The sequence below is a fragment of the Melospiza melodia genome, chromosome 5, assembly GCF_035770615.1.
Source record: "Melospiza melodia melodia isolate bMelMel2 chromosome 5, bMelMel2.pri, whole genome shotgun sequence".
NCBI lineage: Eukaryota > Metazoa > Chordata > Aves > Passeriformes > Passerellidae > Melospiza > Melospiza melodia.
This window is the reverse complement of record NC_086198.1, coordinates 76,381,409-76,508,822: the sequence shown is the minus strand read 5'-3', so window position 1 is coordinate 76,508,822 and position 127,414 is coordinate 76,381,409. Positions and strand designations below refer to the sequence as shown.

Below are 127,414 nucleotides of genomic sequence, written 5' to 3'. Positions count from 1 at the left end.
CTAAACATCATTCCCTGTACACTTTATTTCAAGGGTTTGAAAGCATCTGAGGGCAGACTTGTCCAAGCTGCTCTGCTTCATTTTGAGCAGCTGCCGGAATTGCTGGTAGGAGGACATCCTCCAGCTGTGCCAGTAACCTGCAGCCACAGCCTTTCCCTCACACAGGGGGAACCTCATGCTCTAGTTAGGAAAAACTGGAACCAGCACAGTCTTACCTGCTGTCCTAGTACTAATGTGCAAAACATTTCTCTGTTTCACAAGGGCAACGAGAGGACAGCAAAGTTGCTTTTAAAATGCAGAAAAGGCAACGAATTTCATTATGTAAAACGCCAGCTGGCAGAGAAGCAACATTACATGACATAACCTGTATTTCAGTGGCCAGAATTAGGTAATTCTTTATACAATGCAGGTTATGTTTCAAAAGGCCTTCTTCAGAGTAGGCTGAAAGAGTCTACTCTAAATGGAGAAAAAATGAGAATCAAAGTAATGTTTTGAAAAAAGTTGCTGAATTAAGATCAGTTCAGTAGAGATTCATTCCCATGGTAAGAAATTCACCTTTGTTTGGTTTTTTACTGTTATTTGGAAAGCTTTTTTGCTTCTGCACAACACAGGAGTCTTTCAGCACAGGCACTGAGAACAAGAAGCCAGGAATCACACATCTTCCCAGCTACAGCAAGCACCAAGTCGAGTTTCCCCTGGGACTCTGTTCTCATGGTGGATGCCCTGGGATAAGTCTGACTTTCTGCAAGGCCTCTGTGCTTATGGCTTTAAAAACCACATAGTTCAAGGACCAGAAGGTTGTCTAGAAAAAATCCAAGAACCATAAAGTCAAAGGGGTCGTAAGGCTCCTGAAATGAAGTTTTATTATCCAGCATGTGAGATCCCTTTTATTTTGCTCTAAACCTCTTCAGCATTAGATAAAGTCTTCTCAGCTGAGGCATCTGGCTGTGAAACAAATTCCAGAGGAGATTGGGTGAAACTAATTTTGGCCATCTAAAGGAAAAGCTGTAGTCTTTTGCTTTACAGAAAGCCTTGCTGGAGGAATGATGCTGCTTTCATTATTCTTCAGTTTAGTCCCAGCAAGCACCCAGAAACTCTCTCAACCAAAGCCAATAAATTTATAACTTCACCCAGAGAACATTTACTCCTTTTCTTTGACAAGGAGTGAGTACCTAGACTCCTTGGCCATCCAGGAGCTTGCTGTCAATATCCATCATACATGAAAGGAGCTCAGATACTCTGGAATTGGCTGTGAGAAGAGAGGGTAAGGTGATTAAAAGCCAGGCAGTGTACATAGATGCTGTGATGCTGCACACTTATGTGTAAACACATCCTTCCCTATACCTACCCACCTGCATGTTCACTCTCCTGTAGAGGAAAATGAACTTCTAGTAAAATAGCAGCTTTTTGGGCAGCAAAGACAAATTAGTGCCAGTTGCTGAAGTTGTCCAGACTGGACCCAACTCACACACAATTCTACTGTCTCCCATGGGCTTGAGCAAGGGGCATTACTGGAAAATTCTTCAGCCTAGTAAGGCTCTCTGATTTCTATCTGCTATTGGTTGTTTGAGCTGACAGCAATGAAATAACAAAGAGAAGTCTGAGGGCAATCAAAAGAGACTTCAGGGCCTTGGCACCTTGGCAGAAGGATAGGGAGCACAGGTGCTGGCTCCCTTGATCCTTCCAGTTACAAGGAATAATGCTGTTAGGCAGATCCATCAGGTCAATATGTGGCTCCAAGACTGGTGTAATTGGAAAAATTTTGAGTTTGTTGACCATGAGATGATCCACTCAACACCTGGTCTACTGAGCACTGATGTGATGCACCTGTCTCAGAGGGGGAACAGAGCTGTGGCACAGGAGCTCGTGGGGCTCCTTGAGAGAGCTTCAAACTAGCTTGGAAGGCAGAAAAGGGATAAAACCAGGGCTCACCTGTGAGGAGTGAGGGCACCGTGTGCCAAAAACTTGAGGGAATGAGCACCACTGTGATCCCTTAATCTGCTTGACAGGGTATTGGCTACAATGTACCACACCTGAAATGTTTCCACACTAGGCATAAGGAACAAAGCCAATGTGCTTGAAGCTTTGACCCAGTCTGGGGACATGAGTCCTGTTACTCCAGGGCCATTTTGGATGTTTCTAGGCTCTTGAGGAGGGATAGGCAGGGCAGGAGAGGCAGAGGGATGGTACTGTATGGAACAGAAGGGTTAGAATATATGGAGCTCACAGCTGATGATGGAACAGTTGAGAGCCTCTGGATTACAATCAAGTGGCAAACAAATAATGTGGATGTCATTGTGGGAGTCAGCTACAGACCTACAGCCAGGATGATGATGCAGATGGAGCTAAGGGATACACCTCCAAGCCAACTGCCCCCTGTCCTTACTGGGGACTTCAACTTGCCAGAAATTAACTGGAAGCATCACAGCTGGTACAGCTGAGGCCAGAAGATTCCTAAAACATCTGCATGTGCTTTAAACTGCCCATGGCATTGCCATGGGTGTGAGTTGCTCCTTTGAGTTCAGTCTATTACCAATGTCATCAAGTAGCACCTGTAAAATTGGGAACTAAATGCATAATTAAGAACCCCTTGAAATGAAAGAAACCATGAATTTTAACCTCCCTGGCACATAAACTCTTATTTCAAAAAATGTAATGACTAACCGGTCTCTTAATTTTTACTTGAGGTTATAACAGTAGTTCAGTGTATAGACTCCTTACATCATTCTGTGTGCAACAGGAGACCAGTACAAATATTCCAGTGAGGTGGTAAAACCATATTGAGTTTTTCCAGCCACCTTGACATCCTGAAGGCAGAACTCAAAGGTAACTGTGACCTGAGCTCTCTATTCAGCCTTTTATTGACTTAATGGCTCACAGGGAAAATTACAATGCTGCTAAAACTGGGTTGGTTCAAAGGAAGAGCATGAGAAAGCCCTGCAGTGATATGCACTGTTTATGCAGTGAGTTTTTATATATGGCATTCCTGGAAAATGTGAAAAATTTTCAGAGTATAAATAATTTTTCCCCCAAAAGGGTTTTGAAATGCCCTGCCTTAGATTGACAGTGAGGTAAATTAGCTTGTTCAATGACTATGTTTATTTTCTTAGGGATGAGATGGAATGTTATAAGTAATTTAATTCAAGTAAGGACATGAAACATAGTCATAGGTCTCCACAGCAGTCAAATTAATTTCCTCTGTCTTTTGTTCCGGTTCATACAAACATCCAAAGCCACCATCAAAGTAGCAAGCTCATTTCTAAAACAACCTATTGGCTCAGCAGCTAATTGTAAGTGGTAGCTAAGTTCAGTGCAAACCTGTAAGAGTACTACATTTACCTGCAGGTTTAAAAAAAGACCCTGGCCTGCACAGTTTATAAAAACTCACTGTCCTGCACAGTGAATTTTAATATTGAAAGCTGAATTTAAAAAAAATCATCAGGATGTCCCTTATTTTATGAAGGGTAAAAAGAAAGCATTTGTTTCTGCAATAAGATTATCAGAATTAAATACTGTGATGTCAGACTAAGTAGCATTACTTTAGCTCCTGTATGGTTGAGTGATTTTACTATAATAGTTTCTCATAATAATGCTTTTTATCTGTAATACATAGGGGATAGAGAGACTGACAGAGCTATAATCTTTCTTTCAAAAGCACGGTGTTAAATGAAGAGGGTTCAAGTGAAAATATAATTTGGAAAGGAAGATAAAGACAGTCCTAAATAAGACTGTGTCATCACTTCAAGTGAAAGATGTTAGCTCTGAAAATAATAAAATAATGCCATATATTACGAAGATAAGTCAACTTCAAATGTGTAGTTCAGGGCCCGGAATTTGTTTGTGGCAAAAGGCTGTGTATGCTTATGTGTACACAGCTACTCTTGCCACTGCTATTTGCTGTTTGTGCAGGGCTGTGTGTGCTGAGCATTGAATGCATTTTTGATGCCCAGGGTCCTGCCACAAAAACCCCTTTCCACCTACTAGAATGAACAAACGTGTTCTCCTGGTTTCACTGCGTGTAAATGCAAAGCTCCTCTATGTGTACTGAGGCAAACTAAACCTGGAACAGCTTCCGTGTGGATGGCATCTTCTACTGGCCTTCTTCCATTGCTCTCCCAAATCCTCTGACCATCACAACCACTCAATGCCTTCACAATTTTAATGCTGCAAAAGAGATTTTAGACTGTCCTAAGCAATCGGGTGTGCTCACACCTAGGATTTCTGCATTACACCACCCAAAGTTAAAGCATTTCATTGCATCCAGAGAAGGGCAGAGATGGAGCTGGTGGAGGGTCTGGAGCACAGATCTGAGGAGGAGCAGCTGAGGGAGCTGGGGATGTTCAGCCTGGAGAAAAGGAGGCTCGGGGGGACTTTTGTTGATCCCTGATGCAGGAAGGAGGCTGTAGCCAGGTGGGGGTTGGCCTCTTCTTCAGAAAATGACAGGATAAGAGGACACAGTCTTAAGGTGTGCCAGGGGAGGTTTAGGCTGGACATGAGGATGAGTTTCTGCACAGAAAGGGTGATTAGACGTTGGAATGGGCTGCACAGGGAGGTGGTGGAGTCCCATCGCTGGAGGTGTTTAAGGAAAGACTGGACATGGCACTCAGTGCCACGGTTTAATTGACATGGTGGTGTTTGGTCATAGGTTGGACTTGAATTGCAGAGGTCTTTTCCAACCTAATGGATTCCATGATCCTATGAAGTTATCACCAATTTTAACGTGCACACATCTATGATTTTTGCATCAGGCCACCCAGATGTGTCAAAGTGCAGAGCTCCAGCATTTCACCTTTCCTGGGCCTGCGTGTGACTGTGCATGTGAGGAGAACATGGAATCATGGAATCTTTCAGGTTCTTAAAGACCTCTGAGACCACCGAGTCCAACCATTAACCCAGCACTGCCAAGCCCACCACTAGACCATGTGGCAAACTACTAAACTATAGCAAAGCAGCTCAGCTACACGTTTATTGAGCACTTCCAGGGATGGTGACTCAGGCAGTGACTCTCGGCACCTCAGGGCACAGCAGTGCCCTCAGCGTGTGGTGTAACCTCCATTTTCAGCCTGCCTTGTGTGGGATTTGGGGGCGGTGGTGTCTGTGTTGTTCTGAGGGATGGTTGCACAGAGGCAGTATGACAAAAGAGCCCTACATTTAAGGGCTGTGTTATGTCGGAACAGCAGGGGGTCTGCGCCCCTTACACCCCTTACAGGAGTCTGCGCCTAAAACAGCCCCTCATGCCTCATCCCCGAGCGCTGCGGCCCCTTTAAGGAGTCACATGGCTTTTGGGCGGCGCTGTAGTCCCTTGACCGGGGTGGCAACGCTGGCTGGCGCGGCTAACGGCAGACCGGAGGACTACAACTCCCAGCAGCTATCGCGGAGACGGATGAGCTCATCCGCCGCGCCCTGGTGGGCGTCGCGATGCACGCTGGGAACTGTAGTCCAATACCAGTACCGATGGTACGTTACGGCGAGGTGCAGAACTACGCCTCCCAGTGTGCCGAGCGTGGCCGGTTCCCGTCAGCGCCGAGGGGGAGCCCCCCAACGTAAAGGGGGATCACTTTCCCCTTGTGTCCGCCATATTGGACGGTAACTCTGCCCAGCGGCGCCGGGGCCGAGCGAGTCTCCGTGGCCGTGACAGCCCCGCTTCGCCCGCGCCGCCCGGGGAGCTCCGGCCCCGCCCGGCCTCGCCAGCCCCGGGCGCTTGGCGCGACCCCGCGCCCCTTCCCCCCACCTCCTCCTCCTCCTCCCCGGCGCTCCCTCCTCCCGTGCCCGGGTGTCAGCACCATGAGTCCGGCCGACGCCAAGCGCGGAGCGAAGCGCCGGAAGAACAAGCGGGGCGGCGGCCTCGGCAGCACCGGCGGGCCGGGACCCAGCGGCGGCACCGGCGGGCTGGGCAAGGCCGGGGGTGCGGCGGCAGCGGCCCCCGCCCCGCCGGGCGCGGTGGGCGCCCTGCTGACAGCTCCGGGCGGCGGCAGCGGAGCCCCGGGCGGCGGCGGGGCCGCGGCGGGACACGGCGAGGTGAGCGGGGCCGGGGCGGGCGCGGTGACATCGCACACCCGCGCTGGCAGCCGGGGCTGCACCGCCACATCCCCCCGTGCCCCCGGGCCGCTCGGGCCCCGGCGGGGTCTCGGGGCTGGGCCCGGGGCTGCGGGGAGGGGGCGGCGGGGCTGGGGCTGGGGCTGGGCAGCGGCCGCAGCTCCCCACCCTTTGTGGGGGAAGGGCCGCGCCGGCTGCGCGGGGCCGCCGCGTCCTGGGGTTTGTCCTGAAAGCAGCTTCGGCCTCCCCAGCCGCGGGGTCTCACCTTAATGGAGGAGATGGAACAAATAGGCGGGCAGGCCTTGAGAAAGCAAAAAGACACCTCCATTACGCCCTTTTTGCAGTAGCCAACTTCATTATTAAGCATAGGAGGTTCATTGTAGCTTGGACTGTGGTTGGCACTCTGGTGCCTTGGAATAATTCAGATCTGTTACATTATATCATATTATGGTGAAATTTATTCGAGCGGATTGTGTAGTTTAACTGTTTTTTTTTTCCAAGAAAAAATACTCAAGGATCAAGCCCTTAAAAAGGTGTCCTCTTGGTTCAAGTAGCAAAAGAGCAAATAAGTTCATGTTCCTTTCTCTTGTGAAGGTTACCTCAAGTTTTTTGTTATCAACACAGAGCTTGTGTTCAGGTATCATATTTACAGCAGCATTTCCTGCTGACAGCATCTTCAGACTTCCATGTGCATGTCATACCACCTGCTCCGTTTCCTCTTGCTCTCATGAACTTGTTGAGCACGTGAAGGGGAAATGAAAGAATTGGCTTTTGTGATGTAGCATGTCTGAAATGCCATAATATAACAAATGGGTTTATTTTTTTCCTCCATGTAGTTTTGTGCCCATTTATTTTGCTGGGTCAATCAACAATCAATCTGGTGACTGTAGGTTGATTTTCCCCACCCCACCCCCCCCCTCCCTTTAAAGCTTGGGTTCATACACTTTCATACTTGGCTACTATACTTTTGATTAACTGTTTCTGTATGTCTGTCCTAATCTGACACTTAACTTCATGCATAATTTCCTTTTGGGACAGTAGCCCATATGTGACTTAGATACCCAGAAGAACGATGTGCCTAATGGCAAGAGATGTTCAGGTTTTTATTTGCAGCTTTGCAAGTCATCACTCAACACTATTCTAACTAAACCTGTACGAGGAAGATGTGTCTTGTTTTGTTTTGTGTCTTAGATCACAAGCCTTTACAGGCACAGGTTCCTAGATATTGTTAGACATCATCACGCCAAGGGGAATAAAACCAGCAGGGAAATGATGCTCAGGATGGGACATTGATGTGGCTCCATTACCCCCAATATTTTGATGTTTGTGGCTTGTGGTTATGTGTAGTCTAGAACTTTGGTTCTCATCAGACTGTATGGGATCTTTCTGAAATTGATCTTAAAAGCCAAAATCATTGCTAGTCTACTCACTTTGTGTTCCTTATTTCTTTCAGACTAGGCAGTTCCAAATAAAATCTCTCTGAAAGTATGTCATGTCTTGAAAATTAAGTACTGTGTTTCAGCACTACATTTTTGGGAGAATACATCTGTCTATTGCACTTGCTTACATGTTATTCATACTTTTATAAGTGTACACAACATATGATTTAATGCGTTTGTGACTTTGTCTTAATTGGTCTCTTTTTGCCTCTACTCTTAGATGTGTATGTGAATTGTCAAATGTTTCCATTTGTAGTGTGATACAAGGGATTCTGAAGACTGATGGGCAAGTGGGGAGTTAAGTCAGCTAAACAAACAGATTAGTTAGTTAAACTAGAATACACCTGCAGCACAGATGTTGCTCAGTCAAACAGTAAGCATGTTAGAATGAGATTTTGAGGATAGGTAAATCCCTGTGCTCAGTTTCTTGGAAGGTAAATGCTTATACCCCATAATGCTGCTTTAAAGTTGGTGTTGCTTACTCCATAGTGGTTTCAGTGACCTCTTTCTTGACACTTTCAATAGCTTTCCAATGGTTGTGACATGAAAATTGCCAGTACTTAAAAATTTGCTGATAATCTCGTTGCAAAGGTGAAATCTTAAAGTGTCATTGCATGACTCTTGCTGATGTGAGAATAGGATCACCTTAATGGTGTGTTAAAATTTGGTAGTTTAAGTACATGGTCAGAACAAGACTTGGTTTTTTGAGTGAAAGACTAGCAGATGTTTTTTCTGGATGAAGTTGAGAAGGAAAACTGTATTTTACAGGACAGATCAGTTCTAAATTAGGTGCAATGTTTGTTTTGGCTGAATGGAGAGTAAGCAACACACTCATAGCTGCAAAGTAGTAACCAGACTTGCTTTACTTTCATCTTACCCAGAATAATGTGGAGTTCCCTTTGGTGGGTAAGAGAAATCATCAACCAGTTCTCTGCTGAACTAACTTAAATATTTAATTTTTAAAAAGGTGTGTGTTCTACTTGTTCTCGTTGCTCTCATGGAGTTTCCAGCTTTTGTCACTTACCTGGTTTTAGGGCAGCCATTCTGGGTGGGGTGGGCACATTTTTCTAATTGTGTTCTGTTAGGTGATTCTTGCAAATCTTGTCTAAAAGAATGAAACAGGATGTTAAATGAATAATCCTGTGTGTGGTGCACATTCTTGTGTGTCAATAATTGCTCAGGATAATGTATACTTTGAACCTCCTTTATAAAACAGGTTGACTGTAGTTTAAAAATGACTGTATTTATGGTTCAGACTAAAAGCTCATGTGCCAGCATTGAAATTCCAGCTAACCCTGTTAGAGCTGACAAATAATTTTGAATTGCTGTTTTTATACATCTTATCTGGAGGGTTTTTGAAGACTATAGGCTAAATTCTGCATTAGAGTACATGCTGAATCTTGTTCTGGGATGCAAGTGGGCAACTCCTAACAGCATCTTCCTGGAAGGAATGTTATTCCATGCACATGCTTTGTAACATCTGAGTTCATCCTCTGAGGCACTGTTAGATGCTTTGGAGTGCTAGTGAAGTTAAGGGTGCATTGGCATTGTAGCAGTGCAAGGAGTCTCAGTTTTGAAAACCTGTAACTGTGTCAACTTTAACTGGAACTGGAAACCAAGACATTTAGTTGTCCAGTGCTGCTGCAGGACTTCTCTAGGATTTTTTCTTTTTAATATGTGTATTTATAGAAATAGATGTTGCTTTCTGTTCTGTTTTGGTTTTAATTCAGTAATGCATTGTATCAAGCTTTCTTAATTGGATCCTATGAATTTTTGATGGACAGTTGGATTATTGATGTTGTGAGTGACATTTGATTATCTCTAGCAACCACTGCATAATTCATACATATACTATAGCAAAATTGGCTATTCATTAGTATGTTCAGGTATTTTGGAGGGGGAAGAGTGGTGTGTCAGTAGCTGATCAGTTACAGAAATACTTTTTGTTACAGGTCTGACCAATCTTGTGTTATTAAAGGGAATAATTTAGTAGCCATTTTACAATTCTCTCACTTGCATTTTTCAAAGTATTGTATGTCAAGTGTAGTAATGTATTGAATCTTCTTACATTGGAGAGCTCTTTGAGAATTTCATAAAATACTTCAGCAGACTTTTTTTTTTTATTACGAGGTGCTGCTTTTTAAACAGAGATTCTATACATAGCAGAATGTACATTGCCAATTTCTTCAGCAGCTTTGTAGCTCATTGTGTTTTAGTGATATGTATGTTTGATTTGTGATTTCAGGTTTTCCCTGTTCTCTCTTCCCCTTCCATGATTCAAACACTCAGAAAAGGAGCTTTGTCAGGAGCTCAGAAGTTCAGCAAATAGCTAGCTTTTGTGCTTTTATGTAGGGCTTCCTCTCCAAAAGCAAACTACTTTTGGCCAATTTTTGTCAAGGTTCAGGTAAACTAGAGAAATTCAAATTAATAAAACAGTATTCTAACCTCTGCTCCTCAAGCTCAGGCGGTCGGTACTTATAAACACTGACTTGAAGAAAAACAAGCCTTTGTGACAGTCAGGTAGTAAATTTCTTCCTCTGATTAAAGGTAGTTCACTTTTTTTTTTGTAATAGACATGCAGTGCCTGCCCTGAAGAGCTTATGCTCTGCTTTTTGTAATAAAAGGAGACAGAATGGGATAAAACTATTAGGATTTGCTTTAGATGGTATGGTTGAGTTAACTTGCTAATTTAGAAACAGAATCTAAACAGAACATTTCAAACTTTAAAACAAGCTTAGTGGTTGCATAACATTGACATTATTAGCTCTTTCATAGCTTCTTCCCATGCTCAGTTAAGGCATTTTTCAGCTAATAGACCTGAGACCAGAGGCACAGAACCAGTGACTGGGTCAGATCTCGTAATGCTGCTCCTGGGAAGAGAGTGCCTGTGTGTACTCATGACCTTGATGTATATCAAGTCCCTGAGCAGTGCATTTCTCCCCTACCTCCTGCACCTGCAAAATCATGCTCACCTGATAATGACAATAATTGGTTGTGAATTGTTAAATGAAGCAACCAAAATATCAAAAGTGTGTCTGAAAATAATGGCATCTGGTTCAGCGGTGTCTAATCTGTATCAGCTAAGGATCCTCCTTTGGCTTTGTTAGGAGACATTTAATTCCAAGTGTGAAGGCAGAGAATTTTTTTTTCTCCTTGCTGTATTGGATGCAAAATGTGAGAGATTGAGAGAATATTTTTACTCTAAAAAACATAGTGACTCCCTTCCTCTCCTCCCTTTTGTTTCCTGACTGTGGAGGCAAAACCTTGGTGATTTAATTTGGAACTAGATTAGTTTGAAAAGTTAGTTCTGAAGTAGGTATATATTGATGGGAATATCCAGGGTTCTTATCCTGTAAATTTTTTGCCCCCAAACATTACGTAAAGCTTTATGTAAGTATTTAATACTGCATTATTTTCTTGGTAATGGAAGTTTTCCTGTTGTAGTGGTATCTCATCTTGGGGGGAGTCTTTGGATGCTTTCTCCTTTACAACAGGAGATCCAGTCAGCTTCTCTTCTGCCTGCCAAGGAGACCTGAGAGGATCTGGAAATTCAGTTTGGTGGTGCTTGGTGCCTATGAGAGTAATGTTCAGACCTTGCTATGTGTGTTTAACAAGGGTGGTCCTGAGCAAATACAGACCTGCTGAAGACATATTGTTGAGATGTGACTGGGAGAAATAACTGGGAAATGAACTTGATTTGCTTAGGATGTGCAGGACTTCATGGATGTGCTAGGCAGTGTTCTAGGTTTGTATGGATCTGAGTAATCAAAGAAGGTTTAATATTTATTGGAGCTCCTTCACTGATGAGAAGGGAGGTCACATATCCCCTTTTATTAAGGTAATGGAAACAGTCCCTACATTTTCCTTGTGGTATTTTTTTTTAAATTTAATAGTGACTAAGGTAGCTGTGGACTGGTCTGTTTTGAGGAAGAATATTCCATATGTGGAATTTTCCTAGGATAATGAAACATAATGAAATATTTTAGTTAAATGTCTCAAAGAATACTGCAGTTCAGTTCCTTCTTTGCTGCAAATGAAGAGTTCAACAGGGAAATGACATTTATGATGTTACTCTTAATGGTAATACAGCAACTGCCTAAATTGAGGCTTTTCTGAGAATGCAGTAGAATGAATAGGCCCTTTTTTTTGACACAACAATTATTTAATTTTGTGTTGTAAAAATTCAAGGCAGCCTATGACATTACTGACCTTCACCTCCTCCCCTGTGAGGAAACACATGAGAAATACTATCAGAGATACATCTGAGCAGCATAGCGTTTACCTGAGGTAAGTATTTTTTCCTAAATATTCTCTTGGTATTTACTTTTTTAATAGAGGATGTACAGCTGCTTTAGTGATGCAGAAGTTAGTCCAGGCACTGTTTTGCAAAGTGGATTTTAGGGGGAATATTAATGGGGCAGCCTGTGAGCTGCTTCTAAGCTGTTGAACTGAAGTTGTTCATGTTGGACTGGTGAGAAACTTCCTTGGGGTGGGAACTTTAACCATGTTCTTAAATAATCAGCTCCCCTTCTTTTGTAAAAGCCACAAAGATAGTTCTCTCCATCTCAAAATTCCTAGCAATGCTAGAACCTGCTCAGGCATCTGAGTGGCAGTTCCTGTTCTGCACCACTCTCTGGAGGGGCTGTCTCTCTCCACTCTTTATTGAAGGGAGCCTGGAGACATTTTGGTACAAGCTGAGTGCTGAAGTTGGATAAGGTGAAAAACCTGCGTAGGAGGCCATGCTTAGCCTCTACCTGCCTACTCAGTTATGGTTTCTTCCTCTTAAAAAAACAAAAAAGTTGGAGCTCAAATAGGTTTTGATACAAGCCCCCCTTAGGTCATATCTTAAATCTTAAAGAGTAACTTTGATCATTATAAGGAGGAAATAAAAGATGACTTCATTGTACATTTTCCAGAAAATCTCTGTGTGCTTCCATGAAATATTCCTATACACAGTCTCTCCTCAGGCCTAGGGGAACAAGCCACAATAGATTGTGGGTGCCTCTGTATTGTTACTTACTGTGGAAGGTCACAAAGTCCTCATGCACAGTAGTTGTGTTTTATATTAGTCCTCCTTTCACACACTAATATGTTGAACTGGCTTGTAGTAGCTTTGACAGGTGGTTACTTGCAAAAGATGTTCAAAAACATGAGACAACCACCACCCAGGTAAATAATTAAGTTTTTACAAGGTCACAAATGTAATTATTTTGAAGTCCAGAGCTGTGGACTGCCTGGATCTTGAGCCAACTTGTCACTTATGGCATCTGGACTTGAGGGCTTCTCTTACGGACTCATCTCCTACTCCTCTTAGAATGTGCCTGTGGGAGGTGAATTTCTTGTGGTCCAGGAGGAGCCACAATGGGCAGTGAGGACTAATTTCTGGGAGGGTTCCTGAATGACAGTTGCTCGTAGGAAAAAGCTGCTGGCTTTTTTTTTTCTTTAACTGCTTTGGCAGCAGTTCAGTGGTCTGTGTTGAGCTGCAGACAGATGGAGGATGTGATCAGCTGTTGGGGCAGTGTTTGCTGCTCTAAATAGCTGTTTCTTCTCTTCTCCAGGGAAAGGTAGCAGGCTGCATAGAAGTGTCTGGCTGGCAGCACAGAACACATCACTGTTCTAGATCTGAATTTTCAGATGCCCTTCTTTATTCTTCCAGATAATTAATTATGCCTACAATATCAAAAGTGATTGTTTAGTCATGGCTTGCATTGCACTTTCAGCTTTGCTCACTTGGATTCCTCAGTCAGTTGTTGCTCTTTTTGGAAATAGTAGCTTCTCTACTTAAAGCAAGACCAAACTGTGTAGAGAACTGGGCAGTGTTTGGTTTATGTCACAAACCTGTACACGTGCTGTAGACATGGGCTATTAACATATGCATGCATCACTAGAATATAAAATTCTAGTGATTGATATTTGGTATTAAATGATAAATGATTGATAAGTTAACTCTAGTAGTTGTCATTTAAAAATGTCAAGGGCTCCATGGAACCATAACTATTTGTAATTTTATGAATTAGGAATAAAGACCCTGGCAACTGAACCCCACTCAAAGGGTTTTCCTACTTAATCTTCTGTTGACAGCAGTGAATTAATTGAGATATGTTTTTTGTATAGTTATCTTCTTACTTCCTCCTTAAGGTTTCACCTCCTTTAGGAATCTGCAGGCATAGCAGAAGTAACCTCTAAAGTCAGTCCTCAGAAAGGGTACTGGAAAGTAAGGAGTTAGTAGGCACGTTTCTCTGCAGCATCAGGAGCTCAAGGAGGTTTTACAGTACTGGGAATCTCAGTTATAACACTCATAAAGCTATTGAGAAGAGGGGAAATGCATATGGCATGTTGTGTTAGGACTATCTATCTCCTGACCAGCTTTTATAAAAAATGGTTATCTAAGCTAATATATGACCTGGATTTAGGGTAGTCAGCTGCCTCTCAGGTGGGCTTGGCACAGCTGTGTGCTGGCAGGGCTGGCTGCTGCCAGAGCTAGTGCAGGATAACTCAGTGTTAGTGGTGAGCTCTGCCCACCAGCCCAACAGGAGCTCTAAACATGGATATTTGCCAGCTAGACTCACATCTGAACAAGAACCTGAAGCAGCACCTGTTTTGTAGAAAAACACTGCTTTCTTGGGGACTGGTCTTGTTTGCTCTGCTTTTATTCTCCTTGTATGTGAGAAGAAGCAGGTGGCAGATACAGGGTTGGTAAGTTAACAGAAGTCTGTGGGTAGTGAATGAGGGTGGGATCTTTAGAGGGATAGAATAAGACTGAAATGTGAGGTTTTTTTCCTCTTGGATGAAGTAGGAGATGAGTTAATGTGAATGAGGGGAGAAGACTGTAAAAGGGCAGGCACTGTTGATGGTACATGAAATATGCTTGGCCTTTTGAAGTGGACAGTTGAGTTCAAGAAAGAAGGACAGACTGTTGAATGCACTAGCTAAAAAGCATGGCATGATGTAGACTTGTGTTTTGAATTTTGTCATGTGCCTCAGGTTTAAATGTCTTTCATGATACCAGGATTGTAAAGTGAGGGAAGGAAAAGAAGGCTGTCAGTTGAATAACTTTGCTGAAAGCAGTTTATTAATTAATACAAGCCATGACTCTAAAGTCTGTGTATTAGGAGATATTTCATCATGTGTAGCATTGCAATAGGTTGGAAATCATATTATGCAGTGTACATGTAGTGTTGTAAAGTGCTGTAAGGCTCTACCTTGACTCCTGTTCTGCTTTCAGCTTTGTGCTGTCAAACTGCATCAATGATGGCTCCTTAGAGGCAAAAGATGTGGCTTTAGGCAGGGGTGCCAGACTTGAATACACTCTGCCACCCACTTCTCTCTTTGAGGCTTTTTTCAAAGAGAGAGACCTAGTACAAACAGCTGTGTGTTGATGTGGTTGAAGTCAGTGCACTAACTGTGGGCACTACAAACTTTGATTTCTTCTGTATTTTGGGGCTAAAATAATTAAGGTTTTAAACAAAGATTTTTTTTTTTAAGCCAAAGCTTGTTTTCTGGTTTTTGGTGGTGGGATGTTATTGAGTTTTTTGGTTTCTTTCTTTCTTTCCCTCTGTGCAGAAATAAAAGCTTGAGCTCTCAGAGCAGAAGTCTTTCTAAGCTAGGGAGGTGATGATGACATTGAATTTTACAGAGAATTGCTGCAGTTGGATGGGACCACTGGTGTGGTCATCTGGTCCCACCTGCCTGCTGGAGTAGGGTCTTCCTAGAGCACCTTGCGCAGGTGGTTTCCAGACAGTTCTGGAATATCTCCCATGAGGAAGAATCCAGCATCTCTGGGCAGCCTGTTCCAGGGTTCAGTCACCTGCATAGAGAGGAAGCTCTTTTCAGGTTGAACTTCTGTGCATCAGTTTCCAGCTCTGGCCTCTTGTGCTATTGCCTGGCACCGCTGAGTAGAACCTGGTTCCATGTGCTTGACACCCTCCTCTCAGATGCTTATAGACATTGATAAGATGTATTCTTTGTCTTCTTTTCTTCTTGAGGCTGAGTAGGTAGGTCAGATATTTCTACTATTAGGTGCTTTTTTCCACTGAGATTGGTAGTTTAATTTAAAAATGCCTTGAGAAAAACATGTTGTAATAGGCAGACTTTTGTTAGTTTATAAATATTAAAGGAAGTTAAGGAAATCTCTTTCAAGTTCTGCAACTATATTAAACTTAACAGTTGACAATTTCAAATGTGTTGTAGGGAATATTTCACTGAGATAGATATGACACTGAATTTGGGTAACACTAATGATGCAAGCCCAGAGACACTTCCATGGGCAGATGCATGAGTGAGAATGTGTTAAGCCTTCAAGGAAAAAGCTCATGGTGAGCTGATGTGCATGAGGCTTTTTGGAACGTGGTGGTTTTGAATATGGGTTAAAGAGGTTGCTATGTAAGTGTAGAAATGAAGTAATATTTTGTATGTGTGCATGGAAATTATTTTTGAGTAGGAGAACACACATACATGTGGGCTGCCAATGGAGAAAGTACCTGGGAAAATATTTAAAGGTTCTTTGCCACACTGTGTCTCATCCTGAAACCAGTCGCAGGAAACAGAAGAGTTCACCTTAAAAAGCAGTTCTGAGTCACAGTACGGTTCTGCCAGCCTTTAGTGTTTAATTGGTGTGGAGTTAATGACCAAAAGATTTCTTAATTGCCATAATGCTTCCAGGCTGCTTATCTTCAATAAGCTGCTGCCACAACAGATGGTGATTTAGCTGAGGTTCACTAGAAGTTTTTCACAATTTTGTTTTCATGGCTTTAACTTATCTATGTGGCTGTAGCTAATGTATAATTGAAACCCAGATCTTTACTGGAATAGGCTTCAAATGAATTAAGGTTTTAGTTTGTCATCCAGCAAGAGACAGAACTCTCCTTTACTGTCAAAGAAAACTTTGCAGTTTTATCTGTGTGATCATCTTTATTTTATCTTCACATTTTTTCCTGGCTATTCCCAAGATTTGGCTCCACTATACTGTCATTCTCCACTTCTTTTTAGGGAGTCTGCAGGGAATTGTGCTGGTGTCTGCTGTGATTGGAGACAGCTTGCAGCTCAGCCTGAAGCTGACTAGGCTGGGGGTTTTTAGCATCATAATAGTCTGAGCCACAGGAATGAAAGTGGACAAAGTTTAAGTTCCATAATTTTTAGATACAAAAGAAGCTGTCAGAAAGATTCTTATGTTTTCAAAGGAAAAAAATAGAGTTATTTTTCTCTCTGGACAACAGGCTACCATACTTTTACAGTATACACTAGAGATTTGAAACGTTATGTAGGAAGGTATGGAACTTTGTACTAAGAAACATTGCATAGTAACTAAGTTAAAGATTAATTATTATTTAATGTTTCAGAAGTGCTGTCATTGGTGACCTAGCTTACTGCTTTTCAGAATTATGCAGAAATTATGACAATTACACGCTGAATATGATTTAGGCTGCTTGTTGTATGTTTTTTGTAAACTTGATGGCTGCATCTTAAAGAATGGAGAGGAACATTCTTCTGTCAATATTTAAAGTAATTCTGAGCCTATGTTTTAATTTTTATTCAGGTGAAAAAATCTAGTGATTGTGTAAGATTTAGGGGATTGTTCTGATCCCTAGAAATTTGTTAAAACCTTGCTAGAAATCGCCTGTGGTAATTTATTCTTTAAGTAGAATGTTCAGACAGAAGTCTGAATGTGTGCATGCCTTTGTGGCTTTTAACTGAGGTTGCAGAAATGAGGCTTTGTTTAAATGTGAAGCCAGTTTTGAAACAAGCTCTGAAGTCAGTGGGTTGCACTTGTTGGTGTTACCTGTTGGACAGATTGGCTCATCCTCTCAGTCAGTAAGGTGTTACTGATGATTTGACAGCTAAGCTGCAAAAGTCCATGGTAGGCTGTGTCTCCTCTGCTGAAGTCCAGAAGATCCTAACTGGTGTTAGACCTCCTTTGCACTGAAAACACTAAAAAAAAAAGGTCAAAGAAATTTATTCCTAACCCTGTTCTTATTTGTGATAATCCTGAGACAAATCAACATCCTGATCATGAGCTTTTTCCATGAGGGTTTAGCTTAGAGAAATAACACCTAAATAGTGTACAATGTTACAAAATGGAGGATACAGAATCCCATTGTCAATTAAGTTGGGAAAGACCTCTGAGATCATGGAGTCCAGCCTTGACTGATCACCACCATGTCAACTAAACCATAGCACTAAGTGCCATGTCCAGTCATTTCTGGAGTGCCTTCAGGGATGGTGACTCTACCGCTTCTATGGGCAGTCCATTCCAATGTTTAACAGCTGTTGTCACAAAGAAATTCCTTCTTATGTCCAACCTAAACCTCCCCTGGCACAGCTTGAGGCCATTTTGTGTTGCTGGTTGCCTGTGAGAAGAGACTGAGCCCCAGCTGGCTACAGCTTCCTGCCAGGGAGTTGTAGAAAGCAGTAACATCACCCCTGAGCCTCCTTTTCTCCAGGCTAAACACCCCCAGCACCCTCAGGCACTCTTCATGGAGTTATCCTCCAGACCCCTCTCCAGCTCCCTGTCCCTCCTCTGGACCTCAGTAACTTCCTTGTAGTGAGAGCTGAACACCAGGACTCAGTGCTGAGGGTGGCAGTCACTGCCCTGGTTCTGCTGGCCACACCACTGCTGATTTAATTTTAATTTGATTTAATTAATAATAATTAACCCAGGTGTCATTGGCCTTCTTGGCCACCTGGGCACCCCTGGCTCGTGTTCAGCCACTCTCACCCAGCACCCCCAGGTCCTTTTCCATGGGGCCCTTTCCAGCCACTCTGGCCCAGCTGTGGCACTGCAGGGGTTGCTGTGAGCCAGGGGCAGGACCTGGCACTCGGCCTTGTTGAACCTCAGACCCCTGGGCCCACTGATCCAGCCTGTCCAGATCCCTCTGCTGAGCCTTCCTACTTTCCAGCAGATCAACACTCCCACTCCAACCCTCATTATGTGAGGTATTGTCCTAATAATAAAAAATAATTCCCAAATAATTGTACTTTTACATTTTAATTGTTTTCCCAAGTAAGGGATGAATTTGTCTGATGGAATTTTTTTTCCTGTGGTTTCTTTGTTACTCATGTATTTCCTTCTTTTTTATAGCAGGAAATTAGTCTTCACTGTTCTATTTTGCTTGCATTGTCTTGTCTCTGACACTTCTGCCACAAATATATTCTTTGTATAGTGTGCTTGAGTAGTTTAACTTTTCAAAGTTACAGGAAAAGTTTTTTTCGTGTTGGTATTAACTCATGATCAGCAAGAAATAGTTGATGCAATGGACTGCCTTTATTGATGCCTTTAAGACTTTATTTATGACTAGAAATTGTCCTTGTCTTAATTTTTTCACCAAAATGACTATTGCATAAAGTGGTGTTTGTGACATGAGAGAGTTTGCATAGCTCTCGCAGTAATCTGTTAATGAAAGTTACTACATGATCAGAAAGGTTTTACGTTGCATGATTATTTCTTTCGTAGGTGTTTCTGCTTAGTGGACTTTACTGGAGTTTAGTGGAGCACAAATTACTAAAGCATGAGAGGATCACTGGAAGATGTCTTTCTGGCACCTGTGGTGCCTGCCCTTCCAATATGCTCTTGGGATTCTTTTCCTCTTAAGCAAAATTTGACTGACACTATTGAACAGGAAGGATCTGGGTAGCTCCTCTTTGTAGAAAACCAGTCCTTGTGCTCAGACCTCTTGAGCTAGTTGGAAATTACACTGGTTAGGCTTCCAGCTCCACTATACTGCCATGAACAGGGCTGGGAGAGGCAGAAAGGATGTCTGTGTCCCACTGTGGGGGGATTTATCCTTCTAATTAGACTTTGTTATTTTTCCATTTTCCTAATCACTCTTTCATTTGAGCACTTGTGAGAGAGAGATCATGTGTGTGGGTAACTGTGAGCAGGCACTGAGCAGGCAGGTAGTCTGACCACCACAGGGTATCAGGAGCTGTGTAACTTCCAGGGGAGTTGAGCTTTTTGCCTCTGGTTTTTCCCTCTGTGAATCCTATCAGGTAGACACCACTAATTCTTGAGTTTTTAATCTTCTTTTAAAATATTAAAGCACATTAGTATTTGTAAATATATACCTTGATACATATTAAAAGGAGATGATTTGTCAGAGGAATGCAATTGATTTTCTTTAGAGATCATTTTATGGTGTGGGTTTTGGGTTTTGTTTGTTTGTTTTTGTTTGTGTTTGTTTGTTTGTTTGGGGTTTTTTTGGTCATTGTTGTTTTGGGGTTTTTAATTGCACTCTAGGAAGTAGACAAAAATCCAAGCAGCCATCTTTGTAAACCATCTCCTTAAATTTGACACCAAGGTTGATTATAATATTCCAGAATCTCTTATCAGTGCTCTAAAGTCTTAACTTCAAGGTTTTTTCCATGCTTATTTTTATCTCATTCATCTGTCTTCTGCCCAGTGGAGACAGTACTGATTCTACTTTTTGTTACTTGTTTAACTTGCTCTTAAAATGACCTCTTTGATGGAGACTCCACAACCTCACCAAGCAGCCTATTTTGACTCTTAACTACTTTGCTGTTAATTTTCTATTGCATAGAATTCTCCCTTGCTGCAATTCAAACATTTTGTTGCTTATTCTGTTTGCTGTGGATGGAGAGAAGTGACTCCTCTCTCTTCAGTGTTTTGGTGAGTAAGGTTGGTGTCCTCAGTTCTCTCAGCCTTTCCTGGCAGGAAATAATAATAATAATAATATTAATAATAATATTGTCTGTGTCTGGTGGTAGTTCTGTTGTGGCTTTTCTCCAGCTGTTCCTGTCTGGCTCCAAGACCTGTGCTCAGAGTGACTTGCAGTTGTCCCTCTGAGACTCTGAGGAGCAGTATTAGGTGAAAGGATTATGTCCTGTGTCACATAAGCTATGCATCCCAAGGCAGCATTCATTCTTTCCATCAGCCTGACCTTGTTGACTCCTCTTTTGCATATAGTCACTTAGGACTATTTGGAAATTTGTGGTAATTGTCAAGGTCCTGCTATTTAATTTGGTCATGAGAAAGTTTCAGTACTTAAGGCTGTCAAAGACATTAATCAAGTAAATCATGACATTTATTCTTCCTCCCCTGTGTAAATCTTTCATTGAAGTAAATTTTACTGGTTTGACATAACCAAGGTGGCTGTTCCTTCTCTCCATCTAAGTGCTTAAAAAGATTGTTTGGGTATATTTAACTTTTCTGGGAACTGATGACAGTCTATTCTCAGGTGTTTCTCCCTTCACTATCCTTTTATTCTTCTTCAGTTTTTGGAGGTTTTTTGGGTGGTGTTTTTTTGTCTGTTTATTTCTTTTCGTGAAGGGTTGGGTTTTCTTTGAGGAATGAGGTTGTTTCTTTGTTTTAAATAAAGGGTTTAAATAGTTCACCTCTTTCTAAACTAATTATCTAAGACATCCTCCATGAGTTTTCAAATATAGGATTATTGATTTTGAGGTGACTCAAAGGATTTCCTGAGGAAGTTTCTTGAATGCTATCAGATCTAGCCTACTTGGAAAAAATATAAGTATGGCTCTTTCCAATAGTCAGTTGATTCTGGGTGGATATTTTTACTCATTTACTTGTGCTAATTGTGCTGGTCACGTGCTTGTAGTTGATCTCTTTGAGGATTGTTCTTCATCAATATGTTTTCTCTTTTCATTCAGTAATGGAGAAATTCTAGTAGTAGTAGTATACTGATAGAATGATTTCTTAGTAGCCTCAAGCTGTTAAGTAAGAATTCTTTCGTTTTGTGCCTTTAGCCTTTCATATTTGTCCCTCTTATTCTCTTGCCATTGTTATGCTTGCTGCTGCATTCATATGTGCTTTTTCTGAGTAATTTTTCTCTTGCTGTGCTTGGTTTTCTTGAATTTGTTTGTTTCTATTGTGTCATTTGAGAATTAACTCTTCCTTCCCATAGACTTGTCATCTGTGAGCTCTTAGTGATGCGGAATCTGTCTCTTGCAATTCTTCCTTCCTTTCCCTCTTCAGTAACCATTGAATTGATGGTTCACTTCCAGTGAAACTCTTATTGTTTACTGTCAAATACTTTTTTCTTGCTGCTACAGCTAAAGGAAGTGTCTTGAGTTGCTTTCTGTGTTTTAAAAATGAACGTTCCTTGATCCATTCCCAGTAGATGCCTAGATTCTTATCTCTTTGTAACAAAAAGTATTACAGTTTTTTTTTTTCCCTTTCAGAAAGGATATTTGTCTGTTAGCCTTTTTTTGATGGTCTGTGGTAAGCTTGCAGCTTGATAGCACTCATGTGCTTTCCTTTTTATTATTTGCAGACTGGCAGGATACCTCTGTCTGCATTTGTGATGCTTGTATCCTTTGGGTATAGGGCATAACAGTCCTCAGCATTTGTTTGGTTTGGGTTTTTGTTTGCATGTTTAGCTGTTTGTTGTGTTTTTTGGTGAACTGACTGGATCCTTTTTCTGTTAGTGTAGTTGCTGCATCTTCGGTCATTTTGCTGATTGCTCTTAACTATTAAAACTCGGACTCTGCTTCTTACTGATGCTGATTTTTGCAGAATTGAAATGGCTTAGAAATAGAGAATTTCTCTGGCTTGTACTGTCAGTATCATATCCTAGTACAGCATATGTAATTTGCCCGACATTTCTCTTTCTCTGTTGAGGGAAAAACATGGCTAGTTTTACAAATTGCACTGGTGAATCAGTTGGAAAATGGCCTCTCCCATGTTCAGAATGTGCCTTTACTTAATGCTTTATGAGATTTTTCTGTCAAAAGGATGTATGTTTAACCCTTTAACAGTTAACAAGTGAGGCCATTTTCTTGTAACATAATTCCTGGAGTAGGGCATCTGCAGTTGTAGCATGGAAATTACACAGTCAGGTAGATAATTCCTAGATGTTGTCTTTCTTACACATCTTAAACTTGCCTTTGGATGAATGCTTTCTACTGTTCATAAGGCACATCTTGGAGTTGGGTTGGTTTTGTGTAATCCTATTAATTTTACATGTTTCTATTTCTATTTATATCCTATTAATTTTACATGTTCAGTATTGAAGTTGAAACAACAGATTAAAGCTCTAACTGACTTGGAAAAGAATTTATATGCATGGCTATTACCTGTCAGGGCTAGTTGAGAGAATTTTGGGGTGTTTTAACTACCTGCTCAGAGCACTTTGCTCATTGTACTTGGGAAATGAATGCTTAAATCGTGTTCATTATTAGCTTTTGGTGCCTTTTTTTAGCACGTGGCTGCAAAATCACTGGGAAAATGTTGAACATATTCATAGAACAGAAAAGACAGAATCCTGGTAGGAGGTGGATTGGCTGTGTTCTGCTGTGTCATATTTAGCTACAAAGAAGGGAAGTATTGCATGTGGGAAGGGGTATGTGCTTCTAAAGAATTTGTAATGTGTGTAATTAGAACACAATTTCCTTCCCTCCCTTTTTTTACTGGAAAGCCTGGATTCTTGGTAGCTGCACATGCAAGTATTACAGATACAAGTGTGTTTTCACTCAAGTCCAAGCTTGTCTGCACTTAAGTTAGTTCTGTTATTTTGTATACTTGCTGCCATTTTGCTTTCAGCTTGGGGATAGCCTTTAATGCTGTGCTGAAAGCATGAAATACAATGAATCCCTGCACATCCACCAGTGAAAGACCTGATTTCCTTCCCCTATTTTGATTTTATTTTGATTTCAGGTTTTCAAGTTTGCTTTACCTTGCAAATTGTTCATACCTTTACACAAAATACTATTCTTTTTTTTATTTTAAATTCAGTTTTAAAGGATATGTAAGAGCTTTGTAAAACTCTTGTAGACAAATTTCCCTTCCTCTCCCCTGCTGCTGAAAAAAAGCACCCAGAAGACAAAGGCAGCTCTGATACTACAATTGAGTTGCAGATATATTTGGGAGGCTGCAAAGCTTTATCATGTGAATGGTGATAAAAATGTGAAGGGATTGGGGCAGCTGTTTTGATTCTGTTTATCTGTAGAAATATGTAAAATGCCTTTCACTAGCTGATTCAACTTCATTTGAAATAGATATTCACTGTCCATATCTTCAGTTCTGCTTCATGCTGTGGCTGATAGTCTTGTCCTTCAGTTTGAGTGTATTCCAGGACACTTGACTCTGCTTCCCTGTCCTTGGTTTAATTGTTGTTTTCTGCCCATCCCCAGTACCCTTGCAGAGACCTGAATTGCTTTGCTAAGCTAAACAAGGCAGGGCTCTTGCTGACAGCCCGGTTTGGCTGTCACCATGTCTGTTCCACTTAGGCCTTTCTGGAGGGTGGCTGACCAAATGAGGTCTCCTCCAGAGGGCTGTGAAGCAGCACTAATGCCTCCTTCCTCTTGAAAACAGTGTGATGCATCTTGCAATCATGTTTCCTTTTCACAGTTGTAGTGATGAGCATCAGCCCTTGGTGTAACAAAATCCCCTTTTACTTCCCAGTCCTCATAGAGGATTAATCTGAGAAAGCCTCTTTGGCTGCAAATGCAGCACGAGACACTTGTCAGTGTCAATGCACCTTTAGGACGTGCAATCTTTGGATTTGGTGATAGGAATTGAAAAATTCTTACAGTTGGAAATGTAAACTATGAATAAGGAGTTGAATATAGTGAAAGACAAGAAATTACAGAATCATCAATACAAATAATTAAGTATACATGTGCATGATTATACTTCTTTAAAAATAACCAATTTCTAGTAACGTAGTCTTAATTTACATGCAGTACCTCAGATCAGTGCAAAGCAAAATACAAAGAAGAAAAGGATATTAATTCTACTGGCTTTAATCTGAATAATGGTCTTATTTAGCCAAGTAATTGGTTGCACAAGTATAGGCATTGTCTTGGTTTCACACAGTTTATGAGCTGATAGCCTCGTGTATTGTAGCTGGTTTAATTTTGTTCTGTTTAAAAACATTTTCTTTAAGAAACATGAAGACATAAGATGAACACAAACTTATGTTACGGTTTGCAGCTTTCTGACTGGTATTTAATTTTTACTTCAAAATGTGGGGCTTTGTGATTCTTACCATCTTCACCACTTCTTTGCTGAAGTGTCATTATTTATTACCCTAAGTAGGCTATATTTCTATGCTAAGTTATGCTTTAACTTACTCTCTTAAACTTAAATGTGTATTTTTAAAAATTATTTTTAATGACCAAAATTATTTTATTTTACTGTGGAACTGAATTTTTCCTCTATGATGCTATGAGGAGTGGCTCATCAGCTGCCATTTGTACAAACAGTGGTGCTGCAGTTTGCAAAGTAAAGCTTCACAGTTGGGCAAAAGTACAAGTTTAGGTTTCTCTTCCTCCTCCTGCTCCACTAGGACAAAATCTTTCATTTCTTGCAGTACAATATATATTTCTGTATGGTAGATGTTAGGTATTTTTCTAGTATATGTTTATAAATGTAAACATGATAGAAATTGTGATTCTAATTCTTCTCAAATTTTTCTAAGATAAGACAGATGGTTTTAGGTTCAAAGGAAGATCAAATGACAAGTTGGGATTTGCAAGCATAGGTACTTTTCATGGCATCAGGGATCTGTTGCTTTCTGCTGTAGTAATCTCTGCTGGAAGGAATTAAAAAAACACCAGGGACTGCAGTAGGATTCACTATGGTGTTATTAACCCTTGCTTGGACATGTACATCTTCTTGAGAAGGGATGTGGGCAGGGCCATGGAGAGAGCTGGGCACTTCTGTCCTCAGGGTGGGACAGCACTGCACCTACTGTTCACTGCTTTTGGAAAAGTAAGGGAGACTTCAGCTTGTTAGATTTCAAATGCAGTAGGAGTATTTTTGTTCCCGGGTGACATGCATCTTACAGCTTTTTGTCATGGAAAACCTTCAGTAATGGGTTTGCTAGTGGGTTATAGGGAATTGTGCTAGTGCTGTTTTTCTTTTTATGTTGCGTTGGAAGAAAACATGAAATTATATTGATAAAACTTCTAGGGGATATAGCGATGTAGAGAGGGATAATCAGAGCTCTGAGGCTGACAAAACCCAGTACTTGTTCATATGCTGCAAACAGTATTCATGGAAGCCTTGCCAAATTTCATGTGACTTAGGTAGAGTGACCTCGAGGATGGCTGTGCTGATGGCCTCTGTCTGGGTGCACAATGTTCTGTGAATTAAAAAGAAAAGAACAAAAGACTATCTTGGTCCTTTACAATCTCTTCACAATGGTGTCAAGTGGGAAGTTATTGGGTATCTGGCAGGGATTTCTTCCAGAATTACCAGTTCTTGTATTTTGTAGGAAGGATGATGTAATTGTCTTCCAAGGACCTGTTCTCTAATCCTTTCCAATTTCTTGGAATATAAGGAGAAAATGGTTCATCAGCTAATTACATAACAAAAGAAGAGTGATGATGAAGAGCACTACTTGATGTTTGATTCTGAACCTAGATTCATTCTCTTAGAGATTATTTGCTACTTGCAGTTTTTAAATAGGGGCTATGCCAGATCATGTCTTATGGAAAAAGCACCCAACAGTGGTTAGTTCAGGAAGGTCTTTGGCCTTTGTCAAGACAAATTTCATGAGATCATGTGCTAGGCAGCACTTAGATACATTTCTTAATTACAGCTTATGTAGGTTTGGTATTAATGGTGGAATTCAACTCAAGAGTATCTACAGAACACAGCAGGGACTTCTGGTAGGGTCTGTACACTGCATTCTACAAAACAACTTTTTATTTCTTTTTTTTTTTCCTTAGGGTATTTTTTGGTAGTGATCAGTTGTCACATGAGACTTTTTAAAATAAAGAAGCAGGGGAGGTGAATTCTGTGGCAGTGGTTGAGGCGGGGATGAATATACCCATCTGTGAGTTTCTTGGAATAAGTCGTTAAAGTTGGCATCGTTCAGATTAACGGCCAAGGAAGTCATTTGACTTTGTTTGATAAAGTGGAGTAGATAAGAGAAACTTATTGAGTACAACCTTGCTTTAACTTCCATTTAAAAATTTAGTGAATGTGGGTTGTTCTGTCTTATAACAGGATACTCATCAGAATTTCATCTTTTTAATTTTGGATTGTGAATTCTTCCCAATTCCTGTAGAGATCATGTTTTTTTGTGTGTGCTAACATTTTCATGTTGTGGCACTATAACCTGTGAACTCCTTATTTCCTAAGAGGTTTTCATTTCCTGAAGGATGTAGTTTAGGTTGATTCTGCTAAAAGAAAACCAAGTGTGCTATTGATGAATGCGTGGGAGGAATGGCACAGAATATAGATGTTGCTTCCTTAAAACTCATTACAGAGTAACAGTATCTGTGTTCTTTTCAAAGTACAACTTCAAAGTTGTCTTTTTAAGGTACTACTGAGGAAAAAACTTTCACTGGGGAGTTTTGTGTAGCTTTCTTTGCAGTGTAGACAATGTCGTTTCAGATGGCTGTGTTTCTGAGTCTAGATTTTTGTCAGTCCAGGTTTGATGGGTTTGTGAATTTTAAATAGCTATTTAGACTTCAGTCTGTTCTGATTACTGTGCTACAGTAGAATTGTTTTATTTTGGCACTGAGGATCCAAAGGAAAAGTAAATGCAGTGGGTAAATAATCAGTTCTGTGTAAATCTACCAGAGGTGGTGATTTTACGTAATTTTCAGAGGACTTCAGTCTTACAGAACTAAAATAGAGGGAGAACTGATTTTCTTTCAATTCTCCGTTGTCCAATGCTGTCTGATTTCCTTCCTCCCTGCTCTGTTTTTGAAGGTTTTGTGTATGTCTGGGAAACAAAAACAAAACAAACACTAATTATGTACCTTTTTTTCACAGACTTTTACAAGTCATCCATGCAATTGCTCTTCCAGAAGCTGGCAATGCATGATGAACACTTTTTCAAGCTGTGGAGGAAAAGATGCCTTAAACTTTCTCAGACTACTAATATGCCTCATTTTGAAATACAGCTCTGTGTACAAGTGATTGATTATCCTTCTTCCCCACCCCTGTGATAAGTCTGTAAATACTTAATCTTACAAAAATCTTACACATCTTACAAAAATCCTTTGGGGAAAAATTTTGTTTGCTAAATATCTTAGACTTGAGTTTTAGCAGGAAGGTAGTAGGCACTTGTCATCTTTGATATCTTGATATCTTGTCATTTAGGATATCTCCCAAATGGGTGAGATAGGGACAGCCTCCCCATGTACCCTGACCTCACTCTTAACTCATAATTATTGCTAAAAGAAAGTATTGGTACTTTTGAACAAGTCCTGTGTATGCCTGCAACTTATCCTTCTGTAATTCCTCTCCATAGACTGAACTTCTATGAAAACAAAGACTTCAACTGGAAAAAGTGTAATTTGAAATAATTTCAGTTCCTGTTGAAACCTCCATTGGCATTTTGATTTAGTATCAGAGGTCTTAAAGGATATCACTCAATTCAGATTTGAGCTCTTGGGGGTGTGGGGAGAGGAATAATTTTGGGGATTTGAGCCTTTCATGGTTCACTTGCTTCATAACCTACAGGCAAGCTAGTGGAGCTTTCTAGATTAAGCCTCCCCACCCTCAGATTGTCAGCTTGCTTGACATCAACAATTTACTTTAAGACTAGTTTTTACTGAACTATGAAAATAGTGTTATGTTTACTTAAAGCCCAGTGATAAGTTTTAATAACATGACTTGCTGAAGAAGAAAAGCCTTCAGAGAACCTGTATTGCAGGTTACTCAGATTCTGTAATGGTGTGATTTTACTTAATAAGGAAAACACTGGAAGTCAGTGTTATTACATAAAACAGATTAAAATTACAGTAGAAGTGTCACTAAAATTATTGAAACTTCATGTTGATTTTATTTGTATTTTCCTCATTATTCATATAAGAAGACTGTTAATTATATTGGGTAATGAGGATTTAACCTGGGGTCTTACAAAGTTTATTTTGGCAGTAGTACAGTTCAGAAGAGAAACAGTTTTGTTCATAAGCACTTTCTGTGAAAATGCTTGGATAGGGAGTACCTGATTTTGGTTTAATAGGATGAGTGTCTATTGCCAAATATATCTTTATCTTAATATCTTGTCCCTAATATGAAGTTATATCACACTTCACCTTTTGAGGGCTAAACTGAGTGACTTCAACCACAGCCTTGTTATCTTCTTGCAGGTGTTTGGGTTAGGAGTAGAGTGTAACTGCTCTGCATGTTTCTGTCTCTTGCTTGTCTTTACAAACAAAGCAAGTGTGAATTCTCAAGTTACATGAAGAATCTTTTCTTAGACTCAGCATTGTCTCTCTTCTTCCTTCCATCTCCATAGGTCATTTCCTGCGTTTAGCCCTTGACTGTGTAATTCCCTCTGACTGAGCATGGTGGAAAGGGCTGGTGTGTTCTACAGTCACAGGATTTCCAAGCTGCCCCATCCAAATGTGTGTGCACAAGATGGTGCATGAACCACTCACCTACCGGTTTCACAGCTGGTTGATGTCTCTCATGTGGTGTTCTGCAGCAAATCTGCTTTTTAATGATTTCTGTTACGTACTATAGCTGTGGAGCATAGATGTGCTGTGCACTAGATACCAATATAAATAAGGGTTGAGTCAGCATGCTGGCTGTATTCATGTGCAGAGCTTTTGCTCTTGGAGCTCTTACAGGCTTCTCATGAACCCTTTACTCTTGACTGTTGTTCAGCTTCTGCAACTTCTGTTTCTCCGGCTTCTCAATTATTTCATATCTAAAAGCCGGTTTATCTGTATTTGAGAGTAATATCACAATTTTTAAAAAGTCTAAATATCAGGATAGTCACAATAGTCATGTAACTCTTCTTGGAATCCTTGTTCTTTCTCAGCTTTCACTTTTTAATATCCTGATAATTGACATGAAGATTTAAAGGTTCTCTGAAATTATGTCCAGTCCAGTAGCTTTTCAAAGGAGCACCAAGGGCTGACTTGTGATATCGCTGACTTGTTTATGTGTATTTTTTTCTTCATTAAAGCATTTCCAATCTCAAGAGTGTGGAGTGTACTAGAATAATGCAGATGAGGCTGGGAAAAGATAATTTAGGTGTTTGTGAATATTAATGCCAAGGACAGAATGCTTGGTAAAATGAATTGATAGTCTGCAAAATTACTCAGTTGGCCAGATCAAGTGTTGGCTGCCTTAATAGGGATATTTGAACTTAAATTATTTTCCCCTTGTCTTTGCTCGTGTTGGTTTTTATTTGGTACTTTGTTACACTTAGTAAAATTAAGGGTCTTTCTGCATAGGAAGTCTTTACAACTTTCCCTGTTGGTGACTGTTGCAGATAATCAGTAACCACTTTATCTGTCAGTGTCTCTCATATAATCCTGAGAATTCCCTGGCAGGCAAGTCTGTGTTAGGATGTACAACTGCATTCTGTTCAGTGTCACTAGAGATGTGTGATTATGGCATGAAAAATCCAGATATTTGTCCATTTATTAAGCAAAACACTCCAGCTTCTAGATCAGGAAGCGATACTATTTAGTTTGTTCATCCTTTAACTTTATAGTTAATAAAACTAACTGGTGGCCTTTATTCATTCCTCCCCCATTAAGACATGTTTCACTGCTGCTTCACACTAAACCATAGCTATATTTGGAGCAGGAACCTCCCAGACTTTTCCCTTTTGCCCATCTAACATTACCTCTTTTCAAGCTACTGAATCAGAAGTCTTTGAAATGAAATTTTATATAACTGATGGCAAAAGACTTTTTTTTTCTCCTCAAAACCAATAATAATAGACTCTGATATCTGCTTGAATGTTGCTGTGCTAATGAACACATGGAAATGTGTTGTATATTACTGATTATTTTCTGGCCCATTCTTGGGCATGCTAATTTTGCATTCTCCTTGCTCCAGTGCTAGGAAGAAAACTCTTGCCTTTAATCTGTTAAAAAATACCATTTTAGTATACTTTTCTTTGAGGTCATGCTCTCCTGCTACAAAAGCCCTTGTAGTTTGGGGCTTATTTAAAAATGAAAATAAGAACTTCCTTTCTATAAGAGTTTCCTGTTCACCTCCACTTGGGTGTCAGACTTTGGTGACCATGGACAGGGACCATCAGTGAGCTTGGGCCAGCCCAGCTGGATCACAGAAGGCCCAGCCATGCTGTGATAGGGGATATTTCTGCATTTCTTGGCTGTATTGGTATTGACCATAAGTATTTGGATGTGCTCATCCTCTCCAAGAGGATTCTTGGCTGTAGTTCTGGGTAATCATTCATCTGATTGCAAGATCTTCCTGGACTGTTTCTTTCAGTATTAGAGCATCCTTAACAACAACTGCTTTGATGAAAAAAAGATGAATACACAATTTTTTTTCTAGAGTATGTTCTGCTTTATTGGACTGTGCTTTGGTTTGCTTCAGTTTTGCAGTAATTGATATCTTACAGTGCATTTTGGTGCATTTTGGGTCTGTACACTCCATTGTACAAAACAGCAGTTTATTTCCTTATTTCTGGACACTGCTGTGTCCATAGTATGGAACAGCCTTTTCTGTGAGAAACCAGGCAGTACTTTGCTTAGTCTCTTGGTAGTGTCCTTTCTATGCCTTTAAAATGCTCATGGTTTTCTTAAGCAGATGAAGAATAATCAGTATGTTGAAATAAATGAAATCTCATTGGCAAGAGTGATGACGCTGCCAAGTAGAACTGATCCAGTTTGCTGTTCCTCTAAAAAACTGAGTTGTACCAGATGTTAACTGGGTATAATGTGGACTTAAAAGAGGATTAAGGAAGGGATAAGTGTTGATAGTTCACTTGCTGTGCTTTACATCATAATATCTCTTCAGTGCTGTAATACATGTTTTGCAGAGGCTGCAGTCACTCCTACCTGTGTTCAGGAGAGGTGTTTGAAGCAAATCCCAAAACCTTGCTGTGCTACAGGTCTGGCCAGCATGGTGTCTTGTGTGACAGTGCTTGCTGCCAGAGAATGAAGAGAATTACAGTGCACGTGCAGAATAATCCTCCTGTGCACCTTCACAGGTCTTACCATTCCTGGGGTGTCCTGAATCAGATTTTGTTTGTTATCTGCTGTTGAATGTCTCTTTGATACATTTGTCATCATTCTTTCCCCTCATCCACCAGGCATTTGACTTTTACAATGGCTTATCATTAAATCAGTTTCTGTTAGGGGGGAAGGATCCTGAATTTTCACTTACTGAAATCAGATTGTTTGCTATCTGTTGAACTAAAGGCATAAATAAATCATTCTTCATATCTGCAGTCACTTAGGATTTTGTAAGCATCACTCAGTGCCAGCAGCAGTTCTGTCACCAATTTAGCTGTGGCTGGAAGAGGAGAGAAAGCTCAGGCTGTGACTGGAGCCTGCCCAAGTCAGAGCTTCACTGGGGTGGCAGGTCTGGAGCAGAGACTGGGACTTGAGAGTGCTGCCACCAAAGGGTGGTGGGTGATGGCAGTGGGAGGTGAGCAGAGCTGCTCCAGGTGCCTGAGGCAAGGCTGAGCACAGCAAAACCATGGCAAATGGGATTTGGCTTTAAAATGCAGGCAGGAGAACAAGTGGCATGGACAAGATATCTGGATGGATTTGGGGAGGGGTAGCAGGCTGGTTTCTTTAGTGTTAGTCAGATACTGACTGACTGATTTCAGCCAACTTGATTCTTCACCTCCCTATATAAAAATAAGGTAATTGATTCAAGTGGTATGGAATACAATTATTACATTAGGACCTTGTACAAGTAAGTGTAGCTGTAATTGTCTCTTGGTAACATTGTTTTTTTTCTGATCTTTCTGTCTTTTCTGTCTTTCCTAATGCACCTGAGAAAATCAGTACAATTTATGCTTGCTGTTTCTCTTTGGAAGAAATTTGATTCAATCTTGCTTTTTTTTTTTTTTTGAGCCTCACATTTCTTTTGGACAGTTTAGGGTTCAGTGATGGTGAATTGGATCTAAATTTCCTTCCTGTGCCTTTCTTTTCCTGAGCTCTTCTGAGATCTTGCATCACTCTCGCTTTCATGATGTTTGTGTGTCTTCAGCAGGCTTCAGTTGTGAGACAGATGGGGGTGTGTTGTCTAGTAATGTGTCACTCAGCCTCCTGGAGGTCTGATTGCAGTAGTGACAGGCTATTAGAGCAAATTGTGGCACTCTCTCAGTGCTTATTTTCTAATTGCTCAACTGCTTCTTCAAGGTCATTCTGGTGTAATCAGGCTGTATTGTTTAAACTGGGATTCCCTCTCTCTTCATGCTTTCTGCCATGAACTATACTGTGCCAAGGTGTTGCATGTCTTATTCTCCAGGAAAATCAAGGTGAGTTAGTGTGACAGTAACTTCCAAGAAACACAAGATATATTTCCTCATATATTTTCAATTGTAAATAAAATTCATAGTAAGAACAGAAATACTTCACACACACACACTTTTCGTTATGGTGAAGAGTGCTTGTGGAGATTCAGATGTTCCTCATCATCCATGTCACCCTTCCTTATGGCATTTACCTTCACAAAATAGCTTTATAAAACACAAAACATTAAAATCATTAAAAACTCAGGAATGAAAAAATAAGGCTTTTTAAAATAAATAAAAAAGTTAGGGTAATCCAGGAGTGACAGCATCTAGCTTGTCACTTCCACTTGAATTCTCTGCACACAGAGTTACATCTGTCAACATATGGCACAGTAACTCAATCTTGGATGGTCCTTCTGCCATTCTCCAGTCTCTTTAGTTACACGAAGAATTTAGTGCTATTAGCTGACTTTGTCATCTCAGGCACTTTCTTATCAGAGACTTTGAGTAACTGCAGTTTGTCTTTTGAAAGCTTAATAAATAAATAAATGATAAATAAAAGCAGTTGTTTGCTCCTCGTACCAGTGAAGCACAAAGCAAGCATTAACATGCTGAAATTATTAGTGCAATTCTGAGGTCCTTGAATTTCCTTAGGACTCTTGGCTGAATGTCATCCACTCTTGGTGGTTTGCTAATTTTTCACTTGTCCATTTTCTCTGTACTGTTTTTGTCTTTTTTTTTTTTCTAGCAGTGTTTGCTTTGAAACAGATCCTCTAATGCATATTCCATGAAGGCCTTTCACTGGGAGAATCTCTTTAAGTTCCTCCCTAATGAACATGCAAAAAATAATTCTGGGTTTGCCCTCACTTTTGGTTATTTAAGCTTTTTTTCTTAATGCTTCTATTTGTTTACTTGCTGTACCCTTACCAATCCTGACAGGCTCCTTGCTTCTTATGTGTCTCAAGAAAGGATTTAGTTGTAGTTTTAATGCTTTTTTTTCCTTCTCTAATTTATTTTTGAGACTATCTTGTATTTTTTTTTTCTAGTTTTAGCTTGCTATTGTTTGAGCCTCATTTGGACAACTTTTACAAGAGTCTTCTAATATTTTCTCTAATATGTTATTTAGCCATCTCCTTCCTTGCCTGTCACATCATTATTCATCCCCACTTAAGTCTTTTCTTTTTTTGTGATTTTTATGTTTCCTCTGGGCCTCACATACAATGTCTTATATCTCATGGTCTACACACAAGTTTTTGATGATTGTCTTTGTTGCCTCCTATTTGTCTAATTCCTCTCTTTAAATTCCTTGGTGTTTTTTCCTCCTGCAGATATTTAGGTCACTTTAAATTCTGGGGGAGGGTTGCACTAATATTTTTAAGCAAATTCTGCACAGTGCTTAGGATCAAGAGATGTCTTTTCTGACAGCTCTTTCCATGAAGCAGTCATTCCTGATATTCAGTATTTTGTCTTGGCTTCCTGTGACATTTAGTGGATAACAAAAACCTCCCATTGTTTTTTGTCTTTACTTTTGTAACATTCTGAGTACCTCAGCTTGGTCACTCAATGCCTGCATGTTTCAGTGTGAAGGCTCATGTATTTCTCATTATCACTGTCTTGAATGTAAAGAAGGTAAATGTACTCTTTTAATGAATAAGTAATGTCTTTGGATGAATTTCTCTTTTTATTCATTTTCTTCAAAAACTAGTTTTAGCTGCAGAAACTGTTTCATTCTAAACTTTCATAGTGGTTTCTTTATTTCTCAATGTATATGAATGCCAATAACCAGTGGACCTCCAGACTGGAGGATGTCTTTTCTTGATGAAGAAGACTTCTTTTTATCAAACAACCTCTAGTTTTTCCACTTTTTGGAAAGTGCCTGAATAAAAATAGGGAACTTATTCCACATCAGCATTTTTGTTCCCATAATTTTAGACCTGAGATGCTTGGCTTGCATAAGTTTTTTTTTCTTAAATATCTACTCTGGAAAGGTAGCATAGTGTATGGAAATGAAGTTGTGTGATTTCTTATTGGCATTTTCTCTAGCAGATTTGACAATCCCCACTTTGCCTTTGGAAAAATTCAGCTGAAGGCAGTGGCTTTGCAATAATGTCCCTGTCTCTGAACTGAGCTGTTGGGAGTGCTGTGAGTGTATAAAACTGAAGGATGCTCCTTTGCACTGAGGACAGCTCCAGCTAGAGTTTATGGCTTGGGCACAGGGCAGAAATGTTTTCTGAATCCTGTCAGTACAGCATGCAAGACCTGGGCGGGTTTTATTGTGGTCTTTAGAGTAGTCTTAGAAACACTAATATCCAACAGCAATAGGTGGGAAACTGGAGGGCAAAAAAGAGTTTAGAAAAGGCATGTGAAAGGTGGAACAGAAGCATGAGAACTGATGTCTGAAATTCAAAAGCTCAACCAGTGCTCAAGAAGAAGGAGAGACTAGAATAATTGTCTGACTTTATTTCTCCTTTCCCGTTTTTTTAAAAATGAAATGCCTTTTCTTCAAGTTGGTGTGATCTAGAGCTCTTCATTGTCACTGACTTGAATTCATACATTGTCTTGACTTTACTCTTGATTTAGTGTCCTCAAGTAGTGCTGTGAGAGAGCACTTGGGGCTTGTAAAAGGCATTTCATTGCTGTCTGGTGTAGTCTCTGTAGCACTTGTGTAGAGGAGATCTCAGAGGTTTCTGTATGAGTTATAACCTGGTTTAGGAGGAGGCTGCTGCACTGGAGTAGCTGAATGCCACTGGGAGCCTTGCTGTGGAAAACTCTTCTGGTTAACACTGCATATTTTTCTAAGCAGTGTGGTAGTCAACTTTCAAAAGGCAAGAATCTTTGTTAATTGTTTTGATTTACAGTGGAATTTCAAAAGCTAAATGCAAGCAATCAAATACTGAAGGGAAAATGTAGTTTTGCTTATGACTTTTCTGTTTTCCTGTATCAGTTCTTTCAGCTCAGAGTTGTTACTGAAACAGCTATAGTGCAAAAGTTGAAAATGCAAACTTTTGCATCTGTAGGACTTTTTTACAAAAGAAAAGCAGATTTCTGTCTCTGCAGTTGATGATTCAAATTTCAAAAGCTGTTGTATCAGTCTTCAGATACTGAGGAAGACTTTGTTTAATTTTCATAAAGCTCTTTTAGCAATAAACTGTTGTAACCAATCTCTTGTTATTTTTCCAGGTTTCACTAAATGGTACACAGTTTACAGACAGTTCTGTTGGATCAGAATTCACAGGTGTTTCTCAGGTATGTGCAGTCAAATTTTGTGGGTATATATAAAAGCAGAATTATTTACTAATAGGAGAAGATACTAAGCAGTATTAAAGGTACTAAATCAAACTCTTCAAAAAGAATGCTGTGTGAGATTGGGATGTTGGTAATTGAAGTCAGTTTCTGATTATCTCCTATTTAAGCTTTAAAAAACAATGGAATCTTTTTTTTTTTTTTAGTAAAATTTTATTGTTACAGTATGCTTGAAATTGGACTTGGATGTTAAAAAAATCTATGCAGTTTTATGGTAATAAAGTTATTCTTGGAAATAAATCTAAATACATAGCAGAGATGCAGTTATTTCTGTTCCAGCTTGTCCTACTTCCAGCTTTCATTTATGAATGTTATATCTGAACATGTTTCAGAGATAAAGTGAGCCTGGGTGTTTTCTTGCAGAGATGCATCTCACATTTTTTGAAGCTTGACTAGTGGAAAAATATCCTGCTTTTCACAAAATGTGCACTTTGCTCTGATGGCACTGAAGAGACATACAAATGTGACCTAATTGCAAGCTCTCCTAATCCAGCAAGAGTTTGCTGCTCATGTTGAAATGGTCACATGAACACTCACTGCATTCATCATGCTTTAAATAAATAAGAAACTGCAATTTATTGCTACATTTTAGTAGGATGGAGTCATAACAGGTATCAGAGATGCTTGTGGTCTAGATTTTGTTGAAGCTTCAGTTTTGATTCTTGATTTGCATTGTGCTCTAGGAACCAAGGGCTTTAATTTGAGATTCACACCTGTAGTAAATGTAAATGTTCACTGAGTGTGGCCATAACAAAGATTGTTGTTCCTGCTGTGTTTGCCATGGCTTTTTAGTGATTGTGGTGCAGCTTTAAGGAAGTTGCGCACATCTTAACTTCTAGAAGTCCCTGCAGAGTGGCTAAGGTGTGTTTGCCATGACCTTTACATTTGCAAAAGAGTAAGTGTCAGGTTGTCTTAGCTTCTGAACTTTTACATTTTTGTCCTCTTCTTTTCCTGCTGGTTGGAAGATGTCCTGCATAAGATGTTCATAAGGATTTGCCTGCAAAATAGCTATGAAGATGTCATCATTCTGACAGGGGCCCACCTAATCTGGCTTCAAAAACACTTGATTTAAGAAGGAAACATTCAGGGCTAAGGGATAAGCAGCCATGGCCTCCTGCCGGGGTTTTAGGCATGAGTGAGATCTTCAGTTGGGTGCAGGTCAGCCAAGAGCAATGTCTAACTTGGGAAATCTCTTGGTGCTTGTAGAGCCTATAAAGGAATTGGTCAGTCCTGGCCTTTCAGCTGGCAGAGGCAGTCTTCCTGCATGAGAAGGTTTTCTAAAAACCTGCAGTAGACTCCTGGAGAGTTTGTGTTCTTTTTCCTGCCTTAGTGCTTAGGTGCAAATTCCACAGGTGGCAGCATTGAGCAAAGGTTAGCTGTTCTTAATAAATCTGTTAAATGTCTCATGAGTTTTTGAAAGATAGGAAGATATTTATGGAGATGAAATCAGTCTGTCTTTTGGGTTCTTATGTTCTAGAATTCTTAATTTTCCTTTCCATATTGCTGAGTCTGTCAGTTTTACAAATGTGAAGAACATAAAATCAGTGTCTGTAATGCTCTGCTGTTTTTCTTAAGATGTCAGCACAAGAGAATTGATTTGTTGTTGCTGTGAAGACAAGAAGAGAGTGAATTGGGGTTTAGCTTGAACTGGTCCTTTGCCCTAAAGAATTGTTCACCTGTGCTTGTGCAGTTGAGCCTTACAAGATCTTTAAAGCTATATTGTTGTTAGTATTGAGATGAGAGCAGTATCAAGAGCAGTGCTTGAATTACTTAAAATTTGCCTTTTCTTTGAGAAAGAATTAAACTATTTTGATGCTTACATAGAAGGTGTTGTTAATTAAGGCAGAGTTAGCAGTTGTAATAAAATTGGGCAAATCTGTGATTCTGCCGTTACATGATATTTTGTTCCAGTCATCTCTTATGTCTGATAAAATTGGGTTCTCTTTGTCTTGTGCTGCCTGAGTTGTTTTTAACTATCAGCCTTGGTGAAGAATCAGCATTTCATGGCTGAACCATAGTTTCATGCACAGTAGCATCTTGGAAAATAATTCAGGTTTTGAAGTACCTCTGTCCTTGTAAGCTGCCAAGTCTGCTTGATTCAATAGCTGATAGTGGATTTGAGGACCCTTTTGACTTGTGTTGTTGAAACTGACTTAAACTTTTATTTTGTAATAGGCTTAGCTGAAAGTGACTTTGTTTCAGGTAGTATTATAAGAGGAAGTGAAACAGAGCTTCAAAGTGGAGATATTTTTCTTTTTTATCTGTAAATGGTGACAGTAAAAGTAAATATCCCTTTTTAATTTTACTTGCTGGATTATTACATCTAGGCCAAAATATTTTAGAGGGAAAGACTGTAGACCATGCTCTTAAATGGGAGTGTATTAATAGTCCGAGTTGTTTGCCTCATGGATATTGAGATTGCTGTATTCACTTTTATAATGACTAGTAAAATATGTGTGTTGGTTTTGGGGGGTTTTGTTGTTAGTTTCAAATATCAGAATATGTACTCATATGTACTCTGTGAATAACCAGTTATCTATCAAAACATTTGTTTGTAGACACCATTTACCTTTGGCTTGGGCCAGAGGGCACCATATACAACTGGCGAGCATTGTCTTCTTTGTAGAAGTGAACGCAAAGATACTTCGCTTTCAGAGAGCGGAATCAAGAATTCCAGCAAAACAGCACTTTCCACATCTCCAAAAGCAAACAACATGCTGCACCTCCCACTGTGGGTGTGTCCAGACTGTAGAAGAACAGTGGAGAAGGAGGAGAGGCACGCTACAATAGAGCAGTCTCTCGTGGTAAGGTCAAGTAACTCGGTAAACTGAGAAGATGCTTAATTATGGGCTGCACGACACTTTGTGCTGTGGCACCACTAGAGCTGTAAATGCTTGAAAAGCTTTTTAGGTGATTTTGAGTTGGCTTTATATAAGATGAACAGGGAAGTTTTTCCAAAAGTGAGGAGTTCTGGTTCTGAGTTGAGGAGTTTTAAGTAGAGCAAGGTTTGGATCTGTTTTTTACTGAGCTTTTTGCCTTTAGTTCATTGGATCTCAAGCTTTGTCCTTATCCCTGTACTTAAATACAATTTCTTCTACTTTTACCAACATGACTTTACTCATTGCACTTTTTTCTATTCTGTCTGCTCATAGTGTGTTTTCCTCTCTTTGTGAAGTAAACTGTCAGAATTTTCCATGTTCTTTCAGTGGACTTCTTGAGTCACTGTACTTGCACTGACACCTTCCTGCAGATTTCTGAGTTTTGCTGTCTTTTCTTTCCTGCATTTTTTAATAAAGAAGCACAACTTTGCATAGATTGAATGTAACAGTTTCCTAGTCTTGGTAGCACAGCGAGTACCAATTTAATATGTGGTGCTAATATTTCAAGTTGTGAATTCAACCTCGTGTAAGAGCTGTGCTTATTGTTGCAGGAGGATGCTAAAAGTTCATTGACAGGTCCAGCAAAACCTCATTAGAAGCAAACTAGGTTATACTGCAGAACCAAGTCTTCATGACTGACCTGGAAGTCACACACTTGGGATCATTGGAAGTACTGTAGGTTGCAGCTGACACCTCCTTGCAGAGAGCTAACAGGCTGTGCACACACCCATAGGCACATACAGGTTTTTATTTCAGAAAATCACTGTGAAGGAAGATTGTATAGAGGATGTTGTTTAGCTTGTGTTAAAAGTATAGATAAGAACCTTTTTTGTGAGGAAAATCTAAGAGTATATCACTCGTATACAACTTGTGTTTACAGATAATGTTGCTATTAACAAGGGTGGTAAACTAATCAAAAGAGGTTACATCTAAGGGAATTATAGTGGTGGTATGGTGGTAAACACATCCTAGGGAGTTCAAAGCACAGCAAGACCGAGGCACATTATTGTTCAGTTGAGTCAAATCTTTTAACACATTTAAGCTCTGTTTAAGGAACTAGCAAAGAAAATGAGTGTTCTAGATTTGCAAGGAAGGCAGGTTTTGCTTCCTACATGTTTTGTTAACTTACAGATACTCCAGGTGTAAATAAAAATTCAGATATTTTTTTTAAATTTGGCAACAGTTTTCTTTTTAAAGAGGAATTTTTAAAAGCGGACAGCGAATAGATTTTCCAAGGTTGGAAGCTTGACTTAGAAAGTCTACACTTAAAATGTCCTACTATATGAATTAGGTGGCTAGTCAAATTAGAGAAGCCAGCTGGGAAAAAAAGCCAAAATTAGCTAAAAAAAAAATGTTACCAATGACTGCAAGTCAGAATACAGGTGGTTTGCTGTAGGTGTTCCTGGGTTCAGGTTGCTGCTGCTCTCATTAGCTTGCTTGGTAGCAACTGCATGCAGGTTTGTTCTTACCTGTGTCTGCATCTTGATCCAGGATTTGGGGCACAGAAAAACCCACCTTCAGTCACAGTACTGATGTGAGAGAGGTTTCTGCCTGGTGCCAGGGAAATCTGGTGGCAGACTTGGGAGGGTGCAGGAGAGAAGCGTGGCGTGTGCTGGGGCTGGAGCACAGAGAAGGGAGAGAAACTGCAGACAAAAATAGCAGCAGTTTGGGTGAATGGTCTGTGTCATCTGCTGGAATTGAACAGCACTGTGCACAGGAGATTGCATCCATCTCCAATGGCAGCAGCTTTCTGACATCCATTGCTCTGAAATACTATGTCTGGCTGTTACAAACAAGGAGATTTTATCATTTTTACTAGAAGGGATTGTTAAACTCCGGAAGCCAAACACTCTGTTACATGGAGACTGAAGAGATAGTGCTGGTTTATGATTAAGTGTGGGTGATGCAAGCCTTCCTTTAGCTTAGTTCATTGTTTATGCTGAAGTACATAAAGGTGATAATTATAGCCACTGTACTTTGGTCATTAGAAATGAAGCTTTGTTTGTATCTTTGGTCGTCTCTGTTCATCTCTTGCATTTATTAGGCTTCTGAAGGACTAATTCTTTGTGCCTGATTGAGTGTGCTTCCAAAATACATGCAGCACTAACAATTGCCACTTAAATATTTGTCTACCTAATATCATTTCAGACCTTACAAACTGTTTGGGTTATTCTTTTTGTTTTTCAGAGCCAAGATTTCCTTTTGCACATGCCTCTTGGAAACAGTGGATCACAGCAGGAGTCTGTAGGAGGAGGAAGAATAACTGTTGGTGCACAGACAGTGCCTGCTGCAGATCTTAGCAATTCCTCTCCTTCAGACATAGCATGCAACTGTGAGGCCTGTAATGAACGCAGGTAAGAGCTGAACTCATCCTCAGCAGCACAGAGGTTGTAGTCAGACTTTGGCAGTGTTGTAACTTGTTTGTAGGTGTGTGCTTAAACTCTTGAAACAGTAATTTCTGGATGTCAGTGTTCACCCAGTTTCATACTTTATTCTAGGCATTTTCAGATGTACTTTTTGGTTTTGGGAATAGTAGGAATCAAAACACTTATGTGATGCATACAAACAGAGGGTAATTATTTTTGTCTTCAAATGCAGAGAAAATTCAGCAGAGCCTGAACGTGAACCTCAGCAGCTACAGAATTACTGGTCTGAAGTCAGATACATGGTCCGGTGTATTTATCGTCAAGCTGGGACCCCTCTGGCAGATGACCAGGACCAATCGTTGGTACCAGATAAAGAAGGAATGAAAGAGCTGGTGGATAGGTATAATACTTCAAAGAGGATTTATTCTATTTTATTCAGGATTTTTCAATACTAGTTTGAATGCATGGGAAGCTATTAAATTCACATACTGTCTGCAATAAGAATATAAATGCATAATTATGAAATGGTCCCAGAATGTTGTTCTTCAAAAGGCCTTATTCATAAGACACTGTTAAGTTTGAATTGCCCCATGTGAAAATCTTACCTTGTGGAACTAGCCTGAATTAGTAGTAGTTAGTGTTGTACCATACTGTGATTGCAATACCTGGAAGAAATTTTATAAAAATAAAGAAAAGTTAGATTGGACACTGATCACTAGATGAGGCAGATTCCAATTTCATTCTTACTTTAGAAGTCATAATTGTAGCTTTTTAAGGTGTTGAAGTGAAAATGGGCTTAATGAGATCCTCAGTGGAGAGCTTTCTGCTTTTTAGAATAGTGGGGCAAGCCCTGAAGGGCTCCAGTAGGATCATCTCAGTTTCTCTCTAACTCCATGTGTGGTCAAGGAGTTTTTGTTCTCCTTGGTTCCATATATGTTTAATATACTGAGATCTGAGCAGTCTCACCTGAGCTGTAGTTCTCAATTTCTAGTTGAACCTAAATTCTAATGAGGTAAAGACACATTTGAAAGAGAAATTCATCTAGCACTGCTCTTAATATGACTGTACACCTGAACTGGCTTTAGTAGATAATTAAATAAGCATATTGCACTTTGTTTATATAAAATCTGTTTGGTTTCATACATGAGTTGTGTACAAGCAGAGCAATATAATGTCCCTCCCTATTAGTCACACTTCGTTTATTCAAGTGTTTAAAACATGCAATATAGGCTTGGAAATCAAAGATGTTTAAATGTTGCATAGTGTGTTGGTAATTAAAACTGAATCACAGCTGAAGTGGTTATTGATGTTATGCATCTCCTTAATGGAAAAATTTTGGAAATCAGAACATAATACTGTGTAACTTGCTTACGTACTCAGTAGTTTTCATTACTCAGAACTGTTTTTCACTTTTGAGAGAGATTATTAACAATACAAAGACAGAAACAGGATTTCAAAGAAGCAATCCTTAAGTGCCAGTTGGATTATTTTTCACTTGAGTTTCTTATGGTCTATAAGGTGAAAAATAAAAAAGGATACAGTTTGGGCAGGCACCAGTGTGTCCAGTCTCTAGTGCTAGTATCATGCAGAATTTTTTTACAAAGCTGGTCAATGTAGGTATTGAATGCATTTTTAAAATACCTTCCATTTAGGTAGGATGCAGAAGACCATGCTGTGGTTGAGTAACTCTGTTTAAAAGGCAGAAATTCCCACTTCCATGCTTGGCTCTTGTTAGACACAGCTGGCAAAAAATGGAGTGTCTGGTTATTTTTGTTGGAATAAGTAGTGGTGTCAGCTAATGTTCCTATTGTATGTTGGAATACTTGATGGCAGTATGATAGAACTGTTTTGTGAGTGCTGAGGGAAAAGCATGGATTAGATAGCTGCAGACTTCTATTCATCTAACTCTTAAGTACTTACCCCATTCATTTCTCCCTGTGCTTTAAAAAACCCAAAGCATTCTGTGCATGCTTAAACTCCATGCACAGAAATTTAGAGTGAAATTGGATTATTTAAAGTGGTTCAAAGCAGCCATCATGTTCAGTTTTCTTCTGTAGGCACTAATTTGTCACATGTTAAGAACATCATGGAGAAATGGTGAAGAAGCTTATCTGAATAGTCTGGGTGCCTGCAGGGTTGGATGCAAATGGAGTTAAGATTTTGAGCTCACAAGTTGAAGTGAAATTTTAAATCCTAAATAATTTTACTCCTCAGGTGTGCAGGCATCCTATTCCTTAAGGTACGCAGGAGCTCAGTCCCATATGTGTACAAGTAGGGGACTGGACTGTGTTCTCTGAGATTTAAGGTAGTTCTCTAAACCTGAGCCACCGAGGTTATTTTTTATGATGATAATGGTAACTGGTAAATACTGCTAGGAAAATGAAAGCTCTTGATTACATGCTCTCTTTTTTTTTCTTTTCTGTCACAAATATTGTAAAACTAAAGGCTTTGTGAAAGAGATCCATACCAGCTTTACCAACGGTTGGAGCAGCAGGCTCGGGAATACGTGCTGGAGATGAAGGTTCGCCTGCTCAGACACCTGTCCCTGGGATCCAAGGTTGCATCGACCTTAGCCACAGAGGGGCCCCCCCAGGCCCAGCAGTTCATCTCCCTCCTGCTTGAGGAGTACAGTGCACTCTGCCAGGCAGCCTGTACAATCAGCGCCTTCCTGGTTACTCTGGTAAGACTGAAAAAACAGCTTTGTGCTCCTGCTTGCCAGGGCTGATGCTAGCAGAGTTATTTCTGGGCTCTTTCTGGTGTCTTCTGTGGTTGTGTTCATCATTAGAGACAGGGAGATTCTGAAAATGCAGTTAAATATTCAGAAGTGTAAAGTAGGCATCTCTTATATCTTTTATATATACAGACTTGATGTAGTTTTTTTTTGTTCATAAAGAAAAAGGTGGGATGTTGTTTGTGGCACTTACTCTGAAACAGATCTTTAAGCAGATGTACAAAATATTAGATATCCTAATGTGGAAAACTCTTCTCTGGTAATCTTTAATGGTAGCTTCACAACCATGATTAAGTGACACCAAATTCTGTGTGTAGCACTAACTTAAATTGTTTCCATATATTCTGAGGCAACACAATCTCTTCAAGTAGCCAGCCTGGATTTTGAGTGAAAACTTTTCAACTTTTCATTCACAGTCTAGGATGGCTACTTGAAGACATTGTGTTGCCTCAGCCTTAATCTGCTATGTAATTTATTATTTCTAAGGTTCTACCTTTTAATGCTTTTTTTGCCAACTGATTGTGATGTTGGACTTAGGATTACATTTTTGGCTATAAAATAGGCAGTAGCCTTAAAAATGTCTTCTTGAGTAACTGTCCATTGGGTGAGTAATACCATAAGCATGTTCTGTAATTCTATTTGTTTAAGGTCTTAGAAGGTTATTAATCCTGTTTTGTTAATAATCCTTTCTTGTGCATCCTATGTTAATGTCGTCGTCCTGCCCATCCCTTTTCTTGTGTAAGCTTTGTGCAAGGATTAAAAAGAAAGGGGAATTTGGATTTTAGTGCCAGTTAGGTGAAATTGACTGTCTGGATGGGTAAAGAGAGGAAAAAACAGATGGGGCATACACTATGGTGGCCTCAGGTGAGGATATAAAGCGGAGAGGAAGCAGAGTTTCATTACTGAAGTAGGGCTGTTAATAAAATTAAATTGGCAAAGCAGGAAGATGTTTCTTCTAAGAAACTTGATCATATCTGATGGGGTTTTTTGTTGTCTATGCTCTGTATTTGCTGTTGTCTATTATCTTTCTCAGCTTTATCACTTAGATACAGACATGAGGTCACTGCTATCTCCTGTTTATTGGCTGCTTTTAACAGTCAATAATTTTCTAACAAAGTGCTTGAGAGAAGGTTGCTCTTGAGGTTGGTTTGCATTGCAGCTGGTTCAGCTGTAAAGCAAATGGTTTGCAGTGCACCTCAGCTTTCTCAAAGTGGCTCTGCCAATAATGAACCCTTTAATGCCAGAATTACACAGCTGATCAGAAAATAACCACTCTATACCTTTTTCCTGGCAATTACTGTGAACTAGTAGTTATGAAAGCCAGTAGGTATGGGAGATGGAAATCATAGCCATGAGAAAACAGAAGATGCTTGAACTCCCTAGTCAACCCCTTTCCTGACAAAATTTAAAGTAAAATAAAATTCTTCTCTTTTAAAGAATGAAGCATAAGAAAAGAGAAAATATGCCAGATTTTCTTGTCTTTTTCCTTCTGTAGCCCAGTCAGTACTGCAAACAACTTTTTACTAAGCTTTGGCCTTGAGAAACTGAAATGTGAGAGTGTAGGATACTGTCTCTTGTCATACATTTCTTAGCTTTATTAAATAACCTATTTGTTAAATTGAGTAGTATGTCACAGCTTGCAGTACAGGTTGTAGGGTCACTAGTTTTTTCAGTGTACATGGATATTTCTTCTGAAGATACCAGTACACTATGGAAAAAGCAATCTTTTCAGCTAAAATACATAACAGGCAGCCAAGATCTCTAAACTTGGTGCTGCCTTCCTTTTAAGGATGAAAGCTTTGCATGTGGTGTACTGTATAAAGGCATCTAATGCCTTGAACCTCCACCTGTGAGAAACTGATTTCTCGATGAAATTGTGAATAGTTGTCCTGCCTCTCAAAGGAATTCATCTGACTTCAATAGCAGGACCTAAAGCTTTGTGCCCCAACAATGCAGGGAATGTCAGATTATACTGACAACAATTTGCAAGAACTCTGGTCAGTACAGAAGGGCCCTCAAGTACACAGCATACAGACTAGAGAAGAAAACTTTGCTGATGTTTCTTTGTGAGAAATACTACAATCTGCACAAACTGGTACGCAGGAGTTTGTAGATAAGTGTTCATTGCTTAGTTCACAGCATATATGGAAATTCCTTGAGAAGTCAGCCTCAGTGAACCTTGAGAAATTATTAGCATTTTATAAAAATTTAAAATATTTTGAAGACATAATACTCAAAATGAAAAAGTACATGTGTCTTGTGCAACTCATAAAACCTCACCACTCACCCTTCTTAATAATAATACTTTGAACTTAATTGTTTTTTTTTAATGCTGGTAGTCTTGTCTTCAGGTCTGATATAAATATGTTTGGTTGGTTTATTTTTTGACTCACTGCTATTAAAAAAACTTTAAAATTCCAGAGTATAATGGTGCTTCTGGGTGCTTGGGGTTGTAGTACTTAAGGCCTACTTGCTGACCTGAGAAACAAAATGATTGCATTTAATTCTGCTGTGTGGTTGAGTCCTGGTATAGAAAACCTGCATAATGCTGGCTATATGTAGGAAAACTTGATGCCTTGAAATGTATATTATACATGTTTTGAATTCTTGTGTTTTAATGATAATAATTTTAAGGTTTACCTCTTGAAATTGCATACAATTATATGTTAAATAACTTCAAACACAAGAATATTCTGCTTACTGGAGAAGTAAGCTGTTGGTCTCTTCTGTTTAGAGAACTGCATTCTTTAACCTGTAGGTGAGGAGAACTGTTTATTTGATTTTATGTCAGTTTTGAGTAAAGATTCTAAGTTCACATTGTATATGTCTCTTACTAGATAAGTTCAAAAAACTGAAAAATAATCATAACTGGACAATTGTCTGAGAATTATGGGTTCAGATCATAAAATGCATCTTTTGGTGCAGAGATGAAAGAGAACTTTGAATAATGTAGACTGATTTTTTTAAATTTTTTTTTCCTTAAATTCATAACAATTTAGAAAGAATGATGCTATGGTTATTTAAGTGATTAAAAATTGCTTCAGTTCTGAGGGTTTGGGTTTTAAAACTGCATAAGATTTGAGCTGGTTCATACAGCCTGTAGGTTGGAAATTAGACTTTTTCTAAAAAATCTTGCCTTGTACTGAATTTTGGTTTTTTTCCTTAAACCTGGTTTATTTCTGATTGTTTTATCATTATAGGAAAATGAACATTTGAAGAAATTTCAGGTGACATGGGAATTGCACAACAAGCACCTGTTTGAAAATTTGGTATTTTCTGAGCCACTCCTGCAGAATAGCTTGCCAACGCTGGTGTCACAGCTAAGGTAGAGTTTAACTTCTGTTTTGTGGTTTCAAAAAGAGATGAAAACCCATGTTTGCAACTACAGCATTAAAAAAAATATGCTGCTGCAATTGAATTGGTAAAAATCTTTGTGGATCTCTCTTGAAAAGAGTGTTGATTGATCAGGCTGCTGTCATAACTTGCTTGTCAGAAGAATTACAACCCTAATTTGCTTAGTTGTAGGTTACCCAGTAAAATGACAGCATCCTGTGTAAATGGTATGACTGAGTAGTACTGTTTTCAGCTATCAGGCATTGCTGCTGTTTCTACAGCTCTACAAGCAAATTAAAGCCTCATTACCTTCTGCTTCCCATAGTGCACAGAACTGAATTTGGAATTTTAAGCATCTTCTCACTGGAGAAATCCCCTTGCTGTATGCTTGTAGGTCTCATGCTTTAAAGCTCCTGAGGCATTAAATTGTGTATTTTCTTAGTAGGGTTGCTCTGATTGTAATTTGTGTACTGCCAAAGTGTTTGGGTTTTCTAGGAAAGAGGTATTAATAGAAATTTTCTTTACCCTAAGTCTGAACATTTTTAACATACAGTCATGGGTGGTTCATGTTGACCTCTCAGTCTTGTCTGTGATGAGGACACATATTTGATCTGTGTACATCATGTCTTGTCTTGGGTAATTTTCCATGGTGCAAGAGCAGTTTGACTAATTCTGCTACAAGAGATGTTGTACACAGTGAATCAAAAATTTTCTTTTGAGTCCTTCTTTTGCTAGTAGATACCAGAAAGGAAAAAAGAAGAGACAAAAAAACTAAATTGTTGCCAGGCTCAGCAAGAAGTCTAAGGTCCCTCATAAGTTACCTGATTTGTTTAGATGGAGCTGGGTTGGTATTGAAAGCCTTTAACTCCCTGCCCCAACAGCTGATTTTGTTGCTGTGTTCAGCAGCATGTTAATTGTGTATTTTTCCAGTGATCTGTGCCTTCTTTTTCTGTGACTATCCTTCATCATGTCCATGCTTTTTGACAAGGTCTCTCTGTACCTCTTTACTCCAGCAGTCCTGACTATATAAAAGTATTTTTATTGCCTTTATCTGCAGAGCTGAGAATGCTCTTAGTGAGCTTTATGGTTATTTCTTAACAGAAGCATTTTTCCTTTCCAGTACTTGTTCTGTGCTACTGCAGTTAAAGTCAGAGCAACTGACTTTAAGTCAGAAGTTGTGTTTCTGCTGTCGCTGTGGTGACAGCCATCTTCAAAGCTTACAAATATGATGAAATCAGAATCTCTTCCTGCAGGACTTTGTTTTCCAGTGCCTTTGTGTTTTCTAGGTAGTTTATGTGAAACATCCTTGAACTTATGGTTTTGCCTAGTTTGGTTGACATGAATAATTTTTTGACAGGAAAGGTTCAGCACAAGTTTTCCATTTCTAGGTTATTTGGTGTCTGTCTTGTTTTTCTTTGATAAACATAGATTCTGTTTGTGTTCGTGGTCTCTCAGGATTTTATGGTTGAGTTCTCTGTATCTTGAAGTGACAGAATTAGATTTCTCTGGGAAGGATATGTTTCTTCCTTCCATTGGAAATGAGTGGAGAAATGTTCCATCACAGAAGCTTCACATGGAAAAGCAGGGATCAGCCTAGTCCTCTGGACATTTGGTGAACAGAGAATCACTTATGTGCAGTAGAGAAAGTATTGCCAGAGTTCCTTTACAAAGAGCATTGGCCTCATTATTTTCTCTTTCTGAAGAGAAATGTGAAATGGCATTTTGGCATCTCAGCTTCGCTTACATTTTGGGTGTTTGTCCGTTCTTTCATGCTTTGCTTAAATCACTAAATTTTTTGTATAACTGACTTTTTCAAAATATGTAGTTGGTGTTCTGTGGTTAGTTGCAAGGATGCTTATCAGATGTCAGACTAGAAAAGGTGTTCACATAGTGAGGTTTGAACAGCAGCTCTGTGGGGATGGAGTTTGCTTAGCTGATACAAGATCAGCTGTGTCAGTATTGCACAGCTGACAGGGGGCATCTGCTGGGGTAAACTACCTGGGTCTTCATGTGTTGTGTCTTGTTTGGCTACATCTGTGGCTTGTTAGGAGGCAGCTCAGCTGCACAGTCTGCAGACCGGCTGTGAGGGCTGGCCATGGCTTGGCAAGAGTTAATTATTCAGCAGGGCTTCTGGGTCAGACACAGCAGCTCATAAGGATGTATTTTCATAATGAGTGTTTGAGGAAATCCAGTTCTTCCAAAGGTGAGTGATAAAGGTGTCAATATGAAGAGTTTCTTAGAGGTTAAATAATATTGATTGGGTTAAGGTGCCTCTGATTACATGCAGCCTCTGATGTGCCCTCTGAATTCACCACACTGCTTTATTGGGATGTGGTGACCAATGTCTGGGGCTTCTCTGTCCCCTTTGCTTTTCCAGCATGAGATGGGACAGTGGCGAGGATATTTGCAGAGCTTTGGTTAAATGCCATTGTCCAAAAAAATTGTGTTCCTGATCAAAATATGTAGGCATACAGTTTGTCAACAGGTATGGCTTGAAAGTCTCAGTTACTTTGAAGTGAGCAATTCTTGTTAAATTTTATGTATGTGTTATCCTTTTTATTACCTTAGTTTTTACTGCAGTTGAGGAACTTATTGCCCCTCTGTTAAGAGGACTGAAATGTTAACTAAATTGTTACTTTATACTTGCCTTGGGGGTGAAAGTGTGTTTACTAGGATCATGTTACCTTTACTCAGAGTCACAATAAAAAATTAAAGTGTAAATGCTATTGCATTGCTACTACAATTTTTTTTAATTGAGTTCTTTTTCTTCTAACTTGAGCATATTTTAAAAATTATTTCATGTACAGCTGCTGTGTGAAAGAGTAGTACTAGTCAGGAGCAGTAATGATAACAAATTACTGAATTTTATATACTAGGGATCTGATTTTCACATAATTACATAATAGTAGAAACAAAGGTTCCAAAAAAAGTAGTAAATTGTGGTCTCGTAACAGGAGTTGACAGTGTTTGTACTAATAGTAAGGAAGTGTTATGGCATGAAGACACTGTATCCACTGAAACTTCTTTTTGTGCTCTTCAACCCACGGACAGCCCAGGTTTTAATGTGCAGAGTTGCTTGTGCACCCTTCTTAAGTGGTTGTGTTGCTGGTTCTGGGCAAAAACAACAAAACAAATTTGAATTTATTAGCAAATTCACACTATCAGCTGTAACTTGGTGCTTACTGAGTTGTCTGTTTGCTCAGCTCTCCGTTATGCTTAATTGCCAAGTTAAGGGATTAGTTCTTTGCCAGGTGACAGCAGGACTGTGTGGTTCTGAGGTTGGGTTGTCATCCTATTGCAATGAAAATCTACAACCTCCCTGAAATGCTGGAACTGGGCTTAAATATCACATTTTGTGTTGCTTCAATTTTGGTTTTTTTGCTACTGGCTTTGATTGCTACACAACCTCTGTGACTAATTAATTATCACACAGCTTCTCTTTAATTACTGAGTAAAAATTGTTGTAAAGCTTCAGTTTATTTGTGTCACTTGACATTACAATTCAGTGTGGTTTAAACACATGTTATTGAGTAGAATTTTGTCTTTTATTATTTGTCAAGTCAGTGTATTGGGAGTTGGCATATTTGCGTAAGAAACATTATGCTGTGCAAAATGCAGCAGCAGGAAGGGAGGTAAGTGTGTCTCCTATTTCTGGGGCTCCTCACAGACACAGTCAGCAGTGAGTGGCATCCCCATGTTGTGTATCCCATGCTGCTCAAGTGGTAGTAGATAACTGCTTGTATCTCACTTGCCTCATTCTACAGCACATTTCCCACCTGGAACTCCAACTCATCTGCTATTCTTTTTAGCATTGGTCATGAGAGTTCTGCCTAACAAGCTTCTGGCTTTATTTTTGTTATGTAGTTCTGCAGTGGATAGTCAACATGTATATTTAGCCCATAGAATTTGGAAGGATAAATATATCAAGCAACCAAATTTGAACAAATAGGTTTGTCATCTGGTTGCTCATGGGAGAGAGGCTCTAGCAATGTGGCACTTCCCACATTCTTGCTATTGTTGGTTACAGAAGATTGGAATAAGCAGGGTTTGGATATTTTTTGAAAAACTACTAAAAATACTCAATTTTTGGGATGCAAGCAACTCTGTGGGCCTAGGTGTGTCAACAATCACATTTTCACAACATTGTTTTTGGCTGGCAGATCTTAAAAGTGTGATTCTTCAGTGAAATGTCTCTTGTGTAACAAGTGCTGTTTGAACTTTCAGGCTTGGAACAACCCACGATTCCTGTAGTGAAGATATGTACAGTACCTTGCTACAAAGGTATCATCAACTGGAACAGGAAATGGGCCAAGTTGCTGAAGCATGGCTTGAATGCCAGAAAAGAATAGATGATTATGTTGATGAACAGGTAAGAGTCATACAAAAAGTCTCAAGATTATGTAGGGAGCAGTCCATGCAGGACTGTGCCTTCAGTGAAGAATAATTGCTTGGGTATTTTTATCTAGGACTTTGAAGCAACAAAATGTAACTTTTTTCATTCATGTAAGTCATTCACAATAGAAAAGCATGAACTTAAAATACTTAGTGGTGATTGTAAAATGACATCTTCAAATTGTTGAAGCAGACTGTTGTGTTCTTGTTTAGAGATGGTCTTTGAGCATTTTATAAATATGTTAGCCAGTAAATGAGCCATAGGAAATAAAATAACCTGTTCCACAAAACCCCCTAAGCTTTCAAAATAATAAGCGCATTAAATGAAATCCAGAGGAAGAGGTAGATTTTAAAAATTACTCTGTTTCATAGTGTCATGGTGATCATTGTACAGTTGTCAAAATGGAAACTCCAGTTTGTCTCAAGGCATAAATATTTGAGACTTCTGAAGCAGTCCTTTAATCAAGTATGTGGTCTGATAGCTTATTCTTCTGAATTTGTGCTACATTTCAGAGAATAATCATGTCATTGTGCTGACTCCTAGGTTGCTAAGAGCTTAATTTTCAGAAAAATAGCTGTTTACTTTGCAAGTGGTTGTTTATACTCTTCAAAAATTTCTCCTGTGGCTTTTGCCTCATGCTCAAAATAATTAATTTTTTTTAAACACCTCAGGAAAAGTGAATATCTGCTTAGTTCAATCCTGAGTGTTCTAGAAGAAAAAATGTCTTGGAAATATAACTGAAGATAGTGAATTCTAGAATCTTTTTTCTATTTTGAGGTTTTATGAACAGTGGGAATGTGGAGAACTAATTTGAGATTCAGTAATACTGTGTTGCTTCTATAGATGACAATCATAGTTAAGTCTTATGATGCACTGTAAATGTCCTTCAGAAGTTGTTCCCTGTGTTGAAGATTTAAGTGAACTTCTGCCATTAATTTCAGTGCCTTATCGATGGAGACAGGATATAACTAATTTTATTTTTAGAGTTCACTCTATATTTGGGGACTGCATCTGTGAGCTTTGAGTTAAAAAGTTTTCTCTTGGTCTGGCTGCTTTTGTGCATCTAAACGTTTGACTGCAGCCCAGTAAAATGTCATCACCTCACATTTTATGCTATTAGAAGTCATCTTTCCCATGGTGTCAGGGTGTCATGGCTGTCTGATATTGCCTCTTTAGTAAGAAAGGACCCCACTTCACTGCCATCATTCAGCTATTTTTCTAAATGGCATTTCTGTAGAGTCACATTCATATTTGGTTTCTGACTGGTTGTCCTGTACCACTTGGTCAGCTCTTAACTGACTTTTCTGTGTTTCTTTTTATCAAGTGACCATGCTGCTGCCACAAGTCCTGTCTTGTAGCATTTTTTAAGTTTGCTCAGTGATGCCTGTATCCTATGCAGACAGACACTCTTCTCCCAGCTGGGGAATTTAATGTGATGACTTATTTCCTAATGACCAAAAGTACCTGCAACAATGTGTGGGGGCTGTGTAGGAGAAGCGACAGTAAAACTTAAACCCTCAAATTTTAAAGAAGATAGTCATATTTATATTACTATTTAGTCATATTTATGTTGCTATTTATTTGTAGGAAAAAGCATTTTCACAGTCATACCTTAAGCCCTGTGCTGGTGATAACCTGTGGTTATACTCTTGATCAAAAATACATTATTCAGTATAACCATCATACCTGAATTTGCAGTGATATTTTTGTCCACAAGGTAGAAATCAGAAAGCCCAGCTGCTACAGAAACTGTGAATCATTCACTTAATAGTGAATGCATGTTCATTAGTTGCTTGCTTATTGGCTCAACAAACTTGTGAGATTTTCTTGGTAGTGTTTGAAAAGTTAAAAAGGAAAGGAGATTTAAGAATGGTTCTCACTTATGCATTGTGGAACTGTACCCAGAGGAGTCCATCAGCAAAGATAATTGATGGACCCTCCACTATAGTATGTTATGTTACTTGTTGGTAAAAAAAAAGAGATTAGCTCTTGCAAGCAGTACAAATATTAATTGTTTAAGACTCTGTAAGATAGTTGTGCCATGCACAGATATAACTGATACACTGGGCCATGTGTGTATGCTGTGATGAAGTTTAGAATAAGCAGTCATCTTTATCAGTGCCTGTAATAATCATATGCTACATCTTTGGAAAAACTTTGGCGTATCTTGAGTACAGGAGAGTTTTAAGTATATGCAACCTGTACATCCAGATTCTGATTTCCTTACCAAACTTAGATTATGTTTACCTAGGAGGTCCTGGGTTATTTCAGCAAGTAATGGCTAGACAGTCATATGTGCTTCATGCCGAAAGATTTCCTTTTTTTATTTCCTTTCTTACTTGTTTTTTAACTGAAATGCTTTTGCCCAGGCAGAGCTTCTTATTTGTCTCTCCATATTAATCTATGATTATTTTTTTTTAAGTCCTAGTCAACTTAATAGACAAAATAATATGGACATAAATTAGTTTTTGTCTTTATGGTGGCTGTATAGATAATTGAAGCAATCATTATTTTTGTGTGCTGAGAGTTTGTGATGGGAGGAATTATTTTTGTTATTTTTTATGAAATAGTCTAGGAAAATAGGTTCACACATGAAATTTGGGAAGATCAAATGTGCGATTTACATTTGGTGCAGACTTCAAAATTTGGGAGAAACAAGCATCCTGTGATATATGTATGGATATCAGAGTTTTCACAGATGATTTAATGTTATGTTTCTGTTCTGACCAGGCTGCTGGTTTCATTTCTTGATTAAATCCATTTCACAATGGAAGAATACTTATTCACATGTCTGTCTTGCTTGTCTGATGGAGCTCAAATACTTTTTAGCCTCAAATAAGTAGGGAGGAAGCAAGAGGGTGGTAGTGACCCTCTCTTCTCCATTGGGCAGTGTTATTCATATTCAGTCCAGATGTACAAGACTGAAGTGTACATTTTTTCTTCTGATGGCATTTGAATTTATCTCTCACTCCCTAGCAGAGTTCTTGGGCATGAGTCATGTGGTTTGTATTGCATCTGCTTTGCTCTGGTGAAATAAATATTCACTGGGGAAAAGAAAGGAGGAAGAGAAGTGGGTTTCTATTATTTATGGAATCAATAACTTAAGATACTTGTAGACATGGAGTATTGGCAAGGCTGCAAAGGTGGAAGTAGGAACACTTGAGTGTCAGCTCCTGTTCCCATTAATGCTCAGGTACCAGGCCTTGCCCTGTGCTGTTTGCTGTGACAGTTTCTGGGCAGGCTTGAGTGGCAGCTCCCAGTTAATGCACTGGCTGTTTTAAATGTCATTCTGTGGCATTAAAAGTCTTCTCTTACAAAGTGTAGTGAATGCAGGCTGACTTTGATGGTGGGGGCACCCAAACCAGTGAGAGCTGCTGGCCTTAAATATAGCTCAAGGGTTCTCAGGGGCTGATAGTTTGTCCAGGATGAAGTTCCTGATGTTGCTTGCCATAGGCTCTGCAGTACCTTTTAGTGTGTCTGAGAAATGGTATGAGTGATTTAAGAATATTTCATAGGTGTCTTTTTTTTCTTTTTTTCTAATTTTTATAAATGGTAAACTCATTTTTTGGCGTTAATGTTATCTCACTGGAGTAAAGGAAATCCAAATCCACAGTAATAATTAAACTATGATGCTGATAGTTTCAGAAATTATTTAGGCAGATTTTTTCCACTTAATACTGCTTCAGATCCCCAGCTTAAAATTTTATCTTCCTAAGTAAATTATGATAATAGCAATAATGTACTTAGCTTAATGTAGTGGGACTTTAAACTTTTTATCAAGTATTAATTTCTGGAGGCATGCTTTTGAAGATAAAAAGAATGTTGGTAGTGGTGTAACCCAGTGGTCTTTGGCTCACTAACCTATTTTATGAAGCAATCTCTTATATTCTATAAGGTGATAGATTATGATGATGATTATTAGGTAAATTTTTAAAAATATCTATTAAAAGATAACCCAGGTAGTTGTTTTTCCTCACTGATGAAGTAATGATATTACAATGTTGTAAGGTACAACAGGAGGAGTTTTGTTCTTGCATTTTGTTGTGTTAGAGTTCACGAAAGCTTTTGTGTTCCCTCAGAATCAATTTATTTACTAAATCAGTAAAATAGCATTTGTGTACAAAAAGTTACAGACTCTTGTGTTCATTTAGGTTGATATGCTTTGAGAGACAAGCAATTATCGAGTATTTTTCCAGCCTTAGATAAATCAAGGGGCATGAAAAACTTTGATGATTAAATAGTGTTAGTCTAGGTCACTACTTTTGATTCTTTGACTCTTTGGCTGATTAGTTCCACATGTGGTACTTCAGGGTTTACACTTGAGCCTGCACTGGGCCTTGCTGTAAATCCATTATCTCTAGATTTTAATAGATTGCAATGAATCTGAAATGTTGAGTATTTAATAGCAATCACTGTTTATCAAAAATATTATGAAACTATTTAATGAAAAGGAATATTAACATAAGGAGTAAGAGTGGATAAGTCTGAGTGGAAAATACAAGTGAAAAATCATATAAATAAATAGAAAATCTTTTGTTTTAGTGACTCAAATTATTAGCAAATAAAACACATTTCATATTGACTAAGTGTAAGTACTTGCAGAGTAATATAGGTAAGCTAGGTTTAATGAAACAGGCCAATGACATCAAAGTAGGTTTTCTATTGTTAAATCAATGAGTTTTTCTTAAATTCTGTTTTAGATGGCAATGAAAACAAAACAACGCATGCTAAAGGAAGACTGGGAATTTTTTAAACAGAGGCGTTTTATTGAAGAGCAGGTAGGATTTTTTTCCATACCCTTCTAAGTTATACTTATGCTGCACACATATTTGCAAGATGCAAACATGAGTGTAGTATGTTGTACTAGTTCTGTGCAATCTAATTCTGCAACTATGCCAGGCATGAAATTTGCTCAGTTAAAATGCAGAGAAGTGAGATCCAAGAAGAGCACGTAAAGGTCTGTAATCTCAGTTACTGCAAGGTAAAACATAAACACTGTAGTCTTAGGACTGAATGCCAGGTGTTTAAAATTTTTGTACAAAAAAAAAGTGGAATTTTTGTTGCCTTAGAGTGGGATCCAAAAACAGCCAATACATTGAGTGTCTTGATGTACATGGTAGGGAATATTGTGCTCAAGAGTTTAACAAATGCCTGTGTGTGTGCAGGAGTGTGAGCCTCAGTGTCGGGGCAGGTAATTCCACCTGTTGAGACTCCAGAGATAGCTCCTGCAGTTGTTTCTTGGGGAAAGGGCTGAGCAGAACTGTCTTCCTTTTTTCAAGCTGTAACCAGAGAGGGGCCAGTAGAAGTTTCTACCTTATTCTAAAACTGCTGTTTAAGACTCAGTACTCTCTTCTGCAGCCTAGAAGTGTTCAAGTGTGCATCATGCTTTCCATAAGAGTACAGTGGGCTTCGGCTAGAGTCAACTCTGGATGGAGAACCTCTCCGTTCCTGTGCCAGTATGCAGAAAGAAACGCTAGTCATGAGCCAGAGAGAGTATGATAGTACATTTTAATAAACTTAAACTTAAGCTTAAATTGGCAATGTCTCAAAGCAGTCATCAGTAAGTACTTTTTCCTATAAGGAACCTAAGCCTGTGTTAACCATGTATTCAGAACATCTGGTATGCAGGTCTCCTCAGAGGACTTGAGGAAGAATCCTCTTTTTCCTTGATCCTAATTGGCCTTAAGTGAGCTGTAAGACCATGGCTGCTTAGGTAAGGATCAGGTCTGGGCATCTATAGAAGTGGAAGCTTAGGCACATCCTTGTTTAACCTAAGGCTTGTAGGTATCTAATGAAATTAGGTGTTTTCAGGATTAGGCCTCTGCCAGGTGGAGATTATTTGGATTGTATTTTTTTACTAATACAGTCAAGTCCTGTTTTGGGCAGCTACTCTTGACTCCATACCATTGTAGCTAACAAATTAGTCCTAAATTTTTTTTATTTGCAAGTTAAGGGTCAGTTTGCTTTCCCCATTTGTCAGCAGTGTCCTTTTGTGCATATCATGAAACAAGACACAAACTGCTCAAGTTCAGAATGCATCAGCAGAAATACAGTGCAAGATGTACCTATGAATCCATCAGGGAGACAGACTCGTCCACTTTCCTATTTCATACTAGAGACAGACTTTATTTGAAGAGTATTGATGCCAAATGTTTGTCATTTGTAACTTTGAACTTCCTTTTTGTGATCAAAACGCCACCTTCATGGAATTATTCTGAATTATTCTGCTTTTCAATTATTTTGCCCAAAGAACCCTTTTTGGTTATGTGACTTGTCATTATGTGCCGTTGAGTTTTTAACGGGAAGACTTGCACTACTAAAACATTACTTTTACCATTTACTTCAGCTTAATAACAAGAAAGCACTATCTGGGGAGAACAACTTCACAGACACAATGAGACACATGCTGTCATCACGTTTGAGCATGCCTGACTGTCCCAACTGTAATTATAGAAGAAGGTGAGCTGATGTTTTTGCTATGAAATCATAATAAATCATTACTTTCCTGTTCAAGGAAAAAAGAAATACATTATTGGAACAAAGAATATGGTTACTTTGAATAAATGCTAGTTAAACAAGATCATAAAAATCTGTAATTTAATTTTTGAGCAGATGTACTTGCGATGACTGCAGCCTTTCACACATTTTAACGTGTGGCATCATGGATTCTCCCATAACGGATGACATCCACATTAACCAGTTACCACTACAAATCGATTCTGCTCCGGATTATTTATCTGAGATCCGCCCACCCAGTATGTCTTCAGCAAGTTCAGGATCTGGTTCCAGCTCACCCATCACAATTCAGCAGCATCCCAGACTCATCCTCGCAGATAATGGTTCTGCACCAACTTTGTAAGTTCCTTTTCCTGTTTTAAATTTTTATAGTGAATTGAACTTAAGCAGGCAAATGACATTGGCTGGCTATCATTATGTAATGCTAGTTTAGCCCCAGAAAATTATTTAATAATGGCCACAACTCCAGCTGTTTGCTGTGCAAACATCTATATATTAAAATAGATGCTGTCAGGTTTCTGAAAATTTCTGAGGATACCGTATTACCACTATTGCTAGAAGTTTCTGTAGTACGCTTTCCTGCTTTGCAATTACAGGGATGTCAGATTCTGACTGCTTTAGAACATTGTCTTTAAATGTCAGATTTTCCTAAACTGAGCAAGGGAACTGGCATTCCTTTTTTTGAAGGATCATCAATTCACATGAATCGCTTTGGTTTCAAAAAAAGCCTTTATTATATGGCTTTTTGGATTGTTGAACCTGTGTTAGTATGGCTTCCATCAAAAATTGTTGTCCCTATCAGAAGTATCTGCCACTCAATTTCTTTATGAGATTTGAGACATTAGCCTAATGGTAACTTCCACCTCTTCGTGATTCCAAACAGTAAAAGCTGCCTGATGGGCTGGCTTTTGTACTCAGTATGGCTACAGCTAACCAGGAGTCTCCTCTGTTACGTGCTGTTCTAAAGAAATACTTAAAAACCCCAACTTGAGTTACTTAAATGGTGGGAACACTGAAATTATGAAATATCTGCTGTAGGTACAGTCAGGGGAATTTCCCATTGTATTCCATGCTCACAGGGTGTGATGAACAAGGACAGTGCAGGTGTGTGGGGTGTTTGTGGTCACTGTCAGTCACTAAGTTCTGTTTTCTCTAAGCATTTATCTACTGCCACCAATGGTTTAGTATTCCATTACAGAGCTGTAGTTTCTGTACCTATTCAGGGAGCCCTTGAAAACTGCTGTGTTCTTAAGTGTGTACTTTGCCATTTCTATAAACTCTCACTAATTTTGGTGCTGAAATGTCAAAAATTGTTCACTTTGTCTCTTCAGAAGCTAGTTCAGTTGAATCCAAGTATTATTTACTGTAAGAAGCCTATTTTTAGGGAAATACCACTGCTCCTTGGGGAAGTGCCATTTTATGTCTTATACTATCTGCTGTGTTTTGTTTCTTCATTGCACATTTGAAATATGCCTAATGGTGTCATCATGTAATTAAATTTTGGCTGAGTATTTTATGGTATGCGAAAGATAAAAGTGCACAGTTTAAGAGCTCTTTTAAGAGCTTTGGATTATTGTAGCAACGTGAACTAACTGATCTTTGCAACACTTCCCTGGAGTGAGTAATTAAATGTGCACGTCCTATTACTATGTATCTGTTAAGCAAAAAAATTCCACTAAGTATTTTAGAACTAATTTTGAAAAGCATGCAGATGTGAGGTTGTCTACAAACTATTGAGAAGTTTAAGAGCTGCTGTGATGTGTTCAGTGTTCCCTTTTTACTGGTGTGGCATTTCACGTGTGGAAAAACTCAAATTTTATATTCTGGGTTTTTCCAGAATATAAAACTTAGCAGTTTGAATGAAGGAAGACATTGGCATAAAGCTTTTTTCATCAAATTTAAGGTCATCAGTATCCTGGAATTATTAATTCCCTAGATTCTTGGTCAGAAAAGAGTGTTTGAAAAATATTTTGCCCAAAAGCAGTAGAGAATCCTGTTTTCAATTAAGTCTGTCATTTAGGCATGTGACTGCTACATTGAGTAGGATTATGTAGCAAATTGTTTGATTTTACTTGCTTGAAAAAGTAAATTCAGTTGAACAACTTGGAAGACCATCCATTGACTCCTAATTGGAACATTTATACAAGGGATGCCCTCAACTTTATTTCATCTTGGTATTCTAGCTGCTTTCACTATAACTGAGCACTGGGATTTATCTAAGCCTCTTTTCCCCTCAGTGGTAGTGATGATGATGATGTTGCACCATTATCAGCAAAATTTGCTGATATCTACCCACTGAATAATTACGACGATGCGGAGGTTGTAGCCAACATGAACGGAATCCACAGCGAGCTGAACGGCGGCGGTGAGAACATGGCCCTGAAAGATGAGGTACAGCATTTGCAGTGCCCTAGCTTGTTCTGCTTTTTGGATGTGCTCACTGGAGAAAGGCTTGTCCTTGTTAATGTCCCCATGTTAATGAGTTAATGTTGTCCAGTCTCCTCAGGTGAGCAGTACTAGCAGCAGTTCCTCAGAAGCAGATGATGAAGAAGCAGATGGGGAGAGCAGTGGTGAACCACCAGGGACTCAAAAGGAGGAAATGTCTCTAGGAAAAAGGGCATTAAGGAAAGAGGAAACAAAAATGGATAGTCCACCACCTTCTTACCCCAGTCAGCAGGTACAGACATCTAAAAGCATCTTGCAGTAGATTAATTTCTGAAATGTGGCTGTTGAATGAGAAGACATTTACATCGTCAATTAATTTTTTAACTTAAAATATTAAGTTGTCACTAGGTAAGTATGACACCTAAAATAACTAATTGTTACATTGTCATGTCAAATAATCTTTTAGTCAAAACCTGAAATATGTTAGTTATATTAAAAGTTGCTTCAGGAAAAGGAGAAAAGGCCTATTCCTACCTGTATGAATGAGAAACAAACTAACAAGAATTTCTGTTTGGAAGATCAGCCTGGTCTTTGCTAAATATTGGTGTTATGTTATTTGAAATTAATTAGGGTGGGGGTGGATGTTATGAGTACTTAGTTAACACAGATTTCTTTCATATTTGAGGATAGTCATATCCTCTATTTGAGGATTGCCTTTCCCTGTGTATATACATTCGTTGCATGACTTCAACAGCATGGGTCTTGGGATGTTTGGTTTATTTGTTTTTAATGGCTTGAGATTATGAAGCTCTTGACTGTGAGGTCATCAGACCACCTAGAGAACCATGCTTGGACTACCTGCTCTGCAAGTAGCAGTGTTTGGTTTAACAACTGAGCACCAAAGCAAAGGATCCAATGGATTTGTCTCTGTAACCACAAGGATTTCAATCTAAGTTACCCTGCAGCTACAACACAGGCTCCCTGCTTTGAGAGAGACTGTCACTTTCATTTCTTCTTATTGCATGAGAGAGTGCATAGTGGTGCACCTTTGAGACCTTAGACAATAATCATCTCCCAGCAAGTGTTATCCTCTGGTTAGGATGTTTTAAGACCTTCCACTGAAGGTATTAAGAGTATTAAACCAATTTTCTTTCAGCAAGTACATTGAGGGTTTATTCTATGTATTGCTGACCTATGCCATAAAAATTACATGGGGTGAGACCTCTGTCAGACTAGTTTGAAACTGGTGAAAGAGATTCAGTATTTGTTGTGGAAAATCAAATTAGATTATATAAGTCTGCTTGCCTTAGGGAAGCAAACTAAAATGCAAGATAAAAAGATGGATTTGGCCTTTTTCTTTTCTTTGAGGAGTAAGAGTATTTTCAGAATGATTCTGAGGAACTCTTAATGACATTCTTATTTAGTCTGATCTAATCAGAGCTGAGTAGTGTAGTGTTGTATTTAAGTGATGAATTTCACTTATACATGTCATGTGAATTTGAGATTTTTTGGCATTACCTCTTGGTTTTGCTAATTTACTCAGTACCTCTATTTCTCTTGGATTCCTTTTCAGTACCCAATTCGTCAGAATTGGGGTTTGAGTCTCTTCAGTTTGTTTGAAATATTTTTTCCATTTTCATTTGTTAGTAGATTAGTGTTGATTTCTGGATAGTACTGATTTTTTTATTATAAAGGTGGGGGGTTTTGTTTTCTTTATACATGAAATTAATTCAGCTGTATTTGGTTGATGACATCTGTTATTTGTTAAAATATACCTTATGTTAAAGGCTGTAATGCCATTAAATGCTAATGATGAGTTACTTGTTTCTGAGAGGAAGGGATATGTAAGAAGAGCATCACCTGGCAGTTCTTCTCTAGAAAGCTAATTTTAATGTTATATTTTTGGAAAAATGTGAACTGCCACATTTGTGGGAAAATGAGAAATTGGGAAGTATTCTTGGTATTGCTTCTGATAAAATTATATACCAGTGAAATATCAGGTGACAGTGCTGGAAAAAGTTATGAGCTGAAAGGGAAATGAAGCTGCTCTTTCCTGTGCTGCTTTTCTTCTAAAGTCTGGAGTTCTTTTGAGACAATAGAGGCTGATGATACCTTGAGATCTGTACAAGTTTCTGAAGTGTGGATTTTTCATGGTTGGTGCAATTGTGAAATTTTTAGGAGAAATGTCAGCCTCACACATTTACAGGGTAATTGAGTTTAGAAGGGGCTTGTGCAGATAATCCAGACCAACCTTCCTGGTCAAAGCACGATCATCTAAAGAGAGTTGGTCAACACAGTGTCCAGCTGGGTTTTGAGTACCACCATGAGTGGAGGCTCTAGAACTGCTGTAGGTGTTATGTTCCAGTGTTCGGCCACTCTCACAAATGAGTGGTTTGAGTGGAATTTCCTGTATTTCAGTGTGTCCATTTCCTCTGATCCTTTCATGGGATGCCACTGAGAGGAGCCTGGTACTGTCCTCTCTGTTCATCCCTTCTCCACCCAGTCAGGGTGAATCTCCTCTTTGAGGCTGAACAGTCCTAGAGCTCTCCTTCACTCCTTGACAGCTGCTCCCATCTTTGTGGTCCTTCCCTGGTCTGACAGCAGGGTGTCCCTGTCTCATACTGGGGAGCCTGGGACTGAGCCTGGCACTGGAGTCACCAGTGCTGAGCGGAGTGGAGAGATTGCCTCCCTTGACATGCTGTTTGTGCTCTGCCTATTGTCCTGAGGACTACTTCCAATTGGATCAGCTAATCAACTCTTACCACTGCTTCCTACACCCATTTTTTACATATGCTTGGAAAGTTGTGAAAAATATTAATCCAGTTAGGCCTTTTCTTTTTATACTGGGGTGTTTGCCTAGTAATGATTGAATGCTGTCAAGGTTTGTATCAGTATTTTGCTTGTTGTCACTCATAGTGGACATTAAATCTCTGTATGGTATGAAATCTCTCAGTTTTTAGGGTATTCTTTTAAGTAAGACAGAGATTCTTCACTAGTGCTTTTGCTTCACTATGAGACTTTTCTATTGGTACTAGAAAAAAATTATATGGATGCTCTGAAAATATTAATCGATGTATGCAAAATGAAATAATACTACTGATTAGTAGGAATTTTTTGTCTGTTGAGTAGACTGAGTTTTTAATAGGTTTTGTTGGGTTTTTTTGTAGGCTGACCAAGGTCCAAATGCTTGTGAATGTCATGTTTGTAAACAAGAAGCCTCAGGACTTACAGTCTCTGCACTTGCTACTGGACGCCTGCCTGCTGGGCACCAGTTTATGAATACTGAAAAACCTGCACATCCTGCACTTCATCTTTACCCTCACATCCACGGGCATATACCATTGCATACAATTCCTCATCTGCCTCGTCCACTTATCCATCCCACCTTGTACACTGCTTCTCCCTTCACACACAATAAGGTAAGCCTGACCAAGGAGATGGATGCATCCCCATCCCAGGGGAAATTCTGTACAGCTGCATAAACCAGCATGACTGAGTATCAGTGAAACAATGAAAAGTTGTTCCAAATTGTGGTTTGGTTATAATATTTCTTTTGCAAGGAATGCTGAGGGGCAGGGAGTGAGATTGAGAACTGCTGGAAGGTTTGTACAGAACGGCTGAGGGTATTTTTTCATCAGGAAGACTGATAATGTCTTCACTGTGATTAGGAAGCATGTTGAGTCAAATGAGGCTTGCAAGGTGGAAGCAGTGATGGATCTTCAGTCAGTGTAAGAAAACTAATTGTCTTCATTTTATATGTATCAGAAAAATTTAGTATTCCATTTTGGCAATAATATTCTGAGATTTGTAATTAAAAATTTTTGTGAATTCCTCTCCTTTTTTTTTTTTTTGGTTGGGATTTGTTGGGTTTTTTTGAGCAAAGACATAGGAGTCTTATTTCATATTTGTAAGGGGTTTTTTGTCCTTCAAGAGAACTTGTGTTTCTGCAGGTTCTGCAAAGTTCTTTTGACCTTAAACTCGTAAATAATAAACAAGAGAGAAAGGTGTGGAACAAGAATTGGGACCAAGTGACAGCTTTTCAGAAATATGAGTTAAACCCTAGCCTCCCTGTTCATGGGGATGCTGTTTCACATATGTTTAAAGCAGCTGAACTGTGGGTGATGCTGAGAGGGGTAAAAAAAAAAGCCTCTGTCATTAGGTACATCCTTGTCTTCTCCTGGTCTGATCCACTGGTCAAGGTTGCAAGGAGAGTAGAATAATCCATCAAGATGACTCTTACTTGCTCTTTTTATCCTTCTTAGCATCCACTTTGGGTTTCCTGTCTTGGGTGTCCCTTCTGTTCCATAGCTGCAATGTGCCAGCAACAGCCCATTGCTGTTCTTTTGAGACCATGTTAAGTATTTCTTTGCACCCATGTAGTCAAATTTTCTTCAATGCAGGTTATTCCAGCCCCTCCCACCTTCACCATTAGGCAGATAATGAAAATCCTTCTTTATAAAAAAGGGAGACTATGTATTCAAGTAGTTTGTTTGGCCATGAGTCTAATGTCTGAAAGGTCTTTGGACTCAACTGATATTTTTAATATCTTTATCTATAATATCTCTATCTACTTCTGCATAGCTTTTAATTTGCATCAAATCTAGTATAAAAAGAGAAAAAAAGCTGCTTTTCCTTTTTAAAGGTAGCAGTATTTGAATATAATGTTTATGTTGCATGAGGTCTCTGGGAGAAAGGTAATTTTAGAATGTGTAAACAATTTCAGCCAGAAGAAATTGAGTGAGCCCAAACAACTTGTCTCTATAAAATGAGAAAAAATGTGTGCTTCCTTTTCTTTTTCCCCCACTTGGTTCTTAAAAGGAAGGGGTGTATTCCTTGCTTGTTAATTTTAAGTTAGGAACCACTTAATACTTGAAAATTAAAGGAAGAAAATAATTAGCTTTTGTTTTATGTGTTTTGTTTCTCTTTCTTTTGTCCTTATTTTCAATGCTGAAGTGTTTGTAATCCCTTTTTCACAATTGTGTTCTGTGGTAATGATTGTCATGTCAGAGAAGTTTAATTTCTTTAGGCAGCTCATGCTTTGAAAGGTAGTAATTCCTAGCAAGTTCTAAATTCATACAAATACTGGTTTTAATTATATATTGACACAACTATTTTTTGAGACTTGGGTATTTTATGTTCATCAGTTAGTTGATTCTAAAAGCAATGCTTTGTGAGTGTAAAATATACAGATCGACATACAATCTGTCTAATATGTTATATGCATTATAATTATCAACAAATCAGCCTTTTTATCTTTCTGGGAAATAGTGTCTATTATACTTTTGATAATGCTTTTTCCAATTAAAACACTATGATTTGAATATTGCTATTGGAGTGACTGTGCAAGCAAACAGAATATTAATGGGGAAGATATTCTGTCTTTTTGTTGTAGGCATTACCACCAGCTCCAGTTCAGAATCATACAAACAAGCATCAAGTATTCAATGCATCTCTCCAAGATCATATTTATCCAAGCTGTTTTGGGAGCACTCCAGATTGGAATAGCTCTAAATTTATAAGTCTTTGGGGTTCAGAGGTGATGAATGACAAGAACTGGAATCCTGCTACATTTTTGCCTGACACAATTCCTGGTGAGGGTTTGTTGCTACTTTATACTGACTAGTTAAAAGCCTTATGTTTTATGTTTCTTTTCAGGACTGGTGGATTTTATCACCATGGTTTTATAACATGGGATTCTGGCAGATTTGCTGCCACTTCTACTCCAGTTGAGCAGAAAATTGGAAAATAAATTCTTATGTACTAGGGAGAAGATGCTAAAGGCAAACAAATAGCACGCTGGTTTTCACCTGTGGTCATTGTAGAGTTGTTTGTCTTCAGAAGTTTAGTGTTGTAAAGGAAAACTTAAATAACTTCTAGACTTCTCCACAAAAGCCTGCCTTATTCCTACAGGGTAGTAAGAGCACTGGTAACAAGGCACTGTGTCCTACTTCTTACAATGCACACAGATAACCACATTGTCACTGAGAAAAAGGCTCAAATCAAGAAAAAGATTAACTTAAGCCAAGAAGCATTTGGAAATCCTAATGGTTAAAGTGAAAGAGAATAAAAGGAAAATTAGAGAAATCTTTCCATTCGCATCCTAGCAAATACTAAAAAGCTGTTTTTATTTTTTGTCTTGTATACAAAAGGAGGCTTGGGGGTTTTGCGTGTTGGCTTTCTTTTTCAGACTCATGTGCTGCTAAGTTGTTGAAGCTACTACAGTGATATTTAAAAAGAAAGGCATTAAAAACATCCAGAAAATTTCCCCAGTGGGACAGCTCATCCATTTACAAATGTAGTTGTGGGTAGCTATTCCAACAGATGGTTGGTGGCAGACTCATCTGGAAGGTCTATCACAAAGGTGTTTCTGTTAACTGCAATACAAATAAATAAATAAATGGTTTATAATTTTATATTGATAAATGGATATGTTGTTTCATCTTACAATTTTGTCATGGCCTACTTGGATTTCAGATAGTGGATATTATATCTTTAGCATGTTAAAATGTTGTCAAGTTGAAATTTTTCAATTATAAATGGATGAAGATACCTGTAGCACATGTAGTGCTTGTTAACACATTTAGTGACATTCTTAGAATTCTGTCTTCAGGGTTTGTGATTCTGCTCTGATACTTCCCAGCACATTTTGTTACACCTACATTATCTGGGAGGATGGAGAGGGAAAGGAGAATTCCCTTCACTAATCCTACTAATCCAACATTAACAATATATCCTGTGTCTGCATCTGAATTATTGAATGTGTAATTTAAATCCTATAAAGACACTTCAGTAATTATGTGATTCTTAATTACTCTGTGTTTCAATTGAAGGGAGTGATATATTAGCACCAGCACTCTCAGAAATAAGACCCGAAGCACTTCCTACTACATCTAGCAATGAAACAACAGCAGTTACTGACAGCAAAGAGAAAAAAAATGCTGCAAAGAAGAAATGTCTGTACAATTTCCAGGATGCCTTTATGGAAGCTAATAAAGTTGTCATGGCAACCTCTTCTGCCACTTCTTCAGTCTCCTGCACAGCAACTACAGTGCAGTCAAGCAGCAACCAGTTCAAAGTATCATCCAAGAGACCTTCATCGATAGGTAAGGATTTGTAACTCACATACAGCTTCAGTAACTGGCTCAAGTACATGTAGCTAACTATAAGGATTTATATAAGTGTTTAATTTAGTAAAATCATGCATCTTGATGATTTTTTTTAATTGCTGTTATTATTCTTGAGGTAGTCTCTGTCTGGATTGAAGTCTTCTGGATCGAAGAACTTTGTATGACCTTGATGTTAGGGTTGGAAACTGGTAATGGAAATTAGTTGAAATACTGCTGGTTTTTATAGAAGCTGAGAATATACAGTGCTCTGTATGATTTTATGGATAGTTTATGGGGACTTAGTAATTATTTTTAACTGTAGGTGGTTTCTTTTTTCCCGCCAATTTAGGTGAAGTGTTCCACAATATTAATAAAGAGGATCATAGACATTCTGCACCAGTTGCACCACGAAATAGTCCTACCAGTTTAGCATCCCTTCCTTCACTGTCACTGTCTCCTGCTGCACTGTCTCCAGCCTCCACACCACATCTTCCAAACCTTGCTGCTCCTTCTTTCCCCAAAACTGCTGCAACAGCCCCTGGATTTGTGGATCCTCATTCAGGTCTTTGTCCTACTACAGTTGCACCTCCTACTTCAACCACAGACAGCTCTGTAAGTGCCCCACCAAGTGTCTGCAGGTAAGTTTGTTGTTATTCTTGCCATTCTTTTTTATTCAGTAGATAGGAAATGAAAATACTGATACCTCTTCTCCTTTGCCACTGGTTGTAGTGTGAAAGCTGTGTTTGTGTTCAGCAAATGAAGCCAAGTGCAGACACTTAGTATTTCGCTTGGTGTGAGACTTCACAAATATGATTTCCATTGTGCAGTCCAGTTACTGAATTTAGAGGCTTGAAAAGAAATGTTTGCACACTTCTAGAAATATTGTCTGGGATATACAAATCAAACTGTTCTTCCTTACTCTAATTACTGGTTAATGATGCTGCTGAGACGCAGACCTCTTGTTTTCTGTCATTTTGGCATTACATGGCAAGCAGGAGTGGAAAGCTGTGAAGACCTTACTCTGTAATTTAGCTCAGAATATAAAGAGGTCATACATGGTCTTGAAACCTGCCATGTAGTGACATGTTTTCCTGACTGCACTTTAGGCTTCTCAGATATAACTCCTACCACTTATACAGTGGTTTTAGCGTGGAAGGGATGTTGTGATTTCTGAAGATTTTCAAAGGTCTTGGAGGTGGGAAGCATTTTGGTGGAGCTGTCTTCTGGTAATGTTATGTACTGTGGCAGCCCTTTGATGTGTCTGAAGGGTGGAGGCATAACAGAAAAGGAGTTGAGTCATTGCTCTGAGCTCTATGACCTTTGGGGCTGTGATCATGGATGGTATCAATGTAGTCTCCTGGCTGCTATAAGTTTTTGGAAGATGGTGTGAGATTTAGTTAGGGTTTGGTAAATACTTCTAAAAATGTCCTTGTTTCTGTTACCAACTGGTTTTATTGATGATGTCTCAAGATAAGTAACTGTTCTTTCATACTTGAGAAATTATCACAGTTTTGTAAAGAATTTTTCTTATGTAGTGCAGGGACATAATTGAATATGACACAGTAGAAATCCAACTTTTTATCATTGTTTCCAGGTGCTAATGTGATATTTTTTGTTTGGAAAAAAAAATGAACTGAGAGAGACCCAGAAGCAGTGATTGCAATCTGGGAAGGGAGAGTGAGGTTAGAAAGCAGATTTATACATATTCTGTAGATAAGGCAGAATATGGGCTGTTTTCACCTTTCTAACATAAGAACAAAGAAATACTAATGATAGACAAGAAAGGGGATTTTTTTTAATGCTACTTTCTTTTGGAGCAAAATCACCTCTGTTTTAGAAGACCTGGGCAGTAGAAATGTTGTGTGCAGTTACACAGAGCTCTGGGGGAATCAAATGCTGTGTACCTGCTTATTGAAGAGATGTGCCAGTATTCCCCCTTCAAAATCAAGTTGCAGACAGGGTAATGGAAACTTCTAGGTTTTAGCTGACACTGAATTTTTTATTTAAGTCAAGAGCTTGAAAATATATCTAAAACCAGGAGATTTGCAACTGCATTTGAAACCTTCTTGATGTCACAAATGGTGAGAAGGGCAGCAGTTTCAAAACTATTCCATTTAAAAAAGCTAGTCAGTACTTCTGAAATACTTTACCTGTTTAAAGCCAGGAAGAGCTGTTCCAAAACTCACTCTCTAGTAGGCATGCTTGTTCAGGGCATCACTGAATTTGGTTCTTATAGATGGCTTTCCTGTGTATCATTTTATCCTGCTGCTTGGTTTCAAATGTCTCCATTTTTAAGTTAGTGGATGAAAGCTTTAGGATGACTGATATCCCTGTTCGAGAACCATTGTTCCTGTTAGAGACAGGAACATGTATACATTTCTCTATTTTTAAATAATGATAATAATATTGTTGTTGTTATTGGTTATTATTATTATTATGCCTTATTTATTATCATTAGGGTTTTATAAGCTTTTTTTTTTTTAATTGGACACAGTGACCCTGATTGTGAGGGCCATCGCTGTGAGAACAGTAACACGTACGATCATCAGCAGTATGATGGGGAGGAGAGCCAGGATGAAGATAGCTGCTCAGAGCATAGCTCCAGTACCTCAACTTCCACAAATCAGAAGGAAGGAAAATACTGTGACTGCTGTTACTGTGAGTTCTTCGGCCATGGAGGAGTAAGTTTTTGTATTTTAAATTGCTTTTGTTTGCTTTTTTGTCACTTACTCATCATAAGGTTGCGTGTGATTTATCAGACTACATCTTAGGGGATGGCATTGGAACTCACTCAAGAGGTTGTAAAAGGAGTTGAAAACTAATTTTCCTCTTTGAAATGAAGGATTGAAATAAACCTTTCCAGTTCAAAGCATTTAAGAGCAATAAAAATGACTAAAAGATTTAGGAATCAACTGACTTGGATAATAGATGCCATGTTTGACTGAAACTGCAAACAGGGGCATTGAGCCGTTTAAATAACTTTGCAAAATTAATTTGCTCCTTTGTAGTACTGTAGTTACAATGAATGTGATGAGGTTGGGTAAAAGTACCCTTTATATAGGATATTAGTTTAAATCTTTACAGCAATTTATGAGCTAGTCTGCTAGCTGTAAAAATAACAGTCTTCAAAGTATTCACTTTATTCCAATTCTTTAAAAAGGAGAAAAAAAAAAAGAAACTCTAGATTCTTAGCTGAAATATAACACATTATTTTTTTCTTGTAAATCTGTGTGTGGCCTGTTCTAATAATCAGTTTACTGGTAAAATTTGAGTCACTGGCATTTTTCCCATTTGAAGTAAAAGCTCAGCTTATTTGCCATGTGTTCGATCAGGTCAGTTTCATCTTAGTGTTTCAAGTGAATTAAAAAGGGGCCAGGGAAGGCATCCCATTTCTCCTTGAATGCTCCCACCATATCCATGCTTGATTTGTGTTTGATGGTTACCTGACTGCACAGTAAGTTATTCATTTTGCTGAAGTGGCAGAATGTGACAGGATTTTTAAGTTAATAGGCTTTGTTTTGCTGGTTTAGTGAGTTGAACTGGGGGTAGCTGTGAACAGATGGGCACCAGGGCTGGTACAGGAGCAGAGAGGGTAAGGCATCAGGAGGGAAGAGATTGGAAATACAGATATAGAACATGATGCAAGGATTCCACTTGCAGCAGTGTTGAGTTATTCACGGGACTCTGCTGGAGGGTGGGCTGGCAGGCTTCAATGCAGGATATCCAGCCCTTCACTGGTACAGCCCAGAGGCCTGTGTAGCTCAACCTCTGAAACAGATTTCATGGGAAATAAAAACAGAGCCAGCGTCTGCTCCTTTGAAATTTTCAAATACAGCTTACCAATCACAAGAGAATATGGAAATAAAAGTCACTGTATTTTTTCTTGCTTTTAAAGGTTATTTCTTTGTCTTCTTACTCATGCCATCCTCCTCAAGATCTGCTGTTCTTTCAATTGGAAAATGTAGTTCAGAAGCCAGCACCAAGTGTGGCAGATCTGTTGCCTGTTAAATAGACTTTAGGTTCACATAGAAACAATGAGCTTGATAGAGGTTTGGACCTCCTGTGTTATTTGAAGGCAGAGTATTTTGGTATTTCAAAATCTCAAAAGCATTAAGTCAGTGAAATTTGTCCATTTAGTCACTAAATTTTTGTCGTGTGTCCTTCAGCCTCCAGCTGCACCAACCAGTAGGAATTATGCAGAGATGCGAGAAAAGCTTCGTTTACGTTTAACAAAAAGGAAAGAGGAGCAGCCGAAGAAACCAGATCAGATCTCTGAAAGGGAAAGTGTTGTTGACCATCGAAAGGTGGAGGACTTGCTACAGTTTATAAACAGCTCTGAAACCAAACCTGTGAGCAGTTCTCGTGCAGCCAAGCGAGCCAGGCATAAGCAGAGAAAGGTAAGATATGAAAGTATCTTCGTCCTAGACCTCACACTTTTGAATCTGTGCACTCCCCTCAAGAAGCCACTGTGTACTGATTTATCCTAATGCTGTAACTGTGGTTTGTGGTACGCTGCCAGTTTGTTTTTACACAACTGGCTCACCTGTTCAGGAGTTATATACTCAACTGGGAGGATTCCTGAAAATGCCGTTGTCACGTGTTTCGGTGCAAATCAGCTTTATATTGGAATTCCCCACACTTCCCAAGGTTGGTTATTTCTGAGTATCAGAAGTGTTACCAATTTTATTGTTTTGTGGCATTGACATTTAAAAGTGAGGGAAATTAGAAAGTCAGTGTTTCTGTACTGGGATAATGTTTTGATAAAGTGTCTCTGTAGAAAGCCAGGAAACATAGGTCAGTGCTTTTATGAGAGAGGAAGAGTTGCATTTGGTATTTTTAGAATAATTGCACTGGGCACCTTGCTGTCCTGAGTGACAGAGGTTAAGTGCTGTGCCACGTGATGACACAAAAGGTTATCCTGAGCTGGAGTGGCAAGCAGCAGAGAGGGGGCAGGGAAGAAAAAATTACAGGTTGCTTTCAAATGAAAATTGGCACAAAAGATTTCTGAAAAGCTCCACTGTGTAATAGTGAAATTAATTTTTTTGAAACAGTATTTGCTGAGGATAATACAGAGGAAATATGAAAGGGGAATAACAGAAGAAATACCTTTTTTTAAAGTTGGAACAGTCAGGAAATCTTTTCTTAGAGCAGTTCAAGTATCAGCCCTAAGTATAAAGTTCAAGGCTCAGTGTAATTGGTTGCTGAAGGTTTTTGATTTCTGGTAAGCGTGTTATGTGATCACACTGTAAATATTTTCTTGTTTGTGGATTTTCTTCTGGCATTGCTTCTGCATTCTTTAAAGGCTTCCATGGGTTTGGAAGACCCATGGGTCTTCCATGGGTTTGGAAGATTTAATATTCACAAGTTAAATTCTCTATGTTCATCTTGTAGCACTACTCAGCATCTTGAGGGTTTAGTGGATTACTTATAAATAAAATCAACTTTGTAAAACTTGCAATGGAAAATTCACTTTGCTCATACAGTGCAGTTGGAGTGTAAGTGGAAAATTCCCATAGGGTCATTCTCATGAGTAATTCCCATTTTTGAATGACTTCTGTAACTGAAAAAGTAATGCCATACAGGCACCTCTAAATGTGCAAGAAAATAAATGTTCATGGTTGTTCTCATTGTATGTATTTGTTTCATTTTGTTAATGATGCAAGATCAATGCTGCCCAGCAAAGTTTTAGGCATCGGCAGTAATGGCTGGCAAAATCCCTCATGTCTTTGTTTTTATTAATGAACTAATGGCTGACAATGGAAATCTGCCATCCTTAGGATTTTTGACAACTTCTAATGTAACTATTATTTGCTTAGTGTTTTGGTGCAGAATGTTTTTAATGATTTTTCTTTCTAATGTTCCTGATCTCTGAAAGAGGGCAATTCTGCTACCATAGCAAGAGAACAGGTAAATTGTACAACCTGATGCAAGCTTGAGTTACCTGAGAAACACACGGTCTTTGAGAAGGAAGCTGAATATTTTGTGGCTATGGAAAACTTTGATGTGAAGTTAGGCGTAGCAGCAGGGAAGAGAGGATCAACAGTTGGTATTAACATTAGTCAAATGAGTTAGAGAAACATAAAAAATGTGAACAGAGAAAGGATTGTAATATATTTAAAAGGACAGCTTTTGTATACTTATTTGCTTGCTCTGCAGAGTTACAGATCTAAGTACCTTCATATGTTCACATCCAAGGATTTATAACATTCATAAAGCAAAGTAGTAATAATCTCTAAAACTCTTCATTTCCAAAATATTTGTCACTTTCAATAAACCTATTGTTACTTTGCAGCTTGAAGAAAAAGCTCGACTTGAAGCTGAAGCCAGGGAGCGGGAGCATCACCAGCTGCTCGAGGAGCAGAGGCGGCGTGAGGAAGAGGAGGAGGAGAGACTGAAACAGGAGTTACAGCGGCTCCAGGAGCTTCAGCAGTTGCGGGCTGTGAAGAAAAAGAAGAAAGAGAGAACAAGTAAGGACTGTGCAAAGGCAGAGCTGCTCACTAGGAACTGCCAGGCAGTGAAGGAAGCTGTGCCAAACAGCCCAGAAGACATTCAGAATGGTACCCTTGAGCAATCAGAAAAGATAGAAACCTCAGCTGGTTCACTGTCCCGACATGTGAATCACACAGAACAGAGGCCAGTTCTAGAGACAGGCTGTGAACTGTCCAACCCTGTCAACACTAGAGACTCAAAGCTGCTTTATCAGAAGGAGGGCAGTGTAAAGCAGCATGAGCCCCTCTCTTTTCTGCTTGATATTATGCATCAACATAAAGAAGGAAACAGCAAACAGAAACTAAAACAGATGAGCAAACAGTGTGTTGAACAAGTGAAAAAGCCTGTTGAATCCTCCAAAGCAGCTGAGATCCAGACTAAAGCCAGAAACCAAATAGAATCCAAAGCAAAAGCAGCAGAGCTCCCAACACTTGCAGAACCTAAAAAGGATGAGAAGAAATTAAACAATAACAACAAAAAGCAGTTGAACCATGTAAAGGAAGAGAAAGCACCCGTAACAAGTGAATCCCCATCACCAAGTGAGCAGCAGCAAAATAATAAGCTAATACTTGCAGATTCTCCTCAACCAAAAGGCAAGAACAAGAAAAACAAGAAGAAGAAAGGGGACAAAGTCAACAATTCCATTGGTAAGTGTGTAAGAGAGTTGAAAAACTTGGCTTATGTTCTGTTCTTACCATTTAATTCCAAACATATTTATCTTCAGGCATTCCTGCCAATGTCAATCAGAGAAACTGGAAAACTGGTATCAGGAAAAGACAAGTCATCAGAATTGCAACAATTAAGAGATGGATAGTGTTTTAGTAAAGAATTGTAGGATGCTTTTACAGACAAATGAATAAGGATGTGCTCTAGGTTTTCTAGGGGGTTTTGTCAGTTAGGCTTTCCAGGAGACTGGCTTTCTTTTCTTGCTTAAATATATTGCTTAATTCAATAGTATGTTGAAATCCATTTTGAATTTTCTTTAAAAGCAAGATTGTTTCTCATACAGCACGAAGAGTATAGTATGAAGCTGGTCTTACTCTTTAGGCAAGGGAAATAAGGGGATTCTTCAGTCAAAGAATGGTCTTTCATGTGTGGTCATTCAAGTATGCATTTTTTTCAGTGACAATAATTCCTTTCTTATATTAATTACATCAACAGGTAAATTAATGCGGAAACTAATTTACTTTTTTTTATTTGCCATAGTGAAAAGTTGTAGTGGAATGTTAATTAGTTGATAAAATTGAGTTTGTTCTCCACATTAACTCATTCTAGTCAGAGTTATTTTTATTTCTCAGAAATAATAAAACTGTAGAAGATTGAGTCACGTCAAGCAAGTTGCACTTGAATAATTTTATTTACAACTTATTTTTTGTTCGCCTGAACTCATCCAACAGCTAATACCAGGGCTGAGAAACACACACAGTTCTGGCCCATTGGCTTTGTCAACCCCATAGTCAAACTGCTTTCTCAGGCACCTCTTTATTCCTGCATATCCTGGGTCCCTACTGGGACTACCAGCTGGGATGGCAGCTTTGTGGTGTGGACATCTGTCTGCTTGGAGCACCCAGTCATTCCCCTGGAATCACCTGGTAGCTAACATTACATAAATTCAATGTACACAAGTTCTTGCTGCTGTTCTGGTAAGCACAGGAGACCTTCATGCCTTGGCAGTTTCTGCCAGTGTTCAGAATACTTACTTTTGTTAAGCTTTGTTTACAAAAATATAAAGCTAATTCCTGGTTGCAGGAAGTGCTAGGGATTTTTTTAGTGATTTCATGTTTGGATTGGGTCAGCCCACTATCTTTGTTTTTAAATCTGGTGCCTAATGTTTCCATTCTATGTCAGCCAAGCAGCAGTACAGTATGGAACCATTTTCTCTGACACCTCAGTTCTTGTGCATACTCTGTTGTGGGGTGTTTGGGTTTTGGCTCTTTTAATTTAACAAGAATGTACTCCAATGATTGGAGCAAGACAGAGCTCCAGAACTGGGATTAGAAAGAAGAGACTGGAGACATTTGAAAGAGAAAATATGGGAGGGGGTGTTTACTGTAGGAGAATGCAGGTACCTTCTGCATCTTATCCTCCTCCCTGCCCCCACCATTTTTTTTCTCCTGCTTAAGTCAAAGTATACATAAAATTTCGGAAAGTTAATGTTTACATCTGAAAAAATACAGGGATGTGTTTCTGAATTTGTCAAGAAAAAATTGTGCTGTTCTCTGTAGACTTGGGACTGAGTTTTTACTTTAAGTCGTTCTGACCTGAGGGCTACAAGAAAGATACTGTAATACATGGTTTTTCATGTAGTTATAATTTTTTTAAGATATAGGGTTGATGTACCAAATTAGCAAAGATACAAAAAACTAGGGTAATTGGGAGAACATGAAAAAAGGAAAACAAAGCTAGGGGGTTTTAACTGAGTTTTCAAATGAAGTGTTAAAGCAGTAAATATGCTTTCGGTGAGATCTCTGTTTCTTAAAGAAATTTCTTCTGGCAGAGTATTTTTACTCCTTGTTACTAAAGGGCTGAAGAAAGCTAGAAGTGTTAGGGATGCCCTGTGTTTGTAGGGCTTTCTGCTTCCTCAGAAGTAAGTTGAATAGCAAACACATGAAACTTTTAAAACTGCCACGAGTGTCTTTAGCATGAGTTGTCTATTCTCATCATCTCTAGGATTCTCTAGTCAGGTGTGTACTTGGTGGGTTTGGTTACTTGCTTTGTCACACCTGGTTTTTGAAATGTATTGTAAAGCTGCTTCAGAAATGAGACTGGAATGCATAGGAGACTGGAATGCATGAAATGAGACTGCATGTATATGCAGTGAGAAAAAAAAACTTCAAGAGGAAAATGTTCAAATTGGTTTCTACAAAAATGTGTGGCTTGCAATGCATTTCTTTTTAAAGTCTAAAGGAGAACCATATGCTGGGATAGCACAATATACCAACGGGCTCTGTGGTGACTTCTCTGCTAGAGTTGAGGCCATACAATTCAAGTCATACATTAATGTGTTAAATATTTGGGTTTGGTTATTTTTTTTTAAAGTCTATTTGGTGCTAGCATGAGTTAAACTCTAGCAGACACAGCCTGATCCTCATGTCCCAGAGGGAGTACAGCAACTCTATAACCCAGAAGTTTCCAAGTATTTTTCTTCAGAAATATAGCTTTAAAAATATTTCTAGAACTACATTTTTAGTAGTAAGACCAAAAATTTCAGGCATTAAACAGCTATCTGATTCATCAAGCCCTCTGTATGATTTGGTTACTCTAATGTGCATTCCAGGTTTATGGTACCTTTTGCAGCCCATGCAATTAATGAATTTACTGTTAAATCATCTTTTTTACCAGTGTAACTCCTTCAAGTCTGGGCAGAGATGCTAGTATAGGGGTTTTAAGAAGTGTCTATTTAATTATGTGTGTATTAATTCAGTGTAAATATGAATAATGAATAGTCTGTGAGGTTCAGTCAGTTCTCCAAAGACATCTTTAATGCAGCTTCTTCCTCTTTCCTTCCTGCTTCCCCATGGAATCTAACATTGTGCCATCATTTTTTCTATGTAGATGATGTGTTTCTTCCCAAAGACATTGATCTAGACAGTGTGGAAATGGATGAAACAGAACGAGAAGTGGAGTATTTTAAAAGGTAAAGTGCTGTAATCCCTGTGCATAATGCTGATGTTGCTTCTTTCCATGTGTCATGGTTGTAAAGCAAGCAAAAACAACCCCACAGCAGCCCCCAAGTTAATAACTAACTCCTGGCAGAAAAGCCTGTGTTGTAACACATCAAATCCTGTTACAGCTGACATTCCGAAAACTGTAACAATCACCAAAGCTGTGATCTGTGGGCACAGCTTATGGCTGAATAGCACAGATTCAGAAGCCAGTGCCAGAATGATCTGTGTGACCCCTAGGTACTCATCAAGGCCTTCAGAATATTCTCAATTACATAATTTGTGTGGATATTTCTTAGCCACACAGGTCAGTTACTGATAAATATTTTTATTTTTTAAAAAAAGTTATTAGGTTTAAGTTTCCAAACAGATACTTCAGAAAGGCTTGATTGTTTTGTTATATTCCTTGTTTACAGAAGCTGTTAGTTGGGAATTGTTTACTGTACATTAAGCAGAGATGTAGAACTGTGGGGTAGTGTCTTACACCAGACTTTTAAGGGGAGATGCTTATCTTGGAATCATAGAATGGTTTGCATTTGAAAGAACATTAAAGACCATCTTGTCCCACCCCCCCTGGCATGGGCAGGGACCCCTTCCAGTAGAACAAGTTGCCCAAAGCCTCATTCATCTCACCTAGTACAGTGACAGTAAAAGAATAATATAAATCTGTGCTTGTGAAAGTTTTTTCTTCTGGACTTTTTGGTTGATTTTGGGATTTGTGCATCATAATGAGAGTTGGACTCAAAGATCCTAGCCCTTCCTACTCAGTCTATTCTGTGATATTAGTTACCTCTGAATTCCTCAAATATGAGGAGACATCTCATGTTTAAACAGTGTAGCACATGTTCTTCCATAATACTGAAATCTATTTGAATTTGTTCTCCAGTAGTTTGGTTGTGCTGGTTCCCCATGAATGCATCTAGTGAGCCTTTCACTATGGTAGCCAAATCTGTAATGGGCACAAATAACTTGGTTTCCTGCAATTGAATAATTTAGGACTCAACAGTAGTATTTCCCAAAGCAACACAAGCCATTTGTTACAAGAAGGGGCTTTCAGTATGGATTTCTTTTCTAAATTCATGTAGTTTTCATAGCCTACATGCCTGGGATGTAATGTGTGTCTGGGTCTTGGAAGGAACTGAGTACAACTCCTGCTTATTATTGCTACAAAACGCCTATATCTAATTACTTACGTGCAAGACAATGAAATTGTTGTAGGTACATGGTCTGTAGTCTTAAAAATTATTTTTCTGAATGGTGCCAATTAAAGGATTGTTTTAAAAATCAAAATGCAGGTTTTACAGGTGAAATATGGCATGTGTTAGATCCTGCTAATGTTGATACAGTATAAGCCTTTGTTATGGAATATTCTTACCTTCCTTCAAGTTTGCATAATCTTCAGTAAATGGAGAATTTCTGTTCATCAGTTATTTACTCTCAATTGAATGAATGAAACAGTGTCTTACATTTGCAGAGGTGCAGTTGAATTTTGGGAACAAATTTGTCAAATGTTATCCAACTGAAGCGTTAGCACTTTAAAGCCTGCTGTTTGTAATCTCTTCACTAATTGGTGGAGTCTACTCCTTTACTGTCATCTGTAAGGAAGTGTGAGTAACTGTCTAGGTTTTTACAAATACCTGTTTAGAAAAGGTGTCTGAAAAGCCCTGATAGGTGCTCTTTTAGGGGACAAAACCAACTACTTAATGCCATTAAGGCTCCTTTAATACCTAGGTAGGTTCTCTACCATTTGGTAATGCCCAGCATAATACTTGGAAGGCAAGTAGCATGGCTTGTTCTAGTAACCCTACATGGCAATGAGCTACAGGCTGACTGAATCAATATTTTTCACTTGGAGTTCATTCATCATCTTCTCTTCATGTTTTGTAGTGGTATAATAGATGAATATCTTAATTACACCCTGACATCATGATTAATATTGCATGCTGCTTCTAACCAGCACAGAAAGAAAAAAATAAGTCTGACTATAGTCTTCCACTGTACCTGTTTAATTGTGCTCCTTCTGACTGCCCTCCTTTTTGGCTTTCAGTTGTTACAGAAGCAGTGTAACCTTCTGTACAGAGAGAGGTTTGCACTGTTTTGATGCAGTCATGCAGCCTTTAGCCTCACCAAGCTGCACCTTGCCTCAATAAAGTTCTTCAGATCAGAGTAACAGTCCCTGAAAGGCCTGCATGTGGCAACTTTTTCCAGAGTTATTCCATAAACTGTGGTCAGTGCAAGCAAATAAGAGGATTTTTGTTCTAGGAGTGTTTTTTCCAGGCATGTGGGCTACTTATCTGCTGTACTATAGAGACCTCCTTTCCCTAGATCTTTTGTCTCCATGTCCTTTTTTTAAGAAGAGAAGCAGCAGTGTCCCGTGCCATTGGTGATGCTGCTTTACACACCATCTGCCACTCATTCTTACCCTTTCAAAATTTTTCATGGGTACAGCAATACCATTTCTGTTTCTAGTTGACGTTTAACTTGCTTCTGTGCTGCTGAATGTGCAGCATTCTTTGCTACCTCCTTTGCTTTATTCTTATAGTGCAGTGGTGTTGAAAGTAACTGTTTTATTATGTATTTGAGTGATGGACAAGTGATTTTTTTTTAATGTATAGTTTTGTCTTTCTGAATGAGAGCTTATCTCCAAAAGAGGGATATGTGTGGATTGATTTTAATTATACTGGTTTCACATTATCACTTTTCTTTCTTTTCAGATTCTGCTTGGATTCTGCCAGACAGACAAGGCAGAGACTTTCCATCAACTGGTCCAATTTTAGCTTAAAAAAAACCACCTTTGCTGCACATTGAAATGACACAATACAGGGAGGGAACCCTGCAGGAATCGATGAACGACAACTCCACTTACCTGTCCTGCTGTGCTGAGAGCTTATCTGGTCTTGAGCCAGTGCTGCCTTGCCTTGTCCCCAGTGCTGTGTGGATCTGCACTGAACCCTTTGGCCTGATAATTCTTGCGGACTGAAAAATTGCCACTTTCTACCTGAATTTGTTAGCTTGTGTGCTTGTAGTCTGTGAGTGAGACTTACTTGATTGTAGCTGTATGCTGTTGGAGTTGGAACAATAGCTCTTTTCCAGCTCCTTCTGAATGCCTTGGCCTCAGAGACTTTAAATTGCTTAGGCTTGGGTGGAGGCCAAAATACTAGATTGCATCATCTGCAGTGGCTCCTGTCACTTCTGCATCTAGCTATGTTTTGTCATTCTGACTCCTGACAAAGGAATGGACCTAGTCAGTTGTGCTTTCATCTGCTCCAGAACTCTCCTGACATGACTTCATGAAAAAGAGGCTCTTATGGGACAAGTATTCCCTCAGTTCTTTCACAATCTACTGTTTAAGAGTGTACAAGTTACGCTATTTGTGTTTTGATTTTTTTCTTCCTGACTTGTAGCCAGCTTGTGTAAGAATACTTGCAGAATGAGAAAATTTAAAAAAGAACAGTACTCACACTATCAAATCTGTTATAGAGTGTATAATTGTATTAACACTGAAGCCTAACTGGCTACTTTTTTAACATATTGTTAAGTAATATTAAAATCATGTCTTTCTTTTTGAAAGATGGAATACATTAGTATGGCAGATGACTTATGTCTTGCTTTTTTCTGCGTGGGTGGGGAAAGGGAAGAAAGAACCATACCAAAAAGTTTTGTCAAATGAATTTCAGCTTGTGTCAAAATTGGTCAGTGAAGACTTATCAACTTTAATATATTCTCTGTTTGCCAACTCACATGATAGGAAAAACTACCTGCTAGAGCAAGAAAGATGCTTCCTGATTATTGGAACTAAGTTTTTGTGAATTACCGTTATGTTCCTATTTCAGTGGATGATTTGTGAGCAACAAGGTAATACAGAAATTTCCAGTTTAATAGCAGTGCAATAGTGAAGTGGGTAGGTTCATTGCTGCTGTCAGGTAAATGGTTAACAATATAGTAGTGGTTTGCAGTTCCATAGTATGCCCAGTGAGAAAGAAGATGGGTGATTTGGGAGTATGAACTGTATAAAGATAGCACACTTGTAGAAGTTCTCTGATACTCTGTTCAGAATAGAGACAGGAGAAGCTTTTTTACTTCTAGATGACCATACCCAAATTGTAAGGCAGTCGTCTTCTTTTTTTTTTTTTTTTTTTTTTTTGGTTAAGAAAATGCATCTTCCACTCAGCATATATTTAATGTCCTTTCCCAGAACTGTTGCACAGTTGTCTTTCTTCTACTTGTTAACACATTTTTTTCTGTGATCCACCCCCTGGGCTTGGGACTGAATTGCAAGACACAATGTCATTACACTCAGCTTGGGACTTGGGAAGGTTTGACAGATGATTGCTTTCATGTCCCCTGTGAGGCGTGGATGTAGCAGGATTGGGTTGGCTGCACACCACTGAAATATCCACAGCTTCACATACCTCTTTTTTGTTCTGGAGCTCCTATCCCAGTGTGTGCTCCTGGTGCAGAATATAGTTGCTCAGCTTATGCCCAGCCATTGTAGGTAAAGGAACCCTTAGTCTCCTCTTGCAGAAGAGATTTTGGGAACAATACCTGTCTTCAAAATATAGTTCAGGGACATAAAAGGGACATCTTCTATTATTCTTCTTCAGAAAAAAAGTTGAGGAAGGGATTAATATCTTAGACTCACATTTTTTTGGCACTGCAGTGTTTGTCAATGGATTTGTTTGCTTGTGCTAGAGGAATGGCAGCTCAAACCTAAAAGGTAATATCCATGCCACTCAGCACCAGTTGTCCCAGCAAAACTAAAAAACTGTGTGCTCTTGAAAACACCTGCATCAGTGGAAAAGGATGAGCTTTGTTTCTTGGGAGTGTGGAGGCTTGCATCTGTTGCAGCCTGAGTTAGATCTTAGTTTTATATCTATAAATAAAATGTTACTGGAGAGTCTCCTCATGTGGAGCAGTGGCTGGGGAAGAAATTGCTGTTAAAACAGCAGAAGCTGGAAGCGTATGTGACACCCAGCTTCTGAGACTTTTTCAGTTCTAAACCATAACACAAGATGGCAGTGCATGTCATCACTTTGGCAAGGATCTCAACAAATTGAGACCTGGGCTGGGAAATCTGTTTGATGTCACATGGGTGAATATTGTTGGAGATCACACCTTCTCTAGAGTTGGAATACTTTGAAAGTACTGAGATTTTTAATGGTGCTAGAAAACTCATAGCATTTGTTTTCACTAGGAATTAGATAAGAAAGTTGGTTTTATTCTCTACTAACAAAGCAGTTTAAATATTGACATGATTATGACTGCTTTCCTTTTTTTTTGAGATCTTGGGTGCAGACAGCAGAAGTTGTACTTTTTGCATTTGAGGAATATATGTATGTATTTGTAATATCCTTCAAAGATATTTGCCATGTGCTCCATCATGGTGTAGTGGTACACGAGATGTGCTCCTGCACTCTAAACAGAAAGCACCAAGAATGAGTCTCCTTGGATTTGAATGAGTCTCCTTGGATCTGATGTTGTGCCCCTTGAAGAGAAGTTAAAGGCAAATCATACTTTTTTATAATAATTGCATAATTAGGTGAAGATAAGCATGGTTTAGTCTGGGAGATTTGAGGGGAAGTTGTAGCCAGGTGGGGTTGGTCTCTTCTCCCAGGTAACCAGTGACATGGTAAGAGGTGATGGCCTCAAGTTGCATCAGGGAAGGTTTAGGTTCAATGCTAGGAAATATTTATTCACCGAAAGAGTGGTCAGGCATTGGAACAGGCTGTGAAGGAGATGGAATGACCACCCCGGAAATATTCAAAAAATGTGTGGATGTGCCACTTGGGAGCATGGTTTAGTGGTAACGTGGCAGTGATTGGATCAAGGTTGGACTTGATGATCTCTGAGGTCTTTTCCAAGCAAAATGATTCCATGAGTCTATGAAAAGTACTGGCTTCTGTTCTACCACTTTGTGGCCTTGGGCAAATGCATTCGTTACTGTTACTCCATTCATAAAATGGTTTTATTGAGGATTTGCTGAATTATAAGCTTGTTTCTTAATGCCTAAATTAAGTAGCTATGTGAAGTCTGTTGAGGTTCAACTTATTGGAAGCATAAATCATCCTCATTGGTATTTGTGTAGTTCAGATAAAATACATTTCAAGCTAACTTTGAGTAGAGGAGACCTCTGTAAATGATACATCATGACTGAGTAAGTTAAGGGTTCTCATGAGAGTTGAAGGGGGAAATAATTCCAAGTTTGAGAGTGGCCTGCTTTGATAGCTGTAGTGTAGCTTATGCCCCTATTCCTTACTGGCTTCAACCTGTATGAAAGATGGAATCTAAGTTCTGGAGGAGGCTGGTGACACATGTATTTTGTGCCTGTCTGCTGATACCAGTGCTGCTGCTGAATCTGAGGATGTGGTGCTGTCAGGCATTTCCTTAATGGAAGAGGGCACAACTGCACAAAATGTGTCTGTCTTGAACTGTGTTGATTTTGGAGGCTCTAAGACAACTCTTAAACAGGGATGTCTTATTTCTGTTTGGCATTCATTACTGCTGCTTCCTGAGGTAATGTAACTTAGAGTTCAGAAATCTTCAGCATGTCTTTTTGGTGTGGTATCAGTGTTACCTAAAACTGTGCAGCTGAGGTTCTGCTTGCTGGCAGCACAAATCTCACCATAGACTGAAAAGAAGATTCATGTGTTAAAAATTAATTCATGTAAGCGGCTGTTGAGTGTGTAGGCGTTTGTTGTGCTCAGTGCTGTTCAAAAAGGCTTTGCAAGTTGCCTTCAGTTTCAGAGAAAGATTAGCTTACCTTCACTTTAGCATGTTGTATCATAATGGAGAAATATAATGGTTACTGGAGTAAATGTTTACATTAATATTTACATTGACACACATCTCCAGTACAAATGAAGGTGTGTGATATGCAATTGCAGAAGCTATTCTAAAAAAAATCTCTGCTTGCTGTGTTGTAACATACATCTGAGCAAGATGAGGTGTGTGGTATCTTTGTTGTCTTTGGCTCTTTCTGTTTAAATCTCCAGGAAATCTGAAGACTCAAACCTTTAAAAGGGGAATTCTCTGAAGTGAAGTCACAGAAGTGTTGATTTGAGATTCTCCTTTCTTCTTCCTGCCACCAGAAAAGACCTCTAAGAAGAATTCCAATTTTCCAGATTTTCAATGCCTTCCTCATGGACAACAATGTCTGTCAGCTGTTAACCCTGTCTGTCACTTTGTTAATCATAAAAATATTGTATTTTGTACTGTTGCTACAAGTACCTGATGTAAGGGAACTGACATTGGAAAGATGATGTTTTTCTCTTCTGTTCTCTAGTAGCAATGCCAACCCTTTTTTGGGGGCGTGGGGGTGGGTAGGGGGCTCATTTCTCTTCTTCACAGGTCTGTGCTTTTAGTTTCAGCTTTGCTGCTGCCTTTAGGAGAGTTGGGCCCCTTCTAGCTCACTGGTTAGAGATTTGAAAGAAATTCATTGATGTACTCTGGATCTACATTTCAACATTCCCATGTTGAAAAACATGCCAGGTAAACCTGTGTTTTCCTGTAACTACTTTTGAGTTTTTACGGGTTTGCTTATAGAGATCATAAGTATAAATGGGATTTTAAAATGGGTAGTGTCAATTTCTATCTCTCTAAAAAACCAAAAGAGTTATATTGATTGTGTCGTCTCTGATGGGTTCTTCTCAATTTAGAATGGCTTGATTCAAGGGTTTTCACACTTGATTCAAGGTCCATAGCCTTTAACATTGCTCTTTTATGAGAAATATGCAGTCTTTTTTTGTGTTGTTAATGGCTCCTTGGGCAGAGTTTCCAGGAGAGCAGAGGGTGTGTGCTCTGGGTGTTTAACCTACCTTTTCCTTCCAGTATGTCCATGTTGCAGAAGTTCAGCAGTCCACAAATCTGCATAGAGGGAGCTACTGGACACTTCTAGAAATTGCCCAAATACAAACCCTCTGCCAGTGAGGAGTGTTTGGGAATCTCATATCCCCTCTTAACCTCCCTTTCCTTGACTGTTTTATTCTGGAAGCTGAACAGAAAATTAAAATGAAGATCTCAGATACCCATTGGCTGACAATTCCAGACTCATTAACTGGCAAGGAGATTGTGACAGTGTAATGTAAGTAAATAATTCTTACATCCAGTTTGCTGTCCATGAAGAGAGGAGGCAGTGGGCAGGTGCAATATCTGTGAAAAAAGAGACATGTAGTATTAAATGGAAGAATAAATAAAAATCTATACTGATGTACTCACAAATAATTATCACTGATAGTGCATAAACTAGCATGCATTCCACACAAAGTATGTCACTCAACCAGCTTACACAAGTTTGATTTTTCTGAGGCAAAGATGTCTGGGCTTATTTTCCCGTTCTGATTTCCCTTAAACAGCCTATTCACTCAAATCAAGTTGCTACAATGGCTTGTGCTGGTTTAGGAGGAGCCAGAGGAGTTGTATGCAGGCAACATGATGTTGGCCAAGATTGTTTTGCTTGAGGCTGTAATACAAGATTTGAATCCAGGGGTTTGGAGTAGAAAAGCTGCAATGCCAAACTCATTAGACCAGATGAGTGTATTGCTGCCTGCTGTTGCTTCAACAGACTTCATGCTTCAATCCACTCATCTGTGTCAGCTCTTGGGAGACTGGTTCAGCTGGAAACCTATAAACAGCAAAGCCCTCTTCTTCCTAGAGGAAAAAACATAGGAATCAAGTCACTTGAAGTCAAATATTTGACCATACATACCTTGTCTCATACAGTCTGTCTTCAAGATCTGATACAAGTTTTTGTCCAGCTATTGCTTGATCACTAAATAAATTCCACAGTATTGCTAAAGGCAGTTAAATTAAGGTTTTTATGGTTTTTTGGATGGTTTTTCTATTAAGTTGAGGGCAAATTAGATATAACCGACTTGCAAGAGAGGTCCTCTCAGGACAGTCTTAACAGAATAACAGGGAGAGTGAAGTTTTAACATTACATCAGCCTCTTCACTTACATATATTGTTTGTATCAGGCTGTGAGCTCTTTGGTGTTGTAAGTGAAATTTCAAGGCTGGAAGCAGAGCCAGAGTTTTGTAGAATTGCTGGCTGAAAGGTGTGATGGGTAGAAGTATTGAAAATGGGAGGGGCAGTGTGCCCTGGTAGCCCAATACCTAACACAGCAACAGTACTGTCACCTGTATCCTTTAATGCAAGTCACCTCTGAGATTTCTTAATTTTCTGTACTCTTACTTTTTGTGAAAATTGCAGATAAAGTCCTTGAGTTCTAGTTAGTAAGTAAAAAAACTTTTGAATAGAGCAAGAAAATTTGCTGGCATTTATCTTATATGTGCTCTACCTTTTCCTTTTTCTGCCATCAGTCTCTCTTAAAAGCCTTAAAGGGTGATGTCTCTTTCCTTCTTAGACTGAATTCTTGTTTGAAAAGTCCATTTGAAGAATTAATGAACCTTTTCAGTAATGTAATTGTGGTGCATGTCACTTGCCCAAGCCATTTTGTGGTCTGAAGTGACTTTCTTTCTTTTATTCATTCTCCCCAGCTGCCTGTGACCCTTTTTGTCATTTATATTGGTCATACTTGCATACTTCCCCAGGTGAGGAAGCTTTCTGAAGGCAGTCTTGCAGAAAATCTTATCCTTTCTGAATCATGAGTTATGCTCCTGAGTCAAAAGTCATGAAATTGTGTATTGACTGGGGGAGGGGATGGGTTATTAAAATAATAATAGTACTAAAAAATTTGGGACTGCCTGCAGTATTGAAGTGTAATTCTGGGAGGAGATAGCTTAATAAACTGAACAGGTAAGAGTAGAATTGTGAGGTAAAGGGCTTAAATCTGTTACCTGATGCTCCTTATTCTAACTGAGAGCTTCTGTTTAACGTGAAGCAAAGTAATTCATTGAACAGCCTGTCAGAGAAAGCTCTGAGTACATCACTCAGCTTCTCCACACTGTCTTTTAGTGTTTTTGAAGTAGTACAAAAGCATAACAGGTAGTTGAGAACTGGTGGAAGAGTTACGTAAATGCATGTATAAAGTCATAAGAGGTTTCAGATGTTCATTAAATTTGCTGCAGAGCCACAGCTGGGAATGTAATGCTAGGTAAGGAGGTAAGTGGAAATGCAAGAGTTAAGCAGGTCAGTGTACTGAGTGTGCAGTGTAAGAGTCAGTCATCTTGCCACATCAGGACTGTTAATCTCTTCCAAGATATTTCTTCATTTCAGTTCACATAGAGACCACCAACTGTGATCATTACTGTAATCACTCTTCTGAAATCCATTTTTAGTCCATCTTACCAATTGGCCAGTCCAGACTGGTCACAGCTGAGTTACTGCTGAGAGTTGCTGTGTTCTCATGTGGTCTGAACTTTGTCTCTTTTTGGTCACTGTTAACCACTATAGCCTGATTTATTTTTTTTCTTTCTTCATGCAGTTGCCTTTTTGAGCACTAATCTACACTTGTGCAACAGGAGTGTCATTGCTGTGTGCCTTGGAACGTTTCAGGCATAAGAGTCAAGGGCTTGAAAGGAATAGACCCTGGCAATCAATTTTGGCAGTGCCTTGGACTAGGACATGCTAATCTGTATGATGCCTGCAGATAGAATAAACATGGAAAAGAAGGTTTAAAAAGTTGAAGTCATTTCCATGCAAAGGTATGTTTGTCCTTGAGTTGGAATCCTTTAAATGATGTGGTATGGGGAGAGAGGAGGTCTGGCATGACCTGCTGCCAGTTCCCTTTTCTCAGCAATATATGAGCATGACATGGTCTGATGATGTGGGTGAAGCATTTACTAAAACCAGTTGGATCTCAAACACAGTTGCAGATTGCAGTCTCCAGGCTGGCTGGCTGGCTGACTTTGTTTATTGCACAGTTTCTTTTAAAAAAAGAACCCACCACCCTGTATGTATTTAGATGGGGAGATTATCATCTCTACTTTGGATTTGGTTTTGATGTCAATTGACACTTCATAATGTTTGGCTGTTGGTGACTTAAGCAATCTTGAACGTTGCTGTAATACAGAATCACCCAAACAAAAGTCGCCCAGTAAGGAAACAGTGCAGCTGGTTGAGAAATTGTGGAAGTGATAGTGTTTTGAAATGACTGTGAGGGGAAAAAAACACCGCCACAAAACCTAATTTTCTGGGGGTATAGCCTGGAATGCATTCTGTGTGTTAGATTGCAGGAGATAGTGCAGCATAAGTATGAAAACCAAGCATGTTACTTGAGTTACATGTGTAAATATTGATGCTCTGTTTTTATGTGATGATCTAAAATGGTTTTGGTCATGAAGGTACCCTTGTTCTAACTGCGTAAGGCTTACACATTGCACAGAGATGACCCACTTCCTCTTCAATATTTTTTCTGTTGTGGTAGGGTTTCATAAGCTAAACTTCAGAAGATGTGCCAATTTTTGGCTGTGCTGAGCAAGTATTGTGCTCTGCACAACTTCAGATGCTGTATCTTGTGTGATAACTCAACTTAGGTAGCTGAGAGTAAATGAAAAAGGAAAAATAATGCTATTTTGAAGTAGCTTTAAAAACAAGATTTTGTTTTCTTCATTATAAGTTTTTTAGCAATTATTTTCTTCATTTTAACTTGATTTGTAAAGCATATAGAAAAAATTGCTGTAAATTTTTATACCAGGTTTTGTCTTTGACTCTTTGGGAATGTGTTACTTACTTTTGGTGAAGGACTTTGATCACTTTCTTAAATGTTTTTTCCCCTAACCAGCTGCCAGTATTTTTGGTTTATTGTGGTCTGTGGCATTCACATTCTCTGAAAAAATTCTTTTGCCCAGGCTTTTTCTCCTGAGAAGCTGAGAAGCCTCAGAGTTAAGGAAAACAATTCTTATTTTATTTGCTTCTCCTGTGTTTTGCTCCTTTGCAATGTGTTTGGAGATTGTTTACCCACAGGTGATTGTTTCATTGGATTCTGCAAATACAGTAGTGGTCTGTGCAATCCAGTAGCTCCATCACTGCACTGACAGTTGGTCTTTCCTAGGAAGACTAGTGATGAGGGTCTGAACTGTGGTAAAGATGTCTCCAGGCTGACACTGGTGTCCCACATTGATGTACAACTGGAACAGGTGAGGCAGGAGAGACATGGTGCAACTACAGCTTGACTCCATTTTACAGAAGAAGCATCAGCACAGAGATGAAACAGCTTTGCCTCAGAGCTACCTCAGCTCATGGAGTTTAGACAAGAGTTGTCACTGGATAAAGGAGAGGAGGAGCACTGTGAAGCATTATATTCTTGCTCTGTGGTGATTTTTGCACTATGTGTTCTCTTCTCATCCATTTACTCTCACCACCTCCCAGATCATCACATCGATCCTTCTTGGTCCTAACAGACCTTGTGGCTGAGGTTCCCTGGAAATATCTGAAGAGCAATTGATTTCTATAAACAGTAATGTTCTCCTCAGGCTTTTTGACAGCAGAACTTCAGAGTTAATGCTATGGGGCTTAATTTACTCAGTTGAAGCATGTGTGAAATAACATTTTAAGTGCCAGCATCACGCTGTAGTGTTTCTTCCCATGTGTGAGCAGTGACATCACTGAAAAGGGATGAGTGCCCTGTGCTGCAGTCAGACCATGTTGTCAGTAACCTTGGTGGGGTCAGAGTAAAAGTAAAACAAAGTAAAACTCCTCATTGTTCTCTAAACAGCATTTGGTGAGAGGAAAGAGGAGAGGTCTGGTGTTTGTCTCTTACCTCATTCATTCCTGCCACAGTTAACAGTATGTCCTCTGCTGGAGGAGGCAGTCACTGGGATGGATGGGTGGATGGGAGCTGTGGATTTCCTGGTCTGTACTACTCTCTTGGTAGAGTCACATAAATCAAGAAGCTTGTATCTCACAGCTGTGGCCAGATTGCAATCCAAACCCTCAGTGCTCAGTTTTCTATGGATTGGTCTCACCTCTTGCTCCTGGCTTAAGTAAATTAGTTTTTTTGTTTCACCATATCAGCGTATGGGATTGATCTGGTTGCTGTTCGCCATCATACATGACCACATTTCTTTCTGGGAATAGGAACTGTGACCCTAAAACTGAGTATCACTTTTGTACTTTTGAAATAAGGGCAGTTGTTATTAAATACTTCTTTAGTACCTCTGAAAGGTGTTTGGTCTTTAGGTCAGGGAACAGGCCAGTGGGGGGAATTTTTGTCTGAAAGGTGTCATGAAGAAGTTTAGCAGAAACATTTAGTAAGTGAAGTGATGGGAACATTAAATGCTAATTAAGGATGTAGGTTGCATTTTGTAGGTTGCATGGGCTGGCCACCTGGTGCAGTATCCCCATCTGATGGATGAGGAAGTGAATCATCTGACTTCCACGTTTTATGCTTAAAAAACTATAGATGTGAAAGACCTCAGGTGTTCAACTGTGGTATAAATGATCTGCAGCAGTGATTGTGGACTGTGTAGAATTGGAAGAATTCTACCTGCTAGAAACGAATTTCCAGGAAAGCACATGACTTACTTGGTTCACTTTTCTTTTGCTAATAGAAAGAAACTGAGAGTTTTCATCAGCAACAGCAAGTTTTGCATTGAATGAGGATCCTTGTCTCATAGCAGATGTACTTATTTGCATGGGAGTGAGCTAACTTCCCATTATCAGCTCAGAATGGGCTCAGCTAATTCGGCCACTACCTGCCCCTGCCATTTCCTGCTGAGAAGTGTTGAGGGAGCTGAAATAATCTATGCAAACACAGAGAAAAGATAACAGGTATATGTGAAGAGCTTGGCCAAGTGTGTTTAAGCATCTTGGTCTGGTGGGTAACTTCTGATAGAATGAGAAGTTGCCTCTTAAAGATGTTTAATGAGAATTCACTATGAAATTTGATATTGTCTAAAAAAAGAAATTACCAATTTTCTCATGTCTTGGTCTTCAGGTGAGAAAATAATTCTCCTTATAACCAACAAGAAAGAATATTGGATGCTGGATTTTTGTAAGGAGTGTGTGGTACTTTGGATCACTGAAGAGTTGCCATTATCTATGCAGAAGATTATCAGTCTTATCACTTGCTCTGTTTTCAGCTAAAAGTGGACTTTGCCAGGATTGTAAAAGATGTAACTATTTTTAGTAGTGATGAGACCCAAAGTTTAACTTGAAAGGTTAAATTGCCTTTTCAGGGTAACGTTCACCTAGGTGCAATTTGGTTTGCCCTTTTCTGTGTAACCAGTGCAGAAGCTTGGTTGCATTGGATACTGAGCTTTCAAACCATACTACATCTGAATTTCACTGCTTGGAAACAAAAAGCATTTGTGTGGTTCTTGTTCTTTTGGAGTGTGGAAGTTATGGCCTGCTTTTCCTCTAGGATGAGTCACTGAAACAGCCCTGCTCCCTTTTATGGTGACATTTTGGTGGTCCCTTGTTGGAAAAGCCACCCAAGAAAGGAAATACTCTGCCTGTAAGTGAGAGTGATGTGGCCAGTACAGAGGCTGGTGCTTTGTGGCTAAGTGGGCTTCCTGTTTTATGTTCACTGTAGTCTTCCACTGCTGTTTTCCATTGCCAGCACTAGATCTTTTGGGATCAGCATCAGAAATATCTTAAATATTGTCCAAAATTTAAATAATTTCCAGGTTTTTGTCCATGGCATGTCATGAGTGGTGTTTTGGTGGACATACCTCAAAGCACAGATGAGGTTTTTGAGCAGAACTTCGCTGTGCTCTACAGGAAGGGAAAAAAAAAGGTGAATTTTCATGTATCAATAAAAGTGCAAATGTATTTTAACACTATTCTTGTCAAAGTAAATGTGACAATCAATGGATTGTCAAAGAGAGTTCTGACTCATTAAGGCAATTAGCCTGGGGTGCTGCTAGCCAGGAACTGATTAAACAAAAAACCATATGACAGATTGGTGTTACAAGTCTGCCTTAAATTTTGATTGCACTGCTCCCTGTGTTGGTTAAGAAAAGGAATGTTTAGCAGGGTAAAGACTGATAGCTCTAGGGAAAGGTCCTGGTGCACATCCTGCTGCTGCTGGCAGTGCTTTCACAAGACACGAGGTGGCAGTCAGGGAAGGTGGCGCCGAGTGAAGGGCTGGCCACCAGCAATCAGGAAACAGGCATTTTGCAGAGGGTTTTGCCTTCCCTTTCAGATTTTGATTCTGTATGACTCTGTCTAGTTTGACACTCCAGGAGACAGACTGAGGCCACACCAGTTGCAAGATGCCACCCACTGCCACCCTGCTTGCTGTGCTGGTGCATCAGCCTGACAGATGTGAAGTGTGGGCTGCCAACTTCACAGGGATTGTGGTTTCTAGTGAGCCCTGAAAATCTGGCAGGGTAGTGAAGTCTAGCACTCATGTTACAGCCTGTCCATCCTTCTAGATACTCTCTAGCACCTTTGCAATGCTGTTTCAAGGGCCCAGCTTGCTGGTGCTCTTTCAAAGCTGCTGCACCATCTGGCAATAGGTGGTCATGGAGTTGATGGTTCAGTTTTACTGGGCTAGAGGGTTGATGACTTTCTTACTTGAATGCTTAAAGGCTGGAGAACCTGCAAGGGGAGTTTTGGTTCTGAAGACTGCATGTGAGCATGTCTGTGTTGCCAGACTTGAGGAGATTCAATCTCTTTAGTCAGAGGCTGAACCCAGGAAAGCTGTGTAGCAGGAGTAAAAACCAATATTAATTCAGGGCAAAAGGTACTTGGGAAGTTCACCAGTCCAGCCTCCTGCTCTAAGCAGGATCAGATTTGAGATGGAATCAGGTTACTCTGGTCTTTACCTGGTTTGACTTTGGAAACCTTTTAGAACAGAGAATGAAACATGCCTGGACAGTCTGTTCTTTGATTTATTGGTCTTAGTTAATTGGCATTCTATTTGTTATTATTGTTCATTTACTTTCTAGCCTTTAAACTCATCTTTCATGTCTCTGTTTTACCAATGGAGACACAAAGCTTATTTATGGCTTCTAAGCAAGTTCTGGAGAGAGAATGGGAATTAACCCATGCATTTCAAAAGTTTCAAAGTGAAACAAAACAGCATTGCCATTGTGAAGCACCTGGTTTACATCAGCCTAGAGATCATGTTCCTGTGGCAGATTTTTCCACTATGTGACAATAATGGTGTAGGTATTGTAGCTATTGTGTTTGTATGTGGTGGAATATTGTATTTACCTGGCATGTGAGGTGATGTTTGTTAATACTATTTCAGGCTGGTTTGTTGATGGGGAGCCTTATTTCATTTTGGCTGCATCACAGTTGTGTCAGGTCTTTCCCTTTATAACCTACTCACTCTGTAATTACATTAAGGAAATAATAAATAAATGGCAGTGGGCTTTCCCTAGCTGAAATTAGCTGTTGACCTTAGAGTACCATAAACTACATCTGCAAAAAGCCCCTGCCGGTTTTCCAGGTGGGCTTGAGGAAGCCTCTGAGTGGCTTTTTGTGAGTTAATATCCGGAGGAGGAGTGGTGGAGATGGTGTGAATGTTGTGTGTTTTGCTGCAGGAGCCGGGTGATTGCTTGAATGAGTGGACTTCCTGATTCAGAGGTAAAGAATGAATAGTCTCTTCTCACAGTTTCAAATTTATTATAAAAGGTACTTTAGCGGCTCGTTGGTGTCTGCAGCCCTACACAAGGGCTGCCTAGACAATTGTTTCCATTGCTTGAGAAAAAGTCCATCTGACGCACCAATGGGAAGTTGACACTTTCAGTTCATTAACGTGAACATCTCTGAGTGCTTGCACTCAGCTGAGAATGTTTCAGCTTCTAAGAAGGGTCTGAAAAAGGCTTGAGCTTCAAAAGCTTTATTGTCCAAAGGCACAGACTGTTACTGCTCAGCTTCCTCCTGCTGGAGCACTGGGACTAATTGTGTAGCTGGTATTTGATTGATTGTTGCAGGAGTCTTGCCTTAGTGCTTGGTCTTGCTTTATTTTAAAATCATAATTTAAACGGTGGCTTTCTGTGTTTGCAAAGGTAACAATGAATTTGGAACATGTAAAAGAACAGGTCTGGCTGATAGCTGAGTGAAGGGACCTTTACAGAGACCTGATACTATACTGATGTTTTACTTAAATTCATAATAGTTTTCTGGTTTCTTCTCTTCACAGAGCTAATATACCTGTCTGTATTTTTCCTTCAAATTGGTTATTACTGTGCTCCACTGGAAGGTGCCCCTGTAGGGGCTTTTCCCTCTATTTTGTTCTAATGGTTGCTCTGACGTACCCTAAGCACTTGGGGACCTTTTAATAGTAGAGTATAATAGGATTAAATTCAGCCACCAAATCTCTGATGTCAGCCCTTTGGTAATGAGGGAAGCAATGATGTTACCAGCTTTTCTGATACGGTTTAGAGGGCAGCACTGTGTTTGGCCCCATCTTGTTCTCACCCAAGATATTGCTGTCTGAAAACATCACTCTAGAGCTGTCAGCATCTGACAGAGTAGTGTATAAGAACTGGTAGTGAAATAAAATCAACATTTTGGGTATGCATTGTTATGTCTCCTGTCTTGAAATAGAGCAGCTTTTTAGCTTTGGCATAGTTGTGGTTAAGATGATAGACTGAAATGATGCTTCTACCTTGTTTCTTCTTTGGATAGCAAAAGGGTTAATGGTCATCCCTGGGAATTTGAATCACAGCTGATTCAGGTTAGAAGGGACATCCCCAGGTCATCTAGTCCAGTCTCCTGCTACCTTTTATGATGCCTCATTTGCTGAAGTGGCCCCTAATGCACTTGCATAGACTCTGCCCCTACCTTCAGGGAGATCTGAGACCTGACTTTGCCAGCCAAGTAGATGTTTTATGCCATGGTGGGGGATTTTGTGTTCTTTTCCCTTGGATCAGTGTTTTCCTTACTGCTGAAATACTTCTTGTTGCATTCTGCACACCTTCCATGTTTCAACTCCAGATAAACTTTTATTTTCCTGCCTTCCTATGTGCTCAGTATTGGCTCAATACTGCAAGTAGCCTGTCCCCAGTTCCACCTCCTGTTCACTTCCTAGTCGAGTTTGAGCTCAGGCAGGAATTCCCCCTTGGGCGGAGCTGGCTGCCTGCCACGTTTGCTTGACTTCCTGCCCGTCAGAACGCTCTGTTCTGCTTGAAGTGCTGCTGCTTGGAGATCAGCTGGCCTCCCAGTCCCTTTGCCTTAGCTCCACTGGGATCCTGCCTGCCAGTTCCCTGCACACACACAGATCTACTGTTCTGAAGTGCAAGATTTCTATTCTGCTACCCACCTACCTGGCTACTTTCAGGATCTTTAAATCACCCTCAGGACTGCTGCAGCCAAGGCTGTAATCAACTTTCACAGCTTCAGCTAGTTTGTCTACATTAATGAGTAGCAGATTGAGCAGGGGGTGCCTCTCCTAATTGACTTGTCTGACTTGTCTTCTTTTGTGAAGAAGGTGCCCTTCTGGATAGCTCTCTGGGATTGTTTTCACCCTTCCTTGTTGTCCTGCCGGGCAGATACTGGCATGGTGAAACCCCCCAGAGAGAATCACAGAATCATTTAAAGGAGGAAAAGACTGCCAAGATCAGAGTCCAACCTCTGACTGAGCACCACCATCAGCTAAGCCCCAGCACTGAGTGCCACATCCAGTCATTTCTTGAACCCTTTCACAAATTGTGATGCCACCACCTCCCTGGGCAGCCTGTTCCAATGCTGAACCACCCTTCCAGTGAAGAAATTCTTCCTGATCCCCAGCCTGAGCCTCCCTGGCACCCCTTGAGGTTCTGTCCACTTATCCTGTCTCTGAGAGAAACAGGGCCTGCCAACAAAAAGACTTTTCCTCCCAGCTGATGACAGCTGATTTCATCAACTTTCTCCTGGTTTTGGTGGCGTGTAGCAGACTGACTGTGCTATTCTGCTTGTTGGTTCCTCTCTCGTCCTGACCCTTAAGCTTTTGATCAAACTGTGACCTATTGCTTGGCAGAGCTCCGAACATTAACATCACTTCTTTGCAAAAAACATGGCCCCGAGGTCTCTCTTCTCTTTTTACCTTCGTGGAGATCCATCCATCCATCCATGCAATGAAATCATGCAAACTGTCCCACCATATCTCAGCTCCTAAAAATATCACTGCTTTGTGCCCTGCACACAGACTTTCCCTTTCTTCTGTTTCACAGAATTTTTTATGTACAGGCCCTTCAGAGGTAGCCCACACCTGGAGGGTGGGAAGTCTCGGGAAGAGAGTAGGCTGCTGGCTACTATTTGTTCTTTAATTTTCATTTTCTGTGGAACACGTTCTGGCGTCACAATGTTAATCTTTTTGTGAAGCAAAGAAGCTGCTCCACTTGTGTAGGAAATGTCAGGAATGTAATTCCTGGAACTGTGAATCCCGAGAAAAAACCTTTCATGACCTCCTTCTGGGGCGAGTGAGCGAGGCACTCAGTAGGAGATACAGGCATTCCTAATCTGGCTCTTTCATACTGGTCTATCTCTTAGAGGTTGGTCACTCTTTATGGTTGTTTTCAAATATTCTGAATTACAGATTATTTACTTTAATACATTCTTTCACCTACTTCATGCACTTGCACAAACACATGTTCTGTCTCTGTAATAACTTCTGCTCAACCTTCTTCAAGCAGAGTTTGCTTTTCTTCATCATTTTTCCACACAGTGGAGTATGAATGTCCCACAGTGGATTTGAGATTTAGTCCCCAATGAAGAAGAATGGAAGGAAGCTCTTTCTTCCTCTCTCCAATGTAAGGGAGCAGAATCAGCTGGCATTGGCCCTGTACTTCCTCCTTCTCTTCTCAGAAGCTGGAAGATTGTAGTTCCCTCCTCCCACATCCTCATCTCTACTGAGATGTGTGCAGCTATTGATGATTAGAAGTAATTTTTTTTCATGTCCAGGGTTCTTCAGGTGAATTCCACCCAGGCTGTGATAGCTCCAAAAGTGACTATCTGAAGAGGAACTATCCTAGAACAATTGCTAGGAGCTCATTGCACACTTCCCCTGAGCACTTCTCCATAGCTGTGGAAGTCATGATGTGCTCATTGGCTGAGGTGTCTCAGTGACTTCTCTTTGAGGGGATTTTGCTGTACACAGTTTGAGAGACTCTTTCTTAGGGCTGTGCTGTGTCCCTGGGCTATGCAGCTGCTGTGAGCAGACTGCTCAGCTTTATTCTCTCCTTTACTGTACCTGCCTATATCCAATAGACTGTCTTGCAAGGCTTGATGGTGGTGAAAACATTTCAGTAAAAGGGATCAGAGTCTGGTGGCAGCTATAAAAGCTTGGGAAGGAGTGCCTTGCTGTGTCATATTATTGCATGCAGCCTGTCACTAGGCACACACAAAGATGGAAACAGCCTCTTAGTGGAATCCTTTTCAAAAAGGACTAGAGCTTTTCACATGCTTGACATCTTACTGTAATATCCTCTGTTTACCACTTATCTAAGAGCCTGTATGTTGTGATGAAATCATAATTATGGTGGTTTTTTTTTCTTGTTTCTGTTGTTGAAGATTTCCAGAGAAGTGTTTGTGGGTCATTTTCTGATCTCTGGTGTAAAGAATGCTCTGTCCTTATCTATTTGTCCCATGTTCTATACAGGCACTGAGGCTTTACGTGCAAACCATTGTTTCCTTTCCTCTTCTTTGAGTAATGCTTTTCATCCATTTTATTAAACTTCTGACTCCTTAAAACATGACCTGAGAAGTCACAGTGTACATTAATGGTGACAGTATTGTGGTAACAGGGTATTCAGTCCAAAGTAACTTTAAAATACCCAGGTTTAATAAAGCAAGCTGTGGCTCCATTCATTCTTGTGCACACTTACCCTTCCACACCCACTGCTAAGTTAAGTTTTATCCCCTCCACTGCCAAGCCAGCTTCACCCTCTGAGCTACACTGCCAGTGTATGGCAAGGGGACCTGAGCCACAGTGAGAGGCCACAGGAATAAAGAGGCAGCCCAAACCCAGATGGCTTCTCTGCTGCTGGCACAGTATATCTGTGCTTCAGCCTTGGTTCAGCTCTTCCTCAGCTGAGGCAAAAACACAGCTTCTGTATTTCAGGAGATGAAAGATAGGATGTACCAGCAAAGAGGAAGGATTTTTCTTAGGATTTTGATGCCTCCATGTGGAGAGTGTCTGGTGTACAATGTCTCCTTCACTGCAGCAGTCTTGCTCCCAGCAAAGTCCACTCACACTTCCAGAGAAGCAAGAATCTCCTGCTTTGGACATGCTTATAAGAATGCACCCATAGCCAGGGTGTGAAAGAGATGAACTGATGCTTTGCTGAAGAGTCATTTCTTAACTTGGAAAGTGCTTGTACTTGGAACCCTAATAACCTTTCATGCTAGTAAACAAGCACCAAAAAAGAAGTGGTCCGATAAGATTGTTTTGTTCTTAGATTGCACTTTTCATATACACATTGATGCTAAGGGCATGCATGACACTTGTAAGGTCAACAGGAGAGTAAATGACTGTCTGAAAGGAATAGTCAGTCAGTATCAGAGCATGGAGCATCTATCTTATCAATGGATTCCTCTTTGTGTTCCAAGCAGAGACCCATTTGAACACAGACTAAATAATTTTGTAGCGATAGTGAAACACAGAGGTTGCTCATGTATCAAGTTAGTGGTGTCTGTGTTAATATAGGCTAATCATTATTCCTAAAGAGGATTTTCCTGTTATGAGAAGAAAAGGTTCTTTTCCTCCTCTCCCCCCTATAACTTTATTGTTTCACTTGGAGCAAAAGATTTTTTTAAAAGCAGAGGTTAGCTTGCTGCCATTAATACAGTTGTGAATATAAGTTTAAAACAAAACTTCGTGTGATTCAAATGCAAAACGTGAATTTATTTGGAACTGCAGTCACTCAACTGAAAGACTATAATGTTCAAAATAGATGTTTTAGAAATGTATTAGTTATGCTGAAAAATGCTCTGTGCTTCATTTCTTACAGCATACATCTGTCACCTGCTGCAGAGGACTTTCTGACTTAATATTTTGACTTCATTATTTAGGTGAGCTTTTCTTGTTTAATATTTTCAAAATTATGGGGGAAAAGCTTTCTCATCATTTCCAGCAAGGCACTTGGAAATGATGAGGAAGTTTTTTGCCTTGGTCAGATGGTCTTTAAACCAATATCTCTCAATTTTTAAGGTTGGATTTTGCTCTGATGCTTAGTAAAACAAATGTAATTTGAAGATTGTTAGGTACCTGTGATTTCCAGAAACTCAGGTATCATTTAAAGCTGGAGTTGAGCCTAATGAATGCAGTATTCTGTGGTTTTTTCACTGCTGGATAATGAATTTGAGCTATGAGGCACAGCAGAGGCAAAAGTCAGGTCATTTTCATTTAAGAGCCATTAGTCTCATATAAATGGTTTCCCTCTTCTAGCTGATTTTTTTTGAAATGTTGCCCGGTTTTGATTGTTAAGACCAAATGAAGCAGATGAGCCATACTCCCATGTTACATTTTCAAGGTATGTGTCTCTCAGTGGCAGCTTTTGAGCTGGAGCAGAGACAGAACATCTCTGCTGCATCCAGGGCTGAGGCCAATCTCTGCTCTTGACCATTTGGTTTCCAAACCCTTGTGGGGATGGCTCATATACCTAATGCACAGATGGTATCCCACTGATAATTTCCACACTCAATTTGTCTTCCCTGCTGTGCAGAAGACCTGCTTAAAATAACAGCACCCCTCAACCACAGTCTGGTTGTGGTGGCCTAACCCTGCAGTCACTCAAACCACCTTGGTAATTCCAGCACACCGTTCATGCACTGCTTGCTCATCTCAACAGGGGCATTCCCATGCATGGCTCTGAAGCTGACAACCAGTGTCTGTCTTTGTTCCTGTCTAGAAGGATTTTCATCCTTGTTTGTGGCCCCAGCTCCATGAAGCTGCTGCTGTAGTTCACATTGGCTTCAGTAGGGTTTGGCATTCCCTGGTCGTTCTTTTCTTTGTGTCTGTGTTCACACAGCATGTGTTCAGCTCTGGTTTCATGCTCAGCTCTCTAGCTGTTCCTCCTCCATTCTTGTCTCCTTAAAAGATGATAAAGGCACAGAAATAGCACTTCATGCAGTCTTCAGAGGGGTTATTTTGTGGTTTCCTGGAGAGTCCAAACTTGCGTCTTGCTTGCTCGTCAGTTTTTTGGGTTTTTTTTGTTTTCTTTTTCTTCTCCTCTCTTTTGAAACTTATATGCTGAAGGCTCAGCCTCACAGGAAACCATCTTTAACCAAAGCACAGCAGCAGAATTATCACACACCCCCTCCCCAAAACCATCTCATAGATCACATAGGTGGCACAGTTTGACAGCCCTAAGAATTTCAGTGCTTTGCAGTGGGAATGCACACACTGGGTAGGAAATCCCAAAATGTTCCACTGTCTCTGCCTCAAAAAGGGCCAGTGCTCTTTAGGCTCATATCAATTCCTCTTAGAGTGTTGAGGTAGGTGTTTTTTCTGGGGTGAGGAGAGAAGAGGTATTGCTTCTACCTTCATCAGAGTGAACTCCAAAAGGGCTGGAGTTCTTGTTCAGGGTGTGTGTGTGCTGAAGAGGTCATGGGCCCATCATGCTGGGATTTGATTAGAGTGAAAAAAATTCCTCTGCCATCTGGAACCTTTTTGAACTTGCCATTTGTTGTACACTGTCATCATCTTTTTGTTTTCCATGCCTGGTGGCTCTTTATTTTTGTTAGGATGTCAGCTCATCTAACATCAATGCAGAACTGGAGATTCCTTCCACTTACACTAGTGGTGCCCAGCTTTGGGAGTGTGCCAGGTATCCATAGTTATGTTCTTTATTCATCTTTGTCCTCCACAAGCCTTTATGGTTGGATGGGGTTTTTTTTCCTGCTGAAAGCTAGTGCTACCTGTCAGGCATCCTTTTATCATCCTGCTTCTGATTTTAGCTAATGCTGCTATATTGCCTTGTAATGTACAAACAAAAGATCACTGAAAATATCCTTCTCAGTAATCGTGATTTTCATATTGGATCAAACTATTTCATTTGAATTTTTATTTTTTAGCAAAAAGACATGCATCATCTATATTAATTGTAACTCTCCATAGGACCAGGATTAACAAAATTTTATCTCTTCCCTGTCCCACAAGACAAGTTGTGTTGTATTCACTCTTCAGGCTGCTAAAGGATGATAACCACTGATGAATTCCCTTTCATGGTATAAGGAACCATTTGAGCAAAACCCAAAAGTTAGCACCAAGTCAGAACTGGATCTAAGAGTTATGTAAAACATGTCTTCCCTGACTTGTCTAGAAGTGAACAAGCATCTTTGGTTTTTTTACCCCCGCTCTCTTGCATTCAGGAATATTTGCACAGAAATTACAACATCCTCATGGAACAGAAAGATAATTTTTTATTATGTAAAACAATGAGGTTTTAAGAAGCTGGCTTTGCATGACACTCCAGCTTATCCGTTGAAAGTCTTTCTTCCTGTGCTGTCACGTTTGATTAATTCGGTTTTCTCAGAATTTTCAACTTTATCTGAATTTTCTAGCTTTCCTCTGATTTATGCAACATTCACAGTTCATTTTCTGAACTGATGACATTCTCTCCTTTATTCTCAAGATCTGTAGAGAGTTAGTGGAAGGCCAAATTCTGCTCCTTATGTTGCCCACATAACAAATCACTTTTTCTGCCTGTTTTTCGTTAGTATTTATTTCCTATCATAAATTATACCTTTTCTGTAATCTCTGAAGGCCTGATCACTATGACACTGCAATATTTCTTGTATGCTGAATAAATTATGTTTCCATGAAGGGGTTTATTTCCTCTTCTCTAGTGTCTATTCTGTTGTTTCTCTGTACCTTCTTGGAAGCATGACTTTTCACCTCTTATTCCAGGAGATGGGAAAGAAGCTGTGTGGGTGTTGCAGAGCTGCCTTTCCTGCTGGTGCTTGTTACAGGCAGAATCTCAGCTGGAGAGGTGGTTTGGTTTGCCTTCCCAGGGCAGTAATGAGCAGGGATAAGCTGTGAGCACATGGACAAGCCTCACTGACCTGGAGGACACCTTTCAGCCCTCCCTGTTTCAGGGCTGGAACACATTTGGGGATCAGTGTTCTCTACACACAGTGACTGCAACCTCCCCTCTCTCTTGTGCCACCATGGCAGCAGGCGGGAGCTCATGTCTGTGTCATGTTTGCTCTGGGGTCTCTACCAGAATTATCAGTGTCTTCCATAAGCTCCAAAATCTCATTTTTTCTTCTGCTGGTAAGGAAAAGGACCAAAACAATTGGATTTAACACTCATGGAGCAAAGAAGCTTCAGAGCTGTGATGCATGCAAGGAGAGAAAATGCATTCTTTTTATTTTTCTCATTCATTCATTCATTCATTCTGTTTTTTCTCATTCACTCATTCATTCTATTTTTTTCTCCCTAATCCTTCCCCTTGACTTTTTGCAGAGTTAAGGGTTGTTACCATGTACATGTCTGTCTTGGACTAGTGGCCCATGCCAGAGTGAAAAAGGAAACCATGTGAAAGTGTGAGAATCCCAAGGCAGGAGAAAGAAGAGATTTGTGTGGGAGAAGTGTGATTTGATGTAGTTAATGTAGCAGCCATGGTCTGTCATTTGTTCATGCTTCAGGACTGTCCTACAACTCTAAAGCCTCTGTCTCTGGGGGTCAGAAAGAAGGTCTGATCTCAGAGAGATGATCTGAAGCCCATTCATGGTTTGTACTTCTCCTGTATGTTGTCCTGCACTTCACCAAGCAGTCCCTGGTCACAGAGAGTGGACAAGCAGCACCAGAAATCTGTTCAGGAGAGGTGACAAAACCCACATGGCCATGTGATGGGACAGACTGGCCACATGACTACAAGTTAATGTTTGGCACATGGCAGCTCTGACTGCAGGTACATAATTCAATTTCTGGATGGGGAGACTGGGGGAAAAACCCAAAAGAATTTTACGATCTGCTTAAAGGGAAAAAGAACCTCTTGGCTCTCTAGCTGCACACTGAACCAGAAAAAGAACTGTATGTGTAAGAATTCAAGTAACAAGCCATAAAAGAGGCTCTGAGATGAAAGATTTTTGGTTTTCTGACGTGAGGTTCCAGTGATGAAAACTGCCAGAGGATGTCGCAGTCAATGACCTAAGGATGGAATTTCCACATTGCTTGTGAGTCCCCTTGGTTATACGGAGTGACGCCAGCCCTGTGGGCTTACACCAGTGTTGATGGTTTTGTAACAGCCTTTAGCACGCAGGGATTTTATTTTGGACACCAGGACTCCTACCTTGGGAACAGATTTGAGTGATGTTCCTTTGCAGGAAATGTGGGAAATCCTCTCCTGTTCCTGTATAACCAGAGGAGGCTGGTGAGAGCAGGAGGCTTGGTTAATTCTCTGGATGAATGAAGCTGCCCCTGAAATGTTATGTTGCCTTGGTGTGTGTAGAGATTCTCCTTGGATCACTTCCAGAGGTGCATTTTCTCTTCCAGGAATGAAGAGCTGTATATGGCCCTGTGTGTTCCCAGTAATGTTGCTGAGATTTTGTTCCTGGTTTCTCTAGCAGACAATGAGCAGAGCTGCTCAGCAGTAGATAGCAGAGTAATAACACAAGCAGATGATATTTCTGCTTGAGGTTCCTGTGCTGGTAGTTTGCTTTTTAAAGGTGAACACCTCAATACTCCCTCCTGCTCTTCTGATTCACTGTGCAGATGTGTTAAAGTTGTTTAAATGGGACCCCCTCTCCAAACAACAAAATAACAAGAAAAACCACCCCAACCCTTAGGTTTCCTTGGCCCCAATTTCAGTATTTCAGTTCCTGGTGTTATTGGTGGTTTCTCCAGGTCAGTACTGAAATACGTCACTTGAGGTGATTGTTCTAATCTCTAGAAGGATTTTTAAACCTATTTATTAGAGATATAATATATGTCAATTTAACTAACATGGAGCCATTACAGTATTGAAGAGACTACTGGGATTCTAGTGCTGAACTTTCATTCCTGGGATGGTTTGGAAACCCATGGTCAAATAAAACTTAATCCGGATGGGGTGAAAGCTCCCCATTTCAGCAAGTTTTTGTGACATGGAAAGTTTAAAAACACAATGTTCTAGGACAAGCTTGTAGCTGTGGCTACAAGTAAACACTTCTCCTATCAGTGCCCCCAAGTTTCATGATAAATCCGTGTGTTCTATGTGCATGCACGTGCACAGCTGTTGCAAATCTTGTTTGAATAAATTAGAGTGTTTGTTGTGATTTCCCAGGCAGCTGGTTGTCCTCAGGCTGTCGTTAGCAAGGGAGCTTCTTGGCTTCCTGTGCAGTGTCCTGGCTGTCACAGCAGGCTGTGATGAAATCAGGGAATTTCAGCGAGCCAGAGAAGGAAGTGAACATTCTGTGCGCCTGCGTGTTGTGGTCAAAAGCACCCGGGTAAAACTGCTGGGGTGAAATGAGGGCATGTTTAAAGAACTGCAGGAGGCAGTTCCTTTTCTCAAGCAAATAGATGCAAAATCCCTGGATTTTCAACAGTAAAAATCTCCAGTGGTGGAGTTTTGTGAACCCAGCACAGCTGTGGTGTCTGTGTGCCTTTTGGTTAAGATTCACTGTGAAGCAAATTCCGTGTTATACAGCCTAGCAGGTGGTTAACCAAAGGGAATTTCACTTTGCTGCAGAGATGGGAAACCACAATATGTGTGTCTTCCTCCAGGTTATTCAGTGGGCATTCACAGAAAAAATCCTGGGGCTGGAGGATGTGAGGAGCACACTAAAAATTTAAGGTTTAGGTTTTTCTAGTCCATTCAGACACTCTGTACAGCTCTGTAAAATGGGTGGAGAGGGATGTGTTGTGCCACAGATGTCTTTGAACTCTTCTGTCTTTTTAGAGATATCAAGATACGTAATTGGCCAGAGAAGTTACGAGTGGCTCCTCCCTGAGAGTGTTCGAGGCTGGATGGGGCTCTGAGCAGCCTGATCCAGTAGAAGGTGTGTCTGCCTGTGGCAGGGGATTGGAACTGTATGGTCTTTAATTGCTCTTGCAATGCAAACCACTCCATGATACCCAGACTGTAGTCAAAATATACTTGTTGTAAAGGGCACTACTTCCAAGCACCTTCACCAAAGCATGTGTTTATAATAAAGCTCTTGCAATTACAATTAATTCCTCACAAAAGTCCCTTTTAAAAGCAGTGGTACAAAACTCGAGGTTTTTGGACTCCTTGCTTTGTGCTAATATTGCCCGGAACCACTCTGTTGAATAGCAGACACTAACCAAAATGTTTCTTCTGCTGGACAAACTACCTAAAGGTGGCTTGCAATAAAGAAAATCTAACTGGTAATTTTTCAGGTCTTGGGTTGTTTCTAATAAATGTTAGAATTTTTTGAGGGATTTTAAAGGAAGGAGGAAAGGTAGATGAAAGGCCTGAAACCAACTATTTCTGCTTGCTTTATGCCATAAGGATGGCACCCAATCCTTTCAGTTGGATTGGACCTTTTGGTGTGTTTTACAGAAATAACTTGGGTAAAGTAACCTCTGGATCCAGAAGAGCATTACACAATGTTGGACACCTTGTAATTTCAGTGTTCTTCAGGTAGATGGGCTGTAGTGGTGTTACATGAGTACCAGCAGATGATTTACAGTCATCAAAATGAATTGCATTATCTACAAATCTGGTTTCTTATCTCTCATGTCTCAATTTCCCAGATACAACTGGAGAGAACAGGACTAAAATAAATTATACAAACCCCCAGGCCAAGATGGAATTTCTGTAGGAATCTCCCAGAACAAGAAGAGGTACAGAGCTTTGTTCCCTTTCTTTGTGCGCCAGAATAGGAAAACTGATAAAGAATTTAGGAGCATCCTCTGACAGAGGGCAGTAATGAATAATATAGTGATGAGCATGTATTTGTTCTTTTTCTCATTTTATTTCCCTGAAGATTCCCTGTTGGCTTTTGTGAGTTAGTGATTTAAGGACTTCCTGAGCCAGATCCTGTCATCCACACTTGTGCTTAAAAGCAAATAGACCTTTCTTCCTTCAATTAATCATTTTTTAATCCATTTATCCTTTTGCCATCCAAAACATCCCATGGCAGTGAGTTCCTAAGTCTGATTATACCTTTTGTTATGAAATGACCTTTTGGGTTGTGTTTGTTTAGGGATTTATTTTCACTTGATACTGAATCCCTGCATTATGAAAAGCAGTATGTACTAATCTTCCATTCACCACATCGCTCACTCCTGATTTGATAAACTTCACCCATCAGTCATTTTTCTTCCTATTTAAGAAATTTGAGCTTATGTAATCTTTCCTTAGGTTAAAGCCTTTCTGTGTCTATTTGGTTCCCTTCTGATGTATTTTGTATGTTGTCTTTATGTAATTTATTAGAAGGCAAGCCAAGCTGTTCAGTGGTGATGAGATGTGGATTTATAAGTTAGCACAATGTCTTTGGTTTCTCTCCAATTCCCAGCTGCTTTTTGTCTTTGTCAGCGCCTGATCCCTGCCCTGGTTTGTTCAGGGAGCTTAAAACTAATCTGGATACAGCCAAGGACCTCATGTTTTCTGAATGACTCACAGGAGATACTCTGCCTATAAGCACCAGCTCAGTCTGTGTTTGGGTGGTGTGCCAATCCTTATCAGTTCAGGTAGGACCTGTGATTTTCACAGAAGCTGATTTGCCAGAGAGGGAGAGGATGGGTTTATATTGTTGCTGTTATGCAACAAGTTCCATGCCTGTTTTCCCCCTCTCCCCTCCCAAACGACACGACTCTTAAGAAATGGAAATGAAAATATTCCCTAAAATTGTTCTTGTTTCTTTTCTGATTCCAAAGGAAAACACCCAAGCTCTGCTTCAGAATATCAATAATTCTCAGTACTACAAAAACAAATCACTTTCTCCTTCTGATTATAAGAAGAGGAGCTGAAACAAAACAGGAAACTGATCCTGACAGTCCAATCTGTTTTGCATGCATGGAATTTGATTTCAGAAGCCTTCCCAAAATTACACTTAAGGGATGGAAAGTGATGTGACTTTTGCAGCAAGTGAGGAATTGTATCATTGGCTTTACTAGTTTGAACTACTTTTGGGTTTGGGGGAATGTAGAAAGAAAAAGAAGCTTTAAAGGTCAATGATATGTGCTGGTATCATTGATCCTATGAAACTTTTGGGCACCAGGTCACTTTTCAAGTGTACTGGAAATTCCACATATATGCTTTGAGTTGTAGCTGTTTGGGAAAACTCTGGAAGGTGATATGAGAAAATTACTGCAGTACTATTGTTGAAGCTTTTAATGAACTTTTTAAAATAAACTTAAGATGTTCTGAAGCACTAATCTTATTCTTGTTCTTTTTCGTTTTGGAAATAGTTGTTCTTTTTCGTTTTGGAAAAATTTAAAGGAAAATTTAAGTCATTTTTCAGCCTTACCACAAGTAAGCTTACCAAAGCAAATTCTGCTGTCTCAGAGGGATGGCACAGGCTGCAGTTATTATGTGGAAAAGAATAAAATACTATTTCAGACCAGACTGAAGTGGAGGGATAGCTGCTTTCACAGAATCACAGAGTCAAGTAGGTAGGAAAAGTCCTCTAACATAGAGTCCAACCTGTGACCTCACACCACCTGGTCACCCAGACCATGGCACTGAGTGCTGTGTCCAGTCTTTCCTTGAACACCTCCAGGGATGTGACTCCATCACCTCCTTGGGCAGCCCATTCCAATGTCTAATCACCCTTTCTGTGAAGAAATTCCTCCTAATGTCCAACCTAAAGCTCCCCTGGTGCAGCTTTAAGGCTGTGTCCTCATGTCCTGTTGTTGTTTACCTGGGAGAAGAGGCCATCACCCTGTCACCCCCACCTGGCTGCAGCCTCCTTTCAGGCAGTTGTAAGAGAGTGATAATGCCCCCCTGAGCCTCCTTTTCTCCAGGCTGAAAGCCCCCAGCTCCCTCAGCTGCTCCTCATCAGACCTGTGCTCCAGACCCTCCCCCAGCTCCATTGCCCATTTCTGGACTCAAGTCTGGACTTCTATCCAAGGTTGGTCTAGTGAAAGATATCATCTTTTTGTAACCCTGAAATAATATCAAAGATGACATCAGAATTTAGTTGGGTGTTTAACTTCATTTCTGCTGGACTTTCTTACCTTCCAGCCCCTCTGCTGTCTCTCTGTGTGAAGTCACATTGTATTTAGGCTGCAATACAAAGCCAGCATTACATATTCATTATGTTTTCTCTGTTTCACTTGATTTTTATTCTTTTCCTGAAGATTTTGCCTGGCATTGATCTCATTGCTATCAGACAAAATCCCCTTGGTTTTCTGCCTTCTGTTTTGACTTCCAGCCCTTTTTATTCACTTTTCTCAGCACCTACAATTGTTCTCTTTTCTGTCAGAAGACACAGCTCTGTGGCAGATGTCTCCTGGTTTGGGGTATGTGATAGCCCTGCTTTTGAAGCTGGAGCACCTGGCTGCAGGCAGAGGCACCTCCCCTGAGCTGGGATGTGGCTGTAGCAGTGTCTGCAGCACCCTGGCTGTTCCTGCTCCCACTGCCACCTGCACTTGCAGGGATCCATTGCAGGGAAGCAGGAGGGAAAGCCAGACCTGCTGTTCTCACCAGCCCTGCCAAAGACAGGATTGCTTTCTCAGCCTTTCTTCCACGTCAGCCCTTCCACTCATCTTTCTGCCCATAAATTCACTGCCTTTCTCTGCTGTCTTTTGTTTGTAGCAATGCTGGGCACTCTTTTAGCAGCACCAAACTGGGCAGGCTGGGGTTACTGGGAAGCTCCAGAGCTGCCCCATATTCTGCTGCTGCTGCAGACCTGCCTGCATCCTGCTGTGTGCTGACCCATTTCACCCACGCTGGGAGTGGTGAAACCCCATTACTGTTCTGCTGGAGCTGCTGAGCACTCCCTGGCAGTGGAGGCTTCTTGGATGTCACTCCAGTCTCAGCTGTGTTTTAAAGCAGCAGTAGGAGCTTTAGGCACTATGAGTTTCTTTTTAAAGCCTGCTGCTGTGAGGTGACATTTAGAAAGTGGAGCCTGAGAAATTGGATCCAGTCATTACAAATCCAGGAACTTTGTTCACTGGGATCAGGGAATTTTTTTTGTTACAAATAGAGGGGTGGCACAGGGAGTGTACTTTTTTTTTCTTTTTCTTTCTAGTTTCCTATTGTTGTGCATTAGTCACTGGTGCTGATTAAAGCCCAGCCCAGATTAAATATATTGAAGTGACTTCATTACCACTGTGTCAAGGAGCAAGAAGGTATAAACTGATCAAATGACACAATTACTGAGTCCAACAATGGGGGCCCATATTTCAATCATCTCTAAGGTGGTGGTGCTTAGTGGAAAGGATTGTGCAGGAGCCAAGAAAAAAAGGAACAAAAGATTAAGCCTGGAAGGGTGGAGAAGGGAGGAGGTGGGCACAAAGAGGAGCTGAGGAGCTGGCAAAGGCATTGCAGCTTCTTCTAAACCTGCCGTTTCATGAGACCACAACTTGGATATGTGTTGCTGAAGGCTTTAGGAAGCTGGAAGAATTGTGGCTTTTGTAATATCTCTGGTCCTGACTAGTGCAATGGGGATGCAAAATTTTTTGTCTCTCTTTTGTGTCCTTGGATTAGAGGATGCATTGCATGCAAGTGATGCAGCTCCCAGACATGTACTTCACAGAACATGGAACCAAGTGATTTCCAAATAAAAATATTTGAGGAATCAATGAAATCAGGATGAGATGTTTGAAAGAAGTGAAAGTACCTGGCCTGGAGATAGCTGGGAGTTTTGAAAAGCTGGTGGTTTTGGAGCAAACTAACTTAGCAGCACCAAAAAGCTTTTATTGAAACTCAACCTCAGTTGAACTGTTGATTCTACCAGGGGAGATAAGAGAGAGAAAGAAAGGCTGTGTGAACCAGAAGGTCAAAGTTAAGAGTGGGCCCATGTGTGGTCAGGTGAGTCAGTTTCAGGGCTCCTTCCAGACAGTCTGTCTGAGCCCCTGCCAGGATTTCTGCATGTAGTGGAAAATCTTCATCAGGACAGAATGGAAGAGGCATCCCTGAACAGCCTGTCTTAGAGCATTGCCCTGCAGTGGGAAGGGTTCCTGCCCTACCACCAGATGTAGATGCACACATGTTTATGATTTAATCAAATATGCACTCTCCTGCTGCATATCTGTACATGGATTTTGGAGATTGCTTGCAGACAGTGTAGAGAGCAGCCATGGCAGGGGGTGAACAGTGCAATTTCTCTTTGGTTTGTTGCAAAAGTTATGATGCACATTGTGTCTGAGGAGGGGAGGATGGCAGGAGGCAGCTGTCTGTATGTGTGTGTGTTCCTCATGTTGTGCTCCCAAAGGAGGGAGGGATTGCTCCATGCCTGGGAATGCCTGTGCTTGGCCTGGAGATGCTCCACAGGGCAGGGCTGCCAGGGCTCTGTGTGGGAGGGAGCTAACACAGCACAGTACAGCAAAATGGGTTAGAGTGTTTTTCAGGGACCAACTGGACACTGCATGGGGTTTTCTAATCAGGGTAGTCAGGGAAACAAATGACATTTACTGTACTGAAAAGACTAGAGGTGGTGAATTCCTTGCCTCCTACAATGATGTAGCCAGACTCCCCTCACTCTTCTGCTCTGCTGTCTTATTTTATACTCTTTTGTTGAAGTCTTGTGGCTCTTAGTCCAATATTATTGTTACTATTATTATATTTTTTACTTTTGTCCCCAGATTTTTCTTGATGTACAATTTTCAAAGCACAGAGTGGTACTTCAGCTGTGCTTTGTCGACCCCAAGCAGAGCAGAGGGATTTCTTCACATCCAGCTGACAGCTTTTCTCTTTATTCTTTGCATTTTCATGTCTAGTTTATTCACGGCAGCCTATGGCTCAATCCAGCTTCTGATCCTTTTTGAGGAATTAGCCCATTAGTGATTCCTTGTTACATATTTGTGCAGTTTGTTGTCCTCAAGCAATGTAAATTTGTGTCTGCACTTACTGAATTGCCAGCTTTTTCCAAACCATCTATTTGCCAAAGTCATTCTGATTCCTTTCACCTATGCACTGGCACCTTATTTGCATTTGGGATCTGCGTGTGTGTTTAATACATCTTCTCTGTCCCATCCCCAAGCAGTAATGGAAATATCTCATTGTTATGTTCAGGACCAGTGTTTCAGGAGCATTGCTGGTATATTCTCCCACATCAGTTTTTGCACCCCTGAAGACAATGTTTTTCAGAGTTTATTTACTGAAATGTCATGTGAAAAAGGCATTGAAACTCTCATTATATTTCGTGATATCTACTGTTTCTCTTCTGCTCACTGGGCTGTTGTTACACTGAAAAAGGAGGAAACAAACAGTCAGCAGTTCAACCATGAGTAGCAGCCAACATGAATTTGTCAAGAATAAATCACCTCCTTATTGTCAGGCACCTAAAAATCATCTGCTTGTTCCTTTAAGGGGAGATTGAAGTTAGTTTGTTGTCATTTTTAAGATGTTTGTCTTTTCTGGGCTTCTGGAGTTTCATCTGTTATTTCTCAAACAAGATTGAGTCTCTCTGGGAATTTAAAAAATTCAACCAGTTTTTTTAATATAAACTTTTTGATGATTAGCAGCAGCCTAGTTATTTTGAAAAACCTGAGGTATCCCATGATTCCCAAGTTTAAATTCATGGTCCCTTGTTATCACTTGTGCTTGTTGTGTTTTCTGCTCTGTTGCAACTGACTTTGGTAAGAACAGCAGGAACTCTGCACTTCTGTCAGGTTTCAGTCCTTTTCCCTCAGTCAGAGTCCACATCCTCGCTTTTGCTTTCATCTTTCAGTTTAAAATCAGGGTCCTAAATGTGGTGTGGACACATGTGACTTTCAGACACACAGTCTAATGCAGTGAAGTTATTCTATCAGGGTTTTAACTTGCTGTGGTGTAGGAGATCTTGGCTATAAAATGGGGCCCTGCATTAGACCTCCCAGGTTTTCAAGGTTCTCTCATTTTCTATCAGTCTGTTAGCTGAGTTTTCAAAATAAGCCTGTGCATTTGAATTGAGGAATTTCTGTAGTCTGCCAAAATCAAGTGGAAGATTTGTTTCCTTCCTCTTCACCATCCATCCCTGCCAGCAATGGACTGCGTCATCTTTCTTATAAACACTTCCAGAAGTGCTTGTTTTAAAAGCCATGCTGTGTGCTGTTTTTCTGATTATTCAGCACTGATTCCTGAGATAAGGGTCTTTGTCTAATGTTTTAGCGGAGGTTTTAGTGTCTCCTCTGTACCTCCAAGGGTTATTTATTTATGTAGATCTTGAATACTTTGAATGTGATAGTTAATAAATAAATACATTAAATCTGTCTCAAGATTTGGGTCAGAGAGGAGGGGCAGGATAAAAAAAAGACTTATTTCTCCCTTTCTTGAACAGTGCCAAACAGCTGAAGCTCAGGTTAACCCAGGAGTCTTGGCAGGCAAGTTGAACCTGAGCCAGTGGTGTGTCCCTTGTGCTGAAGGTGGCAGGTGCTGGGCAGGGCACTGCCACCATGTCGAGGGAGGTGATCCTTCCCCTCTGCTCAGGCCCATCTGGTTCTGGACTCCCCAGTGTGAGACAGACATGGACAGAGTCCAGCCAAGGACCACCAGGGTACTTAAGGCCTTGGAGCATCCGTCAGACAAGGAGAGGTGAGAGCTGGGACTGCCCAACCTGTAGAAGAGAAGACTCAGGGGGATCTTCCAAATGCATATAAATACCTGGTGTGGGGACAGTATGGAAAATGGATCCAGACTTTTCTCAGTGGTATCCAGTGACAAAACAAGAGAGCAAGGGGGCACAAGTTGAAATGCCAAATTCCATTTAACCATAAGGGAAACCTTTTTTACTGTGAGGGTGATTGAACTAGGAGTAGATTGCTTAGAGACATTGTGGATTCTTCATCCTTGAGATGGTCAAAACCTGAACTGGCCACAGCCCCAGGCAACCTGCTCTAGCTGACCCTGCTTTGAGTAGGGGATGTAGAACTACGTGATCTTCAAACGTTCCTCTTCCCAAGCTCAGCTATTCTGTGGATTTTGAAAACTTTCCATTGACTCTGACAGTCATAAATTTGGCTTAGGCAAGTAATTCATGCCTAGACCTGTTGTCTTTGTTGAGAAGTTCCAGTAAGTTTCTTTCTGTGTTTCCTTTAGGTGCTGGCTCCATGCCCTTGTCTTTTTCTCTGAAATACTCTTGCATACAGGCAGAATTTTCCATTATTGATTTAATGGATGCTTAAAAGATATTCTGTGGTTTATTTCCTAAAAGTCCCTTCCTTTATGGTCAGTATTGGCTTCCAAATCCGTAAGCTTTTATAGCCTTTTATTGTGTTTACATTATCCTTTTCCATCTTTGACCTCTCACTTGCAGAGCTGGAGTGGAAATCCCAAAGTCCAGGACACACAAAGTGATATTTTCCAAACCTGTGGTCCACGCATGTTACTTGGAAGAGATTCTGGCTTTTGAATGTGAAGGATCTGCTTACCCTGGAGTCTGAATTTGTTGCTTGCTTTGACTGCCAGCCTCTTGTGTAGATGAGACTCATCTTGACTCATGAGCCATTGCATCAGGAACTGGAGGGATTGCACCAGGGTGAACAGCTGTGTAGCTACAGGTTGTACTGGTTGGGTGCATTGGAGCCCTCAACAGCTTGTGGGTGGTGTTGCCACTACAGGTGTTCCCTAAACTCCTTTGCAGCTGAACTTTCACTATTCAAACCATGCCTGCTTGGAAATAGGTGTTAATGATGTGTTGAAATACATTGAGTAAGACGTGTTTTGAACCACGTCATGTTAGTGGACAGCAAGTGATAGGATGGGGCTGGGTGTGCTGGAGGCTTGCTCTCTTCTATAGCTGGGATTTTTAGGCAAAATAGCTTTCAAAAGTGGTGGGGCGTTGTGTTTTGTTATTTATATAGTGCACTTAAAAAGTTGCATGATCACTGTAATTTATCTCTGAATGTGGGCACAGCCTTAAACTGCAGCAGTGCATCAAGCCCCAGAGAAGCCTCTTCAGCCTGGGTACTTCAAATCTGTGGCTTCCAAAAAAATGCAAGTGGAGGGAACTTGCTGGTCCTGGCAAAAGCTGGCTTAGAGAACTTGGGTATAGAAGCAGGGGAAGATAAACAGTTCAGTAATGTGGTAAACTATGGAAAAAGAGTCTCAGTGGAGTTTGTAGCTTGTGACAATATAAGGTGTTTGTACAGGTGACCTGAGGCTGAGATTTTTAGTGTATCCAGCTCAGGGCTTCTTCCAATAAATTACAGGCTTGTCTCATTGGAATGATGTCAAAACAGTTGCAGTCTTTGGACAAAGCTTGTTCTGGTTTTTGTTGGCACCATCTCTATAAACACTTCAAGGTTGTCCCTGTGTTGTCACTTAAGAAGCGACAAAGAGAACTCAAACAAGTGACAGCTCTCTGCCTTCCTTAAGTAGAGAGTTGCATAGAGGAGACTGGAACTTTGAAAGTCAGTCAAACATGAGCCATTTTAATATTAACACTTTTCAGAACATGAACCCCAGCTTGTAGAGGGCAGCTCAAAGACTCTGAAGAACTGCCGAAGAGTTACACAAGCCCAACTTCTCATTATTGACATTGGGGTCCTTTTCTGTGGATGCTGGGAACATTTATGTGCCCCTGTGGTTACAGAAGCAACCTAAGAGACCAGTTTTGTGAACACCTGTTACAAGTTGTTGTCTGTTCTTCCTACTTGTTTTTCCATTATTGCAGCAAAACAGAAATATTTGAAGGTACCTATAGTGCAGGCATTCTTTTGGGACTTGGCTCAAAACTGTGCAGTTGCCCAGGCTGTGGAAGAGGTTCAGGTATAGATTATGGTGACTGCCTGGTAAAGGTTGTTGGCAGCTGCTGGGGGTGCAAAGGCACAAGCTGACTGCAGGGAAGAGTAAGAGGTAGCACTGGCTGCCTTTCCAGGCTGTCCGAGTGGCTTTCACTGCTCAAGTGTTTCCCAACCTTGTCACTGCCCAGTGTGTGTAACAAGTGACACTGGTGCACGCAGGAGAGTACAGCAAAGGCAGAAGGGACAGTGTTCTCACACCCTTTTGCAACAACTGCACGTTTCAAGTTCCCCAGCTGTGCTGAGAGGAAGTGGTTATTCAGTCTTGCTGCCATTTCAGGAAGATTAAAGCTCCAGTAAACTTTCCCTGAGAGAGTCACCTGGAAACCACAGAGGTAAAATTTAGTATTTGCCCACTGTCTACCAAAGGATATACCACCAGGAGGAAACTGAGAACAAGGTGGGTGCAAGCTGAGTTGAGGAGAAAGGCCAGAGCAGTGCAGTCCCCAGTGCACAGGAGTTACCCTGGCCAGCACACACTATTTCCCCCCTCAGTGGTTATCGTTGGGAATTGAAGACTGACATTTTGAAGGAGGGGGCGTGGTGCCATGCAACTGATGTGTGTAGGTGCAACAAAACAAAGCCTAAAAACAGTTCACAAAATAAGCTGTCACTCATTCTTTGGGTGGTGAGGTAGTTGTGCTCATCAATTTTTTCCACTGTCCCCGGGAGCTGTCACCGTGCCGAGGGTTTAGGGGATTCCGTACCTGGTTATCAAAGGATAGATCTTGTGTGGGAGGGGAAAGCCTGCCTGCACCCCACATTGGTTCCTGGTCTCAGCCACAGACTTTATTCTCTAGAACACCCTGGTCTAGTCCATATCTTTGCCTTGGTGTTTCTTTTAAACAAATTATACCTTATTCCCCTTTCCAGATCCTCTCTGCTCAGTGCAAAGTGCTCCAGAGCCACCCTCTCCGTTCAGGGCTTGCACATGGCAGAAACCTCCTGGGCCATCAGAGACCTCTCCCCCTTGGGCCAAGAGACCACCAGGCTACACCTGTGCCCTGGTATTTTGGAAGATATTTTCTTTTCTGTTTATTTTCTCTTTTGCAAGAGGACTGGCCCTGAGAAAGTGCCACAGGGGAAAGTGATGATGTTACTGCTGGAGCTGAAATGCCTTTCAGTGACCACTCATCACTTTAATAGAAGAGGTACTTGAAGAAGCCTGAAGGGCAATTGCTTGGTGCTTTTGGGACCAAGCTTGGTGCTTAGAGGCACTTAGCTGGGCTGGCCAATGTCACAGGCTCTGGGTGACATTGAACTCATGGTGACACCCCAAGAGCCATTTTTGTGTTTGACTGGGATTGGAATAGGGCAAAAGGAGGTTCTGATAATGGGGAAGTGGACTGCTCAATAAGGAGAGACTGGAGGATAGAAACACCCCTTGTGACAGCAGCCAGGACCAAAAGAAGGGCCTTTTTCCTCCAGAGGTGTCTGCTTCCCATCTGCCTGCTGTCCCTGGGAGTGACACAAACTCTGTCCTTCCACCTGGGGAGGTAAGAACAGGCCTTGCAGAAGGTGGAGCAGGTGCTCAGTGCTGAGGTCAGAAGAGGAGCTGAGAATCACTAAATTAGATCTGCATCACTGAGGGCAAGCCCAGGTGGTGGGAAAGAGGAGTAGGATGCTCTGTTGGACTGTGCTCAGCTCTGTGTGTGAGCTGCTTCACATCCCACCAGGCCCCACTTGCTCTTGGTAGGTGATGTTTTTTCTTGCAGTGTCTGTGGACCTTTACAGTCCTCCCTGTAGGTCTGAATTTCCCTGAGATGTGGTAGTGATAGAATGAGGGCTGACTCTTCTGTGGGTGTCTGAGCTCCTTTCTTTGCTCATTTTCCGTTTTATGAGCTGGGCTCAATTGGTCCAAGATCTGAGCATCTCTCATCTCCCCACCTGTGCGTCCTACAAGAGATGGAGCCCCTGCCCTGTTGTAGCAAGGTCTGAGACCTCCTTCCTGCACTGGGCAGGAAACAAACAGGGTTTTGTGAGCAGGACCAGCCACAGTGGGGCTGTTCCCAGAGCTGGTCTGTGTGCCTGTGGCTCTCCTCCCAGCCCAGGCCCAGCTGGTGGCTGCAGGTGGCTGGCTGGTTGAAATTGCAGCTGGCACAGACCAGGGAGGGCTGTGGGGGCACAGCTGGAAGGAGATGACAGCTCACCTTGCCCTTGGTGCCATCAAAGCCCTGTTCCCATAGTGTAGGATCTTGTCTCAGCAGAGGAGGTAACTGGGTATCACCCAAGTCCAGGCTGCTGTGGAACTGAGGAACTCACTGTTCCCTTCAGATGTGCCCTTCTGGGCTGTGTTGGGGAATTTTGGGACGTGGCTGAAGGAAGCCTGGCCTGCAGCAGGAACCAAGAAGCTGAGCAAGGCATGGGGTGTTCCAGTGCTGGCCAAATAGCTGGTGGGGCACACTCCAGGCTGCCTTTGCCCCTCCTGTATAAAGGGCCTGTGATACTTGTGTGTAGCCAAGGTATCTGCCTATGAGTTAAAAAAAAAAACAAATTAAAATCCTTTTTATATGAAGACAGATTTGATGAGTGCAGGATGGGGGAGGAGGGTCCCACTGCTCTTTCTTCCCTCCCACTCCTTCAGAAATGAGAGGGTGAAAGCCTCAGGCAAGGAGAGTTCCTGTGACCCTGAGGAGGTGGGGGTCAGCACGAGCAGCCCTGCTCAGCCCAGCCATCAGCCAGGGCTCCAGAAGATGTGCTGGAGGGTTGGGCTGGGGAAGGCTGGTGAGACAATCAGTGTGGTGAAGTACACACTTCTAGAAGGCACCAAAAACACCCATTCAAAATCAGCTGTCTCTTAACGCCCCATCTGATTCAGTGTTCTCCATACCAGAGCCCCATGTGCCATGGAAAGATCTCAGGTTCCTGAGGGAGGCTGTTGGCCCCTGTTGACCCCATACACCCTTCACATGTTGTGGATTGTTCCTGCACCAGCAGCCTCTTACCAGCAAGTGTAAAAGGAGGGGTGAAAAGTGGACTAATGAAAAAGGGGAATAACAACCACACTGAGCAGCAGTGGAGTGGAGACACAAGTGCTGTGCCACTTGGGGTGGTTGGTGCCTCCAGGAGCTCGTGTGTAAGCAGTTCCTGCAGCACACTGTAAATCCCCAGCGGACCTTGCTGGAGCCCTGACCCCCAGGACAGGCTGCTTCAGGGAGGTGCTGGGCTGTGTTCTGCCCTCAGAGAAGAATTTAAGGCATCAGGTAAGAAGGCAGGAGTGCTTAGCCTTATATCCCATTGCTCTGCTGAGGTCCTGCTGGGCTGACCTAGTGCCTGATAAGCCTTTCTTACACTTTAGATTTTTAGCAGACACCATCTGTGTCCCAGCTGATAGCTACTGGGGCATGGTACTGTGAAATATTACTACAGCATACTTTGAATTCACATAGATTTTGTAGAAAAAGCATTTGAGACTTCCCTTTTTTAGAATGAGAAGCACTGCTGTTCTGAGTATAATGGTATGGCATCTTGTTTGGAATTTCCCTTGCTTTCTATATATACACATGCAGCAAAGCCACAGGAAATGGAAGTTTAAAAAAAAGAGCATAGAGCATAGGTATCTGCTTCTTGAACAAATTTTATTCTTGTAGTTGGTTTTACTATTAGTGAGCACTTACCTTGAGGCATCATTTAAGGTTTATTTTAAAAGATGTGATATCCTAAATCACTGAAGCCTGAAGCAGACATGGACTTAGAAGTTGCACATTATTTGAGAAACCTTTTAGCTCTGTCCTGCCCATGCTACAAGAAAGAGCATTATTGTTATCTTTTCTCCCTTGGGGCTTTTGGGGTAGGGACCAACTTCTAAGGCTTCTTGCATTTGTATTTTCTAAGATGCAGTCAGTGTTGCCTACAGCTGCTGTCGTGATTGTGTGCTAAGGGCCCACTTCTGCATGGCAACCAGCAGGGTTATTAGAAAACAGCTTTACTCCAAAATCCCGAGCAAAGTGCATTGTAATCAGGTCCAGGAGAAATGAGAACAAGCTTGCCAGCAGCTGGAGATTGTACAGTCTGGGAATCTCATTGCTGGTGAGATGAGACAGATCCTCAGGAGCTGAGTTGCCCTGGCTGTAGACTCAGGTTGGTTTGGAGAGCAAAACTGAGGAACGGTCATTTGATGGAGGAGAAATTTTAAGAGAAGAGACTAATCATGAAGGTAATTGGACAAATCCCTCTTGGCAGCTTTTAGTATGTTAAGACACATTCCTCCAAGTCCCAGAATAGGCAGTTATCCTGCCTGCTCTCAGCCTCTGTGGAACTGCAGTGTCTCTGTCTGCCTTCTGTCTGGTATTGGCATGCCGCTGCACTACAGGCAGGGCTCTGAATGAGACATCTACAGGAGCCTAAACAGCCATTAACTTTGCCTGAAAAGAGGGTTCACTTCTCTTGGGTGCCTTTTTTACTAATACAGCTAATGAGGAACTGAGCCCCATCCATACAGTCAGACAGTTTTTCTGTATGATTTCAAGAGTCTCTTGTGTGAGGATGTCTTTCTGCAGTTTTACAGATGATGTGTTTCAGTGAACAAGTGTAGTACAAATGGATAATGAAAGTTCACAAAGTTTATGCTACTGAAGCTCCTTTCACTGCATGCAGTTACTTTCTTACTCATTATGCCTTTATTGCTTTCTTTTAGGAAAGGGACTGGGTTCTTGTTGCTATTCAACCAAGCAAGACACTCTGTTTGGACAACCATCCAACAAGAAAAGAGCACCAGTGTGATGTGAGGCCAGAGTTTTTCTTCATTTAAAGAGTTCAAAAGTGCTGGAAATTCACAGCCACTTTCACTTGAGTGTTGGGAGAGTGGAGCTGACAGGTTTTATGCATTCTTGTCTGCAAGCTGAGAAACGTGGCTGGTGAAGGTAGGGGTTGGTGGCAGTTGCTGGGGATGCCTTGGTGTGTATGCTTTGCTTGGCGAGAAGGGGGCAGGTAAAGACTTTGCAGTGTTTTATCAAGAGACCTACCAGTGAATTTGGTGTAAAAGTCAAAGCACTGCATAACAGACAACTTTTCTTAGGAGCAATAGTTTATGGCCCACAGTCTGAAGCAAATATTTGCATGTAAGACAGTGGCAGTTCTTTATAGTGTAACATTTCTTGGTTAAGCCAGAACAAGAAACAGTCATGCTTTTTACCAGCTTGGGGGGAGGGAACCAAAAACCTCAGTAGAGGTAAAGTCAAACAGCTCTGAGGAGAAACATTTTTATACAGAAAACCAGCAGATCTGTCCTAGATTTATGTCACAGGTAGTCAAATGCCAGTCCTCATTTATTGCTCTTATTATTGTATGTGGTAGCTGTAATCTGTGCTTGATCTGTAACTTTACCTGGTTTGGTTTGTTGTTGGTCCAGTGTTGTCTTTGCTGGAGGTATATCCAAGTTTCCCAGCTCTGAAGTACTCTCCTTTCCCAGGATTAGTGTGAAACTAACCTCTGCTTTGACTAAGGACTAATTCACAGAATTTAAATCCACAAGAGTAGGCAGTATTAATTTTTTGTGTAGTGCACATTCTCCTATCTAATTCCTGCATCTATTTCTTATTAGAAATTATTATTTCTTATTGTAGGTCAGTCTATCCAAGTATTCCCACAGGGATTAACATAAATGGAAACCTATAGCAGATTTCTCCCTCGGATACATATTAAAGCAGTCATCATCTCAAGGCAATTAAAAAAAGGTTCTGCCAAGACCAAACTTACTTTTCTGTCTGTTTGTTTTCTTAAGTGTGTTCTAGTGGGAATCAGTACAAAACTCAAGTCCCTCTTTTGCTGTATCAATCACTGGCATTATCATACTGATAAACACTGAAGCTGTAAACCAGGCTTGTTTAATGAGAACTGTCAAAAAAGTAAGATTAGCTTATGCCACAGGAAGTTTAATCATGTTTCTCAGCTTATATTCTCTGGGCTGCATCTGATCTCTAAGACCTTAAAAGGCAATGTAAAAAATGGTCACTAAAAAAAAATCCCAAAACTTTCTGCATGTTTGTGCGTGTTGTGTTGGGAAGAACAAGCTGGAAGTGAATGACAGGATTGCAGTCAGCTGTAGATTAGATTAAAAGTAACCATTGCTGCATGCAAGGGCCCAGGCATTGCTTTTGGTAATATCCCACCTAAGATAAGAGTGGCATAAACCATCATCTTCCTTTGGGGCTGCAACAGGATCCCAAAAAGGAAATAGCCAGAAAAAAATCCACATTCCTTTTCAAGTGTGGAATGTGGACCGAAGCAAAGCAGAAGACAAAAGTTGTTACACAAAGTGAGTTTTCTTTAATTATGAAGTGCCATTGTTGCACTAGGCCTTTACTTTCTGTCCCATCCTTAACTCTTGCTCTGACACAGTGAGAAAACAATTTCAGCTTCACCTGGAGCTAAGCTGCAAAAACCTGTGGCACTCTTATATTTGTACATTTTAATTAATTGCTGATACTCCTTCTCAAAACAGTCCCCTGCTATTTGTTGAAGGTCTCTCAAGTGCAGACAGGATAAGAAGAAATTTTAAGTTAGCATTGACATAGTCACATGTGTGTGGCAGGGTAGGGGGTTAAATGTGTTCCTGTGCCTCTGAAATGTCAATCTTTCGTTCAGAGATGAGGAGTGATTTTTTTTTTCAACACATTTGAAAATAGTCTGAGAAGCTGGTTATCACTAAAGTAATGAAATAACTCATACCTGAAACCATGACATTTAATTAGCCCTTAGTATAGTTCACTATTTCACATTTAAATACTTACACCAAAAGAGATTTTTTAGACCCCTTTTGTAGTAAAGCAAATGCACAATCACTTTTATTATAAAAATAATCCTTAGGTCAAATAGGAATACAGACAATAATTACACAAATATCCATTCACAAATCTGTAAGACAGATATTTATGGCACAGACAATATAAATATCCCTGTACCTTGTTTCTGTGCAAAAAAGACAGGCTAGTTTTAGTCAATAACCAGCCCTTTTATGTTTTCTTCACTTCTTCTGATTTCAGTTAAACAGAAGGATTTTCAGATAAGATGTTTGAAAGTTCAGCCTCAAGAGTCAAGAAAATACTTTCGCTTTTAATCCAGATAAAGCACAATAAGATTTTTCCTATCTTCTGCCAAAATATTCCTTCCTGTTCTTCAGCCTACATTTTTTGGAAGAGGAGGAAAATTTCAAGTTCAGTAATTTTTCTCACAAGCCATCAGACTGTGGTAGAGAATTAGACCCAAATAAAGTCAAGCTGCACTCTGAAGCTAAACTACCACTGTAGGTTTCACTTTAGTTTGTAGTAGCATCTCCATTACACTTGCTTTCCTTGTAGCTGTCAAAAATAGTTCTTCAGAAAAACACTTTGCTTTCTCTTGAAGCCTTTCACACAGTCCAAGAGAAGGCAAAATCAAGTAAGAGGTAGATATTGTTCATCCTCCTAATTCCCCAGAGCTCTCCATTTGAATTACTCTGTTTTAGGACTGTAGGAGATACATGTATAGAGCAAGTTTTACGTCTATAAAAGTAGTGATTGATTGACTTACACCCCTCACATCCTGTGGTCACTGACAACATTCAGCAACGTGCTTGAGGAATTCATCACCAAGTTCATCACTGAAAAACCTCATGCAGTGAGGGCATCTGAGTTCACCCTGTGCCCTGCCTTCAGATCCCAAGTTTCCATTGTCCCCAGGAGGAGAAGCTTGTTCAGACTGTGAGTTTGTTCTTCTCTTCCCTGTCTGGCCTGGGCTGTTGCCTCGTAGGTGTTCCACATTTGTCTGAACAAACAAATGATTTTGGTTACCAGCGTGAACTCTGAAATGACTGCTTGTGTCTCTGGTGTCCTAGAAAGACAAAAAAAGAGCTCTTGAAAAGATGCAAGAAAAATACTTTTAACGGGTGATATTTTATCACCTTGATCTGAAACACCACTCAAATATTTATCTGAGGACTTTTAAATAAATTATTAATCAGTTTTTGCAGTGGTATTATTATTGTTGTAAAGAAGATTTGTAGAAAACACAGAATACAACCAGTGTGCTAATTTAAAGATGCCAAGAGCCATGGCTGTCCTGTACCTTCTAAGAATTCACCTTTCCAATGTTGATCCAAAAGCAGAAGAAAAAAGGGACTGGAAAGGGGTATTACATCTGAACTGGGAAGCATCTCCACCAGAACTGACTATGAAACAATCGAAGTTTTTGATAGCTGCTGAAACTGTTTTAGAAATACTAAGATATTTTTAAAATATATTTAGAAGTGTATTTTAGTCCCAAATTCTGTTGGCATGCTTAAACTAAAGAAGCAGCATTCTGCTTTACTTACCTGTCTTCTTGCTAGCTGGTGTTGCAGACATGCAACTTCTGCCTGAAGTTCTTGTATTTTACTCTGCGCTCGTTCTCTGTCTGATCTCTCAGATGTGAAATCGTCTTTATAAACCAGGACCTGAAATAGAATTTTTATTTTAATATTTTATACATTAGAGCATTGGCAGGTTAGATTGGAAAGCTGAGACTAATTCCTTTATTACTTATTCCCAGAATATCAGTATTCTCTATTGTATGTGCATTTCAAAGGTATTTGTATTTCTTTTACAGATCTTTCATATTCTGTGTTAAGGCCAGCAGAACTGCATGGAGTTCTTTAAGTAGTGAGTTTCCTTTAAATCTGTGGTGTTAAGTATCTGTATAGCCAAATGTGCACAGACACGCAAATGTCCAAAAAAGAAAATCCCTTTTCCCCCTTGGACTTTAGTGGTCTGGGAAGAAACTAAGAATTCCCATGTGTAGGAAAAAGAAACACAATGACCTGTTGCTCCAGCATTTGTATTCGCTCATGATCTCCTTCACAAGCCTTCTTCATGTCTTCCAGCTCTCTCTTGGTTTTTATGCACTCATTCATTTTCTCTTCCAGTAGTTTGTTTAACCGGAAGATCTCCTTGTGCATCAGGTCAGAATTCCTTTGTGCTGGAGCTCCTCCGTGGTGCTGCTCCAGCTGGGACTTCATCTCCTTCAGCTGCAGGTGCAGTCGCTTCACGTACTCGTCCCTGCTCGCGTCGTACTTCTGCCATTTTGCATTTAAATCTTCCACCTGAAAGTTAATCCAGGACATGAAGAATAGGGAGACACAAACTTCCAGGCTTTCATAGGCTGCCCAGAATTGCAGGACCAAAATCTTCTAGGGGATAATGCAACATGCTGACTCTACCCCTGAGGGTAAGTCACTGTACAGGAGAGCAGGAGATGATTGTGCAGACTCTTCACAATCTCCCAGCCTTCCCATCTCCCAGTCCAAAGGGACAATATTAAATAATGTGGAAAGGGAGGGGTCTAGTGGGCCTAGTGCTGTTCTTCTGGGGTGGAATACTGATCCACGGAAGGAACATGAACATTTTCTTCTGCTCTGCACTGTATTTTTTAACAATAAAAATCCAGTGTGTTAGAAATTATGTAACAAGTTATTCTTAACTAAGGGAACCAAAACTATGTGCCATGTTGAAAGGACTAAGAAAAACTGTCTTGCTTTGTTATTGCCATGTAATTAGATTAACCAGATTTTTCTATTCCAAATTTACTTTAATACAAAATACTTAGCAAATATTAATCTAATAGTAACAAAATGAAAGTACTCACGTGAGCTACTTTTTGTTTTAACATCCTGTTTTCCTCTTGTAAGTTGCAGATAAGAGACTGAAGTGAAGTTTCATTGTCTAAAAGCTGTAATTTTCAGATAAAGTTAGGTGTTACTTTAACATAAAAATCTCAGATGCTGATGCTGTTTGGCTGTGCTGTTAACTGGAAGTAATCTTTTTTTTTTATTGGATGTGTAATGACATACATCTAGGTTTTTATGACCTTGGTACTGCTATTAAATAGACCTCATGACAACAGTGTTTAAGAGTTTACACAAAACTACTTGTCTGGAGTGGGAGAACACATGACAAAGGCACAGATATGCCTTCATCTTGCTTTGTTATTACTGTCAATTTTGGGCAGTACTAGGAAGAAATTACTGAGGGGAAAAAACCCTGCTTGCTAAATAATTGACTAAAATGATACCTCTTTTTTACAGTTGTGACATCTGCTTAAAAAAACCCCGGTGTACGTGAGTAATATAGAACACTTTTGTGTAAAATTCCCTAGAATCAGCTAGTAATGGCATCTGAAATTTCTCCTCTTCAACAGGGAAGTCCCCACTGTACAAGATTAGCTTCTTATTGCATATATCAAAGTCAATCAAGCTTCCTGTCTATCAATTACATGTTAAATATGATAATGCCAAATGCTTCAAGTCCCTTAAAAAGTAACTTTTTCTTCTATCTATTCAACCCCTATTTCTTACAGGTAACTTTAATGTAAGTTTTCTTTGGAAGCACTTCTGGGATGTTTGACAAAGCAGACATGAGTATGTATAGAGTTCATCACAACAGCACAGATGAGTGCTCATGTGGAAAACAGCATTACCACAGTGTAGCACTAACAGCCTAAGTCAGAATTATTCATTTTTGTGAGAACTGTCTGTAGCACCCTACTCACTGCTCTGATCTGTTACTAGAGGCAGCACTGCTGTTATTTCCTTATGGTGTTTTAATGAATTACCTCATATTAGTGAATGTTTAATGAATGACTCTCAGCCGTCAGGACTTCTGCAACAACAGAACAATGATCTACCCTTACCCCACACTGAGAACTTTTACTGAAGCCTCAACAGCCATTAGCAAAGTATACCAAAATCCAGGTGTTTCCTTGTGCCCTGCAGTAGCACTTCTGACACTGTCCTGTTATGAAGCTTTTTTTTTAAACATTTTTTTAAACATGAAGAGAAGCATTGCCCTGCACTCAGAGGCCAGGGGGAATCCCAGAGCAAAAAAAAAAGGTAGGACACCTTGACTCATATTCCACTAACCAACTTTCTTTAGGGCTATACTGCGTGTGCAAAGTCAAATCCCGATCCGAGAAGACCACATGTTACAGAGTTCTTAATATAAAAACCACTTTGAAATATCTACTTTTTTCTGTGATTTTGATACTTAAACAAGCAATCAGGAGAGACAGGCTTCAAAATCACAGCACCATCTAGTGCTGCACAAAAGCAGGAGTGGTATAAGGTATGTACTGTCTCCTGTGTATTGAGGGAAGAACTGTGATCATGGAATTGCTGAGGTTGGACAAAACCTCTCAAGTTCTTCTCCTCTCCAAAAAAAGCCTCTGATGATGAGATGGACAAAAGTGAAGTGGTAGACAACTGCTTCTATCCTGAATTTCAGATACACAGAATTTTTTACCATTGCCATGGCAGTCTTAACACCCTACGTGAAATTATTTAAAGGGCCGTTCTCACCATTCCCCAGTTACAGCTATCATACTGTAATTAACATCTCGGAAGCTAATAAGACTTCAAAGACCCACACAGTAGCTGTTAAGAATACCTGATTAGATCTTTCTGTAGGTATCTGGTCATCTGAATTCCCCTTCTCTTTTCTTTGCTTCTCTTCTAGACATTTTGCCAGGTGTTGGCACATTTCTGCTGTGGACGCTAATTTGCGTTGAAGCTGGTGAGTTTCATCAGTGAGTGAACGGCACAAAACATCACTGGTGGCCTGAGCCTTCTCCCTCTCTGCCAGAGTCTTCTGCAGTCGTAAGATTTCTCTCTCCTTTTCATATGGAGGCTGATTTATCATCTGCTGTATCTCTCCATTTTTCTCCTCTAGCTGCTGATTCAACTTCTGCACTTCCTAAACAGAGGGGGGAGGGGAAGTTAATTAAAAGCAAAATAAAGTCAAAAGCCAAAATACATCTTAGACTTCAATATTGCAGTAATTCCTTATTGCTCCTGCAGTCATTGCAAAGTACTTAAAAAGTAGATCAAATCCATTTCATTTCTGTATGTTCACAAGACCTTGGAACTCTTGGATCAATCAATCAAGAACTGCTCAGGCAGCCATGCAAACACTTTCTAATCAGTAGAATGGAGGAACAAGCAGCAAAAAATCAGGAAGATTTTATGACTATGCAGCAGCAACAAAAACAAGAAACAAACTAATTTAAGATTAATAACTGTGGAGACTGAAAAATACTTACAGGT

At 40.1% G+C, this 127,414-nt stretch overlaps 2 protein-coding genes across 5 annotated transcripts in view; one reads left to right on the top strand and one right to left on the bottom strand.

The window, feature by feature from the left end:
* Nucleotides 1-5,977: 5,977 nt before the first annotated feature.
* Nucleotides 5,978-81,353, top strand: FAM193A (family with sequence similarity 193 member A). 2 transcript variants are annotated; one of them, XM_063157502.1, is made up of 23 exons: nucleotides 5,978-6,018; nucleotides 35,771-35,836; nucleotides 38,452-38,697; nucleotides 40,960-41,126; nucleotides 41,371-41,538; nucleotides 43,584-43,818; nucleotides 47,070-47,194; nucleotides 51,427-51,571; nucleotides 56,296-56,373; nucleotides 56,954-57,088; nucleotides 57,942-58,054; nucleotides 58,208-58,450; nucleotides 60,349-60,502; nucleotides 60,609-60,788; nucleotides 63,664-63,915; nucleotides 65,889-66,087; nucleotides 67,327-67,599; nucleotides 67,952-68,240; nucleotides 70,097-70,283; nucleotides 71,769-71,999; nucleotides 73,895-74,738; nucleotides 77,647-77,728; nucleotides 80,471-81,353. In XM_063157502.1, exons 3-23 carry the CDS (start codon nucleotides 38,608-38,610, stop codon nucleotides 80,562-80,564), a joined length of 4,284 nt encoding a protein of 1,427 aa, XP_063013572.1. In that variant the 5' UTR covers nucleotides 5,978-6,018; nucleotides 35,771-35,836; nucleotides 38,452-38,607; the 3' UTR covers nucleotides 80,565-81,353. The 2 variants fall into 2 exon arrangements, with proteins under 2 accessions (XP_063013572.1, XP_063013571.1); XM_063157501.1 differs by lacking the exon at nucleotides 56,954-57,088 and having other exon boundaries at nucleotides 5,979-6,018.
* A 40,767-nt stretch (nucleotides 81,354-122,120) lies between these two features.
* TNIP2 (TNFAIP3 interacting protein 2) overlaps nucleotides 122,121-127,414 on the bottom strand; it is a 7,635-nt gene continuing 2,341 nt past the window's right edge. For 2 of the 3 annotated variants that reach the window (XM_063157500.1, XM_063157498.1), the window contains exons 2-6: nucleotides 126,759-127,064; nucleotides 124,963-125,046; nucleotides 124,139-124,420; nucleotides 123,656-123,775; nucleotides 122,121-123,174 (exon numbers count right to left, since the gene is read on the bottom strand). In XM_063157500.1, coding sequence (XP_063013570.1) covers nucleotides 122,893-123,174; nucleotides 123,656-123,775; nucleotides 124,139-124,420; nucleotides 124,963-125,046; nucleotides 126,759-127,064 — 1,074 coding nt within the window. In that variant the 3' untranslated portion in view covers nucleotides 122,121-122,892. The remainder of the gene's footprint in view (nucleotides 123,175-123,655; nucleotides 123,776-124,138; nucleotides 124,421-124,962; nucleotides 125,047-126,758; nucleotides 127,065-127,414) is intronic. The other variant, XM_063157499.1, reaches the window with a different exon arrangement.

What these genes read in the sequence shown, in the direction of transcription:
- FAM193A (XM_063157502.1), top strand. Translation starts at nt 38,608, where the DNA reads ATGCTGCACCTCCCACTGTGGGTGTGTCCAGACTGTAGAAGAACAGTG. An exon ending in AATGGTTCTGCACCAACTTT is followed by an intron (nt 58,451 to 60,348) that starts GTAAGTTCCTTT and finishes TTTTCCCCTCAG; the next exon opens with TGGTAGTGATGATGATGATG. An exon ending in GCCCCACCAAGTGTCTGCAG is followed by an intron (nt 68,241 to 70,096) that starts GTAAGTTTGTTG and finishes AATTGGACACAG; the next exon opens with TGACCCTGATTGTGAGGGCC.